At 41.0% G+C, this 138,188-nt stretch overlaps 3 protein-coding genes across 5 annotated transcripts; 1 reads left to right on the top strand and 2 right to left on the bottom strand.

The window, feature by feature from the left end:
- Positions 1–15,733: 15,733 nt before the first annotated feature.
- Positions 15,734–32,926, top strand: LOC142379445 (creatine kinase M-type). Its single transcript, XM_075464600.1, has 9 exons — positions 15,734–15,833; positions 16,380–16,426; positions 17,962–18,160; positions 22,480–22,637; positions 22,725–22,857; positions 23,486–23,639; positions 24,020–24,143; positions 26,975–27,164; positions 32,392–32,926. Exons 1-9 carry the CDS (start codon positions 15,818–15,820, stop codon positions 32,550–32,552), a joined length of 1,182 nt encoding a protein of 393 aa, XP_075320715.1. The 5' UTR covers positions 15,734–15,817; the 3' UTR covers positions 32,553–32,926.
- A 6,000-nt stretch (positions 32,927–38,926) lies between these two features.
- On the bottom strand, positions 38,927–80,368 carry mark1 (MAP/microtubule affinity-regulating kinase 1). Of its 2 annotated transcripts, XM_075464098.1 has the most exons (18): positions 79,970–80,368; positions 64,765–64,971; positions 59,619–59,672; positions 59,152–59,200; positions 58,817–58,882; positions 57,913–57,983; positions 54,793–54,849; positions 53,306–53,440; positions 53,027–53,128; positions 49,456–49,575; positions 48,999–49,098; positions 47,133–47,245; positions 46,771–46,915; positions 46,474–46,607; positions 44,697–44,782; positions 44,450–44,599; positions 44,094–44,363; positions 38,927–42,990 (listed from the first exon to the last, which is right to left on the bottom strand). In XM_075464098.1, the coding sequence occupies exons 1-18, from the start codon at positions 80,012–80,014 to the stop codon at positions 42,648–42,650; spliced, it is 2,247 nt and encodes a 748-aa protein (XP_075320213.1). In that variant the 5' UTR covers positions 80,015–80,368; the 3' UTR covers positions 38,927–42,647. The 2 variants fall into 2 exon arrangements, with proteins under 2 accessions (XP_075320213.1, XP_075320214.1); XM_075464099.1 differs by lacking the exons at positions 64,765–64,971; positions 79,970–80,368 and adding an exon at positions 59,815–59,839.
- A 2,181-nt stretch (positions 80,369–82,549) lies between these two features.
- LOC142379029 (atlastin-2-like) lies at positions 82,550–116,725 on the bottom strand. 2 transcript variants are annotated; one of them, XM_075464095.1, is made up of 14 exons: positions 116,659–116,725; positions 101,028–101,299; positions 99,054–99,188; positions 98,752–98,856; positions 98,435–98,485; positions 95,350–95,406; positions 95,165–95,257; positions 94,849–94,987; positions 92,656–92,783; positions 91,529–91,585; positions 87,320–87,391; positions 86,800–87,231; positions 86,045–86,059; positions 82,550–85,092 (listed from the first exon to the last, which is right to left on the bottom strand). In XM_075464095.1, the coding sequence occupies exons 1-14, from the start codon at positions 116,717–116,719 to the stop codon at positions 84,982–84,984; spliced, it is 1,728 nt and encodes a 575-aa protein (XP_075320210.1). In that variant the 5' UTR covers positions 116,720–116,725; the 3' UTR covers positions 82,550–84,981. The 2 variants fall into 2 exon arrangements, with proteins under 2 accessions (XP_075320210.1, XP_075320211.1); XM_075464096.1 differs by lacking the exon at positions 86,045–86,059.
- Positions 116,726–138,188: the final 21,463 nt, after the last annotated feature.

Here is a 138,188-nt window from a genome sequence, read left to right as displayed (position 1 = left end):
TTGAGGTGCAGTCGTTGGTGTAAAGGGAGAAGAGCAGTGGGGAGAGTACACACCCCTGGGGGGCACCTGTGCTGATGGTCCGGGTGCTGGATGTGATGCTCCTCAGCCTCACCTGCTGCTTCCTGTCAGTCAGGAAGTTTGTAATCCACTGACAGGTGGAGGAGGGCACAGTGAGCTGGGTGAGTTTGTTGCGGAGGATGGCTGGGACGATGGTGTTGAACGCCGAACTGAAGTCGACAAACAGGATCCTGGCGTACGTCCCTGCAGAGTCGAGGTGTTGCAGGATGTAGTGCAGTCCCATGTTAACGGCATCATCCGCTGACCTGTTCGCTCGGTAGGCGAACTGCAGGGGGTCCAGCAGGGGGTCTGTAATGTCCTTCAGGTACCCCAACACCAGTCTCTCGAAGGACTTCATGACTACAGATGTGAGGGCAACAGGCCTGTAGTCGTTCAGTCCTGTGATGGTGGGTTTCTTGGGGACCGGGATTATTGTGGAGAGTTTGAAGCATGAGGGGACTTCGCACAGCTCCAGGGATCTGTTGAAGATCCGGGTGAAGATGGGGGCCAGTTGGTCAGCGCAGACCTTAAGGCAGGAAGGTGACACACCGTCTGGGCCGGGTGCCTTCCTGATCTTTTGTCTGTGAAAGACTGACAGAACATCCTCTTCACAGATCGTGAGTGCTGGTGGGGGGTCAGAGGGGAGAGGTGGCAGAGTGGCAGGTGATGTCAATGGGGGGGGGGAGGTGGAGAGGTGTGAATGTGTCAAACCTGCAGTAGAACACATTCAGCTCGTCAGCCAGTTGATGATTCGCTGCAGTGTTTGGGGATGGTCTCCTGTAGTTGGTGATGGACTGCAGGCCTCCCCACACTGACGCTGGATCGTTGGCTGAAAGGCTGTTTTTAATCTTTTCAGCGTAGCTCCTCTTGGCTGCTTTCACCTCCATTGTCAGCGTGTTTCTGGCCTGGTTGTACAGGACTCTGTCCCCACTTCTGTAGGCCTCCTCCTTGGCCTGACGAAGTTGCCTGAGTTTTGCAGTGAACCAGGGTTTGTTGTTGCTGTATGTGCGGAAGGTTTTGGTGGGCACACACATGTCCTCACAAAAGCTGATGTAAGATGTCACAGTATCAGTCAGTTCATGCAGGTCTGAGGCTGCAGTCTCAAAAACACTCCAATCAGTGCAGTCAAAGCAGGCTTGTAATTCCACTTTGGCGTTGTTGGTCCATCTCCTCACCGTCTTGACCACAGGCTTAGCAGATTTCAGCTTCTGCCTGTAGGTCGGGATAAGATGAACCATGCAGTGGTCAGAGAGTCCCAGGGCTGCACGGGGGACAGAGTTATATGAGTTCTTAAAAACAGTGTAACAGTGGTCCAGAGTGTTTGTGTCCCTGGTGGGACACTTAATATGCTGTTTATATTTTGGCAGTTCGTGGCTGAGGTTTGCTCTGTTAAAGTCCCCCAAAACAATGAGCAGAGAGTCCGGGTGTTTTTTCTCCACGTTATTAATCTGGTCGGCCAGGTGTTGTAACGCCTCAGTAACACAGGCCTGAGGAGGGATGTAGACTCCGACTCCAAATATGCAGCTTGCTTGAGCTACAACTCCATAGAGAAACACGCCGATCAAACCCAATTCTTCCACACGTCCAGGTCCTCACCACTCTTGGATTTTTGGCCACAGAAACCTTTCAGAGGGAGATTGGAGACAGATCGGGTGTTACCCAGGCCTCTGTGAGTCGTGCGCTCCCCTTGGTCATCAAAACTCTCATCAGTTTATCACCCATGGTACATCAAATTCCCATACACCGCTGTCCAACAAGTACAAATTAAGAGGGACTTTAATGCATAGTGCGCTTTTATAGTAGCTTTTAAAATAGGCAACCCCTCACAGTAGTTTTCACTCAGGTATGCAGGAATTTAATCTATTTGGGATGTTGAACAATTAACATCCATGTTTACTGAAAGCTGATGAATTGTAGAAGTTGTATTAGTTTAAATGTGCAAAGACTTTATTGAACTCAGTTTGGATTTAATTTATGTTTGTGTTTATGCTTTTATCCAAAGCAACTTACAGGTAGGGTAAGGGGATCTTGCCAAGTTAGGACCCCTATTGGAGGTAGAACATTTTATGCAGGGGATTTGAACCCTGTTCACCCACATGAAAGGGGGCAATCTTAACACTATACTATCCAGTCCCATTTACTGTGTAGTGTAGTTTAGGTCTACAATACTTTGTTGGTGACTGCTGACTGCAAAAGTTGTTTGTGTGGTACATTATTTGCCCAATGAACTGTAAAATGGTGTAAAATTTCGTTCATCATCATCTACAAACCGCAGACATTTAGTTGAACAAGCAAGATACTGTAAGAATTGTCAGACTTTTGTTAACTGAAGCATGTGCATGCGCTGCACTGGGTTCCCTTTATACCCTGGAGAAAATTACCCCCCCCCCCCCCCCCCCCCCCCCCAATTGTCACTGTATAATTCGCACACTACTTTCATGCCATGGCTGGACTGCCAAACATATTTGGAGCAATAGACTGGACACATATACGCATCAAAGCACCCATGCCGTTGTGAAGCGCACTATAAAGCTGAAGGCCAGGTGGGTGTGTCTCGATACAGCAGGGGGCAAACTGTTCTATAGCTCTATAGTAATACATCATCAGCATAAAGACTTATTTTACGTTCAATATTTTTGGGATGGATGCCTTTAATATTTCTATCTTGTCTGATAGCAGCTGCTAAAGGTTCGATGAAGATGGCAAAAAGTGAGGGTGAAAGTGGGCAACCCTGTCTGCAGACTGAAGCTTGGAGAAATTTGATCATTTTTCCTGACACATGCATTTGGGGAACTGTATAATATCCTTATCCAGTTGATGAAGTACGACCCAAACCCGAATTTGTTTAATGCTGCAAATAAGCATTTCCAGTTAACTCGATCAAATGCTTTTTCAGCATCTAGAGAGACAATTGTTGATGGTAGAATAATCTATGAGATTAATTAGTCTGCGTGTGGTAGTGGATGAGTGTCTACCCTTTATAAAAACCTGTCTGGTCAGGATGTATTATAAGGGGAGTTATTTTTTCTATTCTTTTGGCGAGGGCTTTGTAAATTATTTTGAGGTCTACATTTATTAGTGATATTGGGCGGTAGCTGGATGGAAATACAGGGTCTTTTTTCTGTAGAAGGATAATGTTAGCAGAGTTCATGTTTGGGGATAATCTGCCATTCTCCTTGACTTGTAAAACCATTTTGTGAAATGTAGGTTCCAAAACAGTCCAAAGTTCTTTGTAGAACTAAGCTGGAAAACCGTCTGGTCCAACATATTACTAGGCATATGTTGAAGGGCTTCATAGAGTTCTCCTGTTGAGAGAGGTGAATCCAGAGCCGTGGCCTGTTCGAGTTGTAATTTTGGAAGGTTGATTTTACTAAGAAACTGATCTACAACATGGTTGTAGTATGTGTAATTAATCCACTCCCCATTTTGTTAAATATGATCCACAGCAAAATAGCCTCAAATCCAGCTGCAACCTCACTGCGTGCTTTGAACTCGAAAGGAATCCCTCTCCGCTGCCATATTGCATCCAAGTAAACGTGCTTATCCATGATGTAGCCATCACTAGATCTCTCCCTTTTTCCACATCCAAACCTCGCATCTCGTTTACCTTGTCATACATTAACACAACCGATGTTTTCATCCTCACAAGTGCACACAGACCTATCCACCTGTTGGGTAACACATTTAACAAAACATCATCTCCACACATGCAGTAACTCTCAGCTACCGGGTGTTTCTGATCCCCAAAAAGATATAGAGTTAAACTGATCATTTCTATATTTTCACAATTTGATCCAAATAAATAAATCCTAATAAATATTGGTTTCATATTTGCGTGTGGAAACCAAGATAAAACCCATGCGACATTGCATTTAACAGTAGTATTACCTACGTGAGTTCCAAAAGCATTCAAACTCACCATCGTAATCTGCTCTATAATCAGTCGGAGGCCCATCCTGTGATGTATTATGATTAAATTCCGCACAAGAAGACTCCAATGTGTGGCCCATCCGTACTTTGAAAACAATTCCGTAATTTATTTGGCCCAAACATCGATCTGCACTTAATACCACACATAGGAAACAATAACCATTTATCCTCTTCCGAATTGAACCTACCTTCTCTGCATTCCCGTTGCTGGACCCCGCACCGTCCCTGAAGGTGTGTGGCTCTGGAACAACAACAGGCAATGCTCCTGGAGCGTCTGCACATATGAGACACTCCGTCGCTGTCAGTTCTCTCGTAGTGTACCATGCCCATCTATACCACATATCCTGTGCTGCCTTAAACCATCTTCCACAGTTACACTGTTTCCCTGACCCTACCTGTGCACGTACACTCCGACTGTTCTTGGATTAACATGATTATTCTGTCCTGTAGTGCTACTGGTATCGAATCCCCCTAGACTTTCACGAAAAATCTTTCTATTCTTACAACCATTGCGAACAACTACTTCTGACCCGATCTGACATGATCTTACCAGATTGCCCCTTTGTCATGGCGTCCGGCGGCGGTGATCTGGTCTTCTCCTCCTCCAGACCCATGATCCACACCTCCTCACCATCCTTTATTCCCATGTACTCAAATTCAAGCTTAACATCTGCCTTTTCACGACTAGCTCTTGTGTGTATTGCTGGCAAAGTTTGTGGTGTGGCATGGTCTGAGTGGGTGTGTATTGTTGCATCATACTCATCCGACACAGGCTGGCTACTTCCCTGCGGGGTGACTTCATCTAGGGACCCTTCCAGCCTCTCCTGTATGCGGGATCCTGTCCAACATCTCCAGGCCTTGTTCTCCTGAGCCCATGCTGTCGGCCAACACCCACACCTGGATGCTCATAAGTGTCAGAAATCTTAACCTCTTCCTTTTGTTCATCCTTTCCCTCGGACTCAACTCCGTCTGTGTCTTTAGCCCGAACCTTAGTGCAGTGATTCAAATGGTACCATGTGTTGCTACCTTCCACTTGAACTGCTGTTGGCATTGCTCGCACCATTGTGTACGGTCCTTTCCGTGTTGGCTCAAGCCACTTTGTTTCGGAACACTTTGATGTGCACCTGATCGCCTGGCACCACTGGTCTCTCAACCAGCTGTTCGAGACCTGAGTCTCTGGTCTCCTCCTGTAGATAGATTGTTCTGTGGATTGCAGTTAATTGCTCCATGTAAGCTGTCCACTCTGTTTGCACCTGCTCAAGTGGGGGCCCTTTAAAGGGACCTCTCAACTGAGGTGCCGGCATGGGTCGACCCGTTAGCATTTTATGCGGTGTTAGTGCGTGACTCTATGAGTCTGCATAGGAAATCTCATTAGTGCAAGCGGCAAAGCATCTAGTTAGTTTAGTTGAAGCACAGATTCAATTCAATTTCACTTTCCAGGTTCCATTGATCCTCTCAACCATCCCTTGACTCTGTGGATGATAAACGGCCCCACAGCGCTGCCTGATTCGCAGCTGCTGCAGAATGCCTCTTGCACTTTTATAAACAAACACTTAACCATTATTTGAACTAATCTCTGATGGAATGATAAACCGATGAATCAATTCTCTTACTTTTTACGACTATTTATCCAATATGTATGACCGATATCCTTGTGGTGGCGTGACCTCTGGCTCCAGTGACACCATTGGTGCCAAGACAGCAAGCTGGCACTTTGATGCTACTTTCGCTGCCTCATCAGCCGCGTTATTACCTTTACTGACCATTACGTTACCTTTTCAATCATTTGACACTTTACCACTGCCAGATTCGCGAGGAGCATCATGGCTGCAATCAGCTCCTTCATTTGGACATCATGTCGCACTGGACTTCCGTCTGACCTCCTGAACCCACTCTGCTTCAAAACTGCTTCAAACAAATAGCATGGATGGAGAGATATCAGTAATTCCCCATGGGATAAACAGATACTCTAACTTAGGCTATCAATGCTAAAATTTAAATTCGAAACTTGGTTTTGTTTAGATTTTAGAAATATTTTAAGTTTTAAATTTAGAAAATTTGTTTTGGTTTGTAATAGTAATAGCGACATCTTTAAATTTAAGTTTTAGAAACTTAGTAATAGTGACACATTCAACCTAAAAAACTTTGTTTTGTTTTGTAATAATGACACACCTGAGGGTGGTTTTTAAACCCTTTTGAGTACGTCTGATGTAAGTGTACTTCTTACCTCTATATGTCAAAGTAAACCAATACTGGGATTCCTCTACCAGAGGAACTCCATGGACCTGCCGGGCCACTTGCTCCGCCCCGCAGGGACTGGCCACGGTCCTGCCGAACACTCGGGTTTCTCGGTGCTCTCGGACAGCTGTAAACAAAGTGTCCCCTCTCGCCACAGGCCCAACATGCCCCCGAGGACCTTCGTCCTCCAGGTGCACCTCTTCTTGACCTTTGACAGGGTCGACGATGGACTTGCCCCTGTGATGGCTGTTCAGCGGCCCCCGCTGTCATGGCCTCATTTCGTACTTCTTGCTTCGCTTGCAGTTCTTCTAACTGCAACCGTGCAAGTTCCCTTTGCATATCCTCCTCCTGCTCCTTCCGTTTCAGTTCTTTTCTGTATTTGTTTACTGCATGCACCACGTGGTCTCGGAATTGTCCATGTGACATTGAATTCAACCCCACCACATCCTCCAGCCTCCCCTGAGCTGGGGCAGGCAGAGCCTCTTTGATGGAAACTCTGAACAATGTCACCCAAGCTGGGCTCTTCTCGATTTCTCCCTCAGACTCTTGTCTCCATTTCTTCAATTGTTGTGCAATGTACACAGCTGGACTCTCTGTTCCTGACAGTGGTTCCCCCTTTAATGCTTCGAGGTCCACTCCCACAGGAAACTCAGCTCGTAACGCTCTCCAGAGTGCAGCTCGATATGCATTAAAGTCAGTTCCATCAGCTCGGTGGCTTAACATCCAGTCATTCTCACTGTGTCTCAAAATGCCCTCCCTGGTAGAAGTTCCAAAACACAGTGCCCACACTGCCTTAATGTGTCCCACAGTCAACAGTTTATGCTCAGTCTCTTGTTCAAAAGCTCTTATCCATCTACTTGCACCTGTGTGAATGTCCGGCAGTCTGGCAACCAGCCTCGCTAGGACGAGCGTCTGCCACGGCACATACTGTCCCGGCGTCATTTCTATCAAATTCGCTGCTGACGCTGTTGGACTCTTATGTTCTTCAGAAGATGCCTTTTGAACTGGAGGTGCCAGTTCTGGTGATTTTTGGTATTGTGGGAGCTGTCCTCTTGCCTGATCTGAATTACAGACGGCGCCTGGCTCAGGAGCTCCATGACTGCTTGATGCAGCTATTTGTGGTTCTGGACGTTCATGAGATACTTTATGATTTTTTATTTCAGAATCTCCTGGCAGTGTTGGATATAGCTCTGCATTTTCAAAGAAATGTAAAACTGTTAATTCAAGCTCTCTTTTTTCCTGTCTCTTTTTGCCTTTGTCCTTTGGTTTATAAGCTTTAATCCTTTGTTCCATAATCTTACAGGTAGTTACATTGAAAGTGCCCCCTTTTGGCCAGGGTGAGACATTATTTTTTGTTCGTTTTTCCCATTTTAGAGATATCTTTTTAATATCTTTGGAATGTTCAGGATGTTTGGCGCTGATGATTATTGTTGGTGTTACATCCATTGTTTCACCTAGTTAGTTCCCTTCTTTTGACTTTTTCTTTTTATTTACTTATTTATTGTGTGATAATCCATAAACTTGTGTATTGTACTTGGTACAAAACGGTGATTAACTGATTTGATGGTGGTGTATTCAGTCTGTGTATTGTCAATCAGAACGGATCACCAATATGTCCATTGCCAGTTGTGTTAGTCAACTGTTCGGAGTGCGACCTTTGGTCATGTGGTCGGTCGCCAAGTGGGGTGGGGCCGTAGGAGAGTTTTCCCAAGATAAGAACATGAGTTACGAAAGTAGCAGTCGGTGGGTTTTTCGCTCCTATGCACTGCGAACAGTGGACAGGTGTGATGGCAATGTTAAAATTGGTGTTATTGTTAAATTCATTTAATCATTGAATGTGATTCGGGTGCGTATAAATGTTCCTTTTCATGTATTCGATATGTTCCCGTTAATTGGGTTTGTATAATTATTAGAATAATTTATTGTTGAGTATTAATCAATTATTAATTAACTAGGTGGGATGATTTTCTTTCATTTTAGATTATTTCTTTATTAAATCACTGATAAGTGATTTCAGGGGGGACTATGTGGGAGAAGGATGTCATGACATCTTCATGACATCTGGCCTAGTCACATCTTGTGCCTTGTTGTTCGGTTCATATGAATGTGGGTAAAAGGTAGAATGGGCTGTTTACATTTAGGGCAGAAGCTCGGCGTCGCAGAGAGAGATTGGGGCCGGATGACGCACGCATGTTATGATTAAACCAGTATAAAGTTTGTTCACAGCAGGAAGACGGTGGACATTTTGTACATCCTGTATGCATATTTGCTGTGACAGTTTGTTCAATAAACTCCCCAATGGACTGCTGACCGTTAGCGTACTCGCCTCTATTTTCTCCACAACAGTTTCTGTCTGGTGGATCATTTTGTGATGAATATAAGGTTTTATAGAAGTCCCTAAAAGCATTGTTGATTACATAGCACAGAAACTGCACTGCTGAAAGTTACCAATGATCTCCTCTTAGCCTCTGATAGCGGACTTGTGTCTGTGCTTGTCCTGTTGGATCTCAGTGCTGCATTTGATACGATCGATCACAGTATCTTATTACACAGACTTGAACATGTTATTGGGATTAAAGGAACTGCATTAGGCTGGTTTAAGTCATATTTATCTGATAGATTTCAGTTTGTTCTTGTAAATGAAGAATCTTCCTCACACACCAGAGTAAGTCATGGAGTTCCTCAGGGTTCTGTGCTTGGACCGATTCTTTTCACTTTATACATGCTTCCATTGGGTAACATTATTAGACAGCATGGCATAAATTTCCATTGCTATGCTGATGATACTCAGCTGTACTTATCTATAAAACCAGATGAACCCAATAGGTTGGTCAGACTACAAGCATGTCTTAAAGACATAAAGACCTGGATGACTCAGAACTGTCTGCTTCTAAATTCAGACAAAACTGAAGTCGTTATCTTTGGACCTGAGCGTTTCAGGGAGAAATTGTCTAGCTATATAGTTACTCTAGATGGTATTTCCTTGGCTTCTAGTTCTACAGTCAGGAACCTTGGAGTTATTTTTGACCAGAACTTATCATTTGACTCGCATATAAAACAGGTTTCTAGGACTGCCTTCTTTCATCTTCGTAATATTGTTAAAATCAGGAACATCTTGTCTCAGAGTGATGCAGAAAAACTAGTCCATGCATTTGTTACTTCAAGATTGGACTACTGTAATTCTTTATTATTGGGCTGTCCCACATATTCTCTGAAAAGCCTTCAGTTGATCCAAAATGCTGCAGCCAGAGTTCTGATGAGAACTAACAGCAGAGATCATATTTCTCCAGTTTTAGCTTCTCTTCATTGGCTCCCTGATAAATTCAGAATAGAATTTAAGATTCTTCTCCTTACATATAAAGCTCTTAATGACCGAGCTCCATCATATCTTAAAGATCTCATTGTAAGATATTTTCCTAACAGAGCACTTCGTTCCCAAACTGCAGGTTTACTTGAGGTTCCCAGAGTTTCTAAAAGTAGAATGGGAGGCAGAGCCTTCGGTTATCAGGCCCCTCTCTTGTGGAACAAGCTGCCAGTAAATGTCCGGGAAGCAGACACCCTTTCTACTTTTAAGACCAGGCTGAAAACTTTCGTTTTTTATAAAGCTTATAGTTAGGTCTGTTGAATCTGATAGTGTGTCTGCTAGTGTGTCTTGTCCTGCCTCCACCTCTGGCACCCTCTATACTTTCATTACCCCCTACCCGAACCAGGGTTTGAATCCCATTCCCGCCTATCTTACCTCTTTTATTTCTACCCCTACCCGAACCAGGGTTTGCATCCCCACCCCGCTGTGACTGGTGTGCAGTTGGTGAGAGTGAGTTGTATGGCTTTGTTTTTGCTGGTATTTTTAGTGATTATAGGACTGTTTAGGTGAGTTTGTCTGCTGAATCTGCTAGTGTGTCTTGTTCTGCCTCCACCTCTGGCACCTTCTATACTTTCATTACCCCCTACCCGAACCAGGGTTTGAATCCCATTCCCGCTTATCTTACCTCTTTTATTTCTCCCCCTACCCGAACCAGGGTTTGCATCCCCACCCTGCTGTGACTGGTGTGCAGTTGGTGAGAGGCTGAGGTAGCTTGTGGCTGTAAAAGATGGTTCTATATATGGATCTATATAGGGAGTATAGGGAATTACTCACTGAGTCTGGTCCTTTATTTATTTATTTATTTTCGTTAGCACAAGTTTCTTGTGTTTACCTTGAATAGGGATGGCTCAGGTGATCCTGAAACATCCCATAGTTAAGCTGCTATAGGCCTAGACTGCTGGGGGGCCTCATCTGTCACACCTTTCCTCACTTTACTCTCTTTATGTATATGTGACATTATTGTGGTCATTAACTCGTGTTTCCCTGTTCCAACAGATATCCTTTGAATGGCGTTACAGTGCCGCCGCCGCCGCCGCGCCCCCCCCCCCCCCCCCTTTCTGTCTTCTCAAACCCCAGCTGGTCGAGGCGGATGGCCACCCTTCCTGAGTCTGGTTCTGCCAGAGGTTTCTTCCTGTTAAAAGGGAGTCGTTTCTCTCCACAGTAGCCTCAGGCACGCTCAGGCCGGGAGATTGGACCGAAAAAACAAAAAGTTTTCAGTGCAATCTGTTGGTTTTCTTAGCTAGGAAATTGTTTTTGAATTGGCTCTATATGAACGAATTGGATTATTTTATGAATTATGATTATTATTAATTAATTTAATTCCAATTGGCTTGAATTGGACTTACTATCTAATTGCCTTGAGATGACATTTGTTGTATTTGGCGCTATATAAATAAAAATGAATTGAATTGAATTGAATTGAATTACATCAAGGTCATGGTTAATATTTCCTTCCGAATCCCTAACCGAAGTGATTGTTGTTTTGTCTTTGTTTATCTTTAATTGATTTGCTAGGAACCTTCAAGATTTATTGCAAGTCTTTGTATCAGGAACTGTGTTTGTTTATCAATAATTTCATTTAGTTCAAGTTTAGCTTTTCTTAATTCATTCAGTATGTGTTCCTCTTTGGAGGCACTGTAGACAACTTCCAATGATTTAATCCTGAGTTCTAAATCTGATTTTCTTGAAACTTTCCCTCTTTTTCTTATTTGATGAAAAAGAGATTATTTTGCCTCTCTTAACTGCTTTTCCCGCTTCCCAGAGAACACAAGCTGACTATTGGATTTTCTCAGAGTGTTCACAGGCCGACTCACTGCCTTAATTCAATTCAATTCAATTCAATTCATTTTTAATTATGTAGCGCCAAATACAACAAATGTCATCTCAAGGCACTTAGATGATAAAGTCCAATTCAAGCATATTGGAATTCAATTAATTGTAATCATAATTATTCATAAAATAATCCAATTCGTTCATATAGAGCCAATTCAAAAACAATTTCCTAGCTAAGGAAACCAACAGATTGCACTGAAACTTTTTTTTCAGTGGAGAGAAACGACTCCCTTTTAACAGGAAGACACCTCTGGCAGAACCAGACTCAGGAAGGGTGGCCATCCGCCTCGACCAGCTGGGGTTTGAGAAGACAGAAAGGGGTGGGGGGCACGGCACTGTAACACCATTCAAAGGATATCTGTTGGAACAGGGAAACACAAGTTAATGACCACAATAATGTCACATATACATAATGTCATTTGAGAAATTGAACAGGGGAAAAAGAGAGTAAAGTGAGGAAAGGTGTGACAGATGAGCTCCCCCAGCAGTCTAGGCCTATAGCAGCTTAACTATGGGATGTTTCAGGATCACCTGAGCCATCCCTAACTATATATAAGCTTTATCAAAAAGGAAAGTTTTAAGCCTGGTCTTAAAAGTAGAAAGGGTGTCTGCTTCCCGGACATTTACTGGCAGCTTATTCCACAAGAGAGGGGCCTGATAACCGAAGGCTCTGCCTCCCATTCTACTTTTAGAAACTCTGGGAACCTCAAGTAAACCTGCAGTTTGGGAACGAAGTGCTCTGTTAGGAAAATATCTTACAATGAGATCTTTAAGATATGATGGAGCTCGGTCATTAAGAGCTTTATATGTAAGGAGAAGAATCTTAAATTCTATTCTGAATTTATCAGGGAGCCAATGAAGAGAAGCTAAAACTGGAGAAATATGATCTCTGCTGTTAGTTCTCATCAGAACTCTGGCTGCAGCATTTTGGATCAACTGAAGGCTTTTCAGAGAATATGTGGGACAGCCCATAAATAAAGAATTACAGTAGTCCAATCTTGAAGTAACAAATGCATGGACTAGTTTTTCTGCATCACTCTGAGACAAGATGTTCCTGATTTTAACAATATTACGAAGATGAAAAAAGGCAGTCCTAGAAACTTGTTTTATATGCGAGTCAAATGATAAATTCTGGTCAAAAATAACTCCAAGGTTCCTCACTGTAGAACTAGAAGCCAAGGAAATACCATCTAGAGTAACTATATAGCAAGACAATTTCTCCATGAAGCGCTCAGGTCCAAAGATAACGTCTTAAGTTTTGTCTGAATTTAGAAGCAGACAGTTCTGAGTCATCCAGGTCTTTATGTCTTTAAGACATGCTTGTAGTCTGACCAACCTATTGGGTTCATCTGGTTTCATAGATAAGTACAACTGGGTATCATCAGCATAGCAATGGAAATTTATGCCATGCTGTCTAATAATGTTACCTAAAGTGAAAAGAATCGGTCCAAGCACAGAACCCTGAGGAACTCCATGACTTACTCTGGTGTTCTTCATTTACAAGAACAAACTGAAATCTAGCAGATAAATATGACTTAAACCAGCCTAATGTAGTTCCTTTAATCCCAATAACATGTTCAAGTCTCTGTGATAAGATACTGTGATCGACCGTATCAAATGCAGCACTGAGATCCAACAGGACAAGCACAGACACAGGTCCGCTATCAGAGGCTAAGAGGAGATCATTGGTAACTTTCAGCAGTGCAGTTTCTGTGCTATGATGCACTCGGAATCCTGACTGAAACTCTTCAAACAGATTATTTCTGTGTAAATAATCACAAAGCTGAGCTGCAACTATTTTTTCAAGAACTTTAGACATAAAAGGGAGATTGGATATATGTCTATAATTAGCTAACACTTCTGAATCAAGAGTAGGTTTTTTAAGTAAAGGTTTAATTACAGCAACCTTAAAAGGCTGAGGTACATATCCTGTCAACAAAGACAGATTGATCAAATCCAATATGGAAGTGTCAATTAAGGGGAAAACCTCCTTGAACAGTCTGGTTGGGATTGGGTCTAAAACACAAGTTGATGGTTTAGAAGAGACTATTGCTGTTGTTAGTTCAAAGAGATCAACTGGACAAAAGCCGTCTAAATACAAATCAGGTTCTAAAGATACTTCTAAAGCTGCTGTACTTGATGATACATCACTGATAATAGTGGGAAGGACTCCATCAATCTTCTCTCTGATAGAAACACTTTTATTGATAAAGAAGCTCATGAAATCATCACTGCTGAGAGTTAAAGGAATAACCCCCCCCTTTTCTGTCTTCTCAAACCCCAGCTGGTCGAGGCGGATGGCCACCCTTCCTGAGTCTGGTTCTGCCAGAGGTTTCTTCCTGTTAAAAGGAGTCGTTTCTCTCCACAGTCGCCTCAGGCATGCTTTGTTTTTTGGACCGAAAACAAAGTTTCAGTGCAATCTGTTGGTTTCCTTAGCTAGGAAATTGTTTTTGAATTGGCTCTATATGAAAGAATTGGATTATTTTATGAATAATTATGATTACAATTAATTGAATTTCAATTGGCTTGAATTAGACTTTATTATCTAAGTGCCGTGAGATGACATTTGTTGTATTTGGCGCTATATAAATAAAAATGAATTGTATTGAATCTGTAAAACAGTATCTTTTAAAACTAAAAGATTGATTTGTTTAATTACCACACTGCATTTTTGTACGGTGTGGTAAGACTTTGTATAAGATTTTGTATAATTTTGTACAGTAGCCTAAAAAGTTTAATTAACCCTGAATATTTTTTCTGCTGGCTGATGTGATATGTGTATTCATGTTTGTGAATTAAATAATTTCATTTAAATGTTGTGCTTGTTCATTATTACATCAAACTTATTGTATTGAAGGTATTTTTCTGTTTTAATGCATCTAAAGCTGGACTGATTATCCTGAGATGTCAAAGTATACAAACAGTACAAAAAGTACTTAATTTCTACTGTTGGTATAATTCTTAAATACTGAAAAAAGAGACGTTGGGGGGGAAAAAAACGTACCAAAGTTGACAGCAATGCCATTTGCCTGCTCCTCCGCATCCTGGCTCTTCGCTCCCGTATCTCCCTCCTCAGCCTCACCACTTCCTCTTCAGCTTTAAAATAAAGCATTCCAACAGCAGCTGCAAGCACAGCTCGGTCCATTTTCAATCTTTTCTAGAAGTTATCTGTCTTTGTTGACAGGATATATTCCTCAAACTTTTGCTGTAATCAACCTTTACTTAAAAAACCTACTCTTGATTCAGAAGTATTGGCTAATTATAAACCTATCTCCAATCTCCTGTTTTTGTCTAAAGTTCTTGAAAAAATTGTTGCAGCTCAACTTTGTGATCATTTCCACAGAAATAATCTGTTTGAACAGTTTCGGTCAGGATTCAGAGTGCATCATAGCACTGGTGAAAGTTACCAATGATCTCCTCTTAGCCTCTGATAGCGGACTTGTGTCAGTGCTTGTCCTGTTGGATCTCAGTGCTGCCTTTCATACGATCGATCACAGCATTCTATTACATAGACTTCAACATGTTATTGGGATTAAAGGAACTGCATTAGGCTGGTTTTAGTCATATTTATCATATTTATCTTGTATTTATCTTATAGATTACAGTTTGTTCTTGTAAATGAAGAATCTTCCTCACACACCAGAATAAGTCATGGAATTCCTCAGGGTTCTGTGCTTGGAGCGATTCTTTTCACTTTATGCATGCTTCCATGAGGTAACGTTATTAGACAGCATGGCATAACAGAGACCTGGGAATCAAAGGGAGCTTTACATACATAAAGCTTCCGTTGGCATAGCAAATGTGTTTGGCATAAACAGTATTCAGATTACAATTTTGCTGCCATAATGCTGGGGTAAAAAAAAAAAAAAAGAAATATTTTGTTTGTTAACAGATAATATTATATACATTTGATGTTATTAGGATTACAATGTCTCCTCTATGCGAAAAGATGTGGTCTCATTTACCTTTCCTTCAGTTCATATTTGCTTTTAAATTATCGTTATGCTTATGCTGGATAGTAATTTCCAGGAGATAGTGGTTTCGGTGAGTGAAATACAAAAGATGAAGTGGGTATCTGAGTGACTGAGTGTCCACAGTCACATGGACTACAGGAATTTACATTAGACCAAGTGGGTTAGAGGTCCCTTAGTTTGAAACATAACGATGATGTCAGACATTTGGAACTGATGGATGATGACATTAACTTTCTCTCTCACATACAGACGTTCACAGCAGTACAGACATAGCAGCAGTGCGTGGTTATAAAAAGGCTGACATTGTTTGGTCTGTAACTCGACTCCTGCAGGCTGCAGGATGAACTGCTCAGGACCACTATGACTATTCTTAGATCTTTTTGTTGTCCTGACAGTGGTTGTTTGAAATCAAGCTGACGGCATGTGGAAGGTCAAACGTAAGTGTCCCATCGTTTTCCCTGCATGCCTCAGTGTTTTTTACTCTGGAAAATAACTCACTATCACAGATGTTTGACAGATTAAAGATGGTTTTACCCAGATAGAGGGACATGTGCATGACTGGCCACGAGAACAAAATTCTTCTGTGATATCACAGAAGACGTTTCATAATTGTATCCTGTCGTTCAGAGCCTCTGAACTTAGAATTCATATAACTGCAACTTATACTGCTACCTGTTCAGTTTTGATATAGAGCTTTTTGCTGTGAACAAACATAAACTGTATCTTAAATGTTTATATATAATACATGTACTTGAAAAGTAAAGACTACAAGGGAAGACTTTGAAGGGAAGTATTTCTAACTATTCATTTGTAATTAGCACATTGATTAATTTAAAAAAAATTAAAACCTCAATTAACACACTTTTGAAAGTTTTTATTATGTATATGAAACAAAGAAGGGGAATAAATAATAAAAACAGTGCTTGGTCAGTACTGTCAGATATTATAACTTGTCTTAATGATCTGTGTGTTTTTTTATGCAGCCCCAGTTGCATTTCCCATGGAGATGAGGTACCGGCCCATCTTGGAGGTAATCAGTGTGATCCAGCATCTTATATTGCAGTTCAGTAACCTCTTCTGGTAGCTACTGTATAATATGAGTTACAGCTTGTACACATTTTCTATTACAGTGACGGATAATCAATGTGACGAAGTTGTGTTATTCTCTCTAAGAAAGTGATGTTTTTAAGTATTTGAAATTACCACAGACACTCGATTGTCCTGAAGGTTTCCAGATCGGATATTGGTTGGGGCTTCTCTGTGTGGAGTTTATTTGTTTTCCTTGTACATGAGTGGTTTCCTCCCACAGTCCAAAATGATGAATGGCAGTTGTAGCGTACTCACTAATAAATTAAGGAAAAACAAAGAAATACCTCGATAAAAAGGGCACCACCTTCCAAGATGGAATAATGTTAGAATTAATCTGAATCAGTCTCACAACGCTACTCAGTAGTTCTCGCTTGAATTGACCACAGTTTTACACAAGGAAATGACTCATTAAAATAGATGCAAAATATTTATTGAAAGCTTAAACCAGAACAGGAAGCATTAATTACAAGCAAGAAAAGAGTGTGTGTTATAAGAACTTATTTGCACGTGACATGGAAAGTCTTGTGAGGTAGGAAACAACTTGTGACTTTGTTTAGTGAGATGAGTCAAGATATTTAACCATATGGATATGAGCAAGAGAATGAAAAAGATCCTAAAGCTGAGTTAAATTTGGGGCCCTACATCTAGACACTATATATGGCTTAATGCCTAGCAACTTTGAAGTATTTAACGGCTATAACGCTGCATCTTTAGACACTAACCATAACAAAAAAAGGGACTAGATGGATCCTTAGTTGAAGCCGCACACGTGCCTTTGCTAAACAGCTTATCTGAGCACTACCGATCGCTGAAAGTCAGGATGCCGATGGAAGCAGGAACAGGGAGCTTCCTTCCCTGGAGTCCGCTACTGGGCTCTTCGAATAGAAGATGGTTTGTCTGTTAGCTTCTGCAGGCCTTCAGTGTGTCGGTAAGATGAGTCGAGCAACATTCAAATCATCTGAAAGAATCATGGATCATTTTAAAGTGCAGTGATAAACTGGTGAATTTGAGTCAGCCAGTCCAACACAGAAATGTTAATGGGTCTTCCAGAGATCAAGCATCACTTATTCCACACTGAGTTTGTTGCACAGGTTGATGGATGGTTCTAAATTTACCCTGGAAGTGTGAGTGCGCATGATTGTTTGTCTCTGTAATGGACTGATGACCTGTTCAGGTTGTATTCAGCCCCTCACCTGATGGCAGCTGGGATAGGCCCCAGACTTTCTGCAACCCTGAAAAGATTGAACTGATTCAAAATTGCTTATGCTTTCTGACTGAACAGATTGATATTCCAAATGTTAAAATGACTTGGTATTAAAGTGTGAGGACCAAGTTTGTCTTTAAATTTTGGAGCATTGTATGTTTGTTTTTTCTTTTTCTTTCTGAGGGGTCCTAAAAAACAGTTAAAAAAAAAAAGATTTCTACATGAGTGAAAACAGTTTCTCTTACCTCTATGGCACCTTGCTGTGTGTTCAGAGTTTGGCTCCTCCTGAACCAATGTCCCAGTTCCACTTGAAGAGAGGATCTCCTGAGGAAGAGTTTCCTGACCTGTGTAGGAATTCTACTTGGATGGGACAGATCCTCACACCTGCCATGTATTGCCGACAGTTCAACCGCTGCACCCACAGCGGTGTCATCTTTGATGATGTAATTCGTCCAGGCATTGAGGAACCAGGTGATAGCATGTAAACATGATGTCAGAAGAATGGTATCTATCTGAGAATTACAGTAAGATTAAAATAACTGCACAGCCAGTACCTTGTTTGTAATGCAAACAAAACTACAATACTATATATTATTGAAGATTTTGAATTTTAGATGAAAAATCTTATCTGTAAAATAAGTCAAGGTGAGATATAAACAGTGCTTTCGCATTGAGGATAGACAAAATTTTGATTGATGATATGCTGTAGCTTTGATATACAGCAGAGTTGCAGCATTATATTTCCTACTTATATCCTGGAGTTTGGAAATATATGGACATTATTATATGGACAATCTTTTTTTTTTCTCAAAAAGTCAGAGAGCTGTTTCAGCCTTTACAGACCTCAGTGAGTGTGCAAAATGCTAAAGTTGATTATAAAAAATATTGAACAGGTATGGTTTGTTTCCAAGTGTTTTCAAGAGAAACCCTGCTATCTTTAAAAATAACAGGCAGCATAATTTAGGTTTACAAAGTGATCACACCACAAAACTTCTAGAACAACAGCCGCAATCAGTCACAGCAGCTCATTTGGAGAAAACGAAATGTAGCATATTAGCACAAACAACTCATACCAACTTTCAAGCAGGATGGCACGTGGGGGGATGATTTCGAATTGCTTTATAGTCAGAGGACCAGGTCATTTAGTTTAGATTTTCTTATCTGTTCTTGAATCCATCCATACCAAGTCACCTGAGAGATAATATCTCTCCAGCGAGTTACGGTCTGCCTTGAGGTCTCCTCTAGGTAGGTAACGCTAAACCACCACAATTGGCTAGTTTCGAGAAAGGGGAACAGCATTTCTATTCTGACCCTTTCCCGGACGACTGGACTTCTCACCCTATACCTGAGAGTGAGCCAAGCCAGCCCACTTGCATTTAGGATCTTTTCATTCTCATTCACTTCTCACAGTTTATGACAATAAGTTAGGGTTGGAACATAGATCAAATGCTAACTCTACAGCTTTATCATTTGGCTCAGCTCTCTCTTCACCAGGACAGAACAATACAGCATCCGAATCACTGCAGACCCTGCCCCATTCTGTCTGTCAATCTTTTGCTCCATTCAACCCACACTCACGACCAAGACCACCAGATACTCAAACTCCTTTGCTTAAGGGATTTACTTACTCCCAACCTAGAATAGGCAATCCACCCTTTCCAACTGAGGAGCATGGTCCCAGACTTGGAAGTGCAAATTTTCATCCACGGAGTCCAACCCTCACCAGGAACACATCCAACTTACTGCTGGCAATGCAAACCAAACTCTGACACCGGTCATATAGATTTATAGACAGCCACGATCAAGGGGTCCAGTCGTGTCGGGGTGTGGAGTGTTTGTGCCTATGGGGTACCTCATGTCACGGTAGCCACAAGATAGCTTTTCAAGCCAGTTCGGTAACAGATAGCTGGCGCTACCTAACTGGGAACGTTGAACTAGCTAGCTACTGGCTAGCCTTTGACATCTTGAACTGAACCAATTGAAGTGTGGCATTTCATATCATTGTTGTTCTATGAAACGTTCTTAAAAAGTCTGCTAGTTTGCGTTGGCTAGTATACTAGTGGTGGCTAAGGCTAGCAGAACTGTGTTTGGAACCATACAGAGGAGTTCAGCTCTTAAACTCATCAAAATCACCTGCGTTCAACTATGTCAGAGAACAGACTCACAGGTTTAGCAATTCTCAGTATTGAGTCTAAACGTGCAAAAATTTAGATTTGGATGAGTTGTTAGGAGATTTGCTGCACAGCAATCGTTGCATACAGCTTCTGTAATTTGATTCTGTATAGCAATCAGTTGATATACATGTTTTGAATTGTATTGGTAATGGAGCCTAAGTGTACTTGGCTTACTGAACTACCTTTGAATATTTATTCAACTGGTAAATGAGCTCTGGGAATTATAAATTTTTAAACAGTGGATACATTTTTAGGTGGCTCGGTTTTAATAAAAAATAAAAAAAGACATTGTGCAGCTGTGCCTCTGTTTAAATAAAACAAGAGGCACTGGTAGGGCTTAACTTGCATGATAGATACTGATTAAGATCGAAAATAATTTGGGATTAAGTCAAATCATTAAAACCGCTTCCGGAATTGATGGCATGAACAGCAATGACAGAGGTCATTTGTGTTATGCTTTATGGCTTGTTTAATTGTGTGGATAGAAAAAAAAAAAAATGCAAGCTCACGATGATTTTAACTTCCTAGGTGGGTCAGGTGAAGTGTGTTAAAAGCTCTGCTTTGCTTGGATGTTGCTCTGCTTTGCTTGGATCTCGTTTGCATTTTTGGATCGGATCTTGCTCTGCTTGGATCTTGCCTGCTTTGCCCTGCTGCAAAGCGCTGTCGCTGCTGTGGAGACTGACAATATTTTTTATGGTGTACCTAAGTGGTTGAGGTCAATGCTTGCCCCAATAAAATTGGTAGCTAATAATTCGTCAGGGGGTAGGATACCCTGGTTCCAACTAATCAATTGGCTGGCTGCATTCCGGTATGGTCTGTTGGGGGGTTTGTTGCCTTTACAGCAAATGGAAGGCACTCCACCTGAGGATGCTGCTGTTCCCTGTCTTGGCTTCCATGGAGCTCATGGAAAAGTCGGGAACTTCCTCTGAACAGAGCCATACCGCCAAACATAATTGTATGCATTCAGAATAAGCTTCTGAAATTCATCTCTGTTTCTCGTCTCGTTTTGACGAGAGTGGTTCTGACAGAAATGGAGCATCGCGTTAGTTCTGGCAGACCACGTAGTCAACGCGCCCTTTGCCTATTGGCTGACGCCGACCCAACCCTTATGGCCAGCTGCGCTCAATGGGTCATCAGCTGCTGCTCGCAATTGGATGCTGGCATTTGGGGCACTTCATTTAAACTTGGTTTGCTGTCACTGCTTTTTTTTTTTTGCTCTCTGCTTGCACCCACCACCTCCCCTGCTCCACCGACTTCTCATTGCCAAACAATGTCATACTGTTGTTCATTGTTGCTTGCTCTGTTCTAGGGGGTTTGTTGCCTTTACAGCAAATGGAAGGCACTCCACCTGAGGATGCTGCCGTTCCCTGTCTGGCTTCCATGGAGCTCATGGAAAAGTCGGGAACTTCCTCCGAACAGAGCCATACCGCCAAACATAATTGTATGCATTCAGAATAAGCTTCTGAAATTCATCTCTGTTTCTCGTCTCGTTTTGACGAGAGTGGTTCTGACAGAACCACCAAATGACCACTCTACAAGCAAACCACAAGTTCTGCAACTGAGAAGTTGTGTGACGTACAAAGATGGTCAGCATCATTGGAGCACCACAGGGGACTGTACTCTCACTGCATCTTTCAACACTGAATACCTCTGACTTCTAGTACAACACAAAGTCCTGTTATCTCCAGAAGAGGAGGAGTCAGCGCTCAGCAAGAGAAAGAGAACTGGTTAACCAATTTGTAGCATGGTATGGGAACAAACATCATGAAAATGAACTAAATGAAGAGGATGATTGTGGATTTTGGGAGGACTAAGAATAAACCAAACAATATTTCCAGCCTTGGAGAAGAGGTGGTGGTAGTGGACTACAGATAGTTTACCTGAACTAGGGACAAGACCAGAAATGCAACACTGAGGCTGTCTATTGGAAGTGACAGTGTAGACTTTCCTTGTTGAAGTAGATTAGTCTGTGGTGGAGATTGCACTTGCTTTAAAAACTTCTGTTGACACAGCAGCAACAGAGCCAGTGACTCTGAAAAACTGAACAAAGAAAGCTGGCTCTGAGCTGAGAACTGCTCTGGAGTTTCGGGAACTTATTGTGCAAAAAAAAAAAAGTACTGTCCATTTGCTGAACATAATAAACAACTCTACTCACCCTCTATATGACACAGTGATGAAACAATAGAAGTATTCAGTACGAGGCTTTTTCAGATCTACTGCAACAAAGAATCGTACAGGAGGCCCTGCTAGCAGCAATGGCCAAAGTGCTTATGGAGACAAATTATCAATGAATTTTTAATCGTTGTTAATTGCTAACCCATTCTACCGGGAATGGATTTAATTCCATTCGCTGTTGTCCAACAGCTGTTGCCAAATTCAAATCAGTGAGAATATGGGCAACCATTATATTGTTTTTGTTGTATTGTGCTGTCACTTTATCGTTCAGCATAGTATTTTTTGTTTGAAATTAATAAGACGAATTCCTTTTTCGAACAATTTTCTTTTAATAATAGTTCATTAAAAGCCTTCGACTCTTAACATCCACTTAATTCTTTTCACTCTATGCTAAACTAGTCACTAAATTGTGACTAAAGTGTGTCATATTTTTGTGTAAAGGTAATTGCACAGGTACTGTATCTGTTGGGTGTGTTGCGGGTGATGCCGAGTCCTACATCCTGTTCTGTGACTTTTTTGACCGGGTCATTGAAGCCTATCATGAACACAAGGTCTCCAACCAAACCCCAGAGAGCGACTTCAACTACGATAACTTAAAGGTACTCACAATACTGAATGTATACTGATGCTATTCAATGCAACCTAAATAATCTTGTGTGTGGCTGTGTGTGTGCGTGTTTGTAAAGGGAGGTGATGACTTCGACACATCATATTCTGTACGTTGTGAGGTCAGTGTTGTCCGAGGTATTGAGGACTTCTGCTTTCCAACACACTGCAGCCGAGGAGAGCGCAGACAGCTCCTCTTGCTGGCCAGGAGAGGTACTGTATGTCTGCATTTCAGCACAATCACATATAATGTGGACTGGACAGCAGTCCCAACACTGGTTCAGGGTGGATTGGGATCCAGTTTCTGAGATGGAATTTACATCGTGTTTTCCTAATGGGGAAAAAACAAGATGTAAACCGACCACTGTGGCAACTTGACGCACAGTTATCAACATTTGTTACACAAGGCCACATGAAAGTGAGTCACTGGAGGGTGTTTAGAAAAGGCCAGACACATTGCCCAAAAATTATGCTTATCAGTGGCAGGCCATTGGGGTTAGATGGTGGGAAACTGACCAAGGGTGAGCATGGCCTATTATGCTCTTTATCGAACTCTGTGTGAGCTCTGGATTGGTGCTATTCAACTTGCAGATATATGAGCGGGTCAGACTTAGAAGACCTTTGACCTACCTCAAGCTTCTCTGACTCAGGAACTACTTTGACCCTAAGGGGCTTTCCAAATGTTTTCTTAGAAAAACCTAGGTCCCATAATAGGAGTTTCATGTAAACTATTTTAATGAGTGAAATTGTTTTTAGTTGAGTAGAACTTTTGTTTTTCTGATGTTTTGTCAACACATCCAGGTATAAAAACCCACTGATTGTCTGCTGCTACATGTCTCAGTTCTGCAGCAGCTGGAAAAGGAGGTACCAGGGTGTCTCTTTTTATTGGATGGGCTGAATCAGGAACAACAAATGGGGCTGAAGATAAATCCACCATCTTCCTCACAGTTGCGCATTGGTGTGGCCCGGGACTGGCCTGACGCCAGGGCAGTCTGGTCAGTCCAGTTTCTTATATGAATAAAGAAAGGCCAGCCTTATGACGGTAGAGTAGGTCAGCCATTACTTGTATGATCTGATCCCCACCAGCTACATTGACAAACTGTAAATGAGAAAAATAACAAAGCACAAACTGATCCTAAGGTGTATAAATGTGAGGAACTATGGTTAAAAACACCTCTCAAATTAGAATACAATGTCACCAGATATAAAAAGCAATAACTGGATTCTAGGAGTCACTCGACACAGGAGCAACAACAACATAGTATGCCATCATCAGCCTGGGGTGTTACAGAGGAAATTTGATGTTGTACTTTCAAGCACCTTTTTAATATGATTTTCTTTTCAAAAACCTAATGCCCTATAATTCTTTATGCAGGGTGAGTAAAGATAGCAGCTTAGTGATCTGGGTCAATATGGAGGACCATCTAAGGCTGGTGTCGACACGAGATGATGCAAATGTGGCTGAAGCTTTTAAATGCATCTGCATCACCCTGCAGAAAGTAAGTTATGGCTCTGAATCACACCAGCATTTTTTTTCTAACTTGACCAATTGAAATGACCATGATATGTATCATCTGCAAAGGTTTCCAGGTTTTATTGATCCAATTATCTACATCTTGGTCTTTTAGTTTTTAACCATGAGCATCTATCATACGAGCTTGAATAAGGGCAACTGGACTTCTTGGATCTTGAAGATGTTTCACCTCTCATCCGAAAGGCTTCTTCACTTCTACACTAGATGGTGGAGAGTATCAGTTTATAAGCAGAGTGGGTCGTTACAGTCACGTGTCAGAGAACCCCCTGACCGATGTATGTGCCGCTTGAGTCATTATTACCTATGAATTGTCTACTTGCCTAAAAGGGTGAGTTTTCTCGAAAGAGAACAGTAGGTGATGTAGGTGAACTGCTGAAGTTGGTAGGTGAAATGCTGAGAACTGCTGAGAACTGGCTCTCCTATGTTGTGCCATGCGCTTGTGGAGCTGTTTAGGTCTCTCCTATATAGAATTCCACACACTCTTCGCTGCACTGCATTGTTTGTGTTTGGGGGTTTTGTCCTTTGGGTGAACCAGTCTCTATCTGAGAGTGTTCATGGGTTTGAAGTTTCTCTGAGACTCCTGCCACATCTAGAATTACAGTATGTTTGCGCCTGGTCTTTTTAGCTTTTCTAACAGTATGGTTTGGTTCACTTGTCTTTGCTGATTTGACAAAGGCCCAGTTTGGGTATCCACAGGTTTGAAAAGCTTTCTTGAGTGTTGTTTTCCCTCAGCCTTATTTGGTACACTCTTAGCCTGGTGATGTAGAGTTCTGATGACAGCCAGTTTTTTGCTCTAATGGATGATGTGAGTCGAAAAGCAGGTACAGGTCTGTGTGGGTTTCCTGTAAACCTTGGTGTGAAGACTTCCGTCCTCTTCAATGTACACAGCACAGTTCAAAAGAGGCAGCTTGTGGTCTTTTGCATCCTCCCTCGTGAACTTGATGTTGCTGTCCACTCCGTGAACGCCTCTACTTCTTGAGTTTTGATCTTTACCCAAGTGTCGTCCATATGTGAACCAGTGGCTTGGTGTTGTTCCTTTGTATAAGCTTAGTGCTTTGCATGTACATCTATCATCCCATATATTTCAAGTATACATATATCTCTCAACAAAGGAATGATTAAATGTGACAAGACTGAAAGTTTTTCATGGATAAGCCTTTAAATATCTGAAATATAGGTAAGAAAGAATAACTTCTAAATGGTTTAACAAAACAGTTTGTACACAGCAGTTCAGTCACTCTGATTGTAGACCTGTACTCTCCTCTTTTGACCTTATGTGACATTCATACACTATATTGCCAAAAATATTTGCTCATCTGCCTTAACACGCATATGAACTAAGTAGCATCCCATTCTTAATCCATAGGGTTTAATATCACATTAGCCCACCCTTTGCACCTATAACAGCTTAATCTATTCTTAGCAAGCTTTTCACAAAGTTTAGGAGTGTTGAAACAGGAAGGGGCCATTCCCAAACTTTTTCCACAAAATTGGGAGCTTGAAATTGTCCAAAATCTCTTTGTATGCTGAAGTATTCAGAGTTCCTTTCACTGGAACAAAGTAGCCAAGCCCAGCTCCTGAAAAAAACCTCATAATCCCCCCCTCCACCAAACTTTACACCTGGCACAATGTGAGACAAGTACCGTTCTCCTGGCATCTGCCAAACCCAGAATCGTGCATCAGATTGCCAGCTGGAGAAGCGTGATTAGTCACTCCAGAGAATGCGTCTCTACTGCTCTAGAGTCCAGTGGCGGCATGCTTTACACCACTGCATCCAACGCTTTGCATTGCACTTGGTGTTGTATGGCTTGTATGCAGCTGCTCGGCCATGCAAACCCATTCCATGAAGCTCTCTACGCACTGTTCTTGAGCTAATCTGAAGGCCACATGAAGTTTGGAGGTCTGTAGCAATTGACTCAGCAGAAAGTTGACGACCTATGCTCACTATGCACCTCAGCATCCGCTGATCCCGCTCTGCCATTTTACGTGGCCTACCATTTCGTGGCTTAGTTGCTGTCGTCCCCAATCGCTTCCACTTTGTTATAATACCACTGACAGTTGACTGTTGAATATTTAGCAGTGAGGGAATTTAACGATTGGACTTGTTGCACAGGTGGTATCCTATCAAAGTACCATGCTGGAATTCACTGAGCTCCTGTGAGTGACCCATTGTTTCACAAATGTTTGTAGAAGCAGTCTGCATGCCTTGAATTTATATTTATATTCACCTGTGGCCATGGAGGTGATTGGAACACATGAATTTGATTATTTGGATGGGTGAGTGAATACTTTTGGCAATATAGTGTATCAAGAGTATTAATCTGTTGTATGTTTATGTAGAACTGTCTTACCATTACAAAGTTTTCTAAGTTGTTGGTTTCAGTCTCACAAGTAAAAAAACTTAAATAATTTTCTGACATTTCCTAATAGAACTGTTGTTTTGTCAGACATGTTTGGAAACTAATTAAGTACAACAGAGTCAATCCAATACAGAGCATCCAAATCCTGGTCCTCAGAACCCCGTGCCCTGCATGGTTTAGATGTCACCCAGTTCCAATACACTTCATTCAAATTCATGGCTTAGCTCTCATCAATCTTTGAAAAACATTATGAAGACTAATTTGGTAGCATCAATAATATGCAGGCCAGGGGGGCACTGAGGATCAGGATGTGGAAACACTGTTTGTCAGTGTGCTTGGTAGTTGAGGAAAAAAAAGTTCTAGTAGATAACCAGGTTTGACTTTCGATCTTTGGGATTCTCAAGATCCTGACTCTTTGGTTATTGCATTTGTCCAGCTGGAGGAGTACTATAGACAGCTCAGGCACCCATTCATCTGGAAGCAGCAACTGGGATGGGTAACAAGTTCCCCTGCTGATGTGGGAACTGGTCTGAGGATCAACGTCTACATCAGACTGCAACTCCTTCCTCAACACAAACGTCTCCAAGATGTCCTAAAGAGACTGAGGATTCGTATGGACATAACAGGTAATAGGGAAAACTGATATTGGATGCCATTTGAACTGCTAGTATATATTTCACTATATATGACAAAGATGAGCTTAGTAGAACCTACATTTTTATTTCAGTAAGTCTGTTTTCTCTTGTTTTTTGGCATTGACATCACCATAAACCTACAATAATGAAGGCCAGTGTAATGACAAGTGTTGTGCAATAGTTGTAATACAAGAGATATGGCGATGAGTGAAGGCAGGACCAGGGTATATAAGCAGCAAGGGCTAATGAACATATGAAGATCAGCTGCACCAGAGGAGCTTACGGGAGAACCATGCCCAAACCACACCATGCTCACACACAAACCAGGGGGAGACAAGACAAACACACATAAGGGAAGGGGGAATGGAAACAAAAGGGGAAAATCAGCCAGAATCCAGAGATTCATGACACATGGTTTTCATACAGGACTTAGTGTAGAAATAGAATAGAATAGAATATAAAAATACTTTCTTCATCCCCCAATGAGGGAAATTCAAATTAGTCAAGTAGCTCAAAAAAATTATTAATATTTACAATGATTGTATATTAACAACAACATTAATAATACCAATTCTAATAAAAATACTACTACTAACTAATAATAATAATAATAATAATAATAATAAAAATGACTAAAAAAAAAAATCAATCAATCAATTTGAGAAGAACTCAGCAGTCACTGTTATAAAGCCTTATGGCTGTGGGAACAAAGGACCTTCTGAACCTCTCAGTCCTGCAGCGCAGAGAGATGAGCCTCTCACTGCAGCTGCTCCTCTGTGGAGAGGATGTTTATTGTTCTCCAAAAAAGAATACAATTTCCTCCTCATCTGTTGCTCCACCACAGCACTAAGAGGGTCCAGCCTTCTGCCTACAACAGAACCAGCCTTTGTCACCAGTTTGTCCAGTTTCTGTCTGTAGTGCAACTCCCCCAGCAGACAGCAGCATAGAACAGTGCACTCTCAATGATAGTGTGATAAAACATGCACATCATATCACTGCAGACATTGAAGGACCTGAGCTGTCTCAGGAAGAAGAGACGGCTCTGGCCCCTCCTGTACACTGCGTCTATGTTGGCAGACCACTCCAGTTTATTATCCAGCACCACCCCCAGGTATTTGCAGGTCTGAACAGTCTCTATCTCCCCTCCATCAATGCAGACTGACTGGCATGGAGTTAGTTTTAGATCTCCTGAAGTCCACCTCCAGCTCTTTGGTTTTGGTGGTGTTCAGGAGCAAACAGTTCTTTTTGGTCCAGTCAGTAAAGGCCTCCACAAGATCCCTGTACACCTTCTCCTGTCCACCGCGCACACATGCCACAACAGCCGTATCATCAGAATACTTCTGAATGTGGCAGGACTCTGAGTTGTACCTGAAGTCCAATGTGTACAGGGTGAAAAGAAAAGGAGCTAAAACAGTACCCTGCGGAGCCCCAGTACTGCATTCCAGTGTTCCAGAAACACATCTCCCCATCCTGACATACTGTGGTCTGGCAGACAAATAGTCTATAATCCATGATGTCAGGGAGGGGCCCACACCCATACCTAGCAGCTTGTCTTTCAGTATGGGAGGCTGTATGGTGTTGAAGGCACTGGAAAAGTCAAAGAACATGATTCTCACATATGAACCAGGCACATCCAGATAAGCATATGCCCGATGCAACATGTACAGAATCCCTTCTTCCACTCCTATGTGTTTCTGGTAGGCAAACTGGAGGGGGTCAAGAGCCTCAGCAACCTGCAATCTCATGCGACGAACAAGGAGTCTCTCCAAGGTCTTCATGATATGAGATGTCAAAGTCTGTAGTCATTCAGCTCCACCGGTTGCCCTAATTTGGGCACTGGTATGAGACAAGAAGTTTTCCACAGCACCAGGACTTTTTCCATCTGAATGCTCATATTGAAGAGCATCTGAAGAGGGACTGCTAGTTGACCAGCACAGTCCCTCAGAAGCCTTGGACAGACTCCATCTGGGCCTGAAGCCCTCCCTGACTTAAGTCTCCTGAGCTCAGCTCCAACCTCCTCTATAGTTAGATACAGAGGTTGTAGCGGAGGGATGGCGACAGGAGTGATGTTGCTATCAACCATAGAGATGAGGGTGGGGGTGCAGCTGGACAGAGGAGGGCTAGTGGTGGGAGCAGCCACAGATGGGGAGATGCAGCTGTGCTCAGAAGGCCTGGAGGTAGAAGCTGCCGCAGAGGTGGATGTGCAGCTGGGCTTAGGAGGCCTGGTGGTGGAAGCTGCCGCAGAGGTGGATGTGTAGCTGGGTTCAGAAGGCCTGGTGGTGGAAGCTGCCGCACAGGTGGAGGTGCAGCTGGGCTTTGGATGCCTGGTGGTGGAAGCTGCCGCACAGGTGGAGGTGTAGCTTGGCTCAGGAGATCTGGCGGTGGAAGTTGCTGTAGAGGTGGAGGTACAGCTGGACAGAAGAAGCCTGTTGGTGACAGTTGCTGCAGAGGTGGAGGTGCAGTCAGGCGATCTACATGCCAAAAAAGCAGTAAAATAGCCTGTATGCATTAGAGCCTGGTTCGGGCCGGATTTTTCTGTCCGAGCCCGGCCCTCAACCGACAGAAAAGTTCTCAAATCCGACCCGAGCCCGAGATTAATTAAAATATTTGTGTCCGAGCCCGCCGGAAGCCCGAGACCAGTGACCAACGCAAGACGGCGCACCCTAATCAGTAAATACACATTGGTGACAGCGCACCATTATCCACCATAATCCATTATAAAACATACACATTAATGGCGGTGCACCATAACAAATGCACAAGCACTCTTCGACCAGAATAAACACCCATTAAACTCAATTTAAAATTGCAAACTCGTTTGCAATGAACTGAAACCTGTCCTCTGGCTGTTTATAATTTACATGATGTCTGCTTGCTTTCGAGCCCGACCCGAGTCCGACAAGACATTCTAATTTTTTGTCCGAGTCAGGCCCGGCCCGTCGGGTTCCGACCGGGCCAGTCGGGCTTCGGTCGGGTTGCCATACTCTAGTATGCATATGCCTTTAATTTGTGAATCAAAAGCTGTGAATATTATGGTATTATATAAGCATAAATATGGTGTTAGTGTTTAAAATGGTTAAGGACCAAAGTACATTTCAGATCTGCTAGTACATTTGGAACCCTCAGGATTTATAAGGTCTTCAGGAACAGGTTGTTTTTCTGTACACAGAGTTAGAACTAAACATGGAGGAGCTGCTTTCATGCGACTGATACATGTAGATCAGTCTCCTAGATAACTGCAAGTCTGCCTCAACTATTGATTCCATTAAATCAATTCTTAATACTTTCCTATTTATCGCTGCATTCAATTAAATTGTGATTTCATGAGGATGGAATTATATTTGACTGATTTATTGAACTGAACTAAATTTCTTTGATTATTAACTTTCACTGCACTGTGTCTCTTATTCAGTTTTACTTTTTAAAATGTTTTTACTTTTTCTTTCTTGAAAATTTAGTTTTAATGTTTTTTTTTCTCTATGAAAAACACTTTCAATCTCCTAGTTGTCTAATTGTGCTACAGAAATAAATTTGCTTTACCATGCCTTACACACAATAACACATGCAACATATTGACAAGTTGTTCACATTAAATCACAGCTGCCCAGAGCAACAGGTGAAGAAGGTTTATACAGTCCTTGAATTGGGGGAGGTAGGCTATGTCTGGCCCAATTTGGATGCATCAACCAGATGCTGGGAGTTAGAGACAAGAAGAAGAAGCTAATCCTTGATGGGTAACTGCACAGTTGGCTATGTTTCCTTAAGGTCCATGACAGCAATAAAAGCATAGATAGAATGCGCCATGGCCCGCAACATTCCTTCTGTTTTCTCACATTGAATTTATTGATGCTCTGGGGGATACACTGATTTTGGCTAGAACTTAGTCCCTGACTCATTTGGAGAGCTCCTTGGTCTTTAACAAGCTGCTTGCTTGTTGGTGCTCGTTACGTTGTGATATTACAGACTCTGGGGTATTTTTCATCAGGTATACATAGAAATCAAGTGATATAAATCACACTTAAGAAGACTTAACTGAGCTAATTAGGTGACTTTCGACAGTGAATTACGACCTGGTAAGCACCAAAACTTAATTTAGGTCTTCAAAGAAGTTGTATAAAGACACATGCAAGCACTACTTAAGGTGTAAACGATGAAAACGCAAAACTGCGTTTCTCATCACATAGAAATGACGTGACAAGCCAGGAAACCGTGGGAAACACATTAGTTGGCTATGTCCGTCCCTGCGGACTTTCAACTCGCGGTAATTGACGTTCAAGAGTCATTTCATTACATAACAGCAATGATGAGTGAGAGTAATAAAGAACAGACCAAAAATATGAACTACGTTCTCGAAATTCTTGAAGTTCATAGAGAAAGCAGGTGACCTAGCCAGCTGTGGGTGAGACCTGTGAGGACTTCTCAGTGGTGGGATAACTTCATGAATGGAGTGGTAGAAAGACTTGGTCTTGGTAGTGTTGCCACCTAGCCATCTGGCGTGTTTACTGCATCGATAATGAAACGTCACACACTTTTGCGTTTCCGTATGCACGCAGAGTTTCACCCTAAAACGCTCGTCTAAACGCAGATTTAAAAGTGAAAACGAAACGCCACTTTTGCGTTTTGGTGCTAACCACTACACCACTACACCGCTGCACAGCCCAGGCCCCATATTGAACATAATTACCATTCAATTGGAAGATCTTTATGAAAAATGGCTTTTGCCACGCGTAAAAATGCATTCAGAATAGGTTGATAAGTGAAAATATCTACACCAACTTTTGAAAACTATCATTAAATGTTGTAGCCAATATTTCATGGAGACTTCCAGGTAATTCACAGGGTCTAAAAGGAATCAACACCAAAATCTTCCTAATCATATCCAATTGCACTATGCAGCCTGCTGGTTCATTTAGGGAACACCGCAGTGCTATATGAAAATTTCCATGCATTTAAATGACATCTTTAGACAACATTTCACCTACTTGTTGAATTTGACTGGAGAAAAACCTCAATACTTTTGTTATCTCAAACAGGTTTGTTTTTGTGACATGATGTTTTTCCAACATTTTAACTGGCTGAAAAGGGGGATGAAAAGAAATTAGAATTTCAAGTGAACACTGAAATCCTTTACTTTTCTCTGCTCTTTGCCCTTCTTTTGAAAGTCAAACTTTAAAGACAAGCAACAGTTTTGGGTTTCATCCTACTTTTGTCCCTCCAGATTCCCCAACACTGTATCATGTGAGCAATGCTGCAAGTTTTGGTCCAAGCGAAGTGGAACTGACTCAGCTGGTGGTGGACGGGGTCAAATTGCTCATTGCCATGGAGAAGAGGCTGGAGCGTAACATAGACATTGATGAGCTTGTTCCTACACAGAAGTAGTGTTGCATCTAATCTGACAAAGATTGAATTTCTTCACTTTCTAAAGTGCTTTAAGATTACTTTTATTGTGAATTGGTGCCATATAAATAAACTGAATTGAGCTGAAGTAGGTCTAAATGATGACTGTGTCTTTCAAAGTTCTCAGGAGCTCTGCTAGAATTAATTAAAAAATATTTGTTCATCAGTTAAATTACACTGTATTTTGATTATAGTAGTTTGGTGTATTTGTTTCTGACTGATGTCATTAAAGTGTCTGCAGACAGAAGGAAGTATACAGATTGTAAAACCGTTTTTCTGAGATATTTTTGTGATGTCTAATTGCATAAAAAAGGCCTGAGACTGGACTCACACTGTAATAAAAACTCTTGTTAAGACTTTTGATGGATTCTTTTCCTGCACAGAAACTTTTAGCCTAAACGCAGTACAGACATGTTTATCAGACACAGAAAATGACTGACACTAATGATATACCATGTGCTCCCAGTTTCTGCCTGACTGTGGGGGATACAACTCTCCTTTTAGCACTACAATTTAAAACAGGAAATTTTATGCCTGTTTGAAAAGCATGAGCAGGATGAGGCATCTGAGACCCCTCAGTTTACAAAGAGTCAAGTTGCAAAGTGTGGGGAGTGGCTTGATTGTGTCCTATGAAGAAGATAACAGTCACTGACACTTATTTTAATGGCATGCATCTGATTGTTATCGAGGTTCTGGAGTTATTTTTCGGAAATGATCAGTTATTCAACAGTTTGTGAGATGAATGGTGTGTACCAGTTTTTAACTGATTAGGGTCCAGAAGCTTTTATCTATTAATTTATTTCCCTCAAACATAGTTAATTACTTAGACCTTTAAGCATTTTGTATCTGACACTGCATGAAAAGTGGGATTTTCATCCCCGTAAACGCCCGAAAATAATTTTCGGCAGTTAACGACAATTTATCGGTGCCACAAATTGTCGGAAACGTACTATGACGTACGAGCTCGCGGCTCTAATTAGCATATGAATGCAGCGAAACCGCGTGCCTGGCCTGGCCAGACTTGAATGTCCTTACTCAGGATTGGATGAAACCACTACTTTTCAAACAAGTAAAATCACTCGTGATTGGTTGGCAGATCTACCAGTAGGCAGGCTCATAATAGATGTAAACCCCAATAATAAAATATAGGCCTATATATTTATTATTTAATTTATTTGCTATGCTATTATGCTGTATATCATTGTTCTCTTATGTAGGCTACTACACTAGTATTACCATCAAGGACATGATTGAATTTATTGAGGCAAGGAACATTTACCAGAAACACGTTTATGCAAAGAAAGAGCTTTATTATTTTTTTAAACACACACACATACACAAGCACAAAGGAGATCTGCCCACACAACATGTATGGGTAGCTGACAAAGAGCCCAAAATCCTGGCTACAACTGTGTGAACTGCCGCTCTGCAGCCTCGGAGCAGTAGGTGACTGGCGACGTTCTGTGCGAGGGCTGGCCGTGTTGCAGACGCCTATGGTGGGTCGCTCTGTACTTCGAGTCCCCTCCAATCGCGACTGCAACGTAGTACAGAGTTCGGAGAGGTCCTGGCTACGGAAGGAGAACGAACTATCCATCCAGACACCCCGCCAACAGTGCCGTCTTCCTCGTTGGACATCAGGTCTACTGTTGCGGACTTCCAGAGTTCCACTTCGTCCGCTGCTAGCACACTCCATCTCGCTTCCAACAGCTGTAAAAAACAAATCAATAAAGGCAATCAGCACTGTGCTATGCACTGCGTATGGACACAACACATCTATCAATGCATCTGAAAAATAGTCAACAAAAAAGTCTTACCCTCTTTCTTCTCCGAGCTGAAATCTTCGCAGCTTCCACCTGCTCTGCAAGTCCTGGCTGGTTATATCGGAAACTCCGGCGTATGCTTTCATAGTACGTCTTACAGGCCGCTGGAAAACAATTAAATGAGAGTGGAATTAATAAAAATCAAACGTAAGTCACAGTAACATCAAGCAAGGAAGAAGAACCAGTAAAAAAAAAAAAAGTTACTTACACACAATTTCGTCATCAGCATCGTGTAAATCTGGACTTGCGGACATAGCTCCTAGCAAATAAGAGGTGACGGCCTCGTTGTGAGGAGAGTTTAGCCTGTGAAAACAAATTATACAGTTAAGATCGGTATCTATTAACGTGTCCATTTCCTTATACAGAAGAATGAAAGCATATCGTTTCAATCTTACCCTTGCTCCGGATCGTAGCGCCTAGTATTGGTCTCTGAGTTGTGAAGTTGGCGTATGGCTTCCTGTAAATTACAAGACAAAAAATACACTTTAATAAAGAAACTTACACTGGTTCTGTTGTTCTTTTGCAAGGCTACTGGGCTACTTTTAGCTTGGGCTACAAACAAAGACGTGGTTTTATGGTAGCCTACGTTTAGCTTAGCTAGCAGTCATCAAACATATTCTTACCGCAATCTTAGGATTGTGCACCCGTCTTCTTTTCTTGGAGTTAGCCTCTCCTGCACAGTTTTTAGACTCCAGAGCAACCAACCGATCCTCAATGGACAGCAACCTGGAGTTAACGGCACTGAACTGCTCGTTCATGTCAGTAGCAACCCGACTCAACTGACGAGACAGTCCGCTGATGGCAACCAACAGTTTCTTGTGGTCGGTCTGCGGACTGGCTGGAAGTTGGTCGCGTTCAACCAGAGGAGTTGAGGCGGGAGAGCTAAATGCAAGACGCCGTCCAGCCATTGTAGCACACATCCCAACCAGCGTGTAGACAAGGCAGCAAAACCACAGGAACTGGAGATGAAACATGTTTGGTTTGCCCGTTTGAGTTCTGGATGAACATGTATGGAACTTTATACTTGTAGGCTATATTCAAAGGTAATGTCATGCTTAGCCTACCACAAAACAGGAGATGTCTTCGTCATCTTGCACTGACTCTGAATCACTGGAGTCCAGGAAAAGATGGATGCTTTTGGTCATCTGCTGTTTCGTCTGGAAAACAACCCATGTAGAACATACAGTTATGCATTATAATGCGATTTTCGTATTTAATTAGTAATTATTATTACAATAGCCATAACAGTGAGAAGCAACCACATTTTAACTAGACACTAGACAGTAACAATTGAGGTGCTCACCTTTGTCTGAACCGTCGGTCACTGGGTGCATTTCTTCATGTTCTTCCACCACTTCTATTTCTGGGTCCTCGGACTGTATTTCACGTTCATCAATCTCTCCAACTCCAGGTTGTACACAACTCCCGCCGGTTGGGTCATGACTGGATATCAGCAGACTCTGTACGTTATCTGACCTAGCCCTTTTGGATTTTCTCTCCCAAACTCCATTTTTGAAAAAGCGCCTTCTGTGGTCATAATACTGTGAATGAGAGAGTTCATTGTTGCAATGTTCACAGAAGCGCCGAGGTCTTTCCTTCAGTCTTGGGACTTCCATCTTTCAACAAACAAGAGTTTCACAGGCACACCTTTTTTATATCATTGCATAGACGCGAGCCAGGGCGAGCTTGTCTCGCGAGTCCTTCCGTATAACAATAACCTTGCATGTGATTGGAGGAGCCCGACGAGCCTTCTACTCCTCGTCCAATCACGTGAGAGGTCATGGTCACGGCACGCCTACTTGCACGACTAGCACATAAACAAAGAAAGCAGACATTCCTAGCTGCACTCCCCCTCCAGGCAATTAGCCTTAATTCTATTCTTACTGTTCTGTATTTTTTTTTATACTTTTTATGTTATTGTTGAGTGTTGTACTTTGAGAGCAAAGATTAACCAATAAAGCTAATTCTGATTCTGATTTTGTGTATCTTTTTTACATAACATTTGCCACTGCTAATGACATACACAGTAGTTAATCTAGCATACTTTCATTAAATAAATCAATTCAAGCTAAAATGTAAGAGTCTATAATTAGGCTATACTTAGCCTGATCTATTTGTACCAGAGATTTTACCTTTTAGAAAAATCTCACCTGGGATAAAACTCTCCCTGCAACCCTGATTTGCATTTGTATAGCCTCCCCTAGAATTAGGAGCAGGGGGGTCATAGGGGGATGACAGCCAAGCCAGGCCCACGTCAATTTCCGGCAATTCATGGCAGTTTTCTGCATTGCATGCAAATTGCCGTGAACAGCTAGCCTGGCTGATGCGTCCACATCTCGATGAGATGGTGGTCTGGGAACTAGGTGTGCATTTTCTCGTATTTGAGGCGTGGTTTACGAATGCCTAGAGCCGTTTATTGGGCGCTACGAATGTCTATCAAATGGCGTCTGGTTCTTCCCATGCTGCTTTGCGCGCGATTCATAGCAAATTGTATCACTTATACCAGATGACGTATGTAGAGCGACAGAAATTCGACGAGGCAATGAAATCTTTCAACGCCAAACGCTGCTCTTTTTTAAAAGTAAACTTGCGTTCTAAGCTACTTAAAACACTTTCTAAGGCTGCATCGAACGGTAACGTTGTGTCCGCTGCCATGTTGGATTAACACTCTACAAGCATAGACATCGTCATCATCTTGCTGCCCCCCCCCCCCCCCCCCCCGTTCTGTGATTGGTTCCCTAACTCAGGCAAAAATAAGGGCGGTGGTTTCCAGGCTGCCTTTGCAGTGTGAATGAAATCGCGCGCAAGCAGCATGGGAATTCCCAGGCTAGTGAACAGCCGTAAACCTGAACTTTCACGACAATCTACAGTGCCGCATACAGACGAAAACCCCACTTTTCATGCAGTGTGAATTAAACTTGTGGAAAAGAATTAAGGGAAAGAGTGGGAGTGGAGGGTAATGGTGGACAGTGCAATCCAGCAATATATGAATTATATGTTTTAACTTTTCATTTGGCAAACTGATGCAATCTGATGGCTGCATAGTGGTGATTTGCTTGTTCTCTACATGCAAGCATGGGTTCCCGCAGCGATATTTCAGCTTCCTCCCAACATCCAAAAACATGCATGTTAAGTTGATTTGTGGTTCTAATTTGACCACAAAGGTGAGTGTGAATGGTTGTTTGTCTTCTCTCTGTGTGGCCCTGTAATGGACTGGTTACCTGTCCAGGGCAATGGCGTAGCCACGGGTGTGGCACACCCAAAAAAATCGCTTGGCGCTATTTCTCTCTATGTTCGTATCATTGCGGGCTATGTAGAGCTACCAGACCGAAGTGCAGACCGAGCAGTCCCCTGCTTCCAAGCAGGAAACACAGTAACAAGTGCGGTTGTCGGCAGGTGGCTGAACGCATTGATATGAAGGTAGAGAGAAATAGCGCCAAGCGATTGTGAGGTCTGCCTTTTTTTGGTGAACGATTTTTTGACACATATTGTTTTCAGAAGCAAGACGCTTTATTTTTTAAGCCCCAGCCAACTAGCCGGACTACCTTCGTCAACGTCAAAACCAGGCTGGATCTCGGCTCACAGGACGCAGCAGGGGGTAAGTCAATGTTCACAAATGATATTGCTAATATGGGATGTCATACAGCTTCATGTCAAAAGAGGCGAACTATCCCTTTAAGTCATCCATTAAAAAACAAACCTGGATCGAATACTAATTTCTAATTTGCCTTTTGTTTCAAAGGTGCTGAATGGAATTGTTCTGTACCAGCTCCAAATCTTATTTGACACAAATGGTGCCACTGAAGTATTTCAGTCTGGTTTTAAAACAAATCATAGTACTAAGTCAGTAATCTAAAAGTTTTTAATGACCTCAATAAAATACCTTTTTGCTGCGCTTTTAAACTTTAGTGCTACATTTGACATAGTGGATCATGGTGTCCCAGTATCTCAATTGGAGTATCATGTAGGCATTAAAGGATCTGCTCATGATTAGTTTATTGGTTTACTGTTTCTTATTAAACAGAAGTTGTTGGATGTTGTCAGAACCAGCTTTTTCCAGCTGAGTGTTTGTGCAAATGTCAAGCATTTGATTTCTGTAAGTCTTTATTTGGGTGTCAACCAGTCCCTGTTTTTTCAACTACAACTTGTCCAAAACCCTGCAGCTCGACTCTTAACAGGCACACGTGAGACTACATGGCGCTTGATTTGGCTTCTTTGCACTGGCCCCCAGTTGATTTTAGAATTTATTTAAAATTTAAATTATTAAATGAGTAAGCCCCTTCTAACCTTGCTGACCCTTTAACTGTACACATCCCAAGATTTCACTGAGGTCAGCTGACCTGCTGCTTTTAGCCACACCTACTAGCAGCTTAAAGCACAGAGGGGACTCTGAAAGCTGAACAGGTCAAATTACTGCTTTGTGTCCTCATGTACAAATAAAATATAAAACATTTAATCACACAATGAAAATTTAAGAGCTGTGACCACAGAAAAAAAAAAAGAAAAAGAAAAGAAATCACACTTTAAGTATCTCTCAGTGGCTTTTATTCAAAATGACTCTAGCAGGCCCACACTACTTTCCAGTGATAAGTCTGAAAATCAGTTAAGTAGGACACAGAAAACTAAAAACTGAATGGAAGCTACTTTCAAGGAAAAGGCTCAGATTTACAATGTTTTCCACACGACAATACAACCTTTTACCCTGCACTGTGTAACCACTCTCATCCATGTCAAACAAAAGATGTTACATTAGCTTGTTCCTTTTCTTGTTTTCAGTGCTACAACATACAGTAGAAGTCATTTTTGAGTTTCAGTAATGCCAGAGAACCATTGTACACTGAACCCTCAGGACCCCGTAGAGGCCAGCAGACCAACTATTTGCACTACTGATGGACAGCCAAAGATTAGCAAGAGAGAATTCAATACAAAAAATATATATATAAATACGGTAGCTAATATCATTAGGTACTGTACAACTGAATGCTAAAGAAAACAGCAAAAATAGGCTTAAAGGGCAATTTCTGGATGAAGTTAAAAAGAAAATTAATTTCTGCTGGAGTTGTCCTTCAATACAAGTCATCAAATTTATTACAGTTTCCATTATAGTTCCACTGTGGATCCAGTCTCAACACATCTTAATAAATCTTTAAATATGTTTCCTGTTTAGTCTCTTTTGCCTTCTTCTCTCAAAAAAAATGTAAAAACTCCAAAACACTGTAGCAAACATGTTGGACTTGTTCAAGGACAAGCAAACAACTGCGAAATGCAATATATACAGAAAGATTGTCACTGGGAAAAACAAACAAACACATGAATAAAGTTCTTACTGAGGATTGGGTCAGAGAGCCACAGACAAAAATGTTTGTGAGAGCAAACCGTTTAATACCTGCTTAATCCAACTCAGGCCGGGTACACCTTAGACAGGTCACTAGTCCATCACAAGGCCACATATCAAATGAGATAAACAATCATGCACACTCACACAGGGACAATTTTGAACCACCAATTATGCTAACATGCATGTTTTTGGGTGGTGGGAGGAAGCCAGAGTACCCGCAGAGAACCCACGCATACACGCGGAGAACATGCAAACTCCACACAGTAAGGCTTGGGATTTAAACCAGGAACCCTCTTGCTGTGAGGTGACGGCGCTAACCACCACACCACCGTGCACCACCGTCCTGATTATAAATCAAGGCCGAAAAATAGTTTACGTGCACCACATGGTCACCTGGGCAGATATTATTTTATACAGCAATTATGAAAGTAATTCAGAGAAAAAAATATAATAAAAACACAATCTGTTCTGTCAGCTGAAAATGATTTATTGTCTATGTTTAAATCCCCTGAAGTAATTGCTTAGCGATGCCATCATCATTACCAGCAGCTTCAGGAATATTGTAACTGTATTATTGTGCAGTGGAGTGAAACGGCTTGTTGTAACTGCCGAGGTCACAAGTGTTGCATTTCCTCAATGATTCAACCTACACTGTGGATTACCTCTGCTGTAAAATATGCAACCCACACCACAAAAAGAAAGGTGAACAAAAAGATATCTGCTGTATTTAATCCCCCAAAAAACAATCAATAATAAAAGGTAGTGCAGCAGACATTAGGCTACTGTGGCTGGCCGGCAATGGTTATGGTGATATCATAAACCTTTAATGTACTTCATGTGCACACGATTTCCTATAGTTACAATTAATTTGTTATAACTACAAGAGATATTTTCACTGGTTGTTTACAAATGCATTTACTGCGAGTACTTATACCATTTTTAATTCTCAATTAGGTTATAATAGTTATCATAGCATGCTCAGCAATCTTTACAAGTTTATTTTCTCACAGTGCCATATCTGTAAGAAGACACTGGAAGACATCGATATGCATCTTAGCCTTAAGTAAAATCTCATTTATCAGTCAGAAATAATTCAAAATCATTCAGGAGGAGCTAAATGACAGGATTATAGGAAAGCCGTCATGCTTGTTTTCTTTCTGTTATGTTAATTTAATTGTTTTACACCACTATTATTAAATATTATCAGAATTTGTAGATGTCTAATGTTTGCTAATTCAATAGTTTTGTGTCTAAGGATCATCTCAAAACCCTCAAGTAATCCAGTAGTTGTTATCAAATTAACTGACTACTTACACTGAAACCTGTTAGAATTCATTAGACTTTTACACTGATAAAACAACATTTATTTGCTAGCCAGCTAACACAGTGTGCTCATATGTACCAGAAGAATTGAGTGTTTTGGCCACCTGTTTATTGACTATAGAAAACAAATGTGCAAATATCAACTGTAGTTGCGATGGGAACATAACCATTCCATAAGTCCTACAACTAAACCTTCAAACCTTCAACCTTCAACTAAATTAATTTTGAATTCCCCCCACTGGGGGATGAATAAAGTATTTTTCTATTCTATTCTTCTCATCTATAAGGAGCTGCAGCTCTTCCTGGTATCATCATCCAGTTTCACTCCATTTCTCTATCCTTTGCATTCATGAATTCAAGCCAAAAAATCTCAGAATTAACTCATGATAAAACATTTGAGTAGTTTTTATATGCTTTTCCCCTCTCATACGCAATTTTGACAGCTCTCCATCTCACATTATATTCCAGTCCAGTGTCACTCTAGAAAGTGTAATATCTACGTTTGTCCAAGATGCAAAAACTGCATTTGCATTTTGTGACACTTTATGTAATGTAAAGGGAGGCATGTCATACTTTGTAAAGACAATTGTAGGGATTTAATGATTTTGAACTTTCAATTTTTTAGACTTTTTTGTAGAACCACTAATTTTTTCACTGTGGACCATGGTAGTTATTACACTCTGTGGAGTGGCACCACATTGCACATTCACTCTGATCTCAGCTAACTAAGATCAGCTAATCAAAGATGAGTTCAGTCTCTGTTTTACTGGTTAGCAAGCTCACTGACTAAGCTCTCTATCCACAGAGATCAAGATGAAAATTAAGAGAATTTCAGAAACCAGTGGGGACATTGTGACAGATGAACTAAATAATATTGGATCTTTAGGACCTCCATACACAACTACCTGTTCTACTTTAGGTCATTGTATTGGCTGGACAGCTGCACAGGTTGGGCAATAGTACTATTTCCCTAACTGTTTACTTGCACACCAGAAACCAGATTACTGTTTACTGTCAGGTTATGCAGGTAAAGAACTGAATAATGGATTGACATGCACATAACAAAATATCCAGATCACAAGCAGATGGTGAGCTTCTTCCTATTCCAGCTCACTGTCATGCTGCTTGGGCCAAATTCCATTTGTAAATTTTAGTCTGTGATTAGCCCACATAAAGTTTCACATCAACACTGTAAATATCACGAGATCCTTTTCCTTGCTAGCAAACAAACAGAGTTACGGCTTTCATGTCATAAGCTGCAGTTTTGCTCTGGACAAGTGCTTCTCTGAGTTCACTTGAGCTGGTGAATCTTCTCTGGTCTTAGAGAAGTGACACTGTAGGATAAACCACAACCTGTGCGGCCCAGAAACTTTGATATTTGGTTTCAGTTGCATTAACATTTAGTGACAACATTACATAGTAATTGTGTTAGGTATATTAGGGTGAAATTTCTCTGAGTCACACAGCGAATAGACTGGACTAGTCCTGAACCCAAGTTAGCCATCATAATTCGGTGGGCGTCATTCTGTGAACAAGATGAGCAGAGGAACTCTCTTCATAGTGTTAAAGGATAATGTGATAACAATAGGGCACTGTTCAGAGCCTAAGCTCATTGGCCACTTTGGAGGCAATATTTTTGAAGGCTATGGATGTGCCAGAGATCCTTTTAAAGCGCACGCCGTTCAGCGAGAGGCGGGGCAGTTTGCAAACCTCCATCTCCCATTGGACCAGACTGTCCTGGCGGGCGTCGCCATGCACACAGAACAGCATGTAGCGCTCACGCTGCTCATAGTCACAGTTATTGGCATCCAGAACCCTTCGTATCTCCTTCATCATTTCCCCCGGCTCCATGGATGATGTGGTCTTCATGCTCCAGGTAAAGCGCAGGGACCGCGGTTTTGACTCTCTACCCTCCTCTTTGGGCTCCCCTGAGAAACTCCTGGAGGAGAGAGACAAGCAAATACAGAACAGAGCAACTGAAACCACAGGCTGCAGCTCTGAACATGGAGTCATCCTTATTGCCACCTACATTGTACGAAAATCTTTAATTTTTGACCTGCAATGTTGTCTGTTCATTCAGATAGTTTGATATGATTTATACAGGTTGTAAATACCTGACAACAGATGATGAGTAGTCTTTGTGACAACTTAACTGGACTAAATGACACATTTAATCTGGAAGAGTTGTTTTCTTTTGAATATGTATAATTTCCTTTTTTGTTGGTACAAGCAAACAATATTCATGAAATTAATGAACTATTATTCAATTATTTCTTTCACTTCAAAACCCCATTAGAACAATCACAATTGTTTTTGTTTTCTTGTCTGTTCTTCAGGGGAACTCTGCTGTCGGATCAAACCTTGTGTATTTAAAGTTGCAGGACCAGTATACCATGGCAGCAGTGAGTTTCAGAGACACTATACATACCAAGGAACATCAGCATCATGTCAAAACCATGAAGAAAGCAGAAGAGGAGAAACTAATTCCCTTTTACCAATATGTCTTTAAAACTGACAAAACTGACACCATCAGCTTTTTGTTATGTTCAATGAGGTTATATTTGTTTCAAGCAGGTTTCACCCTTGCAAACTCAAAAAAATTAATGTTCTGCTTCAAAGGCAAAAGGTATGAAAATCCTTTGCCTTTAAAAAAGCTCCAGTTCTTCTCTACACAAGCTCATGTCTACGGTACTTGTCAGGTTGGTTGTCTCTGAAATATTGACGAACAAGAAGTTCTTCAGTGGATTTAAGCTGTCTCACTGTCTTCTGTATTGCCATGCAGACTAATCTCAGACTTCATAATGCAAGCAGAGCACAATATTTATGTTAAAAGAGTTATTGTCCCTCAGTCGCTCATTATCTGGTGTGATACAAACATAAAACCATGATGAAATCCTTGGAAATTAAAACACCTCAGAACTTTAAGGTTACTAAGTTTCATAGTAAACAGATGTAGATAAAGGGAAGGTGTTAAGACTTGCCCTGTCTACAAATTGAGTCGTATTAAGTCTGGAAGACACATGTTTCACAGCTGCTTCTGACCTGCGTACAAACTTGGAGGTGATCTTGCCAATGAGAGTGGTGGAGTTGCCATGATGGGGCATGGCCAATGAGGCAGTAGTGTGCTGCGACAGACTGGGAGAGGCAGGCGGGCCGTTGTAAGTAGCAGGTCGACGATCTCTAATTTGACCACCGTGGAAGGTAGAGCGACTGGAGGAGCCCCGGGGAAAGCGAGCCCGTTCTGGTGTAGTAGTGCTAGTGGTACTGGTGATACTAAAGGCTGAAGGTGATGACGGGTCCTGATGGTGGGGGCTTGGGGTGGGAGGAGAGCATATTTTAACAACAGTTGCATAAAATAACTGGTTGGTTGTAATTTGAATGAAAAATAGACTGTTCACCTCTGATACTCTGCATTGTCATCAATGGGAGGAAGGCAGGACTTCATGGGATGTCCCGAAGCTGACATGGACTTAACATGACGGGGGCGTATGGAGGAGACAGTTGCCCGTGGCAATGGAGAGGGCGATGCAGATGGTACTTCAGGCAAACTGAAACACAGACAAACAGATTAGCCATTTATTTATTTGGAGAAATGCAGCATTAGAGAATGAAAGCATTAAAAAAACCTTTCAGAATGCATTTCACCTGTTGTCCTTGCCGTTGGGAATACCACCTGAGTGGCGTTCAGTGCTGTTTCTCTCATGAACATACATGTTTCTCTGAGTCATGCTCTGTAACAAGTCAAGTCATATTTATTTGTATAGCACATTTCATGTGAAAAACAATTCAAAGTGCTTTACATAAAATAAAAGCATTGCAGTGGGGAGTGTAAGAAGTAATAAAAATACATAAAAGAACATAAAGAGAAACAAATAAAAAAATTAAAATGAATTAAAATTATTTAAAACAAGCAACAGTCTAGATAAATTAAAAAATACCGTGCAGATTTCATGCATAGACACATGAGAAAAGAAATACATTACATTACATTACACAAATGTTTTTAACCTGGATTTAAAAATGTCTCCATTTGGTGAAAGTTTAATCTCCACTGGCAGTTTGTTCCACTTGTTTGCAGCATAACAGCTAAATGCTGCTTCTCCATGTTTAGTCTGGACTCTGAACTGGACCAGCTGACCTGAGTCCTTGGATCTAAGAGCTCTGCTTGGTTTATATTCTCTGAACATATCACAGATGTATTCTGGGCCTAAACCGTTCTGGGATGTGTAAACCATCAGCAGGCTTTTACAATCTATTCTGTGAGTGACTGGAAGCCAGAGTAAAGATTTTAAAACTGGTGTGATGTGTTCAGATCTCTTAGTCCGGGTTAAAACTCTAGCAGCAGCAGCATTCTGGATGAGCTGCAGATGTTTAATGCTCTTTTTGGGAAGTCCAGTTAAAAGACCATTACAGTAATGGAGTCTACTGGAGATGAATGCATGGGTGAGTTTCTCCTGGTCTTTTTGGGAGAGAAAATCTTTAATTCTGTTGATGTTTCCGAGTTGGTAAAAAGCTGCCTTGGTGACAGCTTTGATGTGGCTGCTGAAAGTCAGATCTGAGTCTATCAACACTCTGAGGTTACACAGCTTAACACAGACAGACAACTCAGTATTATCCAACATGACACAAATGCTGATCCAAAATGCTGCAGCCAGAGTTCTGATGAGAACTAGCAGGGGAGATCAAATTGATCCAATTTTGGCTTTTCTTCAGACTTTAGAATTCTTTTCCTCACATATACACATATTTATGCACATATGTTAAAAATTTCAAAGTTTGGTGTTTTGGAACCAGCTGCCAGTTTGGGTTCAGAAAGCCTCTGTTTGATCTGTTGGGTTCCTTAGCTAAGCAACTTTTGAAAAAAATTGGCTCCATAGGATGTGGACTCTTGCATCTATCCATTTACTATACCCCTTAAATCCATTTTAGGGTTGCGGGGAGAGGCTACAGCCTATCTCAGCAGTCAGTGGATGAGAGGCAGGGTACACCCTGGACACCAGTCCATCACACGGCCAAACAGAGACAAACGAGACACACAACAATGTGTCACACTCAGGGCTCACACTCACTCTTCAGAGCAATTTAGAGTCACCAATAAACCTAACGTGCATGTTTTTGGACCATGGGAGGAAGCCAGAGTACCCGGAAAGAACTCCCGCATACACGGGGAGAACATGCAAACTCCACACAGAAAGGCCCTACCAGGATTCGAACCAGGAACCCTCTGTATCTTTAAAGTACCTTGAGATGGCATTTGTTGTGACTACATAAACAATACTGAATTAAAGGGTGCTCATGATCTGTATAATCACTGTCTGATTTAACAACACATATGATTAAACATCTTGCAATATCTGTCGTTGAATTGGTTCAAATCTGCAATTTTGGGTAGAACATCAGAGCAAAACTGGAATAATTTTACCCCTGAAGCTGTGGCAGACTTCCTGCGGTCTGGAACTCCCATGGGTGAGGAAGGCTCCTCCTTCTTTTCACTCTCCACACTGTTGGCATGACATCGCTTGGTGTAAGAGACAGGTGGGGGGATAGAGGGCGCCACTAAGACACAAAACACAGACGATCTGAGATTTGTTGGTAATAATCTATATACTCTCACAGGAATTGTAGCATCATATGTTTACCAATACATATAATCAATATATGTCACATAGAGTGAGATAGATTCAAATATAAACAGAAGTGTGATTAGACACAAACTTACCATGATCACTAAAACGCCGCTGCTTCTGTGTGGTGTTTACGTTGCGAGAGTTTGCAGGGGACTGACTGGAACCTTCAAGGTCGCTAACGGGTCGGGACCTCTGAACCAGGTTACAGCTGGAGAAAGACTCAGAGGAGACTTCAAACTAGTGGAGAGACAACAAAGGATTCTGAGTAGAATTATTACAGACTGGAAAGAAGGTAACATTGTTGGGTAATCAGATAGCCCTTAAATGAAAATGGATGTTTTTTTTTTCATACTTTCAGCTAAACTGCTTCTGAATTATGTTTGTAATGAATATATGCAGATGGTACTCAAAAGCCAGATTCTTAGAACTCAAAAAACAAGGGAATATTCTAAACCTCTGCAGATTTTCTCCCCAGCAGCAGATAAATTGCAGTCGCCTCATTGTATTTCTGGCCGTCCAGTGCCTTCCTTACTTCATCCTGAGAAAAGCCCATCGTTTCCATCAGCTCTGATGAGTCAGAAAACACACAGAATACTCAGCTTTGATTGAAGGGTAATAAATTATAGTCTAAAGCAGTTAGCATAATAGTGTAATTTACCAAAAGACACCAAAAACAACACAAATGCATTAGTTAGACACAAAAAGGGATAAAGCCTTGGTCACATTTTGGCTTATGAGACACTCAAAGAGCCAAATTAATAAAAATAAGGATGAAAAATCCACATCTCATGACAATGAAGAGTCCAATGTAAACTGTGGAGACCGAAGAGCAAACCGAGCACTCCCCTGCTTCCGAGCAGTAAACACCGTAACAGGTGCAGCTATCGCTAGGTGGCTTGACGCATTGATATCAAGGGAGGCAAAAATAGCGCCAAGCGATTGTGAGGTCTGACTTTTTCCTGCACAACGATTTTGTGATGCAAATGTATTAGTCTTTTGAACGCATATTGTTTTGAGAAGCAAGACGCTTTATTTTTTTAGCCCCAGCCAACTAGCCGGACTACCTTCGTCAACGCAAAAAAATCGTCTGGAACTCGGCTCACAGGACGCAGCGGGGGTAAGTCAATGTTCATAAATGATATTGCTAACATGGGATCATACAGCTTCATGTCAAAAGAGGCGAACTATCCCTTTAAGTGACATCCCATTCAGGGTTTAATATGACATTGGCCCACCCTTTGCAACAATAACAGCTTCAGCTCTTCTGGGCAAGCTTTCCACAAGGTTTAGGAGTGAGTTTATGGGAATTTCTGACCATTCTGCCATAAGAATGGTCAACACTGATGTTGGACGAGAAGGCCTGGCTCACTGTCTCTGCTCTAATTCATCCCAAAGGTGTTCTATCGGGTTGAGGTCAGGACTCTGTGCAGGCCAGTCAAGTTCTTCCACACCAAACTCGCTCATCCATGTCTTTATGGACCTTGCTTTGTGCACTGGTGCGCAGTCATGTTGGAACAGGAAGGGGCCATCCCCAAACTGTTTCAACAAAGTTAGGAGCATGAAATTGTCCAAAATCTCTTTGTTTGGCTTGGAGGCAGCTGCTCGGCCATGGAAACCCATTACATGAAGCTCTTTACATACTGTTCTTGAGCTAATATGAAATTTGGAGTTCTGTAGCGATTGACTCTGCAGAAAGTTGGCCTACCACTTCATGGCTGAGTTGCTGACGTTCCCAATTAGTTACATCCCAATTGTTATAATACCACTGACAGTTGACTGTGGAATATTTAGTAGGGAGGAAATTTACCGACTGGACTACACCTGTGGCCATGGAAGTGATTGGAACACCTGAATTTAATTATTTGGATGGGTGAGTGAATACATTTGGCAATATAGTGTTTGTATTCATTTTCTATGTTCAAAATTATACAATTCATCTTGATGGGAACATGAAATCTGGACTAAATCCCATTGCTTTCAAATCATTGGTAAGAACTCATTCTAAATAAGAAAAATGCGATCCATGGGGGAGGGGGAAAAGTCATTACAAAGTCACCCTGGTTTGACAAGAACACCAAAGTGGTGGTATGAATGAAATGAACATCTTTGCTACTAGTGTGAAGTCCTAACTTTATCGACTTCAAAGACAACATGTTAATTTTACTGATTAGGCCTGGCTGATTAAAAGGTTATACTCGCATCAAATAAATAATGCTGTATTATGAGATGCTAAAGAGTTTTAAAACAGTAGCCAGTTGTTTGTCTAACTCTGGGGACCAGCTCTACCAAATGAATCCTGGGAATCTACTCTGTATCTGACCGATGCGTTTGAGGTCATTGAAGTCTTGTTCAGGTTCGGTGTATGGTTTCAGCTCCTCTTCCTCGTAGCCAGCATTCATCCATCGATCCCTCATGATTTGCTGAGGAACAGAGAGGAATGTTGTGATGCAGGCAAGAACAACCATTTTGAAGAGACAATAGAAGAAACAATGATTTTTATAATTTATCGTTAATTGATCTTTTCTTCATGTGACAGCACATCACTATCTTATCTAGTTTCTATAGTTGATTTGCTGTGGATGAAAAATCAAGACTTTGCTGCTTCACAGAACATCCTCAAACAGGACTCTAGTTAAAGGCATTTATCACGAAGCAGATTTAGGAAGGGTCATTGACAGCTTTTGGTTGCCATCTAGATAAATTAGGAGTTACATTTAGGAGTTTTAAATGTAGAGAGTTGAAGTTTGCAGATTGTTGGATTGTGACAGTGGTTTTACCTTTAAGCTGCCTCGTTTGCCTGGGTTTAGGACCAGCAACTTTTTTAGCAAATTTTCACAGTCAGTTGACATGTAGAAGGGAATCCGGTACTTTCCTCTAAGAACACGCTCCCTTAGTTCCTGTACACACACAAACACAGTCAGTGTACTTACATCAGTGTAAAGATTTTTAAAATGAATGTACATGTCATTGCTTTCACAAACCTTGAATTTTAAATGCTATCTGGAGTACTGTAAACAAAAAAGTTTTAAATACTGTTGCATATGTTCAATTTTTGAATGCCATTGACGCCCTGTGCAGACACAACAACAGCCATCTGATTTAATTTAGTTATGAAAAAGTTCATACATAATTTATTTGGAACCCCAGAACAATCCCAAGTTTCCACAAAGTTAGGATGTTGTATACAATGTCAATCAAAACAGAATGCAATGGTTTGCATATCTCATAAAGCAATAACAAATTTATCAGAAGTTGAAAGTGAGACATTTTATTATTTCATGAAAAATATTGGCTCATCTTGAATTTAACGTCAACAAAATGTCTCAAAAAAGTAGGCAAGGGACAACAAAGGGCTGGAAAACTAAGTGCTACTAAAACTGTATTCTTGAAGTGCCTTAAGATGACATTTGTTATGATTTGGTGCTATATAAATAAAACTGAATTTAATTTAATTTAATTAAAAAGAAACTGGAGGAACAGGTTGCAACTATTCAACATAATAGATTGTTTTGCATTACAAAATGGATAATAAATGGATTTTCTTTAGGGATTTTATGTTAAAAAAATTATTCTAAATACAAAAGATAAAACAAGAGTGTGTGCATATCTTGTCACACCCCAAAGTCAATACTTTGTAATGCCATCTTTTTCATACCCTATGCCTCTATGAGCTTGCCACAACTAGTTTATGTACAGTTTATAGTACAGCAATCTTTAAGTCATAACACAGATCCTCAATTGGACTGAAGTCTGATCTTTGACAAGGCCACTCCAACTCATTTAAACATTTCCCCTTAAACTACTCGATGAACCAAATCTCGAGGACAAAAAACAGGCTTTCCTCAAGATTTTCCCTGTATTTAACACCATTCATCTTTCCCTCAATTCTGACAAGTTTCCCAGTTCTTGCCATGAAACCTCACCAAAGCATGATGCTTCCACAACCATTCAGCACTGTGGGTATGGTGTTCTTGCAGTGATGACAGGTATTGCATGAAACATAGTTTTACTTGATGGCCAAATAGTTCAGTTTTAGTCTCATCAGACCATAGGACCTATCTGCTGGTGAACTTTTCTGTAAGAAAAGCATTTTTTCTGACCACTCTTCCATAAAGCCCTGCTCTTTGGAGTGCACAGCTTACAGCGGTCCTGTGGACAGATAAACCAGTCTCCTCTGCAGAGCTCTCCAGCTCCTTCAGGGTTACTTTTGGTCTCTTTGCTGTCTCTGATTAATGCCCTCCTTGCCTGCCTGGTCTGTGAGTTTAAGTGGACAGCCCTTTCTAGGCCGGTTTGTTGTGGTGCCATGTTTTTTTTTTTCCATTCTGTGTTGATGCTGTAATAATGTTCCCTGGGATTATCAATGTTTTGGACGTTTTTTGTTTTTTTTTTACAACCCAACACTGATTACGTATGAACACTCAACACTTTGGCTGCATGGTGGTGTGGTGGTTAGCACTGTTGCCTCACAGCAAGAGGGATCTAAGTGGAGCCTGTCTATGTGGAGTTTGCATGTACTCCCCGTGTATGTGTGGGTTCTCTCCAGGTACTCCGGCTTCCTCCAAACATGTATGTTTGGTTGATTGGTGACTTTAAATTGTCCGTGTGAGCGTAAATGGTTGTTTGTGTCTATGTGGCCCTGTAATGTACCCTACCTCTTGCCCAATGACAGCTGGGATAGGCTCCAGCATGTATACTGAGATCATGTGGCATGAAGATTACTAATTGTGTGACTTCTGAAGGCAATTTGTCATACCAGATCTAATTTAAGGGCTTCACAGCAAAGGGATGAAAACATATGCGTGCACTACTTGTTGTTTTTTTTTTATCTTTTAGAACTTGTAAAAAAAAATGCATATATTATATTTATCACCAATGTGGACTATTTTTGCAGATTCATTACATGAAATCCACAAAAAAAAAAAAATTGGCAGGAGGGGCAGCTACTTTGCAAGCCACTATAATCACGTTAATTAGCAACAGCTCAGAGAGGCAGAGATGGACAGAGGCTCAGCAGTTGGTAAAGAACAGAGTTTTTGAATTGTTGAACAATTTCAGAATAATGATCCTCAATGTATAATTGTGAAGACTTTGAATATTCCATCAGCTGCAGTACAAAATATTAAGAAAATCCGGAGACATCTCTGTGAGCAAGGAATCAATATAAGAAATCACTGCAAGGGTTCAGGAAACACTTGCAGACATCGTTGTCAGTTCAGTGTGCCATCCACAAATGTGGGTTAGTCCTAGAGTGACCATCCAGCTTGTTATTAGCGCTCAATTCAAAAGCTTGCATCTCTGATGGTATGGGGTTGCATTTGTGCAGACAGAAATGGCAACTTAGACATTTTGCAAGGTACCAATATACTTCAGTAAGAAAAACTGCATACTGTATCTATTACAACAGCATAGCTTCACAGTAGAAGAATCTGGGTGCTGGACTGGCCAACTTGCAGTCCAGATCTTTCACCAACTGAAAAAATTTAAAACATGAAACACAAAGTACGACAAAGAAGACCTATGACTGTTGAGCAGCTAAAGTTCTATATCAGACAAGAATGGGACATCATTCCTCTCCCAAAGCCGGGGTAACTGGTCTCCTCAGTTTCCAGATGTTTATGGAAAAGGCGATGTTACATACTGGTAAACAGGGCCCTGTGCCATGTTTAGCAGTTTTATAGTCACTTTTGAGCACACCAACAGCTGCTTAAGATGAAAATAAAATCTTTAGCATAAAAAATGTTTGCAACCATGTTTGTATAGATGTAGTGGGCTCAATATGTCAGTCTCAGGATGTTCAGACTAAATTAAAGAGTATCCCCCTATTTACTTATCAAAAAGAGGGGTTTTGGTATTTCCTCACCAAGTCTGAAACACTAAACAAGTACTTCCACAACAACATTTCTCTGACTTTTTGCTACTAAATAAAAAATGTGAATGGATCTGAGCACACAAGAGTTGCTGTTGTTGTACATTTTTTCTCAATATATGCTCCTTACATTGGGCAATGATTTCTGCCAGGTAGTGACAACCACTGCCAAAAAAAGGAACATGAACATGTGACTGTTTTATTGAGCACAGTTGTAATCTGTAACTACTTTGATTAAAACAAACAAACAAACACACACATAGAATAATCAAACACTCTCTTGTCTGAGCTTGTTATAATAATAAAAAAAAAAACAGCCAGCTGAGGCATGCCTCGTAGAATATTTGTGCTGCAGCACATTGTACTAACTCCCATGAAGATCAGCTTTAGTAAAACATTGATTTAAATATAAAAATCTCAAGTTTTGGCGCTGTTCAACTATATAGCACTGAACTGTATTTATATGTCTACTGCTATCTAACCTTTAGGTTCTGTCCATCGAAGGGCAGGGAGCCACTAACCAGTGTGTAAAGAATCACCCCCAGACTCCAGACATCCACCTCCGGCCCGTCATACTTCTTCCCCTGCAGGGTCACAGAACTAAATTACTCAAAAGCCCACTGCTTAATGACTTCACTCTGCTGCATTTTCACCTCTCAACAAGACTGTTTTTCAGATGTGTTTTTGAGACAGAGAGAGAGTAAGAGAGAAAGACAGAGGGTACTGTTATGGAAGGGTGGTGGGAGGTGTGCAGTGTTCACCTGGAAGAGCTCAGGGGCAGCATAAGGAGGAGAGCCGCAGAAAGTATCCAACTTACTGCCCAATGTGAACTCATTACTAAAGCCAAAGTCTGCTATTTTAATGTTCATATCGGCGTCAAGCAGGAGATTTTCTGCCTTAGAAAGAGACAGAGAAAAAAATCAACAATAAGGCAATGTTACGTCTGATAAACGAACAAAAAAAAGGATTGAATTCATTGTAGAGCTGACTTAATCATGCTTCTCACATGGCTTGATCTCATCAAACATTTTCCATTTCAAGTTAGTCTTTTCACACTATTTGATCAAGCACAAAGCCACCACACAAACTTTACGAGTTCAAGATTTTGATTTTTTTTTTCTGATTCTAATTCAAAGGTTATCAACTTAAATATTACAGGGAGTTTCTGGAAAATTTCACCTTAAAAGTTTTTTATTTGTATAAACCATATTGCTGCTTCACAAAAAAAAAAAAAAAAGACAACCATTTAAACCACATACATACAACAGAACACAAAGAGAAAATATGCCTCATCAACTTAAAACAAACCCATGTCTGACAAGAAATCATCCTAATGCTAAGTACAAAGTGCACAAAATAGGGAAGGTGGAACAAAAATATGAAAATATTGAGAACAAAAAAACTAATATTTTTAACAGCAGAATCATCTAAGCCTTTAATAAAGGAGCTCTTCTTTTATCATTAGGAATCTAGTGCCACAAAAAAGGATGAATCTGGAAATGATAACAAAATAAATAAAGGAATATAAATGATATCAATCGCAATAATAGTTTCCACATGTGTTAATTATTTATGCATATAGAAATCGATTTATTCATTTATTTTATGTAAATTGTTCATATTCGTATTTTCTAAATGTTTTAATCCTTTTATAATGTAATTTATTTATTTTCAACCTTTTATTTTTCCTTTAATCTTGTCCCTTTTTTCTAATTTGTCTGTTAATTCCATTGTCACTGCTGTACCTTCAGCTTTGCCCTGAGACAATCATATTTGAGCATGAATTAGATGCTTCCTCTTAATGAACTACACCTTGTGTACCAGAAATATGCTTGATAGATTGCTTATGTCATTTAACCGTACAACAAAATCTGTTTCTGATCACATTTTAGGCAAGAAATTAACACTAAAGATGCAGAATCTTTACAATCTTCAATTTGTTCTGACTTAATTTATTTCATCGTTTACTTATTTGTTTATAAATGTTCACATTTATCTATTTATTTCTGTTTATATAGGCTACCCTAATTTACTTTCTTTCTTTTTAAGTTATTCATCTTTGTGGCACTTCTATGAAACAAGATATATCCATTTAGAATTTATTTAGGTATAATGATGTCCATTTTAAAGAGCAAAAGGGATGCAGAACTGTATTCTACTGGATTTCTAAGATAGAAAAAGATGAAGACAGAGAGATGCTTTAATTTCATACAACTGACACTATAATGTTTTTGTTTTTTTTCTCTACCTTGAGGTCACGATGCACAATCCTCTTCTGGTGACAGTACTCCACTGCTGACACAATCTGTCAGAAACACAAGGTTGTGCAAGAAGTTAAAAGCAGTTCCACATCATACAGCTGTCTGCAGTCAACCATCTGAGACTGTGTAATGCTGTTTGGAGATTTTCCCCACAACAAGGTGAGAATGTTAAAGTGTAATTTAAAGTTTATCCCCAAGGTGGCACCAGAGGAATTATTCTAATGATGGGAGACTTGCAGGCAACTAAAAGCTCCAACAGTAGTGTCACATGACCTACCCTCAACAGAGGAAGCAGAAACAAAACTAGGGCTTCCTTTTGACTTTTCATTGGCAGTAAGTGATAAAAGATGTTCACCCACATAACAGATGAAAAGATTTTGAGATCTCTATGTTGGTCCAAACACAAGGCCAAGACACTTAGTGCAACCCACTCATCCAGCCCTTTCCTTGCAGGTCATAGCTGTCTGTTTAGACTTAGAGTGTTTAAAGTCTGCACAGTGTCGTCTTTTCAGATCATCATCCTCAGTAACTCACCATCAGAACACAATTCTATTTGTCTTTGCATTGCTAAAAACTGAAATACCAAAACAGTTTTAGGAAAAAAACACATAAAATGTTTAATAAGAAACAGCTTATACAGGTGAACTTCGCAGTAGCCTCAGTCAAGTGGTTAAAACGGTTATTTCAATGGTCCAAACCTTTTTTTAGTGGTTCTGCCCATTCAGGCTGATTCATCCTGTGGGGAGTAGTTGCGGTCTGGTACCTCCATGAAGTGGATAGTTGTTTTTCAGTTTGTGCCTGACTTACATGCATAAGGGGCCAGATGAATTTGAGTTTCCCCACAATATGAGTGTGGATTCTTTTAATCAGTGTTAACCAACTGAATGCAAAGGAATTCACAAGAGCAAAATCCTAGAAACATGGATTTAAACTGCATTTGTTTGTTTATCGCACAATAGTAAGCTGTGTGTACAGTGATCCCTATTGGACAAAATTAAAAGGACTTGAAGCGCATCAAATCTAATGCTTCTTGGCTTCAACAGATTTCATCTGGGGTTATCCGTTTTTGTGACTGATCACCAAAACTTTTGTTTGAAGTATTGAAGCATTGCTTTGGTCTTTATTGTATACAACTAGAATGATTGACAGAAAATTAAACAAATTATCGATCCATCACTGTCACAAAAATGCAGCAGCTTCGTCAGCACCATATTTATGTTAGATTATTCAAACCGTTAAAACGATGCCCTCACTCTCAGCAAACAGTGTGGTTGACAGGGCCTTTGCGTCATTATCTGATCTGAGCTAAAAGGAAACAGTGTAATTAGATAGACTATTCTGCAGCCAGAAGCATGTTTACAAGACACTAGAAAGAAATGACTCCCTGTGTTAGTTAAAGAAAACCGGAATTTACAATAAATGTAGACATGTTAGTAGAATCTAAACTGTACGAAACCGAGCTTCTCAAAAACAGACTAACACACCCATTTAATGCAATTGAAGATCAGATCCCACCTGCATTCTCAACTTAACCCAAATAGAACTAGGTGCTCCACAAATGCTCCAAAGTTCCATCTTTTTGTATCTTTAAAAACAATAAAGTATAAGTGTTTCACTTTTTTCTGTCAGATAGCTATACGCATCAGAAACTGTGACTGAGAATCAACCGCTTAAGACGATGTGTCAACTCGTAGTGGCTTAATGCATTTCTATCACACAGCTCTAATAAATCATGATGTTATAACCACAGCTTCATCTGACATATGAATAAATGTAATTAAAAACAAAATGTAATGATCTGTATATATATAAACCATCTTTTCACAACAGAAATTAGAAAATATCCAATGCTGAAAGTAAGACATTTGACTATTTATTTAAAAATATTAGTAAATCTTACAATTTATTGGCAGTGACATGTCTCAAAAATTGGGACTGTAAACATCTGGGAACTGAGGAGATCAGTTGGCTTCTTCTCTGCATGATAGAGCTTTGACCTGCATTTGTGGATGGCACGGTGAACTGTGTCCACCGACAATGATTTCTGGTGTTCCTGAGCCCATTCAGTGATTTTCAAAACAGATCGTCAAAACATATTGACTAAACATCTGGTACAAATCCAAAGACCAAAATGACTTTGCCTACCTTTCTTTATGAACAATCAAATAATAGAAAATAACAGTGACTGTGCATTAGCTAGGTTTTACCCACTTTTTCCCCTATTATTTGAAAATATTTTTTTAATGATCTAACATGTTGGTAACTGAGTTTGTTATTTCTAATATATAACAGCTGAATGTAATCATACTGGAGAATAAAGTAGTACCAGATAAACTAACACTACCAAAAACCAAATAGACTTATTAAGCAGACTACTGCCACCTCTCATAGATTTCATGTGATTTTATTTGGGGAAGGTGCTTTTAAATCCTATATTCAAATCCATTTAAGAAATGGCATGGACATTTACAGACATAGTGGCTTAATCTATGCACAAGTTAATAAGCTTATACGCTAGTTCAGTATGTTTTCTGCCTCAGAAAAGGTTGCACTTTTTAAAGCATACTGCACCCCTTTGTATGCTGCTCACTTAGACAAAGCAGTATGCAGAAACTCAAAGTGGCATATAACGATGGAATGAGGATGCTGCTTAGGATGCCGAGATGGACGAGTGCAAGTCAAATGTTTGCTGATGTTGGCGTCTCCACTTGTGATGCTGTATAACGCAATCTTATGTACAGATGTACGCGTAGATTAGAGGACTCTATGAACAACATCATCTTATCACTGATGGACCCTGCAAGAACTTCAGTCAGGTTTTACTCTAGTATGTGGAACATTTCTACATTTTTTTGTAAATTTGTGACTTTGTGGATTTTTCTCACCGTTTTTCTTTTTTCATATGGACCTACATGTGTCTTTAATAAAGTGAAATGAATGAATGAATGAATATGCCTTATACTGAAGGAATCTAAGTGTTCTGCACATTAATAATTGCTTGAAATTTTCAGACTTTAAAAGTTAACAGAATCTTTCTAAATGCACCCGAAGCAACTGACCAGGACTGAGTGAAATAATGGACACAAGGGATCGAATACATGTCTCACCTGGCGGAACTTGGCTCGAGCCTCCTTCTCCTTCATTCGTCCATGAGCCACTAGGTAGTCAAAGACCTCACCTGAGACACAAGTAGACAGGTGAGCACATGTGACACATGTCTGGAAGGAAACAAAACCTCCAGAAGACTCTAATCTGCCTCCAGTTGGCAGGTTGGTGCTTTGAGCCCCACCTCCTCCATGTGTGCAAAAGTCTTTGGGCAAAACAATGAACCCCACAGTGCCCCCCATGTACTAGAGAAAAAGCACTGCAAATACAGAATCATATATTGAACTTTAGCATATATTTAGAGGTGCTGAATGAGTTCTTCTGTGAATAGATGTGTGAGAAACACACCGTAATGGAACACCGATCAACCATAGCATGGCCACCCTTGCTGATCATAATATTGATCAGGGACCCCTTTTTTCGCCAAAGCAGCCATGATATTTGGATATTTGTAATGTGGGGCCTCCATGGATAGGACTCGTTTGTTCAGCACATCTGATCGGGAGAATTTTGGGGATGAATCAACACCCAAAATCATTATGTTCCTCAGAGTATACATCACCTACTTTCGCATGGTGGCTGGGTGCAATGCACTGTGTTCCTACACCTCTCCATCCGAACCAGCACAAACTTTCAGAAATATGAGCTACAATGGCTCTTGTTTTGGGTCGAACTACACAGGCCAGCCTTTGCTCTCTGCATGTATTAAAGAGCCTTGGCTACCCATGACCCTATCCCACAAAAGCTGCAGTTGTGGAGATGCTGTGATATCTGACTGGTAATCATAATATTGTCCTACTGTCATTGTAATAATATAATCAATGTTTTACTTCACCTGTCAGCGGTCATAATCTTATGGCTGATCAATGCAAATTTATTTCTTATTTTTAAGCTCATCTCTCTTACCTCCGCTGGCATACTCCATCACCAGATACAGAGTCTTCTCTGTTTCAATCACCTCAAACAGCTTCACTGAAAAAAGGCAACAGGGACATTAAAGCAGATGAATAGAATCCTTACAGTCAAATACTGAGATCTAAAGCAGATTAATACTGATTACTATCTTGGCCAAAAAATACTAAAAAACACTGAACGCTAGTACTACCCATGGTCCTAGTACTGTCTATAGTAGAACAGATCTCTACTGTTGCCCTTTATTTCAGTGAAATTTGCAGACAGAATGAGATATGAAAGCTTTTTTCTTTTGAAAGCAAAGAACAGACGAGGAGAGGGGCACTCACCAATATTTGGGTGATTGAGTATCTTCATCACACTGACTTCTCGGAAGAGCTGAAGAAATAATTTTAGTCAGTAAACTGAATCTTAAACACATTTCATGACAGTTTTCCTGATATTAAACAGATTTTGAAATATTTTTCAAAGGTAGATCGACAGTTCCTTGTTGCTTTAAGTCACTGTGCAAAGCTCGACCTGTCTCTGTAACAACCACACAAACTAATATCTGAGGAGGATTAGATATATCAAATAATATTCCAACCCTTCCTTTTTTGCAAAGTTTTGAAATGATCATTTTAATTTTCAGCTTTTTCAGCTAAGCTTTCTGCTCAGTTTTTGCATGGAAACTGAAAACGTGTAGATGAAAATGTGCATAAAACACTAAGCACAGGTTCTCACAATAAAATCATCTAATTTCTCTGAAGTAAATTTAGATAATAAATTTTATCCCATTTGGAAGTCGAGAGTATACCTTCTGCAGGCTAGTGGGGTTCAGCTGAGTTTTATCAATGATCTTGATGGCAACCTGCAGGTGGAAGCAAAATAAAAGGTCAAGTCATGACCTGATTGTGATATCAGTATCAGCAGACCTGCATTTCTGGACAGATATGAAACATTTGCTATCTCTGAAACAAACAACAACAGCAACAACAAACAGTTTTGTTTACCGTTATAGATGTTCTTGCTCACTAGTATATGTTAGCATTTGCTGCTGTCAAAGGTCTATTAAAAGGTAGGTTAAAAAAAAAGGTAAGTGTACGTGTGTTGCATAAATGTGTACCTCTATATACTATACAATGTCAACATTACCTGTTTGACAAATTTTTTAGTCTAGTTTTCTACCCTAGCCTAGCAAGCCAGACCCGTACAGCAAAAAGCTGTACAGTACAAAAGCTGTACAATAGCCCGGGAGCAAATTCCATTTGCGGCCGCTAGGGGCGTCTAGATTTCTAGGCTATTTCTACCCATCTGCTGTGGATAAATGAGATAAGATAGGGTAGACCTTTCATCCCACAAGGGTAAATTCCAAATGATACAGCAGCCAAAAAGGAAAGAATAGCACAGCACTGGAAAGTGTAAATGTATAAATGCTAAAGCTAAAACTGTTGATCCAGTGAGCAGGGTTTAAATTGATTCATATTTCCTGTTTAAGCTGTCAATTATTTTTGCAAGTATTGAATAAATAGAAAATATAGAATAAAATCTGTTGAAAATTTCACAGTTCATTGTGATGCAAAACAGCATTAACTAGCATTATATGCAGTAAAAACTTCATGGTATGTAATAATTGCATTTAAATGTAATTGTTATTGCAGTACTGCAAGTGAGCCACCAAGATTTTTTGAAAGCAACTTCCTGGTATTATGATAGGTTGATCAAGCAAAATAAAAAGTTAAATGCTCCAATATCCTTTTCTAATATACAGTGGTACATTTAACTCCAACTTTTTTTCATGGATTTTAACTTGAGACATTTTAAGGGCTTTTTTTCACAAAAAGTGCAACAGAAAGTTGATAGGCCTTTATACCAACAATAGATTACTTCAGAGCAAATAAAGGGTTTAAAGATACACAGAGTCAGTAGGAGGCTTCAGCAGGATTAAAATTCAATGTTCTGTTCAGGCTTGAGTCCAGCAACCACTTTAAAAGATGATCAATGAGATTGAAATTGATAGCAGAAAGCAGCACAGTGAATTTCATACTCAAGATATCAGCTGGTTGTTATTGTTCAAACCCACTCTGGTCATTTGTAGGTCTTGTTTATTTTACTTCCTTCTTTTGTATTCCTCTTGAACTTTTATCTCTTGTCACTCCTCTTTGTAATCTTCCCTTTGTCGGTATACCTCCTTTCTTTTCTTCTTCATCCCTGTACCTTTTTCTGCTTTGTCTCCATTTCTTTCTCTCAGACCAATATCTGATGTCTTCAGAGAGATGGAGCATCTCAGAAAATGGATCTTGCATTCCAGTGCAGGGATGGAAAACATCACATATGCTCTTCATTTGATCTTCTGACCATCTGGCTTTGATCTTTGGCTATGGTCTACACACCATAAAAAAAAAAATCAATCCTCCAGTCGCCACCTTCAGCTGATGACGTCGCAGTTTGAGGCTTATTTAACCCTCCAAGCAAGAAGAACAAAAATCTTCAGCAAAGTTTAAGTGATAATCTGCTGTTTCAGTTCTGCTGTATGGACAATTTAGATACACCAATCAACCTAACATGCATGTTTTTGGACGGTGGGAGCAAGCCGGAGTACCCGGAGAGAACTCCACACAGAAAGACCCACTCACCGGCCACTTTATTAGGTACACCTTGCTAGTAAAAGGTTGGACCCCCTTTTGCCTTCAGAAGTGCCTTAATTCTTCGTGGCATCCTTTCAACAAGGTGTTGGAAACATTTCGCAGAGATTTTGGTTCATATTGAAAGCCCAAAGTGTGCCAAGAAAATATCCCCCACACAATTACACCACCAGCAGCAGCCTGAACCGTTGATCCATCGCAGGATGGATCCATTCATGTTGTTTACGCCAAATTCCGACCCTACCATCTGAATGTAACCGCTGAAATCGAGACTCGTCAGACCAGGCAATGTTTTTCCAATCTTCTATTGCCCAATTTTGGTGAGCCTGTGCGAATTGTAGTCTTAGTTTCTTGTTCTTAGCTGACAGGAGTGGCACCCAGTGTGGTCTTCAGCTGCTGTAGCCCATCTTTTTCGAGGTTCGACGTGTTGTGCGTTCAGAGATGGTATTCCGCATTCCTTGGTTGTAACGAGTGGTTATTTGAGTTACTGTTGCCTTCCTATTAGAGATGTCCGATAATATCGGCCCACCGATATTATCGGACCGATATTAGCATAAAAATGTAATATCTGTAAATATCGTTATCGGATTTTTTTGCCTTAAAACCTATGTCTATGGTGCCTATGCGCTCCTGAAGCATTTGCCGGCACACAAATGATGACCTCGTCAAGCTGCGTCTTGAAACAGTAACAACAAACTTGCTCGGTCTGTTTCAACGTTATGTCTGTGGTTTGGAATTATTTTCAAGTGTCTCCTTCGGACGTTAAACTTGCGATTTGCAACGACTGCAAAGCGTCAGTTATGCGAGGCGGAACCAAGGCGGAACCAAGACTTCTTCCTTCAATACTTCCAATTTAATCTCCCACCTCAGGATGAATCATTCAGAGAGTTACGCAGCGTTTGTGCAGCAAAGCAATGAGAAGAAGCAACAGGGACAGGCAGCACGGGAAAAAAATCACTCAGTTGACTCTTAAAGAGTCCACCGAGAAAAAACAGAAATACGCCAAGGACCACCCCAGGGCGAAAGCCATCAATCAGAAAATCATCGAGTGTATTGCACTGGATAACCATCCCTTTTGCAAGACGCCGGATTCACCAAACTTGTGGAGTTCCTCGAGCCACGCTTTACCATGCCCAATCGCAAGTATTTATCAGATGTTTGCTTACCCGAGTTGTACAGTGTTGTTTACAGCCATGTCGAGAAGCTTTGTGCTGAAGAAGTGAAAACTGTGCCTTCCTTGTTCTTATTGCACACTACCTTAATGTTGCATCTCTTTGTTGTTGCTCATGTAGAGCAGTGCTGATTGAGCCCAGTTTATAATTTCATATGTATGACAGGCTACTCTTTTTTCTGTGTTAAATGAGCCTGCATTTGTAGGATGCTTCATGAACTGTTTCTTTAACTAAACCTCAATCACTATGCCTGTTATTTTAGTTGGCTTTACATGCTGATATGTTGCACATAGTTGTTCAGGTACAATGTTTTATCATTTGTGAAGAAGTCAAATTTGCCCTATTTGTTGTGGGCATTGTCAAGATTATCTCAGGGAGAGTGTAATCCAAACTGTTGTTTGAGACAATTTAAAAAAATAAAAAAACATGGCACTTTTCCCTAAATTAAGTTGAAGTATTTTTCTTATTTTGCACAGACAATGTTAACATTTGGAAAGCCTTGTTGCATTCGAGAATGCATCCACTGGGGCATCACAATAACATTAGGTATGTTGTGTTGATTCCACAACAGGATATATTTGATGTTACCTAAAATTAGTTTTGAGGAAAAATAACCCACATATCGACATAGGTATCGGCTGATATCGGAATTGAAAATTGAGAGTTGGACAATATCGGCATATCGGATATCGGCAAAAAAGCCAATATCGGACATCCCTACTTCCTATCATCTCGAACCAGTCTGCCCATTCTCGTCTGACCTCTCACATCAACAAGGCATTTTCGTCCACACAACTGCCGCTTACTGGATATTTTCTCTTTTTCGGACCAATCTCTGTAAACCCTAGAGATGTTTGTGCATGAAAATCCCAGTCGATCAGCAGTTTCTGAAATACTCAGACCAGCCCGTCTGGCACCAACAACCATGCCACGTTCAAAGTCACTTAAATCCCCTTTCTTTCCCATTATGATGCTCGATTTGAACTTCAGCAAGTTGTCTTGACCACCTCTACATGCCTAAATGCATTGAGTTGCGGCCAATGCTATTGGCTGATTAGCTACGTTAACAAGCAATTGAGCAGGTATACCTAATAAAGTGTACACCTTTATTTATATATATATACATATACATATATATATTCTTTCTCCGATATTTACTGATAAACTGTTGACATCTGTGATGTATTTACTGATAAACTGTTGACATCTGTGACGTCCTCTTAATGTTTCTTGTAGGCATCTAAAGGCTGCTTGCAGTTGTAATGGTGTCTCCAAGTCTTCCATGTCTTTCTCTTGCAGCTCATTTAAGTTTGCAGGAGTTTTTTTCCAACCTTTGCAAAGTGACACTATTGTGGTTTTGAAGGTTTTGTTTTCTAAGGGGCTTCATTTTCCCACTATACAAATTTATTCACCAATTTCCCAAAGCTTTACTTTGTTATCCTTTGTCCACATAACATTAGCCCAAAGGACTGTGATCTATCCACAAAAGTTTATTGCAAATTCTTTCTGCCTTTCTTGCAATAGTCATGTCCTCCTTAGCCATTGTCCCCAGAGCCCATCTGTGCCCAGTGCACTGCATGGGTGAAATCACTCCTGCAGATTGCTCCAGGTCAACCTGAAGTACTTCCGGGGGAATTGCATAGAGGTTTTTCATCCTTCACAATATGCAACAAACTTTGCAAACTACTCTCATTGAGTTTCTTCTTAGCAGAATGTTCTGGAAGCATCCTAACGATTTCCTGACTATGAAAGTTCTCATTATTAAAATTATATAGAATTTTCAATGCTTTCAGCTGTCTTAATGATATTGGAAACTGTTCTTTTTTTTTAAATCAATGGATGCAACTTATTCAGATGATGATGAAATTATGACAATTTATAACAGGATTACATTATTCAACAGGGTTTCAATATTTGCGGCTTGGGTACATTTTGTATTTTAATTTTGAATTTTAAAAAAAATATATATATGAAAGCCTTCTTGCTTCTGTCCAATATCTGTCCTATTTCTATATCTTGTTAATACAAAAGAATGTGTTACCATTATGTATTTTGGCACTTGTCTCTGTTGTTAATAATGTGTATACACAAGCATGCAAGCAGTTTTGCCCTGATGACTTATCTGAACTCTGCAGTGTGTTCTCACCTCTCGGCCAGTCAGGATGTGTCTGGCAAGTTTGACTTTGGCAAAGTTGCCCTTGCCAATGGTCTTCAGCAGCCGGTAGTTGCCAACATGTGGATGTTCGTCTGTGATTGTCGCAACAGAGCTGCGACACGGTGGCAGACTGTGGCGGCTGGATGATTTGGTTGGGGGCGGGGCTGGTGGCTCTGGGAGGCCGTCTGAAGACTTTGGCTGAAAGAGAATTAGAAACAGATTTATCATGAACATTTAGATTATATTTAATTGAGTCATACCAAACTGAACAGTTAACTGCAGTGGCAGGTGGTAAACAACATCAGTTTAGTTCAGTTTTGACAATGTAATTAGGCTGTTTTAATTATATCTACAAGAAAAGACTAAATATGATAACTTTCAAATTTCCCAGTGCAGCTTTACCACAAACAATCTGCAACAGGGTGAAGCAGATGGATTCTCCGAGATAATAAAATCATGAGCGATGGGGAGAGCCTCCAGCCCTGATTTCCCAGTTTGGCATGAAAAGAAAATAAATAAATGCCCATGTGATTCATCACTGAGGAGAATGAGTGTCTGCTCTGTAGGGAGCAAAGCTGCAGACTCTCACTGTTATAGACGTAACATAAAAGAATGAGCAGGATCACTGGTGGATTAAGCAGGCATGGGTCTCTGGGGACAGATGTAAAACGGCCCCACAAAACACTGATACAAAAGTCATAGATTACCATAAATGAGTAGAAAGCCATAAAATGTGTGTCCCTCTGGCTGTTTTGTGTCTCAAGCGCTGAGCATCCAAATCTCTAATACAAAGCGAGTATTTTTTCAGTTTCCACCACTACTGTCTAAATAAATATCATAAGTAAGCTCACAGGGGAAAAATTTCAATGAAATGAAAAATAATACTTTATTCATCCCAATAGGAAATGATATAGTTGCATTATTCTTTTTTTAAAGCAATCATTACAAGATTTCATTATAAAGACTTATTGCTGCTGGCAGGAAGGAGCTCCTGTATCTTTCTTCTTTGCAGCAGAGCTGAAAAAGCTTCAAACTGATCACACTCTGTTGTTTCAACATGATGTTATGAAGATGATGGTCAGTGTTTTTCTTTATATTAACCAACTTGTGCAGCATTCTTCTTTTAGCAATCAGCTCCAGGGGCTCCACAGCAGTCCCCAGCATTGAGCCTTCTTTATCAGTTTGTGTATCTAGCTCTGATGCTGCTGCCCCAACAGATGGCTGCAACACAGATTGCACTCTCCTAGTATATGGTGGAGAGTGCGCTCTGCTTTGCAGCATGCTACATATATCTCATCATTTATTAAACATGTCTATTTTCAATGTACTTATTTCAATGTTTTTCTTTTGAAATGCACATGTTCATAGTATGGATAATGTTTGCAGAAAGAGGCTGCATGTCTTCTAAGTCTGTGATGAATTGTGCAGTTGTCTTTGCAGCTATCACATGGGGCAAAAGCATCCAAGCCAGGGACTCAAAGAAGCTGATAAAAAAGGCTGATTCTGTGCTAGGAACTACAATGGAGCCCCAAGAGCTCATTGTAGAGAGAAGGTTATTGCATAAGCTTCTAAATGAACAACACTACACAGCATTCTGATAAATCACCAACGTTTATTCAGCCAGAGTCTTCTTCAGCTCTGTTGCAATAAGGACAGGTACTAACTTTATTTTTTCTTTTGGTCCATGTTGCACACTGCAACAGTCTCAATCCACATTGAGATTAAAGAAGTAAAATTCCTTTCAGTTTAATTCAATAAAAAAAGCTAGACTGACGCAAAATTATCATTACTGGCTCTGGTGACATATTTACTCCAACATGAAACATTGTCTTTCACAGTTCAAACAGCAGCTAAGGTCCAGAAAGGCCCCATAATACTCCACTTAGACCATGACTAAGCCTTTAAAAATCAGGCCTAAACCAGGGGTTTAGGCCATCGCTTGGCGCTATTTTTGCCTCCCTTGATATCAATGCGTCCAGCCACCTAGCGATAGCTGCATCTGTTACGGTGTTTACTGCTCGGAAGAAGGGGACTGCTCGGTCTGCTCTTCGGTCTGCACAGTTTACATTGGACGCATTGATATCAAGGGAGGCAAAAATAGCGCAAAGCGATGTGAGGTCTGACTTTTTCCTGCACAACGATTTTGTGATGCAAATGTATTACTCTTTCGAACGCATATTGTTTTGAGAAGCAAGATGCTTTATTTTTTTTTAGCCCCTGCCAACTAGCCGGACTACCTTCGTCAACGCCAAAAAACGGCTGGATCTCGGCTCACAGGACGCAGTGGGGGGTAAGTCAATGTTCATAAATGATATTGCTAATATGGGATGTCATACAGCTTCATGTCAAAAGAGGCGAACTATCCCTTTAAGTTCATATGGTCTGAAGGTAGATGTGCGAATACTTTTGACAATATAGTGTATGTACTCTGACTTTTTGGTTCTGCTAAGATCAGGTTAATATTTATATTTTTCCAAAAGTAATGACGCTCCAATCAGCCTCAATGGGATTTTAATTTACTGCAAATTAGCAAATGCTTGTGTAGCGTAACCTGATAAAATATAAGGATTTACAAGAAGTTCTCACTATCTAATGGCGCTTTTCCACTAGCTCGCTTCGGCTCGGCGCGCTATTGCGTGTTTCTGCAACCGGGGAGATTTTCCGTATCACCTCAGCCCTGGTTCCAAGCGAGCCGAAGCGTTAGTAAAACGTGACGTCAGCCGACTGCCTTCCACTGATTGGCCGATGAGTGTCGTCACTTTTCAATACTGTTTTGTCTGGCGGCCAGGAGTCTTCTCTGGCTCTCTTCTCTTGCCTTCTGTGCAACAAAAAGCCACAGGGTGAGCAGCAACACGAGCGCCTCGATGTCCTCCATGCTATCCTCCTCGTATGTTGTTGTTCTGGTCGCGCAGCCGTGTCACGACGACCCCGCCCACGTCGAGGAGGCACGAAGTGATACTCAGCTGTAATGGAAACACAATCAAACCGAGCCGTGTCGAGCCGTATCGAGCCGTGCCGAGCTAGTGGAAAAGCGCCATAAATAAACCTTATTTAACCTCGTATATATGGGCACCACCTTCAAAGAAGGAAAAAAACAGAATCTTACGATTCTGGTATGTTAAAATTGCTAACCAGTCTTGAATCGCTACCTTCATTAGTTCTCGTTTGGTTTGACCGACATTACGTAAAGAAAACATACAACACAACCAGGGCTCTAAATTAACACCCGCCAACCCGCCAAATGCGGGTGAAAGTTATTTTTGGCGTGTATTAAAAAGAACTCACTAGCCGGCTTGGCCGATGATAAATGAGGAACTTTACCATCTATTTCGCGGGACGCGAAATTATTATATACAGTCTATGCGTGGGACGCGCGAGCACAGTTTCTATGGGAACGCATCCACCGAGGCTGCCGTACTAGGGGAGTGGGTCACTCTTGGTTTGGAAATACGATAGACGCCGGTGTTCAGTCGATTTCTCCTACTTGTCGAGAATTGCTACTTTGTGCATGCGCCGAGCCGATTTTCTAAGTTTCGTTTTCACGCCCATAATGTTTCGCTACCCTGCGTCGGATTATTTTCTCTTTTGGAAGACATGCAAAGTAATAAAACACTTATCGTATTAACAAGCAGTTAGCTTAACATGCACAAATGGGGTGTCATTCACCATTTGATTTTTGTATTTGGGACACTTCTGTCTTTATTTAGGTGACTCTGCTCCATCATTGTGAATGAATGCATTGAGAAGGGGGAACATTATTTGACAGCGTGTTATTGGTACAAATACAGACGCAAACACTAACAAAATGTGGCGATGGTTGGGACAGCCGGCCGTGAAGAGAATATATAGATATGCCTGCCAAAGGAGGGGAGGACGAGGATATTTTGAATATATTGAATCTGGCATGGTGACAGTTTGTGCACACGCCGGCCACACTTTGTGAGAAAAGGGAAAAATGGAACTGATTTAGATGGATCCAAAGACAGTTCAGAGAGCTCAGACGATGTTCACAGTATCCATAATTCCATAATTAGTCTCTGGACATAGGTTTGTGTTTACTTTTGTGCATTATCTGCACTAAAACATGGTTAGAAAGTTGTTAAATATTTCCATTTTTGTAGATTCAGGGTTCACATCAGTTTTAAAGTTATTTCTTTATTTTTTTATGTACAAAAAATGTGACCCTGAATAGTATGTGAGGGTTGAGGAGTAATGAAATGTTAGAATAAGTTTTGTATGTACAGTCAATTATTCATACCCCTTGAAAATTTTGACTTAAATGTACTTTTATTCAATCAGCAATTTTATTTTTGACCGGAAATGACACAGGCATCTCCCAGGAGATAATACGATGATGTACAAGAGGCATCATTGTGGAAAAAAATATTCTTCCGCTTTTATTCACATTTGAACAAAAAGTGGCATGTCCAAAATTATTCATACCCTTTGCAAACTGTCACAGTCTATGGGAAAATCCAAAGTTCTATACCATTCCAAATAGTCCAAGCTGTTTTAAAGCATCCTAATTACCCTGATTCATTGGGAACAACTATTTAATCAACTCAACAGGTGAAAAACAGCAGCTCTCTGCAGTTGGCTTGTGGACAGTCATGGCTAAGACAAAGGAGCTCACTAAGGACCTGCGGCTGTGCATTGTGGCCGCTCACAAGTCAGGAAAGGGTTATAAGGCCATATCAAAATGTTTTCAACTTCCAGTGGCTACAGTGCAAAGTATTATTAAAAAATACAAGAAGTTCCGCACTGTGGAAAATCTCAGAAGATGTGGTCGGAAGCCAAAAGTGACACCTGTGCTGGCCAGGAGGATAGTGAGAGAGGTGAAGAAAAATCCAAGGATCACCACCAAGGCCATCCTGGTGAATCTTGGCTCTGCTGGTGGCAACATCTCAAGGCAGACAGTCCAACGGACACTGCACACTGCTGGGTTCCACGGACGCAGACCAAGGAGGACGCCACTTCTCCAGAAAAGGCACACAAAAGCCCGTTTGACCTTTGCAAATGGTCATCTGGACATCTTCTGGTGTTCTGTTTTATGGTCAGATGTTTTTCAGGTGTTTTTCAGCCAATGGACCAGGGAACCTGATCACAGTAAATGGCATCATGAAAAAAGAGCAATACATCAAGATTCTCAACAACAACATCAGGCAGTCTGCAGAGAAACTTGGCCTTGGGAACCAGTGGACATTTCAGCACGATAACGACCCAAAACACACAGCAGAAGTGGTGAAGAAATGGTTAGCAGACAAAAACATTAACGTTTTGCTGTGGCCCAGCCAGAGTCCTGACTTGAATCCGATTGAGAATCTGTGGAGGGAGCTGAAGATCAGAGTGATGGCAAGGAGACCCTCCAACCTCAAAGAGTTGGAGCTCATCGCTAAAGATGAATGGGCAAAAATACCAGTGGAGACATGCAAAAAGCTGGTCAGCAATTACAGGAAGCGTTTGATTGCTGTAATAGCCAATAAAGGCTTTTCTATTAATTATTGAGAAGGGTATGAATAATTTTGGACATGCCACTTTTTGTTTAAATGTGAATAAAAGCTGAGGAAGATTTTTTTCCACAATGATGCCTCTTGTACATCATCGTATTATCTCCTGGGAGATGCCTGTGTCGTTTCCGGTCAAAAATAAAATTGCTGGTTGAATAAAAGTACATTTAAGTCAAAATTTGCCAGGGGTATGAATAATTTCGGGCTTGACTGTACATAAGTTTAATTATTGTAATTATTTTAATTGGATATACATTCCCAATTTCACTGTAAAATTAATTTAAAGCTTTAGTTAATAAATTTATGAAATTAATTCAGTGGCTCTCATCTGTCTTTTTTGCACGGAAAAATATGTGGCTAGTGGAAATTCTGATTGGCTGGTAACTTCAGAAACTTACTAGCCACATTGGCTGGTGATCAAAAAAGTTAATTTAGAGCCCTGAACAGCCTTTTTGAACAGTTTTTTTTTTTTTACAGCCAATCTCCCACCGCTTGGTTTTTTACCACCAACGAAATGTCATTGATAATTAATAAAATGTAATTAATACGTAATGTCAACTCTGCCCTACAAGAGTGATGAACTGGAGACATTGGTGAATACTCAGGAAGTGGACATTTTTTTTTCATATAACAACACTTGTTTACATCCCATCCATGGCTACTGCTAAAGTTCCATGTGCAGTTCTCCATGAAGTTGTTGCTAGGATACAGACTAAACATCCCAAAGCACTTCAATCGTGTGTCCCTGATGGATTTACTGGGGGATGTGCTGGAGAGATGTACATTGAAGATGACAGGGCCATTCTAATAATTCAGATCATCAACTCCACAACACCTTGATGGACCAAAAAATGACAGTGGTGGATGACTCCTTTCTCTTCAGGACAGAAAGATTATATTTCTACATAATGCTTTTCTATTATATTCTATTGCAAGATGATTTCATATCCCCCACTTTCCCCCAAGGTATTAATCCGTTTGCCCACCCTCGCGGTGCTCCAGCCTACTTAAATGGAACGCACCTCCGTTCATACATCAAAACTCATAAACTACACGAAGCTTCTGTCACTCTCTGATGGCAGACCAGAGATGCGGTGCCCACCATGACATGTTATGTGCACACACTGTTAACAACATTAGAGTAAAAGTTTATCGCAACCTTTTATATACAGTCAAATCAAATAAAATAAAATCAAATTTATTTATATAGCACATTTCATGTACAGTCTATGGTTGTGCTTGGACCACTTCTTTTCACTTTATACATGCTTCCATTAGGTAACATTATTAGACAGCATGACATAAATTTAAACTATGCTGATGATACCCAGTTGTACTTATCTATAAAACCAGATGAACCCAATAGGTTGGTCAGACTACAAGCATGTCTTAAAGACATAAAGACCTGGATGACTCAGAACTGTCTGCTTCTAAATTCAGACAAAACTGAAGTCGTTATCTTTGGACCTGAGCGCTTCAGGGAGAAATTGTCTAGCTATATAGTTACTCTAGATGGTATTTCCTTGGCTTCTAGTTCTACAGTGAGGAACTTTGGAGTTATTTTTGACCAGAACTTATCATTTGACTCGCATATAAAACAGGTTTCTAGGACTGCCTTCTTTCATCTTCGTAATATTGTTAAAATCAGGAACATCTTGTCTCAGAGTGATGCAGAAAAACTAGTCCATGCATTTGTTACTTCAAGATTGGACTATTGTAATTCTTTATTATTGGGCTGTCCCACATATTCTCTGAAAAGCCTTCAGCCAGCATGTCCATGTGGGGCCCATAAGGTTTAAATTTGGGCTGCAGATATGGATCCCAAGTGGGTTTGTCCACAGTTTCCACGGTGGCCCCACCTGTGTTTGCCCATATGGGTTTCAAGTTGCTGTTTGGCTTTAGTTGGACTTTGCATTTAGCCAATTTGAATGTGAACATTGTTTTACTTTGTGTGATGTGTTTATCTGTGTTGCCTTTGGAATAATTTAAGGCTTAGAGTAACCCTAACCCCTAACCCTTCAAGTTGCACTTTGAAACCCATATGGGCAAACACAGGTGAGGCCACCGTGGAAACTGCGGACAAACCCACTTGGGACCCTTATCTGCAGCCCAAATTTAAACCTCATGGGCCCCACATGGACATGCTGGCTGATCCAAAATGCTGCAGCCAGAGTTCTGATGAGAACTAACAGGAGAGATCATATTTCTCCAGTTTTAGCTTCTCTTCATTGGTTCCCTGTTAAATTCAGAATAGAATTTAAGATTCTTCTCCTCACATATAAAGCTCTTAATGACCGAGCTCCGTCATATCTTAAAGATCTCATTGTAAGATATTTTCCTAACAGAGCACTTCGCTCGCAAACTGCAGGTTTACTTGAGGTTCCCAGAGTTGCTAAAAGTAGAATGGGAGGCAGAGCCTTCAGTTATCAGGCCCCTCTCTTGTGGAATAAGCTGCCAGTAAATGTCCGGGAAGCAGACACCCTTTCCACTTTTAAGACCAGGCTTAAAACTTTCCTTTTTGATAAAGCTTATATTTAGGGATGGCTCAGGTGAAGCTGCTATAGGCCTAGACTGCCTCACTTTACTCTCTTTTTCCCCTGTTTAATTTCTCAAATGATATTATGTACATGTGACATTATTGTGGTCATTAACTCGTGTTTCCCTGTTCCAATAGGTATCCTTTGAATAGTGTTACAGTGTTTTTTTCCCCTCTTTTCTGTCTTCTCAAACCCCAGCTGGTCGAGGCGGATGGCCACCCTTCCTGAGTCTGGTTCTGCCAGAGGTTTCTTCCTGTTAAAAGGGAGTCGTTCCTCTCCACAGTCGCCTCAGTCACGCTCAGGACGGGAGATTGGACTGAAAACAAGTTTCAGTGCAATCTGTTGGTTTCCTTAGCTTGGAAATTGTTTTTGAATTGGCTCTATATGAACGAATTGGATTATTTTGAAAATAATTATGATTACGATGAATTGAATTCCAATTGGCTTGAATTGGACTTTATTATCTAAGTGCCTTGAGATGACACTTGTTGTATTTGGCATTATATAAATAAAACTGAATTGAATTGAACAAAGACAAACAGAGGGACGAGGCCCGGAAATTGGTTTTGTGACGTTGCTTAATCCGTCGGCGAAACAGTGTCAGAAATCATGTCTAAATTAGCATATTTTTATGTTTTCATAACATAGCTTTTCTCACGACATAAACGTAAATGTTAAGGTTATACTTTTTCAGTTGAAGAATGCGCAGATATATGATTTTTTAAACCATAATTTCGCAACCCTGACCCTAACCCGGAAGCACGATATAAAAACTACAATTTGTTCTAGATTGCCGTACACAGTGACGGGCAGCGCCATATGTTTTGTAGTTTGAATGTGTTTCCTCTAATATGTGAAATCGTGGCCAGGAAACTTTCAGTCTTATTTTAGGGTTTGGGGTTGGGCAGCACATCTGTTTGGTCAGATTTGATCTGGCTTATAGTTAAATGGGTGAAATCACGTTTTTTCTAGGTTTTGACCCTACAGGTGATGGTAGTATAGGTCAAGAGCTTTCCAAAACTGTTTATAACTGGTCTGTAGCCTTTTTTGTTGCTGCTCTGTAAGCCTTCCAAAGAGTCTCAGGTTCAAGGTTCAAAAGTCACCTCTGAGGAGCAGGAGCTGCCCACAATTTTCATCCTAACATATGTTACTACCTTGGTCAAGACCTTTCCACTGATGTCTTCACTTTTGTCCTTCACCAAAGTTTAATTTTCATCTTGCTCCAAGGCAAGGCCCTTTCACATGTACTTTGTCAGACCCTTATTAAGACGAATAATTAGTTAGTGGCCACATGTCATCAAAATATTGACATCTGCTTGATACACTGTCAGACTTTTAAATTTTAAATAATGGTCAAATTTTAAATTTGACCATTAGATAAAAATAACCTCATCTTTCTAGAAAGAAAGGGGGTCCATCTCCTATGGGCCCCAGACCTTTTAACACGGCCCCCATCCAAACATGCCCCAGGAAGACAGGCACCACACGGATCTTAAGACAAGCTCAGTTGGATGGAGGAGAGGCCTATAGGTCAATGATACTCATACACACAAAGAAACTATATTTCAGGTGTAGCTCCCCCACCTCCTCCAAAAAATATTATTTCTAAATTTGAACTCCATATTGAGTTAACATTGCAGTTTGGAGTAGCTTTAGCGACATTCAACATGTAATCTGTTATGATGTAACAAATGTCACAAAAAAGTAGCAACTAAAATTTAAAAAACAGTTCATTCTGCAGTACAATTGGAAATTGTTTTTGTAAACTTGAAAAACTGGAAAGTGGAAATTACAATTGCACTCATGAATCTCTCCATCTCAAGTGGCTACAAGAAAGAAGATATGGAAAATAGAGAAATTCTTCTTCAAAACAGAACTGCTACGAGTGTGTGGTGTCTGTAGCCGTTTATTTGTTAGAGCACCTATTTAATGATCATTTTTATTCTCTTTTATCCCTGACCATTTTTATCTGTGTTAATCTATTTATCCATGTTTACTTATTTATTGTTGAAATTAACTGCACTGATCTCCAAACGGTGGATGTGTGAAACACAATTTCATTTTTTATGTGACGCATAAGAATGACAACTAAAACCTATCTTTATTTTAATTGTTTATAAATTAGCTGTCCGTGAATGCATCCTCCTGTAGATGTAATTATTCCGGCTCTCTCCTTTCGCCTTGGCGCTCTGATTCGATGCAGAAGATGTCAGTGGGCAGTGATCTTTCAGGGTGCGCTGTTGGTCATCCAAAACCAACTTATTTCTCCGTTGCCTGCGTGTATTTCCTTTATAGCATGTTTCAGCAGCGAAGCCGAAACAAAAGCAAATGAAAACAAACAAACAAAAAAGTAGCCTATGGTGATTAACGTGACGTTTGCAGAAGCTAAAGCGATAGCAGCGTCCTTAGTAACCACCATTCTCTTTCAACAATGTATTATAATGTCGAAACTATTCTAAAATATTTATTTTCCTCTGTAAATTAAAGGCACGTCAGCCCTGACTTCAGGCTTTGCGCGGGCGCACTGGTCGCTCATGTTAATGGATATTCTAGGATTATGCAAGAAAATCTGTGCATAACTTTTCTAACATTTTCATATGAACTGCGGGTGAGTGCAGCCTCTAAAATCCCACAATAACTTCAATTAAATTTAAATTTAAATTTGATATCTATATACATATTTTTATATATTTCTTGGTTAAATGAACATTAAAAAAAATATTATTTCATATTTTATATTGCTTTTCCACGGACCACTTGCAGTACCTTCACGGACCACTGGTGGTCCACAGACCACACTTTGGGAATGACTAATCGAAACACAATTTCTTGCTATATACCTACAGTTATTCTGCATAAGTGTCAGAATCATTTATATGCACATTTACACAAACAGCTGGATTCAACTAGCAGAGATGCACAGCATTAACAGAGTTTGAGGTTTAAATGCAGTTAATGTTTTCATCTCATTGTGCCCCTTTGTCTAAAGTTGTTTCATTGGAGGGTTAGTAAAGAATTCTCATCATGTACTGTTTATTGCAAAGCCTTTAACTTAAACTATTTTAGCGGGCACATTTCAATGACCTTTCATTTTTGTTTAGTTTTTAGCTAAAGGACAAGAATGGTCCAATAACTTGGAGATCGGCAATTTGTCAAAATTTCAACAAAAACTAATCTAAGGGAAAACAACACCAAACCAAAAAACAAACCTGTCCCCTTCTTCTGATGTGTATCAATAAAGCTTTATAAGACTAACATCTACTATATTACTGTACAATATTATACTATATCAGCAGCACATTTAGTGAAGGACAATTCCATAGGTAATGTTGATTATTTATATGCAACATTTAATTGTAAACTAAGATGTATTAATCGTGACAGTACTTAGAAACATTGTAGATAAAACTAACAGTGTGGATTGTTTTAAAAATCTGTCGACATGTTGGAGAATTTTGAATGTGACCTCTGGAAAACTGACACTAATTCAGATCACCATCTTCTGCAAAGCCCATCCTGCAGGGTATTTTAGGAAAAATCAATAGTAAACAGACAGTAGGAGCCAGCTGACAGGAGTAAAAGGTAATCAAAGCTCTGCTGAAACTCCGGAAAAAAGGACATGACTAGGCAGTATGATGATTTCATGTTATAGTAGAGACAATATCTTTAACAGACTGATTTGCTTTAGATGAAGTATCTCTGCTTATCCTGCACAGCCTCTGAAAACTAAAATGAAAACACCTTGGCAGATTTCTACCCTCAGGTCTATTTACTATTATCATATGGGTTTGATTTTTTTTTAAATATCTTTAAGCTGTCCACTGGCCAATAAGTTCTACAATGAGAGTCATAAGGGCATAACATCAAGGATCTTGAAAGACTGAAGTGAAGCTGAGTGATGAGGAGTCTAACAGCTTGCTGCTGGCATTCCTGCATTAGCATGACAATATGGAAGGCTGCTTTCCCAGCATTCCTTCAAGGTTCAGCAGCCTGCATCACATTCATCTTCACATGAACATTTGAGATGCATAAACACAACATATGTGTTTCCAATATTTGACAGATGGCAGAAATAGCAGCAAAACACAGCCAGTCAAAAAGAAGCTACAATTGTGACAGTCGGCTAACTCCATCCACCAATTAAAGCCAACAAGCAGCTTCAATATTCTTGGGTCCTCACCGAACATCAAACAATGTTGGTGTTGTCAGAGAACGTTTAGTGCTCCTTCATTACACACTTTCTCAGCTGGTGAGCTATGATGATCAGTTTAGCATAAAGGTTTCATTACTTAATATCAAACTGATCACCAAAAATATAAACTAGAAAACAATATAACCTAAAGGAACAATGATCGATGTTAAAGCTGACAGCAAGCAGATCAACTGATAGCCATTTTTGCAAGAGCAAGATAATCGATTGTTTACTACAACAGAGTTTTAGAGTTCCTTGTTTCTTTTCGGGTACTCCAGCTTCGCCCCACAGTGTGTACATGTTAGGTTAATTATAAACTGGAATAGGCTCCAAAGTAACTAAGCTAACTGGAAAACTAATTAACTACATACATTTTATAGAGTTTGGCAATGAATTAATAAGCAAGTAATGGCTACTTGTGATTTGTTTTTTTTTACCCGTTCATTTTTCTATTAGTTTTCAATCAATGGGGTAGCTATTGAGAATGAGGAGTTGTCGTCATAGTACAGAGCCCCGCCCCTATCCGCCATGTTGGCAGGATGCTAGCGTGAAAACGCCATTCTCTCCGTTCGTTTACAGTGTACGCGTGTGTTTTTAAATCTGTAAGTTTAAACAGTGCGGAATTGCAAGAACATGCCTGGAAATCACTGCTGTGTGAAGAACTGTTCCAGTACCTCACATAATACGTTTGGGAAACATGGGAACAACGAAATACATTTTTTTTAGGTTTCCTAAATGGATGCAGCATCAGGGACAGCAGGCGTCTGACCTGACGAGGAGACGCCGGGTTGCTTGGTTGGCTGCAATAAGAAGAAAGGACCTTACTTTCGATTGCACCCCTCTGTCGATGAGAGTGTGTTCGCTGCATTTTCACTCGGGTACATTCTCTAAAAATCTCTTTATGTTGTTGTCTCTTAAAGCTACGAAGTTACCTTATGTTGTTGCAAACCCTGAAGTGCACCTGACATTGCTGCCTAGCTAACTAGCGAACTGTTGCCTCTTCGAAAATTAATGTTAACTACCCCCTAATGTGGCTAATGTGTTAATGTGTACCCCCTCAGCCCTTTTGTCACACCATGAGCAGCGTTACCCTCTCAGGCTTTATCTTTATTTTGCATGTATATGTATATGTTGCCCCTGGCAAACAATAGCGTCTCCTGCCAACATGGCCGACCGGCCGACCGGAGTCACGTGACTCCTCATTCTCAATAGCTCAGGAGGTCGAGTGGTTGTCTTCCAATTGGAAGGTTTGATCCCTAACTTCCTAATCTACATGTTAAAGAATCCTGGGGAAAGACACTGAACCCACATTGACCCCACTGTGTTCGTCACTTGTAAGTTACTTTGGATAAAAGCTCCTGCTGAAATGAGAGCGATGTAATGGTAGCTTTGACCACCACTTGTCAGCTGCAAATCTGAAAAATCACCTTGTTTGTTGTCGGAAGCTTTGAGATAAACAGTCACAGCAGAAGGAGGTGAAAATGGATGAGAACAAGGAAATAATGGCCGAAATGTGACATCTCAATTGGTTTCTTTTTTTATCAAAGATGAACAATTCATAAATTTATAAAGACATGTAATGCTGAGTTTGAATGTAATATCAAAATCCACTGGATTGGGTGCAGGATCAAATTACAGTAGTCATGGAAAAGAATAGACAGGTCTACTCACCAGAGCTCCCGTGTAGGGTTGTATGTGCTACTGTGTAACATGTGGTGGACAGATATATTTCTAGCACCAGACCTGAAGATTAATGTGGTGATTGCAACGTCACAACAGCAAATAAAACCATGTAGGCGACAGGGGATCTGTGCAGATCCATCTGTTCTACTCTGAGTTTACAAACAGTAACAACTATTCCTACAGTACAACTTAAAGTAAACAAGTTTTAGTAATTATAATAAATTCCAAACCAAAGATGACAGAAATGTGGAAAGAGGCTGGGAATAGTCCACCAATCAGAAGTGTTCAGCACTGCAAGCCCCACCTTGAAAGTACCAGGTTGAGGAAAGGACCCCTAAAAGATTGTGGTCCCTAAAGTGAAAATGCAGCTTCAGGTGATCAACAAGTATTCTACTGCTACAGGAGCTGGAATGACAAGCAGTGAGTTAGTCGTGAAGATGTCTTCTTTTTTAGATAGAGCGAGGCAGGAAATGGGAGAGTGGCAAGAAATGCTGGTGCATGCTTATGTGGTTGTACATAAAAAAATAATAGGGATGACTGTTTTGATACACCCCTTTTGAAGCTGTGAATTTACCCCTTCAAGGTTATGGCCCTCTCACCCTGTCATAATCATTGAATCAGGCCTGGTGCGGTTAGATACCACAAGTAGGAATTTCTGGTTTTAATCTTGAACTAACTGTTCATATATTCCCTACTTTCCACTATTATATGACACCTGCCAGTGGTGCATAAAATTGAATGTTTTTTGCAAGACGCTGATCAGCTGACTCACTTTCAGTCTGTATGCCCAACTGTCTGACCTCCTGCTTCATCAGTATCAAAAAACAATTACATTTTATCTGCCATAACTACCAATAATTCTAAAATGTGAAAAACTACGTAGCTTTATTTGTAATTAAACTATCTTTATTACCCCAAATGAACTCAAAAAAATACCATATGAATAATGGAATGTCAAGAAATTAGTCTACTGGTGATGAATACAGTTTAACCCCACCAATGACAAAATACACAATGTACTTATGATAACCTCCATCAACAGTATACGATTCAAACTCTGTTGATAAAAGACTGAAGTATTACAGAGGTCACATCGCACTGATAGTAAAAGAAACCTATCAAACAGCACCATCAATACACTTACCAAAAAAAGTGAATTATACAGGAAAAACCTAACGGTGATAGATAAAAAATAGTTGCACTCCCTTGGTCATTTCGGGCTTAAACTCAGTGATTTGTCAAAAATTGAACCGGAGGAAGGATCGAAGCAGACTTACCTGCTCGGACTCGCTCACGGGGGTCAGCGGCATCCTGCCGGACATCTTCCTGCTCTCTCTCCGGATTTCTGCTGCCTTCAGTCTGGGAAAAGCATCTCCCTGTGCCGGGTGCTCTCTGCTACAGCATCTCTCACCGAACACAGGCTACCTCGGTGGCGATCAGCTGGGAGGCTCCGCCGGCCGGAGTGAGGGAGAGGCCGGGACGGCGGCTAAGGAAGGGCCAGATGTTTGCGTCGGTGCGCGAGGGAGAGCCGCGTGGAGATAAAGGCAGAGAGAGGTGGAGGAGGACGGGTGGAAAAGTGTTCAAGTAATATTCCGTCCTGCAGCTTCCAGCGGTTTATCAGGTCAAACAGCAGCACTGCGGAGTTAAAAAAGAAAAAAAAAAAAAAAAAAAAAAGAACGTCAGAGCTCCTCCTCCTCGTCATCTCTATCTTCATCTGCGTCATCCTACAATATCCCAGCATCCTCAGCTGCCCCACTACAGCACACTCTGCCTTAAAAAACTTTGTCCAATAAAATCTGAACAGCTGTTGAATTTTTACACTTCCTGGTTTACACACTCCTCGTTCAAATGAGTTACAATTTCAAATTCATATAAGTGTCACATACATTTTCATTTGTAAACGGGTGTTAACGTACTCTTCTTCATTTGAAATGCTTCAAACAATACGATGGTAGGCTGTAATTAGTCTGAGAAAAGTTGTTAATGGAAACATCCCGAGACTCTCTATACTGTAACAAGAAAATATGTATCCATTGTTTTTTTTAAGTAAAATAAATTCGGTTACACAATAGTATGTAGTAGTAGTATGATGTAGTAGTATGTGGTAGTATGTGGTAGTAGTATGATGACACTTTTATTTGATTTTATTGCTTTCACTGTTCTTTTATTGTTTTTACTTATTCTTCTCTTTATTTATTACCTGCTGTAAAGCACTTTGGTACATCGTAACGATTGTTTGTAAAGGGCTGTATAAATAAAGTACATTTACAATATCAATACACTGACGAATATATAGCATTTCCGTGCTTATAGAGACTAAATTGACACCTTCATAGCTTGTTTGGTTCATCCATCCATCCATCCATTTTCTATACCCACTTAATCCGGCATCGGGCGAGAGGCGGGGTACACCCTGGACATCACAAACAACCACACTCAATCCTAAAGACAATTCCTTTAGAAACACCAGTTAACATCGGGAGAAAACCCACGCATACATGGGGAGAACATGCAAACTCCACACAGAAAGGCCCCAGCCAGGAGTTGAACCTGGAACCCTCTTGCTGTGAGGCGACGGTGCTAACCACCACACCACCGTGTTTGGTTCAATTCCAAATTATATGGGTTATATGGCGCGGCGATGGCTCAGTGGTTAGAATGGGTCAGCAATAGATTGGCGAAACTGACAGCTGGTGGGCTGTCAGTTCACCGCCTTGCCACGGGCGAGGTGCCCTTGAGCAAGGCACCGTACCCCCATGCTCCCCGGGCGCTGTGATTGGCTGCCCGTCGTTCCAGTGAGTGGCATCTGTCTTTCTGTGTGTGTGACCCTGTGCATGCGAGTTCAACAGGTGCCAACCTAAAACCGGAGGACAAATTTCATGTATTCCCTGAACAGAACAATAAATCTGATCTTAAAATTGCAGGAAAATGAGTCACTCAGATGTAGAGGTGATCTTAAATAGCCTGCTTGTACTCGCCAATTAGTGAGATAAAGATAAAGAGGCTGAACAAAATAAACAAAGTGAACCAGACATAAAAACACAGAAATCCCTTAGTTACATTTGGATTTACTTCATTCTAATCCAAGATTATTCAGGAAAAGTACGGCTGCTGCATCTGTAACTTTCATCTCTGAAAGAAAATAACAAATAATTTAATCGCTTCAACTTTTCTTTTAGTTAAATATTTTCTGTTCAGCGCAAAAAAAAAAACCCTCATGTTTGTTGCTCATCAGTTTTAAATCTAATGAGTTCATTTTTCTACTCTTTGTGGCTGGCTTAGGCTTCATTTTTATACAGGGATCTGCCATTTTTTTATTTTATTTTTTCCAACATTAAAGCTAAAAGTTTGTGGCCCATAATTCTCCTGCCTACACAGAAATAGCCAAACACTTCTGGCTCACAGCTTTCTTTGAAAATTTGTCTCCTCATATAGTGTTACACTGTCACCTTGTGGTTTCTCTGCCCTGTTGCATTGTGTATGACTCCAGCCATCTCAACTTTTTCCCCTTTGGACTTTGAGAGTATGAACAGTGCAAACACATCACCTGACCAACATACGTTTAAGCTTTTTATTTGAACTAAATGAACAGCTGTGTCCTCTGTAGAGTCTTAAAAGGCATTTCCACACAGCAAAGGAGAAAAGGCTTAAAAAAAAAAATAAAATAAAAAATAAGCCCAACAATGCTGTGTGTTGTAAGAGTTTTCTTTAATATTGTATTGAAAAATAAAATAATGAAAACAACTTTAAAATGCAACAGCAGAAAAAGAGGGGGAAAAAAATTTAAACATTCTTTACCAGCAGAAGGTTGAGTAGCAGTGCTCATGTAGGATTAAATTTACAAATATATATATGTAAAAAAAAAAGAGTTTATTAAGACATATACACCAAAAAAAATAATAATAATCACAAAAGCATTCCTTTACATCCAGTGAGCTGAATCTGGTCTACCACCCAACTGTTGTTCTTCCAGCTACAAAAAGGTCTAGAAAAATGTATATTTATATATGTATAGATTTCATACACATGCCCAGTGTGCAAATGAGGCTGTTAAAAAATAATAATAATAATAATAATAATAATCTAAACTGTACAAAAACGAGCACACAGTGGTGATGTTATGGATGGAATGATGAAACAAATAAAATCTGATTCAGTAAAAGGTGATGACTTCTGACTCCCTGACCGAGCTGGAACAAACATCACTCATCCGATTCACTGGTTTTTGGCTTTTCATAACAGAAACCTGAGATTAAAGGATTCATGTAGGTGAAACCACAACAGATAGAGTTTTGACTTAATTTTAGTGTTTTACTAATGTCTTCTGGTGCTTTTAAAAGGAAGAGGAGCAGGAATGACAGAGAGGGAAGAACAATCAAGTTAAAAAGCAGAATTAAAATATTGTTTTTCTTAGTGGCACTGGAAGAGGAAAATGAAAGACATTTATTCTGTGAAATGTTGATGGTCAGATCAGGACTGATTCAAGATTCAACACCAGGTTCAATATGAAAATGTTTAGAAGAGTTTAACACTTTGTAAAACATTTTCATATGTCAGGAACACCGCTTGAATAACAGCAGAAGGATACAGTTTGTTAATCAAGAAATGGTTTCTGGTCACCCTTGATTCCAGCTCTGTATTTAAGACAGACATGATAATCATATGCCAACAGAACATCTCACTTTCAGACACCAACTGCGTCTCCTCTACTCTTGGAGGAGCAATGACATGGGTGGGCGAAGCAAGAAAAACGTGGGAGCATGATGAAAAGCACATGTAACCATTTGCAGAAGTCGTGCCAAATATAAATTTGACAGATACAACTTTTAGATCATGTGCACTTCTTTAGAGAAAACATTGACTACATCTGCAAGAAACAAATAATTAGTGAAGTCAACCAGATGCTAGCTGGTCATAGTGGAATTAACAGAAACATTATCATCACCAGAATAAGCGCTGCAATGATTAATCTAACAATATCTAAACTATTTGGACAATAAAATGATAATTAGGCATTTGTCTAAATTTTCAGGCATTGTGTGAGAAAACCTTTTGAAAGGAGTCTTTCCCATATTAGTGGTAAAAATACTCACTAGTGAAAAGGATCAAGCTTAATGCTCGATTTGGTTTCATAGAGGTCTATTTGATTTTTTCCCCTCCTTTTTCCCCCCTTCTTGTCAAGGCTTCCTGCAGTGGGTTGTATTTTCAGATGGTAATATGTTTGCTTAGAAGAAACAAAAAAAAAAAAGAAGAAAAACTCTCCATCTGTGCAGTACACAAACAACAATTGTAAATACTGGATAAATATGTTACTATTGTCCAAAGAAAAGATTTCTCTATATGTGCAGAAATAACTGGAAAGTGAATGGAGTGGAATTTACTACATGCTGTTGGATAACCGGCTAAAACAAAAAGGTTTGGGAAAAGGACTAGCTTTAAAAATAAAAAAAATAAAAATAAAAAACGCATCTCTGAATCATCTGTACAGTCAAAACCCAATGTGTTCCATATCAGGCATTTCCTGTACTGAAGTGACATGATTAAGCAGCAAACTGACAGAAGCTCGATGACAATTCCAGTAGACAAACGAAGAATTTCTGTTTCAAAGTTAGGTCTATCAGCTGTCTGGCACTTAGTAGAGCTTTAACTATTAGTCACATCTCAACCAGTCAAGACAATCAACCTCCATAATTCAGGACAGCTTAAATCTACACGCACCCTCTGATTTGGGGAAAGAAAAAGAAGAAAACAAACAAACCAAAACACACAATTAAACTTTCCCCAGGAACCAAACTTTCATTCAAGCCCATAAGCCATTCGTACCATTTCAGTCCAGTCAGCATGAGAGGGTCTACAAGTAAAGCTGGAAACTTTGGTTGCAACTCCTCTTGATGTCGCCCAGCAACTGAAACAAGCTGATAGAGATGAGGGTGGAGATGAGAGCCAGGAGGACAGCAGTGGGGGGGGGGGGGAATTAGTGGTCATGCTCTTCATTTATACATTCACATAAATGGGAATCAATGTGGGGATGTCATCCATACACCTGGGATAATAGTGACAGGCCAATGGCCTCTCCCACCAATAAATACCTAAACCCAACCCTGTGACAAGGGAGACAATACTTAAACCACTTAGTCCGGAACATAAAGCCGGCACAGAAAGGAACCATTATCTACAGTCAACAAAACAAACAAGAACTCATTTGTGTGTCTCAAACGGTTTCAAAACTGAGCAGGAGGTGAAGGTGAGAGGGAATAAATGGGACAAGGCCAAGGTGGCTAGTTATCTGCTAGTTTTTCTTCTTGACATTGTTGTTTGAGGTGAGCCGGGGCCGCGGCGCTTGGATGAGGCGTCCCAACGGGACTCGGCTCCGAGCCACCTCGAAGAGTTTGGAGAAAACCTGGAGGATGGGGACAAAATTGACAAAAGATTTTAAAGCTGTGGAAACAGTACACATGAGATACTACTGTATCTGTTGAAGCCATAGTATCCAGTCATTGGTAACACAGGAACTCATGATATATGCTATTCACACGAGACTGGACAGTAAACCAAGCGAGATTTATCAAAGTTCTCAGTCGGTTTACTCAACAGCAAGTCATATTGCCAAAACTATTCAGTTAGCATGTCATGGTTGTGTAAAACATACTGGGATGTGACAAAAGCCGAAAAGGTTTTTCTCCATGCTTAAGCTTACTAAACAGAGTGTTGCACTACAGTAGCAGTGTTATCAACCAGAGAAAAGCATCCATTTTTCTTTACAGGACACCATCCCAGCTGTGTCTGATAAGCCGTGTTGAAAGTCATACGTATACGTTATAAGTCTGACCTGGTCAGATCATCAACTTTGAATGAGAACTATGGTACTTTTTCCACAATAGCCGCATTCGGAAAGAGCAGTTCTAAAAACGCAGTTCTAAGAACAGTCCACCTCGAATTTCGTTCTAATAGCTGCCCTTCCCCAGGGGAACTGTTTCATTTTGCATTCGCACATAGTCGGGACCTTGATAGGGACTGATGCGACGCAACCGTCTGCGACACTGACGTGTTACTTTAGCGCCACACTCAACAAAACAAAGCAGCCTCAGAGAAGGAGCTAAAATGGTTACAGGAACTGAGGGCCGTGGTCCCCAGTTCCTGTATGTCCGAATGTGGGAAAAAACGTCCCCGTTTCTGAAAAGGTTATAGGAACTGCAAAAGGTTCCTACATTGGGAATGCGCCTAATGTTTCAAAATGACAAACATTTTCAGTTGCTGTTTGATTAATGGAAGCAAGTGCGTGTCTGAATGGAACTCTGGTTAGAGTCCTACAAACGTTTACAACTGTCGTCTTTACTTTAAGAAAAGCTCACCTTTCGTGGAGTCCTCTGAAAGCAGGAAGGGAAAGAATACAGATTAAGAATCATCTGTGATATCCAGAGCAAATGTGAAAAATGCGATGTTTTGGAAAAACTCATGTCACAAACCATTTTACCATTTACTGTGACTATGCAGCAAAGAAGCAGTGCATATATATATATATATATATATATATATATATATAAAAAAATATATAAAAGCAGAAGTTTTGTCAATTTGCTGATCTGGAGCATTCAGGTGTTCAACAGTGCAAAGAAGGAAAGGTATAAGCAATAATCTTAGAGAAGCAATTGTTGCTACCCATCTGGGAAGGGTTATAAGGCATTTCCATCAAATCCAAAGTCAATTATTCTACAGTAAGATTATTAATTCAAGACGGGAGCCTGGGCATGCAGACTCCCGGCATTGAAAACTGGCTCTTGGGACGTGGAATGTCAACTTACTGGTGGAGAAAGAGCCTGAGCTGGTATGCAAGGTGGAGTGGTACCAACTAGATATAGTTGGGCTCACGTTAACACACAGCACGGGGTATCAGTTACTGGAGTACGGAGGTACCGGAGTCGCTTTTTCCGAGATATTAGGTCCAGCAAAGCTAGAGCTGTGTCCACATTCTTGGCACGAAATCGAACTCGTTTACAGTGCGTGTTTGACTCTTTCTTTCAACTGAATTTATACATGTATTTGTACCTAAAACCAAGAGAACAAAGCTGGGTATGCAAGACTTTAACTGCATAGATAGATGTCTCACCTGTTCCCAGAGGGTTTCTGCCACCCGGTCAATGATTCCTCCAACTTCACGAAACTCTCCAGAGTATTTGACATATGCCCAAATGCAAAGCGCCGTCAGAGATACTCCCATCACAAGATTACAGAGCATGGCCACAGACCTGATGCCCACAAAGCCAGTGACAAACGACACCACATACATGACAAACATGACTGCAAAGAGAGTGGCGGGTGTCCGTGCGGCGTAGAAGATGTTTTTGCCATCGTTGTGCTTGCTGAAGTTTGCATAGGCCTCGTCAAGCTCGGCCTCCAGCTGCTCCTGATAGCGCCGGCAGAAAGCCTCACCGCCCATCTTCTTAACAGTGCAGAAATGTTGCACTGATGACTGCCTTAGCCCAGTGTGACGGCGCTCCAGCTCTGCTGGAGAGATATAGGGTTTGTCTCCACCACAAATCTGAGACCAGGATACAAAACATTATGTAAATACATTTTCAGCAAACAAAACCTAGATCTCTGATATCTAGTGGAGCACTATGAATTACCTGCTCCATGCTTTTGATGTATAGGTCTTTGGCTCCTGCTACAGCTGCTAAGTTATTTGCTTCAGCTGTTGCCTTGGTAAAAAAAAAAAAAAAAAAAAAAAAAGAAAAAAGACAACATTTTCAACATTTGAGATATGATGCAAAACTTCCTTTTAACCTAAATATGAGAAAAAAAATATATATAAATAAAACTATTGGAAAATAAATTTTGTTTTCAAATACATTCTCCCCCCCTTGTGCTCCGTGTCCAAATGTATGAGAAAAAGTGCCTTTAGCGCCCTTACCTGCCTTTTCACTTGGTGAAACTAAGATATTTGTGTTACGTTGGCATTAAGCATATGTATGAATTTTAATACAGACATTTGAAATCGTTTCCCTCACCGCTTGCGATTCAGACTCGGGTCCTCTGACTTTTAGCTTTAGCCAGCATCATACCAGATCTCGTTCATAAAACTGACATTTGAACTGTAGCAAACAAATGTAAACCTTTTTCCAACTATGTTGCTATCTAAAAAAAACAAAAACAAACAAACTGCATCCTCAGATTCAACTTGCCCTCACAACCAAACACATTTTTTGGAGACCATCCAAACCAAAAACAAAGTACCATACTCTGAAAAATTTCACTGGTTTCTTGCGGTGCAATAACTTGTTCTTTCGAAACGCTTGTGGTGTATAACATGCACACTTTGGCGACCATGAGCATGCACTGCCTGGAGAATTTGACCATGAAATAAAACCTTGCCTTTCACTCACTAGGGCAGGTTAGTAAAAACAAATGTAGAAAAAGAAGTCTTGCAAGTGATAAGTCTGAGACCAATAGATAAAAAGAATTCTTTCTGTACGAATACTAAAACGTGTATACCTCCATCTGCTCTGGTTGATACTTAAAGGGACACTATGTAATATATATTAAGTCATTTATTAGCTCAAATCAACATCTTCATTCATAAATTAGTCCTCATTGGTGTAAAATTATCTGTCAAAAATTTCAAATATCCTCCTGAGTGAAGAATAACTTGTCTGTATCTACATAGAACGGGCAAGCTCTATGGAGGCTGCCATGTCCTTCAGGTCTATGAAAAACGACGAAGTGCTGAGAGGGACATAAAGCACTTCGAATCGCGTTTTCCCCATTTTGACGTCACGTTTGTACGCAGGTAAAAACAGAGCCAGTCTACGCCATTAGACATTCTCTGGTATAAACCAGCCTGAACGGCCTGCACTTTTGTTTGCAATGGAAGACCACAGTTATGCCACGCCACAGGAGAAGGGATCCTCGTCGCCAAAAAAGCAAATTGAAAAGGCAACGTGAGCTTCTTGAATCTTGACACATATCGCATACATACATACATACATACATACATATCAAAATGCGAGGCGCTAGAGAGCAAATTCATTCGACTTTGCAAAATAAAATTGCACCACTAGATGGGGGAAGAAATTACATAGTGTCCCTTTAAGGTGATAATACTTCACTACAACACTGCAGATAAGCCAGAAAAACATTGTTAAGGATGCCATGGGCCCTTTAAAGGGAACATTATATGGGGGAAAACAAACAAACAAACAAACAAACAAACAAAAAAAAAAAACCTTCAAATTTCACTTTTTTCCGCTCACTCTTAAGAGCAACTGCTTGGGTGTCTGAAGCCACCAGTGAGTGTAACACCCCCCCAAAAAAACTAAAGAAAACCTTGGCATTTTTAGGGCCCCTTCATAGTAAAGTTCCTCATGCACTGTGATTGTTATTATCATTTTTTTTTAAATTTGAAATTTTCACCACTTGTCAAGTACGCTCCACCTCATCTGCAAAGCCTCGACTTCGAGTCCTTCCTGCTCGCATCCACCCTGCTAGATGGATGAAGCCAGCTTCTGGTGGAAACGTTTTGTGGTCAGCTGTACTGAATAGCATGCATCTCAGATCTACTCCCAGCCTCAGGGTATAGAAGAGCCCAGTTGATAAACTATATTTGAGGGCAATGTTCCAGCAAAAGTTAGCTAAATATTGTGTATGTACAGAAACCACTTTAGACCAGTTTAATAACTTTGTCTATTTGAATGCTGGACGGAAGAAACTGAGCTACAAAGAGGGATTGGTTCAATCTCTCAGCGTCTGAACTTCATTTGAGGGAAATGTAAGTATCTGAAAAATAATTCTACAGAGTTTATGAATGAATAATTTAATAATTTTTATTTTATTAAATGGGGCGACAAACTAATAAGAATCTGAAAAGCAATTTCTCAAGCTTCTAAGGAAGATGGTGGCCTACCACTACTTAACTTTAAGCAATACTAGTGGACTGCTAATGTGCAAAACTTCTGCATAAAATGGGTTACGCAACTCCAAACTTCCCTGGTTACACCTGGAAATAAGAGCTTCACAGTATTCATTGTGTTCCGTCCTATGCTCACTACTCTCCCTCTCTTTGCAGTCCATGGGAATAAAATATCTTCCTTGCCCTTCCCAAAAAATTTTTTTTTAAAAAGGAGGCAACCCAGAGAGGACGTTGGTCAGAACGGCCAAAGCATATTGACAACATCGCTTAAAAATCATATCTTTAAACCTTTATGGTCGTTCAGAACTTGGCACAATAATAGGTTTTGACGAGTACAAAAGAGCTATACAGCAATGGTATTTTCCTGATCCTTTGCAAACAGTTTTCTAAATACCACTTGCCAAACTACACCTCTTTCTCTTCTTCCAGATAAGAGATTTTGTAAAAAAAAAAAAAAGAAGGGAAAAGGTGATTATTACAAATAGGGCTGTATACAGAAAAATCTTTTAGTTTGAAATGTTGGCTGAATTGTGTCCATATCCTAAGAGTAGAAGATACCACAGGGCTAGAAGTGATATTTTCAGGTCCGTCATTTTATTCAAAGCTAGAGTCCAACGTTTCCTGCTTTTCCAGCAGACTCAGGACTTGAGAAGATTCTGCGTAACCCTATGCATTTAAGGAGGCATATCGCAAACATCTCAAATATAATTACCTCTCTTCAGGAAACGTCATTAGATGGGCTTAGAACGGCATGGTCTGAAGAACTTGGCTCTGAAATTCCTGGATACTTCTGGGAACGTGCTCAGGATAGAATTAACGGAACATCATCCTGTGCCCGGCTTAGCCTGATACAGTTCAAAGTCTTTCATAGAATTTACTACACTAAATCGAAACTCTCAAGAATTTACAACGACATTGATGACAGGTGTGAGCGTTGCAATTCTGCTCCAGCAAATATGACCCATATGTTTTGGAATTGCCCTAAGTTAACTGAATTTTGGCAATCCATCTGTAAAATACTAAATGACGCATTTAACACCAAAGTCAAACCGTCTGCAGATATGGCCATCTTTGGAGTGTTGGTTGATGAGCACATGCTACCCATTGATAAGATGAACACGTTTCCCTTTGCTTCTTTGATAGCCCGTAGAAATTTAGTTTTACATTGGAAATCCCCTGAACCACCCAAAGTGTCTGTCTGGCTCACTGAATTAATGTTTTTTTTTTTTAAAAATTAGAGAAAATTAAATACTTTTCTAGAGGCTCAACAAGACAATTTTACAAGATGTGGGACCCTCTAATTGAATACTTTAAAAATCTTAAGGCCCTTCCATAAGCCTACGACGCCCTGAGATAAGATATATATTTGACCTTGCCTAATTATTGACATGTACATGAATATGTAATGCCCCCATTGTCTGTCATTATTATTGTTTATTTATTTTTTCCTCTCAATTTTGTCATCACTGTATGGACACTTTAATTCTTACTAGCATTACTACTATCATTATTACTGTTATTTCCTTTTATTTATTTATTTAATTTATTGCATTGTTCATTTATTTAACTTTGCTATCTATGCTTATGAGTTGTTGTTTTTTTTCTTTACAGAAGTATATGGGTGTTGTGGGTGGGTGGGTTCTGTACTGTTAAAAAGAAAACAAAACCAATTCAAGATATTGTATTTAAATTAACCTTACTTTGTGCTTTCTTGAATAAAAAATAAATAAATATATAAATAAATAAATAAATAACTCTCTCTAAATGCCCTCTTTCTTTCTTTTTTGCAAATTCCAGCACAGAATTCACTACACTAAAGCTAAATTAGCCAGGCTTTTCCTTACAGTAGGTGATCCCAGTGGAAAGCATAGCAGCTACAGTATCAGTCCAGCAACAAGCTGACAGAAGAGCTTTGGAGAACTGAACTGACCTGCAACATAGACTTGGGGTGGGGAAGTTCTTCTCCCTGGTAGATCTTCATGTAGGCCTGAGAACAGAACATAAAAATAACCAAAAGATGAAGAGGAGACACTGCACTCCAAGCAGTCAGAAAAATAAATAACAAAGATGGCAATAATAAAAACAAGTTTGACAATAATGGAACATTGTGAAAAAGTAAATCAATTAAAGAAACAAAAGTTTTAAATCGGCATATGAAGCAAAACATTTCATTTCCAACTTCACAATCACAGACAGATGGCACAAAACTCAAATTTGTCCATGACAATGCAGTTCAAAGCTTTATTGTTAGGTTAAAAAAATAAATAAATAAAAAAAAATAAAATGTATATGATCCACAGCAAAATTGTCTTGAACCATTTGAGAATTCTGCAATCTAACACAGGGGTCGGCAACCTTTAAACACTCAAAGAGCCATTTGGAACCGGTTTCCACGGAAAAGAAAACATTGAGAGCCAAAAATACTTTTTGACATCTAAAGTGAAGATATTGTTTTTTTTACCTTTACATTTTGTATTTGCAAAGTATTTATGTTTTGCTTGCAAAGTCCATGAAGTGCTACAGAGAAAATTAAATTGTATTTATGTAATGAACACATTTTGAACTCTAAAAAAAAAAAAAAAAAAAAAAAAAAAAAAAAACACACACCGACTTGAAGGTCTCTTTCAAATTAATTCAAAAGCTGAACTTACAACTTGCAAATGAATCCGCCCCGGCATCATTAAATGTTCCATTTTCTTCAGATACTTTTATTTTATTACATTTCTCCATACTTTGCCTGCCTGGGGTTGGCGAGTGTGACTCATATTCTATTACAAAAAAAAAAAATAATAATAATAATAATAAATCATTTATTTTAATATTTCAAGATCACAATAATCTTCCAATTTAGAACTACAATAAAATAAAAATAAAAAGTTAAAAAAATAAATAAAATACACTTCAATTGGATACTTTAATTTATTTTCCCAAGCAACACAGAGCTGCAGCATAAGGATGAAAGAGCCGCATGCGGCTCTGAAGCTGTGGCTTGCCGACCCCTGATGTAGCAGAAAGGTGTGATTCTTAAAAAGTCAGTGTACCGAGTATAAAACGTACTTTGAAGTAGTGCAGCAGGTCTCTGCAGGTGAGTTTTACTCCTCCAATTTCTTTTTCCACCAGATTTTCAGGTGACAGAAGTGCTGGGATGAGGTTAACCAGCACCTTCTTGAACTCTACATCGATATCTGAGATAATAACATAATCAGAAAATGTCAATGCTTAAACAAGGTTTATAATGCTTCAACAAATGCTGCTGGAAGCCTGTTTGAAATCAGCATTAGGCTGCTATGCCAGGTTTCTTAGTGACAGCAGTCTGCAAGTGTTTTGGGCAGATTATGTGGAATAACAGCCATGTTTAACATGAGTTTTGTCTTCATCCAATTTGTGAAGAGAGCTTTGGAAACATGGCTTCATAGATAAACTAGATGGTGGGGAGTATCACCTTATAATCAGAGAAGGTAGTTACAGTCACTTGTGTCACTGCACCCCCTGACCAATGTGGCTGTCGTTAGAGTCCTTATCACCTCGGAATTGTCTACCTGCCTGAAAGGGTGAGTTTCGGTCATACGACCCTCTGCTTATAAGCTACTACTCCCCACCATCTAGTTTAGAACTGAAGAAGCCTTTTGGATGAGAGGTGAAACGTCTTCAAGATCCAAAAAGAAGTCCAGTTGCCCTTATAGCCTCGTTTCCACTATGCAGTCCGGCATGGTCGGTTCGGAACGGTACGGGTCGTTTTGGGGTCAGCTTGCGTTCCCACTGTACAAAGGGGACCCTCAGGGGTGGGCGGAGTGCGTGCCGAAGCGTAAATAACAAATAACATCCATAATTTCGAACCACCTCCAAGCTTCTTCAGCTTAATGGCTTCACTGGCTCGGGGTCTGGTTCAAACCACTCTGCCATTTTTGCGGCAATCGGCTGGAAAACTTTTTCGTTTCGCACAGCGCCATCGAGCGTCCGCTGCACAGCCTCCTCACCAACACCTGAGAGCAGAGCCTGGAGCCGGTCCTGTGTGCTAGGTACCCCAAGCAGAAGGGTTACAGACATGGTAACGGTACGGATCAGTACGCTTTCGCGGTAATGGAAAAACTGAAATAAGCAAACCGTTCCGACCCAACCCGTACCGGACTGCATAGTGGAAATACGCCATATGACTACCATGGCCTGGATGACTGAGAATCCTCATCAACATGTACATCAAAATCAATTAAAGTTCCAAATGTTCATTTGGGACTGCAGTACAATATTTACAGCTTTGTTCCAATGATATCTCCTCATATTTTCTGTTCAACCAAAACGTGCAGTTATACATTTTAATAATAATAATAATAATAATAATAATAATTTGAAGAAAAAGAAAAAAGTTGATTCACAATAATGTTGATGATTCACTTGGCGAGCATGAGCAGAAAATTATGCTCGACACCTGGGAGCAACAGGTGAGCAATTAAACTGGGAGTGGCACTGGGAGTAGAGTCTGGAGGAGATACCATGAGAAGGTCCACCACACATTTCACTGCTACAGTGTTCTGTGGAATATTACGCAAAGGAAAGACATCTGCAAAGACCGGAGAGGCAACCGATAAGAGAAGACACTTCACGCCGTTTGTACAGAAGATCGCTGTTCTTTAGTGTAGCACTGTGACGGTGATCACAACTTTCCATTTCTTTGTATGCTCGCCAAATTAAACCACATTTGTGTTGGATTAATGTAATTGTTTGAATTACCTGTTACATGTGCATGGCGAGAGAGAGAGGGTGTATGCTTATTTGAATGGTAATTGGGTGTATTGCTTAAGAGTAATGGTAACAAATGAATATTGGGCAAGTTAAAAGGTGCCATAAGTATGTGTGTGAAATGCATTCACAGTGTTATTTATACTAGAGGTTGTATTTTTCTACTAAAATTTAATAACTTCTTGGCTATTTAATTTAGACATTTCTACTTTACCGTTTGTGTGCAGTAGTTCATGTGTACTTTTTTTGTTCCCATTTAAAGGTTTTGCACCCGACTGTAAAATAGTAATTTCTATGCCTTTTCAAACTGTCCTACTTGTTGAAGTCTAAATAATAAAAAGGAGAGGAAAAAAGAAACGACTGCCAAGTCATTTGAGTGAAGTCTAGTTCAGAAGACCTCCAACTATTTTTCAAGTTGAGGAAATTGCAAAACGGAGAACAACTTGACAGTTGCTGACTTGACAGTCGTTTCTCTGGTGGAGTTACTGCTGTTTTTTTCTGTGAGTATTTTACCTCTGAGCCGGCCGTCAAAGTGTGGGTTGGTGGCCACCTTAAGGCCAGGGTGTGGGAGCAGGAAGCAGCTGATGTTGGAGAAGCAGGAATGGATGTGTTTCCGGACATTTTGCAGTTCCTCATGCTGGTTCTGTTTCACCTGAACATTTTAACAGCAGGCACAATAGCTAGTGTCAGACTAATTACAGTGAAAACATGTTTAATTCACCTTTAAAGTTTTTGAAGAATACATGTTCCTCACTTCAGAACTAGGTTTGCAGTTTGCACCTGCTGTGAGTCTGTGTGCTAAAAGAAAAGCCTCAGTTGTGAAACTCACCTGCAGTCGTTTCTCCAGGAAGCTCTGTCCCCCGTCCAGACCGTATGGATGTTCGTAGGGGTAACTCCAGTCTCTGATCAAAAACATCAGTGTCTGAAAAGAGAAATACATTGAGATTGTTGATCTCAGGATTAACATGACCACCCCCCCACCCTTTAATGTGCATGTATGTGTACACAGCAAACCTGAAAAGGTTTCTCATAGACTTCCTCCATGGCAAGCCTTCCATATTCTGTGAAGAGCTGAGGAGAGGAAACAACCACTCAGCTTAAACTCAAAACACTTCAGTGATAACAGCTCTATCCATGCAGGAACAGATGAGTGAATGTGTCTTACAGTAACGTAACAGTATCTGGCCCATGAAAGCTGTTCCATTTGCAACTCTAAACACAGTTTAAAAGCTGTAGGAAATTCATTTTCTGTGGAATAAAAAAGTCCAAAGAAATAAAGTCCTTCACTGCTTTATAACACATTAACACAGTAGAGTGATTGTGTCACTCAATATGCACTTTCATTGCAGTTTATTCTGCAATTTATTTTTAGACATTTTTATAGTCTGAGCAAAGCAGTTATTAATAACAACAACACTTATGATATTATTATTATTAATGAAAGACCCCCAGTCCTGCGACCCGTCCAACCAGCCCGCTCAACAGGGTGGGGGTGGGTCTCACTCTTACCTGCATTTAAAACTTGAGAGCCCTGAGCTCGCGATCAGAGCGGTTACCACTCCTAAAGGTAAACATGGCTGAGGTGAAACGCGCCAAGACCTACCATTTTCTCTCAGAATGGGAAGAAGATTATTTTTTTTGTTTATTCTCATTTAAAGCCAGTGTGTTTGATTTGCAATGCAACGGTGGCCTTGGCAAAGAAAGGGAATCTGGTGCGGGATTTGAAAACGGTACACGGGAGCTACAAGAGATTTCCCTGCAAAAACGCCTTTACGCGCCACAAAAGTGCGGGATTTGAAAGCACAGCTTGCAGCACTGCAGTCAGTCTTCACCAAACGGAAGACCCAGGATAAGGCCGCAACTATTGCTTCCTATCGAGTCAGTCACGTCCTTGCTAAACACAAGAAGCCATTCAAAGACGGTGAAATTGGGAAGTAAGCCTTTCTTGAGGCAGCGGATATGCCTTTTTGACGACTTTAGAAATAAAAACAGAGATCGTGAAGGCTATTAAAGAAGTGCAACTCTGCTGCCATACTACCACAGGGCGAAGTGAGGGAATGGCTGTGGAGGAGCAACTGAGGAAGGATATTGGTGAGCGAGTGCTTTTCACTCCAATTTGACGAGTCGACTGATATGGTGGATGTGGCACAATTGTGTGTTTTCATCAGGATGGTTTTTGAAGACAAGAGCACCAAGGAAGAGCTACTCACCATTTTGCCATTAAAAGGACACACCAGAGGTGAGGATATTTTCAATGCCTTCATGGGATTTGTTAGCGAGACAAAATTGCCGCTCTTCAAGCTGATCTCCATCACAACTCGCCTGCTATGTTGGGCCACACCAGTGGGTTCATCGCACTGTGCAAAGACGGTGAATCTTTCCCGGATTTCCAGAATTATCATTGTATAATTCACCATAAAGCGTTGTGTGGAAAGATTTTAAATATGAAAGAAGTGATGATATTGCAATGAAGATTGTGTGTTCAGTTTGTGCCAGGAGTCTGCAGAGAAGGCTTTTCTGTGCTCACTTTGAGGAGAATGATGCTGAGCACACAGACCTGATGCTTCACATGGATGTTAGGTCGTTAAGCAGAGGTAAATTTTTGGCCAGATTTACGGAGCTGCTGCCTGAAATCAAGGACTTGCTGAGACTTTCAAAACATGTGGATTACCATACAAAGCTAGAGGAGCACCAGTGGCTTTTAGATTTATCTTTCCTCACTGATCTCACTGGTGAGCTCAATGAATTAAATTTAGAGCTGCAGGGTAGGGGTAAAGATGTTGTCAACATGATGAGTTCAGTAAACAAGTTTAAAAGCCAGTTAGAGCTGATGTCAAACAGGTTGGTAACCTGCGCAGCTTTGCTCACATGCAAGCAGAACTACAACGTCAAGGTAAAGGTGTGACACTGCTTGACAGTGCAGGTTATGAGGAGCATGTTCAGAGCATCTCGTCAGAGTTTGAGAGGCATTTTACTGACTTTGCATCCATTGAGCCTGTAGCCAGTTATATGCGTTATCCATTTGGTGCAAGAATTGATGTTGATGACATTGCAGCCAAATTCAAATTACTTTGACCTGGAAAGCTCCACTCTTGAGGATGCGATTCTGACATTGCAAAATGACATTGAGATCAAAAGCCAGATCAACATCCGCTCAACCTGGAGAGCATGTAGTGTTCTGGAAACTACTGGTGGAGGAGAAGTATCCCAATCTCAGAAGATGTGCTTTGAACCTGGCAGCTCTTTTTGGATCAACTTATTTGTGCGAGTCTGCTTTCTCGCACATGAAAATCATCAAGTCCAAGTACAGATCAACAGTGACTGATGACCACCTAGCAGCCTGCCTACGCCTTGCATCCAGCTCCTACACTCCTGACTACGAGAAGCGAGCCTCCTTCTCCCAGTGCCAGGTCTCCCACTAAGTGATTTCCAGCTGCTCTATGTTCCTTTAATTGCCCAAATAATAAATACATTTTTTTTAATTGAATTGAATTTTTTCAAACTCAGATCTACCTGTTTGGTATCTGGTTTATTTTTCTGTTTGGTTCATATTAAGGTTATTTTGGTTAGTTACTGCAGGCTGGAAATGATGTGTGTGAGTTTGTGTTGTTGACACTGGACTGATAGATCTCGGGAGGTTGGCTACTTGAAAAGTAGATCTTGGGTCAGAGCCGGAGGGCGGGCAAACGACAGTCCACTTCCACCGCAATTTAAAGGCGACAAACTGGGATTTATCCAGGGTACAGCAAGCCAGTGTCACCGCCAGTTCAGTATCAAGGCTAAATACATTTTTTTTTATATATATTATATATTTAGTTCATGAACATCGAAAGATAAAAAACAAACAAAAAAAAAAACATTGTTTTTGTTGCAGTGCCTTTTCATCCATTTCTTTTCCCAAATTTGCAGTTATTGGCAACAGCTCGAGATAAACATGGGCAGGATAAAAAAATAAAATGCATTTTTTAAAAAAACAAAACAAAACATAAATAAAGGTTTAAAAAAAATGCTTCTTTTGTTTGGTTTCAGTAACACTTTTTGTTGTAGTATATTTCATTTAAACAAATAATCAATATTACTGATGAGAACAACTACAGACCTGGAGGTGCTGGAGGTCATCTTCCTGGACGTTCTGCGATAGATTGTACACCTTAAAACAAAACCAATAGATTAACCAGTGCCATGAAAGTCAGACCTTTGTTAATCTACATCCTTCCCCAAAAAAAAAAAAAAAAAAAAAAAAAAAAACAGAACTTCAATCCAGATGGATGGAAAGATGAAAATTAAATTTGCCACAACAATGTCAAAGCTATGTAGGACGTATAATATCAGGCTGAACTAATCAGTTTTCAACTCCTTTAAAGGAGAAGTACAAAAACAATTCTCTTTACTTGTAGGAAAGGGCGTCTCACTCACCTGGACAGAGCTGGTCATGGTGCTCAGGGCAAACAGTGTAGCACAATCTTTGATTGTGGATTGGCTGTCAAATGCACCTTGTGTGTCAATTAGTAAAACTGCTACCTGGAAAGGAAGATTTATAAAAAAAAAAAAAAAGAAAGCCCAGGTTCAGTTAGGCAAATCTTACTACAACATGCTTGTAGTGTGCACTTAGGAGGGCTTACCCTAAGTGCATGCAACATATCTACGTACAATAACGTCTTTAAAAAGAGACACTTAAAAAGGGTGCTGGGAGCCTTATTGTCAGATGGATAACGCACCTTGCTACCGTCTGGTTTCTCCACCACAAACACTTCACTCCAAGCTAGGATGCCTGTGGTTTCCCTCTCACAGCCACCCCGCCAAGTGAAGCCGGTAAGAGGCTCCTCTTCACCACCAATCCATGAGTCGTACGACTGGAACATGGACAATCAGAAAGCTTATTACACCGTCAATGTTAATTACATACTGCTCTCAAAAACCAAATGATCTGTTAATGTCTCCTTAATAAATTTTATATATATATATATATATATATATATATATATATTCTCCTAGCATCTTTCAACTATATTACCATGAAACTTGAATTGTATTATCCCAAGCACATAATGTCAAGCTACAGAGCCCACTTGGGCTCACCTGGATTCACAGAACAGGAGAAGGACCTCCAATTGAAACTAGGGCTGTTGTCAAATGATTTACAAAAATATATATATATATATATATACATACATATATATAAATAAAAAAAGGCGAAAAATCAAAATGCCACCCCAAAACTATAACTTCAGGATATTTACACTGCCACAGCATCAAATGCAAGTGAATCAAATAAAAAATGTCAATTACTTCACAACCCAAACCTTTGTTTAAACAAACATTTCATAGTTTTAGCTTCTTCAGAGTATATTTTGCTGCTTTTGTTTCCCAAAGTCATTAGAAATCTAGTGAAATGTATATATTGAAATGCTGGCTGGCATCAATATGGGCCACAGGTAATTAGGTTAGTGGTAGGGTTCAGATTTCAGTTCGGTATTCAATAGTTATTTTGTTTGCTTTACAGTTTAATGGTTCAACTGAAAGTCTGAAGCAAAAAAGTGTAAGCAGCAAATAACAGTATCCATTTTATTTCAACAAAGCTTTATACTGACAGATGTTTCATATGCTTGTAGGTTGACTGTACAGTTTGTGTACGTCTAGTTTTAGTTATATGGCCACAGGATTCTGACAAGCCCGTTACGATAAGTGCATTGCATTTTATTTAGTAGTGCATCTTTATGTTAGATGTGTGGCAGTCTTATTATGGTTACATCCACCTACATAAAAACTGCATTTAAAAACAGCTTAACGTCCATTACCGGCACTTAACATGTGTCTGAACTTACAAGTACAGTTTGAACACAACTGAGAGTGCCTTTGTGTTTGTTGTGAGGACTAAATACATATTCATATTTGATAGTACTTTACTTTTTCTCCTCAAATTGGTATTTTGTGTGCACGCCTTTACCAATCATGAATTGCACACAGTCTATGGAACCGTTTCATAGCAGGTTTGATGATGCTCAAGCAACATCATTTTAATGCAAAAAGGTTCTATGCTCAGAGCTATGAGCCTCAGGCTACAAGCACACACAGATACAATGATGGATCAAGATCCAGATAGACCAATAGAATAAATGTGTCAAATATGAAAACAAAAAATGTAATGTTGTCGATCAAATATTTTGGAAATTGAAAATAACACGAAGTCATTTTCCCCAATTCCCCTTTTCAAATACGTGTAACAGTTGTCACCAGCAGCTTTACTATGACCTTGTATTTTGGACTGGGTTTATTCGATACATAAAAGTAGGCCCATATGGGTGGAATAATGGGGAGTGAGTTTTGGAGGCCGAGGGACAGAGCCATCATTGTGCCAACTTCAAATCCTCTTTACAGCATGATGAAACCTCGATTAACGTGGACAAAGATTCATTCACAGATCAACAGATACTTAGTTTTCTCTCAAGGCCCTCACCATAAATGGATTCATCTCCTGCTGAAGGTTTTGATATCAAAAGATGACATGAAGTTAAGAGGAACAATAACCCAGCCAAATGAGTTCCAGTAAAACCAAAACTGAAACACACTACAAATAAACTAACTTAAGGAGTCAGTCCATATCTTGTAGTTTTAATGATTCTAAAATCCCCTCCACAACAATTTTAATCCCATCTTAACTGTGCTTCACACACCAACAGTTCAGAGTGTACCTGTTTGTACATGTAGCGCAGCATGAAGTCCAGAAGAAAGGACTTGCCCTTGCGGAAAGCTCCGGCCACTGAGACAACGACCACATGAAGATCCTGCACATCCTCCTGTAGCAGCAGCCACTCGAGTGCCGCTTCCTGCAGTGAAAACGAGTGCTCCTCCTCGTTCGCCACCACAATCTGTACCGGCCTGGCAACACCCACCTCCTCCAGCAAGACGTTATCATCATTTTTGCATCTCATCTTGGATGTTTCAGATTTAAACCCATGGCCTCCTGAAAGAATGATAAATGGTTCAAATCAGACCACACCCATCAAGCAGTACAGGACACAGGGGGCAATTCAATGATGGGATAACATGACCATTTGGATGACTAGGGCTATTGCAATTAATCAAATCTCAGCTACTACTTTATTCACTCACTCCAAATTATCGCAGCTTAATATAATCCCGACCACAGCTGTATAATCTTCCTCATTCATCTGTTTAACAACAGCTGGCAGAAACTGACTCAAATGTTATACCGGAGTTTTCAACAGTACATGCTTTATTCTTATTCTCAGCTTTGCGGACTTCATCATTGTGGTTAAAGGTAGCAAAGCACCAGGGCTTGTGTCACTCCGATACACAAGCTTATTTTTTATGGCCACAAGATCAGAAATTTGTGTCAGATCCTGCAGGACTCTTGGGATACCAATCCCAGTGCACGAGAGTGCACACAAAGAAGAAAATAAACAGAAAATGGAGCACAACATGGAAGCTTATGTCGAGGAGAGACAGAAGGGTTTCCGTTATCCAATTCAATTCAGATTATTTATAAAGCGCCAAATACCAACAAATGTCATCTCAAGGCACTTAAATAGTATAGTCCAATTCAAGCCAATTGGAGTTCAATTCAATGTAATCATAATTCATTTCAAAATAATCCAATTCATTCATATATAGAGCCAATTCAAAAACAATTTCCTCGCTAGGGAAACCAACAGATTGCACCAAAACTTGACTTTAGTCCAAACTCCCATCCTGAGGCGACTGTGGAAAGGAACGACTCCCTTTTAACAGGAAGAAACCTCTGGCAGAACCAGACTCAGGAAGGGTGGCCATTCGCCTCGAACAGCTGGGGTTTGAGAAGACAGAAAAGAGGGGGGGAAAAAAACACTGTAACACTATTCAAAGGATACCTGTTGGAACAGGGAAACACGAGTTAATGACCACAATAGTCAAAGTCAAATTTATTTGTATAGCACATTCATGCACGTAATTTGCACGGGGGTTACGGGGGTCATGACCCCCTCAAAAATCAGATTCAGCTAATTTAACCCCCTCAATATCATCAAATCAAATTATCAAAAAATATCATAAAATTATCAAATATTCTGAATGAATAGCTTTTGTTTGTTTTCTTTATTCATTCATTTAATTTCAAGATAGTATCATGTTTTAAATAATCTGTAATGTACTACGCTATTGCTATTGCTAAGATAACTGCATCCAAAGTTGGCATGGTTCTCCTGTCACGATAATGCTAGAAGAGGAGAAAATCACCTTTTTAAGCGGCGTTGACAACTGGAATGACTGCTAATGTGTTGAATTTTCACCGGGCTTAACAGTCAAAACGTATGTTTTTCCGTGAAATTTGTTCACAATATGAAACTGTCAAATTATGCGAAAACATTAAATTCAACATTTTAACCCGGAAGTTTGTTTACCGTGGATTTTGTCAAAATAGCATCGAGCGCAAAGCAACTGATTTCGCCTTGCAGGGTCACATATTTGATATATTCGCTAGAAGTGTCTAATGGAAAACGGCTACCGTTAATGACGGTGCATGTGAGTAGGCTTGCTCTTGGGAAACATTGAAACAACATTATTATAATTAATATTATTAATTTATAGCAATCTTAATGTGATAGTAAGTGGGCAAAATGTGTTTAAAATGCTTTCCAACTTTTTGGTGAGGGAACACATTCTCCAAAACTGATTAGGATATACCACCTCTCTCAAACCATTTGAACATTAAGCTTAACTGAGTTTTTATTAGAGAGATATTTGCGTAAGACAGCCTATCAGCGTTGAGATTCTGGACGACAGTGACGTGAAGACAGATGGACAGGCGCTCCGCAGCTGAAATGGAGTCTTGTTTGGGTCAGTGACATCACCGCCTTCTCCAGGAGTTGCATGACGGCCACTTCCAGCGGTATTTCAGGCTCACCAGGACCCAGTTTGATGACCTGCTCAGGAGGATCAGTGCCGTGATCTCTCGGCAGGACACCTACAGGCGCTCCGCAGCTGAAATGGTGTGCCTGTAGTTGGTGTCCCTTTCAGGTAGACAGTATTCAGCCGGTATTGCCGGATTGAGCTTTCCAAACTGATGCATATACATCACCATGTGTGTGTGGGAGTAAGTGTTTTTTGAGAATCTGATCTTAATCTACGGTGGAGTTCCACACAACGCAGAAAGTTCGTGGACACCATCCGTGTCGACAAAAGAAAGGTGGCGGTTGATCTAACGGCTAACCGAAGCTAGCCGGTAAGCGGTGGAAGCTAACTGTAAGCCGGTAAGCAGTGGAAGTCTGGAAGCTAACTCGTAAATAATGGCTGGGAATTTGCATTGGAGACTAAATAAATAAAATAAAAAGTGAAATTGAAAGAGAATGGGACCCAGAAAGACTCAAGCTTCAGAGGATCTTGATGACATTAAGAAATCCCTGGATTTTCTCTCGGAGGAAGTGACAGCTATACGGCTGCGTCAAAACAGCATTTTGGACTTAGTGAAAGAAGTGAAGTCGTTGAGACTTCTTAATGAGGAAAAGGATAAACGGATCGCTGCATTGGAGAACCGAGTGGCCGATTTGGAACAATACAGTAAGATAAATGATGTGATCATCACTGGACTTAGAGTTAAGCCCTGTTCGTATGCCAGCGCAGTGGCTGCACCTAGTACTGTTGGTGAACCATCGGTTGGAGTGCTTGACTCCACAGAGAAACAGGTGGCTTCTTTCCTCCGGAACAAGGGGATAGAGCTGGACTGTGACACTATGGAAGCATGCCTCCCGCTTCCGAGAAGAGGAAAAGAAGATAAACATGCCATCATCATGAGATTCACAAAGAGGAAATACAAGTTTGCTCTGTTAAAACAAGGCAGATTGCTGAAAGGATCTGACGTATTTATTAATGAGCACTTGACCAAGAAGAATGCTGATATCGCCAGAAAGGCTCGGTTTCTGAGAAAACAAGGAAAGATCCAATCAACATGGACAACAAATTGTAAGGTTTTTGTCAAACTTAATGGAACTCCAGAGGAGGCAAAGGTTCTGGTTGTTCGGGACATCGCTGAACTGGATAAGTACAACTGAATGTTTTACCTGGGATCTCAGGTGATTGCACATGACACTCAATCACCATGTCTCAGTTAAACAACACGTTGTCCTCATCATCTATGGACACAACATTAACACCTCTAACTAACACTGATTACCTGGAACTGAAAACTTTTGACTACACTGAATATAAGAGCCAAGACAAGGAAAAGGATTTGGACCCAGAAAACAACTTTTTCTATAACATTGGGAATAACTGTTGCTACTACTCGACTCAACAATATAATATAACAGTTAATGCAGACAATAAGTTCTCAATAATACATTTCAACAGCAGAAGCTTATATGCGAACTTTAACCACATCAAGGACTGTCTAAGCCAATTTAAACAACCTTTTAGTCTCATCACTATCTCTGAAACCTGGCTTACTTCTAACAAGGGAGCCGATTTTGAATTAGATGGTTATAAATTTAGTTATATTAATAGAGAAGGAAAGATTGGTGGAGGAGTACCTGTATATGTGGACAGCAGCTTTAGATATAAGCCAATTGAAAACATGACTAACGTGGTTAAAGATCATTTTGAGTGTTTAACAGTTGAAATATATATGGAAAAAAATAAAAATGTAATTGTTAGCTGTATATATAGGGCTCCTGGTTCTAACATGAACCTCTTCACAGAATGGTTTGAGAAAACATATACAGCTATAATTTCAAAGAACTACTTTATTTGTGGGGACTTTAATATTGATCTGCTGAATGTCAACAATCACAAATTGACTGAAGAGTTTATTAATACTACATGTAGTCTGAGCCTTTTCCCTCAAATTACGAGACCTAGCAGAATCACAGCCAATAGAGCTACATTAATAGATAACATATTTACAAATTTAATAGACAACACAATAAGTGGATTGTTAGTTCATGACATCAGTGATCATTTACCTGTTTTTGTTGTTTGTGATATCTGCCACATGAAAGTTAAGACTAAAAATAATCCAATTATTAAAAGATTAAGGACGGAAAAATCTATAAATGCATTTAAAGATGAATTATCTAAACAAAACTGGGAGTTAGTATTAAAAGAAAATGACATGGATAAAGCATATGATAATTTTCTGAATATTTTTAAATCATGAGAAAAATTGTCCGAATGTAGAGTTTATTTCTGCAAATAAATATTCTGAAACTCCATGGATCACAAAGGGATTGCAAAATGCCTGTAAAAAAAAGAATAAGTTATATAGAGACTTCATAAGGCATAGATCAACTGGGGCAGAAAATAAATACAAGAAATATAAGAACAAATTAACTGCTGTCTTAAGAATTAAGAATAGCAAAACAAGATTATTATAGTAAACAGTTGGATAGAAATAAAAATAATATTAAAGGTATCTGGAATATTTTAAACAGTGTTATTAGAAAAAACTCCAAACATGTTAGTTATCCACAACACTTTACAAACAATGGAGATAAACATTTAAATAACATGGAAGAGATAGTTCATAATTTTAATAAATACTTTGTAAGTGTGGGCCCTAAATTGGCTGAGAAAATCCCGCAGCCCACAGGACATGAAATACTAAATGATGTATTAGTTAGAAATCCAGATTCCATGTTTCTCACAGCAGTGGAGGAAAATGAGATCATAGATATAGTAAATAAAAGGTCAACTGACTATGATGGCATTGACATGATAATAATTAAGAAGGTGATTGTGGAAATTATTCAACCGCTAACATACATCTGTAACCTGTCAATTCGAACAGGAATATTTCCACAAAAAATGAAAATTGCAAAAGTCATCCCACTACATAAATCTGGGAATAGACATGATTTCACAAATTACAGGCCTGTTTCATTACTTCCACAATTTTCCAAAATTGTGGAAAAAATATTTGTTGTTAGATTAGAAAGATTTATTAGTAAACATCATCTACTGACTGAAAATCAGTATGGATTTAGGCCACAAAGATCCACAGCGATGGCAGTTCTGCATTTAATAGAAGAAGTGACCAGTGCATTAGATAAAAAGAAATATGCTGTTGGGGTATTTATTGATTTAAAAAAAGCATTTGATACAATTGATCATGACATACTCCTCAGAAAACTTGAGGGTTATGGTCTAAGAGGAGTAGTGTTGCATTGGATGAAAAGTTATCTCAGCAATAGGCAACAATTTGTGCAGTTGGGTGATTTCCAATCCTCATGCTTGGACATTGTTTGTGGTGTTCCCCAGGGCTCAGTATTGGGGCCAAAATTGTTTATTTTGTATATAAATGATATATGTAAGGTCTCCAAGAGACTTAACTTTGTATTATTTGCTGATGACACAAACATCTTTGGTACGGGTGAAAATTTACGACAGCTGTTGCTTGAAATGAATCTAGAGTTATGTAAACTGAAAGAGTGGTTTAATATTAACAAATTGTCGCTAAATTTAGATAAAACCAAGTTTATGTTATTCGGTAAGTGTAAAGAGAAGAGTGATTTACAAATAAAAATTGATAATATGACTGTGGAGAGAGTGACTGAAATCCGGTTTTTGGGAGTATTGATTCAAAATAAGATCTGTTGGAAACCTCATATAAAATATGTCCAATCTAAAATTGTAAGAAGTATTGCAGTTCTTTCTAATGCTAGAAAATATCTAAACTCCTCTTCCCTATATATTCTGTACTGTTCACTTATCTTACCATATCTAAGTTACTGTGTGGAAGTTTGGGGGAACACTTACAGAACGTCACTTCAACCATTATGCACATTACAGAAAAGAGCCATTCGTTTAGTTCACAAGGCTGATTTTTATTGTCATACCCACAATCTATTCATCCATTCTTATTTACTGAAACTCACTGATTTGGTAGAGTTTCAAACTGCACATATTATGTATAAAGTCAGAAACAAAACATTGCCAGAAAATATTCAAAAATTATTTTCTGATAGAGTGGGGGGGATATGACTATAGAGAAAACCTCAACTTCAGAACTTTGAAGGCTCGAACAACAATGAAAAGAATGTGCATTTCTGGTGTTGGTGTGAAGATCTGGAATAAACTCTCTAAAGAGCTGAAGCAAAGTCCAAGCATGAGATATTTTAAGAAAGGCCTCAAAATGGTTATTATTCAAAGGTATAAGGAAGAACAAGGGGGATGATCCTGGCTGGGAATTAAAACTCTATGTATGATTTCAGCAAGTGTGTGCAGGTCTGGGCATGTGTGGGTAAATGTATATAGGTCTGTAAATAGTTGTGTATTATTTTTGTATATAAGCAGATGGGTGTGTATATGGGTGTATGTATGTATGTATATGTGTGTATAGGTGTATGTATATGTGGATGTGTATATATGTATATGTGTGTGTATGTAGTACTTTCATCTCTCTGAGGAAATATAACTATAATTATTATTTCATGTTGTCAGAAAGGATATTGGAAACTGAAAATAATGTGATAAATTACTACTGGAAAAGGGGTATGATTATATAAGTTATACTTCATCATACTCCTTTTCAGACTTATAATCACCGATGTGATGTGTCTTCAAGAAATTTATTTATAATTTATTATGTACTTTGTGTTTGCTTTGCACTGACCGGTGAAATGTTTTGTCTGAAATAAATTACTATCATCATCATCAACACTCGCGCGAGTAACGCGGTGCGAATGTGAACGCCCTGTTAGAAGGAGAGAGAGGAGGACGCGACAGAGGGTCAGGTGACCAAAGTCAGGGAGAGAGAGCACAGAGACAGGCAGCGCAGGAGGCACAGATGACCAGGTAAGAGACCTAAAACAAGAATTGCCTTAGAGGAAATGGCAGGGACTAACTCTCCCACTGCAAATGGTCTATTTCAGCAGTTTATTGGAGGCAGTACTGTACTTGGTCTTGTGATGGCACAAGCAGTTATTGGAGAGCTAGAGTGTCTCAACAGGTCTCTTCAGAGAAGGACAGAGACTGTTTCTGGTATGCAGGCTGCTGTTTGTAAGGTTCAGTCTACTCTCAATGGCAAAAGGAGTGATGAGGCCTTCCAACACCTTTTTGAGAGGGCATCTACAGTTGGGAATTCTTTGGACTTAGAACCCATAACAATGCCAAGAGTTCGACAACCACCCAAGCGCTATAGTGGCGAATCAAGTGGTTTCAGTCCTAAAACTCCTATGGAATACTACAGAGTTGAGTTTTATAAGGTACTTGACATTCACACTCAGTTCACAGAACGTTTCCAGCCGGGTGGTCTTCTTACCCTACAAAAGCTGGAGAACACCTTGCTTTCTGGAAATATTGATCTGGTGGTTTATGACTACCCAGAAATTAATGCCCAGCTGCTGGAAATCCAGCTACCGATGTTCAAACATAATTACATGTACAGTACCTGTGGAGAGGCTACAAACATTCTCAAAGATTTGCCAATAGAGGTGCGAGGCTTATTTACTGAAGTTGAAACTCTGATCAGATTACTCCTTGTGGTACCAGTCTCGTCCTCTGAGGCAGAGAGGAGCTTTAGTGCTCTTAGACGATTAAAGACCTGGTTGCGCACAACTATGACACAGCAGAGGCTGAACCATGTTGCAGTGTGTCACATCCATCAGGACAAATTGGACCTCTTAACTAAGAAGTCAGTGTGTACACAGTTCCTTTCTTTTACACCGAGACGCAAACAGGTGTTTGGTGCTTTTATCTGAATGGTATGTGTGTTAAGTTGCAGCCTAATATGTTGTAACATACCTTAAAATGTGATTTACAGGTAGACCGTCTTTTGTATTTACATGCTTTTGTTTAGATTTTGTTAGTGGATGGTGAGATTTGGTGATGCCCACCAATATGTGAAATCAGTTCAGAATAAAAGGTGCAAGCTGCACTCCAGTGTGCCACCCTGTATTGTGTGATGTATTGAGAGTTGCATTGTGCATAATACATTTACTGCATGTAGGTGACAATACAGTAATGAAATTGATTAATCTTTAAGTTCTTGTCAGCTGCCACTGTTGGCTAGTGCTTAAACACTGAATTTAACTACTGTGTCATTATGGCATAAATAGTCAAGTGAACAGCTGCATTTACATTAAGTAGCCTAAATCAGTAAAAGTATCACAATGTATTTCTAACACAGGAATGGCAAATTAGCAAGCAAGAAAATTATTAAATAAATTAATACATATGCCGCGAGTTTAACCCCCCCCAATGGTAGACCCAAAGTTACACCCTTGAGCACATTTCATGTAGCCTGGGCGAAAGCCAACTGTTGACTCCGTCAAACAGTCTGGAAAAACCCAAGAGGAATCCGTTTCCATGGAGGGTGGGACCTTACTCAGCAACTTAAATTCATTGGAGTTCCCTTAACCAATCAGTAATGTTTAGAAAGGACTTAGGTTATGCGCCGAGGTTCATGCTTACTCTCGCGAGGCTCTAGCCCGCGAATCACGCTTCCCACATCCGCTTTCATTATACCGGTACCATTTGATAAATCAAACTTTTCCCAAAGCCAGTTGGAAGGAGAGCTACAACATCCTTGCCACTAACAAAATTGACGAGGCATTCCTCTTGCTCTTGTTTTAATTGTGTAATGCTCTCCAGAGTTGAGACAACTTCATGGATAGCTTCTAGCATTCGTCCGTCGCCATGTTTATTTCCGCTGCGGTTGAACTACAATTATATGGACTACAATGGACTCCGCGCGTGAGTTCTGCGTCACCACTCGCAACTGTTTGCTGATTGGCAAAACACTGAGCGAACCGAGGTAGGGGGATTTGGCCAGACTATGTGCGGAGCCAAAATCTTTGGGCGGAAGTACGTAGGATGGCGTCGCCAGGCTACATTTCATGTACGAAACAGTTCAAAGTGCTTCACATAAAATAAAAGCATTGCAGCGGGGAGTGGAAGAAGCATTAAAAATATATAAGAATATAAAAAGAAAGAAATAAAATATTTAAAATGAAATTTAATTTAAAAACAAGCAACAGTCTAGATTAATTAAAAGATACCGTGCAGATTTCATGCATAGACACATGAGAAAAGAAATGTTTTTAACCTGGATTTAAAAATGTCTCCATTTGGTGAAAGTTTAATCTCCACTGGCAGTTTGTTCCACTTGTTTGCAGCATAACAGCTAAATGCTGCTTCTCCGTGTTTAGTCTGGACTCTGGACTGGACCAGCTGACCTGAGTCCTTGGATCTAAGAACTCTAATATGTTCAGAGAATATAAACCTAGCAGATGTATTTTGGGCCTAAACCGTTCTGGGATTTGTAAATCATCAGCAGGCTTTTAAAATCTATTCTGTGACTGACTGGAAGCCAGTGTAAAGATTTTAAAACTGGTGTGATGTGTTCAGATCTCTTAGTCTGGGTTAAAACTCTAGCAGCAGCGTTCTGGATGAGCTGCAGATGTTTAATGCTCTTTTTGGGAAGTCCAGTTAAAAGAGCATTACAGTAATTAAGTCTACTGGAGATGAATGCATGGATGAGTTTCTCCTGGTCTTTTTGGGAAAGGAAACCTTTAATTCTGTTGAGGTCACATACAATTATGTCACATGTACAGAATATCATTTGAGAAATTAAACAGGGGAAAAAGACAGTAAAGTGAGAAAAGGTGTGACAGATGAGTTCCCCCAGCAGTCTATGTATAGCAGCTTAACTATGGGATGTTTCAGGCTCACCTGAGCCATCCCTAACTATAAGCTTTATCAAAAAGGAAAGTTTTAAGCCTGGTCTTAAAAGTGGAAAGGGTGTCTGCTTCCCGGACATTTACTGGCAGCTTATTCCACAAGAGAGGGGCCTGATAACTGAAGGCTCTGCCTCCCATTCTACTTTTAGAAACTCTGGGAACCTCAAGTAAACCTGCAGTTTGGGAGCGAAGTGCTCGGTTGGGAAAATATCTTACAATGAGATCTTTAAGATATGATGGAGCTCGGTCATTAAGAGCTTTATATGTAAGGAGAAGAATCTTAAATTCTATCCTGAATTTAACAGGGAGCCAATGAAGAGAAGCTAAAACTGGAGAAATATGAGTTCTCCTGTTAGTTCTCATCAAAACTCTGGCTGCAGCATTTTGGATCAACTGAAGGCTTTTCAGAGAATATGTGGGACAGCCCAATAATAAAGAATTACAGTAGTCCAATCTTGAAGTAACAAATGCATGGACAACTTTTTCTGCATCACTCTGAGACAGGATGTTCCTGATCCACACCTCTACATTTCTACACTGAACAAGTACAAGGACTGGAGATGGATGAATGTGCAAACATTAGTAATAGTAGTTGCTTTATCAGTTTTCTATCAAAACAAATGACTGGCATAGCAACTGAAAGGTTTTCATGACTTAGACTTAAATGTAGCTCTAACATTATTGTGCAATACTGACACAGAGGACCCTTAATTGAAGTCAAGAGGGGGAGGCCAGAGCAAGAATGGAGAGATGCAGATTGCCTTCTGCTTGCTGTGAGTCACAAGATGCTTATTCACGTCACATTTCTGTGGACCCGTGAACCAGTCAAGCCAATGTGCAGACCCCCAAAAGTTTTTAATTCAAAATACATAAATCCCCCAATTCACTACGTAAAAAGGATAAATTTACCCCTAAAGACATCAGAGTACACAGAGCTCTCAGTTTGACCAATTTGAGCCAGGTGCTGGTGATAGAGCCAGTTTGGAACAGCTTCAACTTTAGAATCTTAAAAACGGCTTTTCTTTCTCACAACTGGAAACGCACTACAGAGCCTTGTCAAGGAAAAGTCTCAAAACTAATTGCATTTTTTTAGCCATGCTTTAGTCTACAGTGAATCTCTGTTGTGATCCATAACAACGGAAAACAGTTAGGCTAGTTTTTCAAAGATCGCATTTCTGTCATTTTATTTGCAAATTCATGTCCCAACTGCTTACAAATGCCATTAGCAGCTAGAGTGTGTCAACGTTCAGGAACGGCTACTCTTTGATACAAGCTTTCAACAATATTAAGGGTGTTCACACTTTCAGTTTGGGTTTTCTGGTCCACACCAAAACACAACTTTAGTCCTGGTTCGTTTTGCCGTCAATACTGGTGTGTGATAAGATGAATTTTGAACATTTCCAAGCCAATGCTATAAGTAATGAACTTCTATTCCAGCTGTGCAGACACCGGCATCAGACATGATAAAAGCAAAATCACAGACTATAGGCTACTAGCTGCCACCTGCAGGCAGGGTACAACCTGGACTGGTTGTCAGTCCATCACAGGGCCACACAGAAGCAAACAACCATGCACACTCACTCCTAGGGTTAGTTTAGAAACACACTATTAACTGAACATGCATGTTTTTAATAGCGGGTGGGAGGAAGTCTGAATATCCAGTGAGAACTCAAGTATACACAGGGGGAACATGCAAACTCTTGACGGGATTTGACCCAGGAACCCTCTTGCTGTGAGGCGACGGTGCAAACCAGCAAACCGCTGTGCAGTCAAACTGCAAACATATGGTGGAAAAAAATAAAAATATGCATTTCAGCTGTGTCATATCCATCTAGAGTCAGACTGACTCATTTAACTGTGGTGGTCAGAAGTTAGTGAAGCTTCACAGAAACTCAGCCAAGAGGAAAGCTTAGGAGAAACAATTGCCATCATTGGATAGCAGGAGCTGCTAGAGGTTTACAGTAAATATAGCCATGGTTTGAGTCAGTTTTAACCTTTCAACTCTCCAGCAGTTGTGCCGTGACAGCAGTCATGAGCACACCAACATCTTACCTGAAAGCTACAAGTCGAGATAGAAAATGAATATCAAATAAGAAAGTCATCATTTATAAGAGCTGTTGAATGTTTTTACATGGCATACTCTAATGCAAACATTGCCATCAGGCCAGCTACTAAGCTAACGGACTAAGCCAGAGCAGCCAACAGTGTCAAGGACAGTAAGGCCATGCGAGTGCTTTGCAGTCAGCAGTGCAACGAACAAACCAACTCACAGGCTCAGACACACCATCACATCTAGAGGAAAGATGTCAATACTGTAGGCTGAAATAACATTTTTATGAAACTGTAGCTGAGGCCATTGTACAGACAAATGATGCAGTTAATTCAATATTCCAGAGTTTTTTTTTGTATAGCACATGCGTTGCCCATGTACAAATTTTTCCTTAGTACATAGAAGCAAATGCAACACAAAGTGGAAGCAAAAAGGTATTAAAAAGGGAAAGTTCCAGGGCGGTCAGTGGCATAGTGAAATTATAGGTCTGCATCAAGCAAGCAAAACATCTAAACGACATTTCTAAGACTAAAACTGAGTCAAGATTGTGAAAACCTCAAAGGGTAGTGGTCTAGTTTGTGAACCTCCGAGTTACAACTACTTTTGACAGATCATGCGATTCTGTCAGGCTCTTAAAGCCATAACCTTCAGCAATGATTCTGGAATAGTTCAAAGCAGAGTATGACGTGTAAAGGCTGAGCATCAGTGCATCCAAATCCAAGGCCACGGTTCTCAGTCAGAAGAGTAGAGCGCTCCCTCTAGTCAGGGATGTGTCCTTGCCTCACGTTAAGGAGTTCAAGTGTATCGGGATCTTGTTCATGAGTGATGACAAGTGAGAGATGGACAAATTGGAGCTTCATCAGCAGTAATGAGGGCATTTCAACCCTCAGTTATGATCAGATTTGGGTAGTGACCTAAAAATGAGATAGATGATACAAGAAAAGTGAAGTTTGGGCATCCCGAAGGAGCTTTGAGTAAAGCTGCTGCTTCTCTGTTTCAAAAGGAATAAGCTATGGTGGTTCGGGCATCTGATTAGGATGCCTTAAGTTTTTCGGGCACAACCACCTGGGGAGGAGACCCTGGGGCAGACCCAGAACTCGCTGGATGAATTTTACATCCCTTCTAGACTAGGAATGTCTCGGAATCCTCCAGGACGAGCTGGAGAATGTCACTGGAGAGGGATGCCCAAGTTTCCCACCTGGACCCTGTTGCCTCAATGACTCAACTTTGGGCAAAATGGTTTGTTCCGCTTACCCAAGATGGATAGGGGTGAACCATCATCAAGAAATATTGTCAAACGAAAATCTTCATTGCTTGGGATGAGATTTTACACTAATGTTTGGTAAAATCAAATCAAGGAAAACTGGCATCAGAACTCAATGAAGGTTTAAAACTGAAAGTAAGTGCATTACACACAAGAAAAAAGAATTATTTGAAAAAAAAAAAAAAAAAAAAAAAAGAAAAGAAAAAGAGGCTTTAATTTGCTTCCAGACTTGACTTTTGGGCAAACTGAAGAAAAAAAAAAAAAAAAAAGATTGGTCAGATTTACTGTGTTGGGCATAGCAGGGTAACGTAAGTGTTGCATCCTACCATTTGCCTATTGTATAAGCCTTTGCCGGCAGTTATATGATCCAAGATTGCCTCAGATGGTCTGGGTTCAGCAACATTATGTTCCAGAAAAATCAGGTCAGCTGACAGCTGAATAAACTGGATGACCAAGTTTTTTTTTTAACCACATCAATAGATTTTTCTTCCCTGATGTCACGGGCATATACCAGGATAAATTGGGTTCAAACTGTGAAACGTTTGAAGTGAAATCATTCATTCTGATAAGGATGTCCATTGTATTCAAAGTTGTCGCCACGTTGTCAAAAATCTAAAAAATATCCTGCCATGTTACACAAAACTAGTAGTAGCAAACTCCGTGCTCTGTGATGGTAGGCTAACTTCACACGGAGTAAATAGTCTGTGCTGTAGCGGTGTGCGTCAATGACGTCATCCCAGTAGACGTCTGTGTAGAAAGCCCCTAATAACAAAAAAAAACTTCTCCTTTAAGTATTATAATTTATTGGGTGCTCCTGAAATTTCAAACAGGTGAAAAAGAACGAATTTCCCCTTTAAGTGGTACACATTATGCTGTTCTCCACACATAAAAATCGTTCCAAGCCTGCAGCAACAACACCCGTCACTTGTAACCCATTCACTCATGTTTATGATTCACAGTTAATCTTAAAGAGATAAAAAAAAAAAAAAAAAAAAACTTTAACAGAGCAGTAAGTACAGTCAGTCAAATTTGGTGCAACGCGGAGTCAGTAAGCATAAGTGACTGGGTTGCTAATATTGCCCGCACTCAAAGGACAAGAAAGTTAACCAACCTCAATGAGAGCAGCAACACACTTCTGAAACACTGCTGGCACTCGAAGAGATCACCAAGTACATGACTGTCAGCCAGTATCGCATACTAAACGGGCGGCTGCGGGCATTGTGTTAGACATAAGCGCTAAGAAGAATGCTGAGCTTGTAAACCGGTTAGCAGATTACTGGGGTCTACCTGTCAACCATGTGCAAGGGCAGAGCGAACATATCAACCCCACTTATAGCATAATGCATATTACATGCAAGGTTTCCTCGAAAGGTCACATATTGTAAGAACTTTAGCAGCAGTACTCAAGCTCTAAGAAAACATTATTTGGCTCGACCCATGAGAAGTGGTTAAAATTCATAAATGTACAGCAGTATCCGGCAGGAATCAGAACTCACCTTTAAATCTACATCATTACAACATCGTTGAAGGACTCCACAACAGTCAGACATGTCAACCTTTACAGCTAACTTTCAAGTCATGTGTGGTGTCGGCATTCACGTAGGCAATCTTTATTAACGCAATAAGAAACTTACACTTTTACATTGAATGGTGTTCATGTTTCGTTCCATGTAACGTAAAGCTAGCAAAACAAAGCCAGGTTACATTGACAATATTGAAGTCAGTGTATGTCAGCGTTTGTGAAATTATCCTGTTATCAACAGCAATGTTCATTCGTCCAAATTAAATAACACAACAATTTAGCTTAAAGTGCTTAAAGGCATTAGGTGCAAACTGCTATCTGAAGCAGCCGTTTCGTACACGGTTTCTTCAAAAGGGAAAAATTAGCAAAAAATACATTTAAAAAAAAAAAAAAAAGGCTATCAGCTATGTTAGCTGAACCGCTAACAACAAACAAAGTCAGCTGCAGGTGAGGGCAGCTGGTCGGTTTAACAAAACATTTAACGAGTGCTTCATGACAATACACAACGTATAGCGCGAATAAGTCAACACCAGTTCAATCACAGGCCACACTCATTGTCACCACTAATTTAGTGCCATGTTTCCAGTTATGTTTTTACCCCTTTAGCGTACCGAACGCTTTGAATCGCAGCAGGGTGCGAAAGGATGGGTGATGAGATTATTCGACGAGGTGGAGCGCTGCCTCCAGTCATTTCATAACGTTTATTGTCTATACAAGACAAATAAGCACACGACTCTAGAAACCACAAATACAGGAAATATCTATTGTCACGTATCACCTCAGTAACATAACTAATTTTGGAGAATAGTAAGACTACCTGCTCGGAAGATGCTGTTTTTATGATTCCGCTGCTTCAACCTGCTCTCCTCCTCCGCCATCTTTCTTGACCTGCTGAAAGGAGCAGCCTGCTCGAACGTCACAGGATTCCGAGCCGCCCAGCGTTGTTCTAAAATACTGACAAAAGCCCCGCCCCCTGAGTCAAATTAGCTCTTTTAGCATAAAACATCTCTGTTCCTTCTGTTTTCTGACCATGTTCCAATGTAAAGGGACGTTTACTACTGCTCCCAAGTAAACATGAAAATCGTATAATTTTTACAAAAATACAATTATTATTTTGTTTGTTTTTATTGTTGTACCTCAGATGAATTCTTGTTCTTGCACAGTTGCACAATAATGTGGTAGTTTGTTTTCCATATTTGCTGAAATGATCTTTTCCTTCAAATACAGATGTATATTATTTGTCAGAGGAACATGTTCTTGGTCCTTATATACTTTGTACTTTTATAGTGAATTGATAGTCTTATTTTGAAGAAAACAATTGCTAAAACAATGAAAACAAAAGAATACATTCAAGGCCTGTTTACTACAGCCTATAGCCTACTGTCAGTCTTTATGAAAAGATCATTTAATGTAAAAACAATGGGAAAACTCAGAACTGGGTAATGTTTTTTCCTGTGATCATTATTACTGTACAACAATTTGGTCTACACAACTCTCACTGGAAAAAATTGTCTGTCAAACGTCCATGTACTGTATATGCATATACACACAAACACATATTAACTGCTTTATTTGACCATTCAGAGAACTGAGCACTCATGGAACTATTGAGTCGAAGGAACACTTTTTAAAAGTCATATTTTTAGACCCTTTTGTCATGTTAGAGATGAATTCTGATCGTTGAGATTGATAGGAAATATCCTGAAACTTTCGCCAAATTTTTGCCTTAGTTTCCCTTATTTTGAAGACCACATTAGTAAAAAAAAAGGGGGCTTTTATTAACCCACTCTCCCCTATCAATCACATTTTTCACTAATGAATTTAATTATTTTATTCATATTATGATGCACAATACAATTAGAAGAACCCAGAGAATCTTGAGAAATATCTGTATACACTGACAAGGCTGAAGACCACTACTGAAAGACTCATTACTTATTACATGACTAATTACATCACTTATTAAAAAACAATATTAATCTGCATTGGACAGAAAACCTCTGTAAGCCATTGTCAGTGAACACAGTTTTTCACAGCATTCATAAATGCAGTTCAAATGACCATGCAAAGAAAAGTGATGGTATAAACATAACTTAGAAATGTTTCAAATTTTCTCTGGCCTACTTTATTTTAGATGGACTGACAAAAAGTAAAAAACTGCCCGTGTCTGGTGATCTTACAGAACCAAATTTGAAATAATTTTTGAGGATTTTATTTATTTTTTCTTTTTCAGAGCTGTTCGGGAAATGGGGTAGGAATTTGGCCAATTATTTAGCCTATTATAATTTCTTATGCACCCCTTACATTGTGTGGGATGTTGTTGTTATGGCAAATTGACCTAAAGAGCTCATAACCTGCTATAAACATGGGCTTAAAGTGATACTCCGGAGTAGATTCAACCTGGGGTCATTTGAACCGTGATATCCAGCCAAGTAGCCCACCCGCAGTTTTTTCGATATTGGCTGAACATCAGCTGAGTTACAGAGTTATCCCGAATAGCTTCGTACAAGGGTTAATGGATCCTGGTCCGTATCTCCAAAATTACCACACTAAAATCACATGCCATGACACCAAACTTCTACAGTAGTACAAATATGGTCTGTACTCACCAAACGATGCATTTGGAAGTTTGAAAATAGTCCAGGAGTTAATTATTATCAACACAAGCCTGATAGCTTCTCTGCAGCTAAAGCTGCGTCGACGTCACTTCAGAGAGCTGGGAGCTTCAAAATAAGATGAAGGTTGATCTACTACTGTAGACAACAAAGCAAGGCTGCTCAATTTCTCCATTGATAAAATAACTTCACAACTCTACAACATAAAAATTCATAAAAAAACATGTAGAATATAGCATATACTTTGTTGTCTACAGTAGTAGATCAACCCTCATCTTACTTTGAAGCTCCCAGCTCTCTGAAGTGACGTCGACGCAGCTTTAGCTGCAGAGAAGCTATCAGGCTTGTGTTGATAATAATAAACCCCTGGACTATTTTCAAACTTCCAAATGCATCGTTTGGTGAGTACAGACCATATTTGTACTACTGTAGAAGTTTGGTGTCATGGCATGTGATTTTAGTGTGGTAATTTTGGAGATACGGACCAGGATCCATTAACCCTTGTACGAAGCTATTCGGGATAACTCTGTAACTCGGCTGATGTTCAGCCAATATCGAAAAAACTGCGGGTGGGCTACTTGGCTGGATATCACGGTTCAAATGACCCCAGGTTGAATCTACTCCGGAGTATCACTTTAATGATCAAATTTAAGGCCTCGGTATGCTTCTCCATCGCTATCCGTCAATCCAACTCTGTGGTCACTAACGCTAGTCGTCCATTGTTCCGTCAACGCAAGCCATATCCAACGCATTCAGTTAATTTTCAATGAAACCCGGCCGATCGTTGTCGCCGTGCTCGCAAAGCATGCTGGGATTCCAGCACGGCGAGCGGGCGTCAAAAAGTTGGGCTCGCTCGAAGTTTATGCAAATTTGCCACGGCAGCCGTAGTGCGTTACCCAATGACAGTAGATCATGTGATCTCCTGTGTCGCAGCAGCAGCAGCACAATAGCAGCTCTCCTCGCTCGCAGATCCAGATCCATGGTGCAATATGAAATAATGTTCCATTGCTGACGATTTATACACATTAATTTCCTTCCAAAACTCAAATTTTTAGAGGGAGAAACTTCGGTTGGTTAAAGGATAAGACCGGTTTTTTGACATTGGGCCCTTGATTTCACATTATAACATGATGTTCTACTCACCCCTGCTTGTTGTTGGTCATTTGGAGCTGTTCCGAAGATATTCGAGAGGCGTCTGGCTGCTCTCTTGAGATATTCGGCCATGAAACGGTTTCCTATGGGCAAGCTTATACAGGCACAAACTATGCTGTTTATAATTTATTAATTACTGTACACTAGCACTGATAACGTGGAGGTGCGTCGCTTACTTAAAAAAATCCGGGTTATTGTAATTTTGATTTTTTTTGTCGTAAAGTGGGTGTTACTGACGTCCTCGTCATGCTACTGCCACAGACAGCCTACAGACCTGCTGCCTATTTATTCATTCGGCTAAAATTCAAAATTAGTAACCCGGATTTTTTTAAGTAAGCGACGCACCTCCACGTTATCAGTGCTAGTGTAGAGTAATTAATAAATTATAAACAGCATAGTTTGTGCCTGTATAAGCTTGCCCATAGGAAACCGTTTCATGGCCGAATATCTCAAGAGAGCAGCCAGACGCCTCGCGAATATCTTCGGAACAGCTCCAAATGTTCAACAACACGCAGGGGTGAGTAGAACATCATGTTATAATGTGAAATCAAGGGCCCAATGTCAAAAAACCGGTCTTATCCTTTAAAATCACAAGTTATTTACTTTCCCCCGGAGCCATTCTACCGTATGTTCTATCTACAACTTCGTATACTCGCCCCTCTGTACACGCCCACTGTACAGGCAACACGGCGACACTAGGCATCCATTCCGGCGAGTTAAGTTGACGTGACGGAAGAATGACCGACTACCATAAACCTTTCGAAGTTCCCCGTCGGGATGTCAGATACGCAAGGCAATTCACCTCCCGAACAGTAGGCGATGATGTTGTTAGCCGACCAATCACAACCCTTGCAGTCCCAGCGAGTCTCCGTCGCCTCGACGGATAGATAGGAATTTTAAAAATAAAGTGACCAGTGAAGTGACATGAAAGTGAAATATAAAGTGATCAGTGAAATTCAGAAGTGCCATCACTGAGAGCTGTTGTACAGCCTGATGGCCAGAGGAACAAAAGAGTTTTTCAGTCTGTTGGTGGAGCAGGACTGAGACAGCAGTCTGCCACTGAATACACTCCTCTGTCTGATGAAGGTGTTGTGCAGAGGGTGGTGGGCGTTGTCCAGTATGGACAGCAGTTTGTCTAGGGTCCTTCTCTCTGCCACTATCACCAGAGTCCAGCTCTGTGCCCACCACTGAGCCAGCTCTCCTCACCAGTCTGTCCAGTCGGGCAGAGTCCCTCTTCTTGCTGCTACCTCCCCAGCAAACCACAGCGTAGAAGAGGACACTGGCCACCACAGACTGGTAGAACAGCTGCAGCAGTTTTTTGCAGATGTTGAAGGACCCCAGCCTTCTCAGGAAGTACAGACGGCTCTGTCCTTTCCTCTGTACCTCTGTACAGAGTCTATGTTAGCTGACCAGTCCAACCTGTCATCCAGCTGCAGCCCCAGATATTTGTATGTCCTGACCACCTCCACATCGACCCCCTCGATGGACACAGGTTGGAGCTGTGGTTTCTTTCCAGCCCAGAGTTGTACTGGAAGTCAGATGTGTACAAGGTGAAGAGGACGGGAGAGAGCACAGTCCCCTGTGGTGCTCCGGTGCTGCTGACCACAGTGTCCGACGTGCAGTTCTTCAGTCTGACGTACTGTGGTCTCTCTGTGAGGTAGTCTGTGATCCATCTCACCAGGTGTGAGTCCACCCTCATCTCTGTCAGCTTGTCTCTGAGCAGGAGGGGCTGGATGGTGTTGAAGGCGCTAGAGAAATCAAAAAACATGATTCTCTCAGCACCGCTCTCCTTGTCCAGATGAGAGTAAGCCCTGTGTAGCAGATAGAGGATGGCATCCTCCACGCCCACCTTCTGCTGGTATCCAAACTGCAGTGGATCCTGTGCGTGGTGGACCTGGGGTCTGAGGAGATGGAGCAGCAGCCGTTCAAAAGTCTTCATAATGTGGGATGTTAGTGCAACTGGTCTGAAGTCACCCGACTCCCTGGGATGTTTTGTCTTGGGAACAGGGATGAGACACGAAGTCTTCCAGAGCACGGGGACCCTCCCCAGATGAAGGCTCAGGTTGAACACACGACTGAAAAGCAAAACCTGGACATTTTCTGAACATCATGGCGTCCCATGGCGTGACAGAATGCTCCCCTCTTGCCAACACATTGGCATTGTGTTTACTTATTGGGTGAAGGCTAGCAGGTGTTCATTTGTGATGTTCTTTTTAGACTTTCTTTATGAACAGATCAAAAACATCGATCCAACATCCACCTCCTACCGGTCACCCACATATTGCAGCTTGCCTACCAGTAATGTTAATTTCTAAAGACATGCACAACTGACACACCGAACGAACACAGGATACGCGAGGCAGCTATGATAAACATGCATACATGTTGTAAACAGCAACTGTATTTGAAGCTTTAGTTTGACAGGGACTTTTTCAAATCATCCCTGAGGAAAAGTTAGGAACAGTTAAGAGGGTTGGGAAAAGTTCTGCAGTTCCATGAAACCGGAGATGGCGATACACTCCAAACCAGAGTTAATTCAGCCTGAATGTCATGACTTGTTTATGAAAACTTGTGATTTCTGTAGAAAATTAATTTAACAGTCAGCTGATTCCCTCTTGCCCCTTACCATTACAATGTTTATGGAGAAACGATCTGTGTCTGTGAATGAATCCACACTTAAGGCACAATAGGATGTCACTACATTTTCAGACTTTTGGACAGACAGAGAAAGCAGTTGTATTGGGCATATTGTGAAGAAGGCAGCAGGCTGAAGCTCTGACCTAATTTCCCATGTATGTAGTGTGTCACAGTACACGCTACTTAGTAACATTCTGTCTTAACAGCTGGATGTCAGTGTGGTTAAGTGCTATCTGATAACAGTCCGGTCAAACTGGCTCTTCGCTTGTATTCTATCTTCAACAAAACAAAACAGGCTGATATCATGATCCGCAGCTATCATATTTTAGGCAGTTTAAACTGAAACACACCACAAGCTTTCAACTGTCATTTGTATTTTTACAGTATACAAACCTTATTTATACAAATTATTATTTTGTAAATAATTATGATTACAATGATTTGAATTCCAATTGGCTTGAATTGGACTTTATTATTTAAGTGCCTTGAGATGACATTTGTTGTATTTGGCGCTATTTAAAAAAAAAAGAAAAATAAATAGATAAATGAAACCTGCCATCTGAACACACATAATGTTTCAGCATATTCTTCGCCTTTAATTCACCAAGCACAACTAAAAGAAGTTCTGTACCTTAGTATATCTAGCATGTTTTATTTGAGGAGTTTATCACTTGGTAAACCAGAAACAGAAAGTATGCAGTACATCATAGGAGTATGCAGTACAATCTCCCGGCACGCTCAGGCCGGGAGATTGGACCGAAAAACAAAAAGTTTTCAGTGCAATCTGTTGGTTTTCTTAGCTAGGAAATTGTTTTTGAATTGGCTCTATATGAACGAATTGGATTATTTTATGAATTATGATTATTATTAATTAATTGAATTCCAATTGGCTTGAATTGGACTTACTATCCAAGTGCCTTGAGATGACATTTGTTGTATTTGGCGCTATATAAATAAAAATGAATTGAATTGAATTGAATTAAATAAAGTGTAAATAAAGCAAAAATAAAGTTTTAAAGTAAAGCACAGAAGGTATTGTATCCATACTTTTCAATCAATACTTCTGTGTGATTGTGCTGGAGAATCATGTGACCACAGAAGGCAGTTAGCTACTTACACCAAAGCACTGAGATAATGGATTCTTCTCCAAGGCGATACCTATGGGCCTCCCGGTTAATAAGAAAGAGATCAGGATCCATTCAAATTTATTGGAGTACCCTTTTCCTCAAATTACACCTCTCTATCTGTCACGTCTGTGGGGTTTTCGCCATGTTTTTAGTTCTTGTTTAGTTTTGTCAGGTTTTAAGTTTATCTCATGCCTTGGTTTTTAGTTCCTGTTTAGTTCTTCGTTTTGCCATGTTTTAGTTTTTTCTCATGCCTTAGTTTTCTAGTCCAGGTCCAGTAATTAGTTTTGCCATGTTTTCCTTCATTCACGTCACCGGTGTTTTTCCCCTCAGCTTCACTCATTCACCTATCACTCCTTCAGTATTTAGTTTCCAGGTTTCCTCATTCATTTTGCCAGATCCTCACCATCACTCATGGTCTCAGAGTAAGTCAAGTCCAGTTAAGTCAAGTCTTTTGTTTTGCCATAGTTATATTCATGCTTTGTTTTGTCATAGTCTTAGTCATGTTTTGTTTTGTCACAGTTTAGTTTGTTATCCGGCTCAGCCTCGCTTTATGTTGACCATTTGAAAAATAAATAAAGTTTTCCTTTTTTGAAATCCGCATCCGTGTCCTTCTACGCCTCGCAGGAGATGTCAACTTTTTCTTTTGAGCTTTAGCTAGTTTCCGGATCAAGATGGCGCCTATATATGTGACTGCTTGTCTGTTGCTGTTAGATTTATGTTTGTGATGTTTTTTACTCCGGTCATTCAAAGAAACAAGTCTCTGCTGGTGTATGATCGCCTAACATTGTTGAACCTCCAACCTCCTTGTCATAACCTACTTATATTTGATAATCATGGACACATCGGACTACAGGTACAGAGTCCTGCCACATACAGAAGTATTCTGATGCAGCCGCGACCGCTGTTTTTGGGCAGGATGGCCAGAGCCCCGCCTTCCACACCCCCAACCTTTCTTTTATAGATAAAATATAGATAATTATAAATTATAGATAAAATATTTATTTCAACTTCAATCACAGTGGGAATCGTATTACACCATATTGTGGCTTGTGACGGACTTTGCGAGTGGAATCTGTTTTTATTTTCGCTGAAATATAGCCTACCTCCAGTGTGGCTGCTTAACATTAGATCTATGGCCACTGGCCAGGGCAGATGCCTGGCTGCCCTCAGCTAAGCCCGGCCCCTCCGCCCCTTCTTAGAACTCTCGAGCACATTCTACCAATCAGAATCACTGTAGGCCCCTACGTAGCATAATATCATGTTACATTTAGCGCGCCTGTATAGATGCTATTGGGGCAGGTGTATGATCTGCCCTGGACATGGAAAGGACTCAAAGGGTTTAAGAAATATTACTCCGCCCATCTAGCCAGTGGGAACTTCAGTGCCGCCAAATTCAAAAGACTTTTATGCGAGTGCGCACATCCCCCCTGCGTTTGGTTGCATAGATTGGCCTATTGCGCATGCTCCATAAAAGCTTGCATTTTGATAACGCAGATCATCTGCCCCGCCTATTTTTGCGGGCCTTCACTTCAGAAAGTAGCACCGACATCTCACTTTCCGTGATGTTCTTCTTTTTTCCCGTCTTATTCATTCTTTTTTCTTTATTTTCTGACCGTACAGAGAGGGGGATCACAGGTGCAGGGCTCATTTAAATAGGATTTGCGTATTTAAGTAGGGGCGTGGACAGGGAGGAGTCGGGTGCTCCGACATGTGCGCTCAATTCCGCGTTGATTGGGATGTACAAACGAAATGTGCTTGGATTAATGCGTGTGCACAGATTCGTACATCCGACGTTGGAGGGCATTTGGGTTTGAGCGTACATATGTTTCAGTAGGAAATCCACGCAAGTCTTTGTACATGAGGCCCCTGGTCTGTGGACTTCGCTGCATTTGTGTGTGAATTTTGAGACTCCCCTGACTTGCGTCAACCCACAAATGTCTTTCTTTTTTTAACATGGAATGATCTGCAACCAATCAGATATCTTCCTTGTTTCAGCCAATCATGAGAACGCACCCAACGTGAGAGATGATTTATTCATTAGCCAATCACAATAAGCCATTCAAACCGCATTGCTGCTCCTGAAGTCAACCTGTGAGAAGTCACAAGCTGAAATGGATTGATAAAACTCTGAAATGTGTAGCATATGTGTAACCAGATGGACTGGATGGGAGCAAGGGTGCAATAATGGGGCCAGGACAATGGGGGAGCTATGGGATTTGCTGCTGTGAAATACTGGGTTCATGGGGAGAAGAAGAAGAACCTTTAAAAGCTGGGCCTGTTGAGAGCCCGGGGCCTTTCAAAATTGGGAGTTTGCAGATGGGAGGAAAAAAGGAAACTTCCTGTCTGGGGCGGGGGAATTGGCTGAGAGAGTGGGCGTAGATAAAGAAAAAGTAGGCCTAATATATGCTTTCTGGTCAGTTGTGCCAATGTGGTTGCTCCCAGAGCCTATTGTAGACCTCACACTTTTAAATCTGAAGCAGCAGGGAGTCCTCACTAGTGCGATGGTTGAGGGGTACATTAAAGAGGAATGGGGTGCACACATACAGGTATATACAGACGGGTCTAAGGACCCAGATAGTCAAAAGGCTGGGTGTGGAATATATGTGGGGAGTCCCCAAGTCCAACGAGGATTACGCGTAACAAGCGGAGCATCCGTTTTTGCTGCAGAGCTAGTGGCAATAATTTGGGCACTATGGTGGATCGAACAAGTTAAGCCAGAAAAAGTTATCATATGCTCTGATTCAGCCGCTGCCTTGATGGCTATGAGGAGTGGGACATCTAGAGCTAGAGCCGACCTGATAAACGAAGCACTGATAAGTCTGTATAAAATTGAAAAAGTGGGGTGTGATGTAGGATTCCTTTGGGTCCCAGGGCATGCAGGTGTAGAGGGGAACGAGACAGCTGACAAGCTTGCCAGAATAGCGCTCCGGAGAGAGGAAGTAAATGTGGAAATCCAAATGGGAAAGCCAGAAGTCTATAGTGCCATAAAGGAGGGGCTAGAGAAACAGTGGCAAGAAGAGTGGAACAAGGAAGAGAGAGGAAGACTATATTTCTCAGCACAAAACACAGTAAAAAGACAGAGTGTGTATATGGGGGGAGACAGAAGAGACTCTGTCAAACTGTTAAGACTGAGGTTTGGGCATTGTGGTCTGGCCAGCTGCTTAAAAACCATTTGGAAGCATCCAGATGGGCTGTGTGAATGTGGAAAAGAAGAGACTGTAGTGCATGTCCTATTGGAATGTCAAAAATATAGAGTGGAGAGACTACAGTTGCAAGAAGAACTGGGGAAAATTGGGATCTCCACTGTAGATTTTAAAACATTGTTCAGTCGGGGAAAGGATCACCAAGCTGTAGAGAAGAGCGTTCTGGTTTTTATCCGCAGCACAGAGCTCTACCAGAGGATATAAGAGCGCTGATATGATGAAGAGCCCTTTGAACTGTGGAGGGCAGTAATGCGCAGCAGCGCAAACACTGCCGGAAATCCTCAGAAGAAGAAGAAGAAGAAGAAGCCCGGGGCCTTGGTCTCCTTTGTGTCAGCAGTGGGTAAGGTGGATGGTGTGCAGCTGAGTTTTCTGGTTTGCTTTGAGTAATTTATGTGCTTTTGCTTTAACAAGAGCTAAGTGTTGTGGTTAGTTGAGTGCCATCATGGAGCCAGAACAGCCTTAAGCTCTGGTCTCCTTCCATATGAGTTTTGCTGTGTTTATTTGGTTTGTTTTGTGTTAGTTTTGTTTGTTTGTCCAGGCCAGGGCGGCCGACCTGTGCTGGAATGCTGCACACCCTCTGCCTTCCCCGAGTGGCTCAGCCTGAGGTCCAGTAGTCGTAGTTTCTGCTTCATGGTGATTTGTGGTGGCCTTTGCCTTTTTTTAACATAGTACTAGGATTAAACTTAATAAAGTAATGCTTTCTTAACTGTTTTAATGGTAATATTTATGAACTTTGCCAGTTACTGGGGACTGCAGGCTGTAGCCACTGTGTGCACCTACTACTGGGCCTTTTTGTGTGACAATTGACTTGTGGGTAGCCATTAGTAGTTATTGAGTGCCATGTTTGAATTTAGGTGTAATGCTTGCAGTGGTGTCATTTGTGAACCTGAGATATGTATGTGGTTTGCACTCTTTGTTTGGAGTTTATTTATTCCCTGTTACTGACTTGGTGTTTTATCTATTTAAGGTCCCAGTGGTGGGTGGCAACCTCTGACTCCTCCCTCTCATGAGCTTGGTTCTAAATAAATTGTAAACCTTTGGACACTTGACTCTTCATTGTCTTACGTTGGTCGACAGAATCTGGTTACATATGTATCACCGATACACACTGTTTACACTACTGGACCAGTTCTAGATTCTAATGGAGTGGGGTAACAAATAAAATTGAGCCAGAGACCAGGTACTTTAAATGCAATAGCCAGCTCTTTAGTGGAAAGCATGGATTTGTGTGTGTTCATCGCTCTGTCCCAATTCTTTCCATTAGTGACCCCCATTTATATTGATCTTATAGCCAGATACTTTACCCTATTCTGACAGTGTGTCCATAAGAGCTGGGATAGATTCACCTGGGCTTGAGAGGTATGCTACTATATCGTCCGCATATAGAGACAAAGTATAAACATTATCACCAATTTGTATACCATGACAAGGGTTAGACCTTGTCTAGTAGTACTGCGTGATAAAACAAAACTGTCCAAAATGTCTTTGTTAGTTTGCATTTGTGTTGTAGAGAGTTTGTAAAGGAGTTTGGCCAAGTTGCTGAATTTGGGGCCTGTATTTATTTCTCCATTTTCTCAAACAAGCCCTGCCACTCTACACGGTCAAATGCTCTTTCTGCGTCCAGTGATATTGCAACGCATGGGTTTTGGTCAGACTTGGAGCAGTAAATTATGTTTAAAAATAGTCGTACATTATCAATTGATGACCTTTTTGTATGAATCCTGTTTTATCCATGTCGATGATGCCAGGAAGTACTTTTTCAAGTTGTAGAGCAAGGATTTTAGAGAAAATGTTAAATTCTCTGGGTAATATTGAAATAGGCCTGTACGAGCTGCAGAGCTTTGGATCCTTCCCTAGGTTCGATTAGTTTGGGAGCAAATGCTTTGAAAAACTCCATGGGGAGTCCGTCATGACCTGGTGATTTTCCTGAGGAAAGCGAGGTGAAGGCTTTCACCACTTCCTCTTTTGTAATACTACCCTCTAATGCCTCTTTTTTATCTTCAGATAATGTAGGAAGAACCAGCTCATCCAAATAATGCTGTATACTTTCAGTGTTACATCCTTGTGATGTATACAAAGACTGATAATATCTCAGGAAAGCCTCATTAATCTCTCTAAGATTACTAGTAAAAGTGTCATCCTTTTGAATTGTGTATATTGCCATGTTTATCTCCTCTTTCTTTATCTGCCAAGCTAAAATCTTCCTACCTTGTCTCCTTGTTCATAACATCTATGTTTCATTCTTTTTATAGCATTTTCTGTCTTGTGTGTGTTGAGCATGTTATTACCTCCGCCAAGGAGGTTATGTGATCGCCCGAGTTTGTCTGTGTGTCTGTTTGTCTGGATGTCTGTTTGTCTGGATGTTCGTTCGTCTGTTCGTGCTGCAATCTTGCGACCTGCCACAAGGTGGCGCGACCTCAAGGTGCCAAAGGCAAACAGAGCCAAAGCCAGACAGAATGCATAGTGCGCGGATTGAATGCATATTGTGCGGATTTGCTGTAATTAGCACAAAAAAAGATTGCAACGGCAAGCCAGTGTGCATAACTGCATATAGCGTAATAATAACGGCGAACACTGCTTCCCGACAGAACACTGCTTCCCGACAAAACATTATAATAATAATAATATTAATAATAATTAATAACGGCGAACACTGCTGTTCAATAATGAATAGGGAGAAGGGAATGCCTCTTCTGCTGACAGCGCCAAAGAACAAGTAGCCCACATCAGGAACGTATGTCCATACATGACTCGCTATCCACAGGTAGGTTGGTGGTTGGCGGAGGTCTGCACTCTCTGAGTGCATTTCTAGTGTTTCAGTTGTTTTGATTTCAGTTGTTGGAGGATGATATTATCACGTGACTGTACATGCTGTCTTTCTAGTTCCTTAATCTTACTTTCAAGATATTGGATTTTAGTAATATACTTGTTGCGTTTACTTGATGGCCCTGTCACACTGTTGCGTATGAGAGAAGCGTATGAAAATTAATAATATAATTTTCATACGCACGAAAAGGCCTTGAAAATAAAGAATGACTAGCGTATGAGTAGCATATGAACTGCGCATGCCCAGCGTACGTTTCAACGCGCCTATATCAGCAGCCTTTCCACATTGCTCCATTATTGCAGTAGACGACGCGCTATCAAAATCTCTCGAGACATTCATCTCGATCATGCCTCCCAAGAAGCAATCGTCGTTTGCCCGGGCCCTGGGCCGAGGAAAAGGCAAAAAAACACAAGAATCATTCTCACCCAAACCTGCTGAAATGCCTGATGCACCTGCGGCTGATGAGTTACATGCTTCTGAGCGATCAAGATCCCCAACTCCTCCTCCTGACCGCTCCCGTGAATCGTCGGTTGCCTGCCGCCTCCATCTCCGCCCGTCTTGCGGAGATGGAGGCGGCAGACGGGCGGAGGCTATAAATACGCTAGCTGTACGGTACACCTTCATGGCAACATTTGGCAATTTATGTCCAGCGTTCTCGACCTATCAGTAACGTACCTATATCGTACCTCTAGCGTATTCAGCGTATGCCTAGCATATGCTTAGCGTATTAACCATACGCACAAAAGTTTTGAGCATGTTCAAAAATTTATTTCTGCCTCAGCGTATGCCAACGTATGCCAGCGTGCTTGAAACGTATACAACCTATGCCTAACGTTCCCCTGGCGTATGTCAGCGTATACCAGTGTATGAGTGATAATTTTCATACGCAACTCATATGCTTCTCTCATACGCAACAGTACAGGGCCTTGAGGTATATGATATTATTTGACCTCTGAGGAAAGCTTTCATAGCGTCCCATATAATGTTAGGGTTTTGATTTGTCTTCAAAAAAAGAATAAATTTCACTGTTAATCATATTCACAAATTCTGAGTCATTAAGTAAATGTGAGGTAAACCTCCATTGGTTACATCTAGTAATTGGTGGGGATGCAGGTATAGTTCCGAACAGAGCAGCATGGTCTGATAAGGTCCTTGCAAAGTGTGTAATGTATGTGCATGTGTTGTGGAAAAAAGCAAAAAGCAAAAAAAAAATCCTTAAATGCTAGACAGACAATCAGATCTACAGAAGCCCTAAACGGCCATACATACATACATTTTATTCCCTCTGTTTTCTTGTGATAACGAAATAATTCATTTGCGTGCCTGCTTGTGGTGTATCTGATCGAGCACCTGGTGCTCCACTCTTTATGACTGTGACACTGTGTTCGGTGATTCAAATTCAAAATTCAAAAATTCAAAAATACTTTATTTATCCCAGAGGGAAATTAAATGTTGATGTAGCTCAATTAAATCAAGGAGTTATTATAGATGCTGATGGCTGTGGGCAGGAAAGATTTCCTGTAGCGGTCCGTTTTGCATCCAAACTGAAGAAGCCTGTGACTGAAGAGACTCTGTTTTCCAATAACAGTCTCATGGAGAGGATGTTCAGGGTTGTTCATAATTCTCTTGATTTTATGCAAAATCCTTCTTTGCATTATTGTCTCCAGAGGTTCCACAGTCGTCCCCAGAACAGAACCAGCCTTCTTTATCAGGTTGTTGAGTCTTTTTAGGTCCCTGGTTCTGATGCTGCTGCCCCAACAGATGACGCAAGAGGAAATGACGCTCTCAACAACAGACTTGTAGAAGATCTGCAACATCTTGTTGCAAACCTTGAAGGACCTTAGCTTCCTCAAGAAGTACAGTCTGCTCTGTCCTTTCTTGTAGATGGCTTCACTGTTGTGTCTCCAGTCCAGTCTGTTGTCCACATGAACACCAAGGTATTTATATTCCTCAACCACCTCCACTTCTTCTCCCATGATGGAAACAGGGTTTGATCTGACCCTGTTTCTCCTGAAATCTACAATCATCTCCTTTGTTTTGTTAACATTCAAGATGAGATGATTGTTCCCACACCATGCCACAAAGCGGTCCACCAGCTCTCTGTACTCAGCTTCTTGTCCATCTCTGATACACCCGACAACTGCAGAGTCATCTGAATATTTCTGTAGATGACAGGAGTCTGACTTGTACTGGAAGTCTGAAGTGTACAGAGTGAAAAGGAATGGTGAGAGTACAGTCCCCTGTGGTGCTCCTGTGCTGCTGATCACCTGGTTAGACACACAATTCTTCAGTCTGACAAACTGTGGTCTGTTTGTCAGGTAGTCATTAATCCAGGTGATTGTTGAGGCCTCCACCTGAGTCTTCTGGAGTTTCAGACTAAGCAGATCAGGCTGGATTGTGTTAAATGCACTGGAGAAATCAAAGAACATGATCCTCACAGTGCTGCCTGCTTTGTCCAGATGACAGTGGGTTTGTTGAAGCAGGTGTATGATAGCGTCTTCAACTCCAACTCCATGGCGATAAGCAAACTGCAGGGGGTCCTGATATGTGCTGGTTTGCTTACACAGGTGAGTCAGCAGGAGTCTCTCCAGGACCTTCATGATGTGGGATGTCAGGGCAACAGGTCTGTAATCATTGATGTCTGAGGGGTGAGTTTTCTTTGGTACCGGAACCAGACAGGATGTCTTCCACAACAGTGGTACCTTCTCTTGGGTCAAGCTGAGGTTGAAAAGGTGTTGCAGAATCCCACAGAGCTGCTCTGCACAGGCCTTCAGGACTCGGGGGCTGACACCATCTGGACCTGCAGCCTTGTTCCGGTTCAGTCTTTCCAACTGCCTCTTCACCTGACTTCTAGAAACAGAAAAGTGGGAGGGGGAGGCAAAGGGGACAGCAGCATCTCCTGATTGGGTTGAAGACAAACTAGTGGAAGCAGAAGAATCCATGACTGAGGTGGAGGTGGAGATGTTACAGGAAAGCTGTGGGTCAGAGGAGGGTGGGATGTCTCTTTGGCTGGGAACAGGGGGGGAGGATGGTGAGCTTGTTCCTGAACTGAACCTGTTGAAGAATGTGTTCAGCTCATTTGCTCTGTCCAGACTTCCATCCATCCGATCCTCCCTCTGCTTGAGGCCTGTGATCTTCTTCATTCCTGACCACACATCTCTGATATTGTTCCTCTGCAGTTTACTCTCAAGCTTCTTTCTATACACCTCCTGATTGATTACTCCTGAATGTGGTTATGAAGTTGAGCGGCTACTAAATGAGCACAAGTTACAGCCTCGCCTCCGTGTATGTTATTTACTCCGTGTATGTGTAATGAGATGTTGTGATGTTGTGGAATGAAAAAAAAATCACACTGAGGAAATTTTATTTTTGTATTCAAATGTTTTGCATTCAAACTGATTTTCAAATTTAAATATAATGTTAATCTTATTATTTCACAGTCAAATCATATTTGGTGAGAGAATACTGATTTCTGGTGCTGGTCATGTAAAACAAAGGCTGAGAGGCTACTTATAGTGCACACCTTTAGTGTATCAGTAAAGTATTTGTTCTTGTTTTGTCTCAAAACTCAGCTGATCAACTAGGTAGTTCATGACGACATCAGGCTCAGTTAGATTGCGCCTCCGATAAAGCTGAAGCCTTGCTAACCGTCTTCTCAGATGACGCACACTAATGTGTACATTATCTGTAATAGCAAGGCATAAAGCTATTTCAGCCTGTGTCAGGCCTCGATTGAAGAGATATGTGATGCGGTGATCGATATTCTCCCGCTCCTCTGACATTGCTACACTAAATGATGTTTCCTTCCATCCATCCATCCATTATCTTCCGCTGGTCCGGGGATCGGGTCGCGGGGGCAGCCGCTTGAGCAAAGAGACCCAGACGTCCCTGTCCCCGGCCACTTCCTCCAGCTCTTCTGGGGGGACCCCGAGGCGTTCCCAGGCCAGCCGAGAGACATGGTCTCTCCAACGTGTCCTGGGTCTTCCCCGGGGCCTCCTCCCAGTGGGACGGGCCCGGAACACCTCACCGGGGAGGCGTCCAGGAGGCATTCTCACCAGATGCCCGAGCCACCTCATCTGACTCCTCTCGATGCGGAGGAGCAGCGGTTCTACTCCGAGCCCCTCCCGGATGACCGAGCTTCTCACCCTATCTCTAAGGGAGAGCCCAGACACCCTGCGGAGGAAACTCATTTCGGCCGCTTGTATTCGCGATCTCGTTCTTTCGGTCACTACCCACAGCTCGTGACCATAGGTGAGGGTAGGAACATAGATTGACCGGTAAATCGAGAGCTTCGCCTTCTGGCTCAGCTCCTTCTTCACCACGACGGGCCGGTGCAGAGCCCGCATCACTGCAGACGCCGCACCGATCCGCCTGTCAATCTCCTGCTCCATTCGTCCCTCACTCGTGAACAAGACCCCGAGATACTTGAACTCCTCCACTTGGGGAAGGATCTCATTCCCGACCCGAAGAGAGCATTCCACCCTTTTCCGGCTGAAGACCATGGTCTCAGATTTGGAGGTGCTGATGGTCATCCCAGCCGCTTCACACTCGGCTGCGAACCGCTCCAGTGAGAGCTGAAGGTCACGGCCTGACGACGCCAACAGAACCAAATCGTCCGCAAAAAGCAGAGACCCGATTCTGAGGTCGCCAAACCGGACCCCCTCAACGCCCTGGCTGCGCCTAGAAATTCTGTCCATAAAAATTATGAACAGAATCGGTGACAAAGGGCAGCCCTGACGGAGTCCAACCCTCACAGGAAACATGTCCGACTTACTGCCGGCAATGCGGACCAAACTCTGACACCGGTCATACAGAGACCGAACAGCCCATATCAAGGAGTCCGGCACTCCATACTCCCGGAGCACCCCCCACAAGAGTCCCCGAGGGACACGGTCGAACGCCCTCTCCAAGTCCACAAAACACATGTAGACCGGTTGGGCGAACTCCCATGCACCCTCCAGGATCCTGCGGAGGGTATAGAGCTGGTCCACTGTTCCACGGCCAGGACGAAAACCACACTGCACCTCCTGAATCCGAGATTCGACTATCCGGCGGATCCTCCTCTCCAGTACCCCCGAAAAGACCTTACCAGGGAGGCTGAGGAGTGTGATCCCCCTATAGTTGGAACACACCCTCCGGTCCCCCTTTTTAAAGAGGGGGACCACCACCCCGATCTGCCAGTCCAGAGGCACTGCCCCCGATGTCCACGCGATGCTGCAGAGGCGTGTCAACCAAGACAGCCCCACAACATCCAGAGCCTTGAGGAACTCAGGACGGACCTCATCCACCCCCGGGGCCTTGCCACCGAGGAGTTTTTTGACCACCTCGGCAACCTCAGCCCCAGAAATGGGAGGTCCCACGTCCGAGGTCCCCAACTCTGCTTCCTCATCGGAAGGCGTGTCGGTAGGATTGAGGAGGCCCTCGAAGTACTCCCCCCACCGACTCACGACGTCCCTAGTTGAAGTCAGCAGAGCCCCGCCCTCACCATACACGGTGTTGACGATGCACCGCTTCCCCCCCCTGAGCCGCCGTATGGTGGACCAGAATCTCCTCGAGGCCGTCCGGAAATCGTTCTCCATGGCCTCCCCGAACTCCTCCCAAGCCCGAGTTTTTGCCTCAGCAACCGCCGAGGCTGCGTTCCGCTTGGCCTGTCGGTACCCATCAGCTGCTTCCAGAGTCCCACTGGCCAAAAAGGCCCGATAGGACTCCTTCTTCAGCTTGACGGCCTCCCTCACCACTGGGGTCCACCAGCGGGTTCGGGGATTGCCGCCACGACAGGCACCGACCACCTTGCGGCCACAGCTCCGGTCGGCCGCCTCAACAATGGAGGCACGGAACATGGCCCATTCGGGCTCAATGTCCCCCACCTCCCCCGGGACATGGTTGAAGCTCTGCCGGAGGTGGGAGTTGAAACTCCTCCTTACAGGGGATTCCGCCAGCCGTTCCCAGCAGACCCTCACAATACGTTTGGGCCTGCCAGGTCTGACCGGCTTCCTCCCCCACCAGCGGAGCCAACTCACCACCAGGTGGTGATCAGTTGACAGCTCCGCCCCTCTCTTCACCCGAGTGTCCAGGACATACGGCCGCAAGTCCGATGATACGACTACAAAGTCGATCATCGAGCTGCGGCCTAGGGTGTCCTGGTGCCAAGTGCACATATGGACACCCTTATGCCTGAACATGGTGTTCGTTATGGACAATCCGTGACGAGCACAGAAGTCCAACAACAAAACACCACTCTGATTCAGATCGGGGGGGCCGTTCCTCCCAATCACGCCCCTCCAGGTCTCACTGTCATTGCCCACGTGAGCATTGAAGTCCCCCAGCAGGACGAGGGAGTCTCCCGGAGGAGCACTCTCTAGTGCCTCCTCCAGGGACTCCAAAAAGGGTGGGTACTCTGAACTGCCGTTCGGTGCATAAGCACAAACAACAGTCAGGACCCGTCCCCCCACCCTAAGGCGGAGGGAGGCTACCCTCTCGTCTACCGGGGTAAACCCCAATGTACAGGCGCACAGCTGGGGGGCGATAAGTATGCCCACACCTGCTTTACGCCTCTCACCGCGGGCAACTCCAGAGTGGAAGAGAGTCCAACCCCTCTCGAGGAGGCTGGTTCCGGAGCCCAAGCCATGCGTCGAGGCGAGTCCGACTATATCTAGCCGGAACCGCTCAGCCTCGCGCACCACCTCAGGCTCCTTCCCCAGCAGAGAGGTGACGTTCCACGTCCCAAGAGCCAGCTTCAGTAGCCGAGGATCAGACCGCCATCAGACCGCCAAGGTCCCCGCCTTCGGCTGCCGCCCAGCTCACATTGCACCCGACCCCCATGGCCCCTCCCACGGGTGGTGAGCCCGTAGGAAGGGGGACCCGTGTCGTTTCTTCGGGCTGTGCCCGACCGAGCCCCACGGGCACAGACCCGGCCACCAGGCGCTCGCCGGCGGGCCCCACCCCTGGGCCTGGCTCCAGGGGGGGGCCCCGGTGACCCGCGTCCGGGCAAGGGAACACGGTGTCCATAAATATTATTCATCATAGGGGTCTTGTGAGCTGTTCTTTGTCTGGTCCCTCATCTAGGATCTGTTTGCCATGGGTGACCCTACCAGGGGCTTAAAGCCCCAGACAACATAGCTCCCAGACTCATTGGGGCACGCAAACCCCCCCACCACGATAAGGTGACAGCTCAAGGGGGATGATGTTTCCTGCAATGATTTAATAGATTAGACCAGGGCTATTCAAATGGCGGCCCGCGGGCCACATGCGGCCCAGAAGCAATACCTGAGTGGCCCAACTCAGCCAAAAAAGCAGAGAAAAACCATGAAAAACACAGTTTGCGAAAATAAACTCAAAATTCCTACAGTAGATCAGAAAATTAATGCAACACTCCACGTAGCCTAGCAACACACAACCAACCCACAAGGCAGCACGTTGTTTTGAAAGTTACTGATAGAGCCATGTTAGCAACTCAACTGAAAAAGTCTCTCTCAACCCTCAAACGAAAAATTGACGATGAAAACCGTCGTTTTAACCCGGCCCGGACGGACAGATACAGTTTTATTTTACCATCAGCTAAACCGGAAAAGTGATTCCGGAAATGATGATGTTCACCGATCAATCCCAACCTTTGCGGTCTCCGCGAGTCTCTGTCTCCTCGACGGATAGTTAGGAATTTTGGCCGACGCACGCAAGCAACGGAGAGCGTCTCTGGGAGGATTTCCGACAACGGAGAGGGCTCTCCGTGGCTCTTCGTGGCGTTTCCCGGACGACTATAAATCAGGCTTAACTCCAGTGTGTCAGAGAGACCTAGAATCGAAGGTAGTCATTTCTCTAGGAAGGCAATGGCATTGCTACCTTCAACTCCCTGCAGGAACCCTGCGATCCTCAAATTTGTCCTTCTCTGTCGATTCTCTTGGTCGTCAAGTTGTGCCCTGATATCAGCCTCAGCCAGGGAGTGTTTTTCGGTTTTGCTCCAGGAATCATCCTACTCTCCTCTGTCATATAGGGTCCCACAGGGCTCAGTTCCAGGGCCACTGCTTTTTTCCCCTGTATATATTGCCTCTGGGTTTCATCCTTGGAAGGCATGGAATTGCATTTCACTGCTATGCTGATGATTATCAGGTTTACTTGCCCTTAAAGCAAAAGGACGGTTTGTCAATTAAACCACTCTTGGATTGTTTGGAGGATATTAAAGCTTGGTTGGCCCTAAACCTTTTTAAATTTTAATGAAAAGAAAACAGAGTGATAGTGTTTGGACGATTTGTGTTTTTAATTGGATAGTGATTTTAAATTGGACAGCCAAATTAGAGCTGTTGTTAAGTCCTGTTTTTATAATTTAAGACGGTTGGCAAAAGTAAAGATTTCACTTTTGACAACTGTCATAGCACTCTTTCCAAGCAGCAATTAGAAACAGTGATCCAGTGATTACAGTTTGGATTACTGTAATGGACTTACTGTTGGAGTCAGTCCTTGCTGTCGCGTCTGCAGCTGGTTCAGAACGCTGCTGCACAACTTTTAACTGGTTCCTCAAAGGGTGGCTACTTTGAGGAATCTAAAATATGAAACATATTAAAAGCTGCCGTTGGCAGGTTTTCAAAATTCCGAGTCTAAAGTCGGAAAATTCGAACTGATACAACTTTCAGGTCCATCCCCCTCTGTGGACGAGGTTGTGCACGTGAGTTCACACCAGTGTGCGCGCATACAAGCTGGGGGCAGACTCACGCTCAGCATGGAAGACGTGGTTGGTGACTGTTCTGCTCAGATAATAGATCAATAATGAACCTAACGTGATTGGTTAAAAA

The sequence above is a fragment of the Odontesthes bonariensis genome, chromosome 4, assembly GCF_027942865.1.
Source record: "Odontesthes bonariensis isolate fOdoBon6 chromosome 4, fOdoBon6.hap1, whole genome shotgun sequence".
In the NCBI taxonomy this organism is placed as follows: Eukaryota; Metazoa; Chordata; class Actinopteri; order Atheriniformes; family Atherinopsidae; genus Odontesthes; species Odontesthes bonariensis.
Note: the sequence above shows the minus strand (reverse complement) of the source record. Positions and strands in the feature narration are given on the sequence as shown.

Bases quoted from the DNA above. Each gene is read 5' to 3' on its own strand.
- mark1 (XM_075464098.1), bottom strand. From the start codon at position 80,014: ATGTCCGGCAGGATGCCGCTGACCCCCGTGAGCGAGTCCGAGCAG. The intron at 58,883-59,151 runs GTGAGTGCCCCT...GCCTTTTTTCAG, and splicing joins ACTCAATCACCCAAATATTG to TGAAGCTGTTTGAGGTGATT. The intron at 49,099-49,455 runs GTAAAACCACTG...TCTGTTCCTCAG, and splicing joins GCAAACGAGGCAGCTTAAAG to CAAATCATGAGGGATCGATG.
- LOC142379445 (XM_075464600.1), top strand. The intron at 22,638-22,724 runs GTACTCACAATA...GTGTTTGTAAAG, and splicing joins TCAACTACGATAACTTAAAG to GGAGGTGATGACTTCGACAC. The intron at 22,858-23,485 runs GTACTGTATGTC...TACATGTCTCAG, and splicing joins CCTCTTGCTGGCCAGGAGAG to TTCTGCAGCAGCTGGAAAAG.
- LOC142379029 (XM_075464095.1), bottom strand. From the start codon at position 116,719: ATGGCGGAGGAGGAGAGCAGGTTGAAGCAGCGGAATCATAAAAACAGC. The intron at 101,300-116,658 runs GTAGTCTTACTA...TCATTCTTTCAG, and splicing joins AAACAGCATCTTCCGAGCAG to GAGGCCATGGGTTTAAATCT. The intron at 95,258-95,349 runs GTTTGCTGTGTA...TTCTCTTTTCAG, and splicing joins TCTATGAGAAACCTTTTCAG to ACACTGATGTTTTTGATCAG.